The sequence below is a fragment of the Aulonocara sp. 'chitande type north' Nkhata Bay genome, linkage group LG18 (genome assembly GCF_057382095.1).
Source record: "Aulonocara sp. 'chitande type north' Nkhata Bay isolate Kocher_YH1m ecotype deep benthic linkage group LG18, A_spYH_male_GT1.1, whole genome shotgun sequence".
Classification (NCBI taxonomy): Eukaryota; Metazoa; Chordata; class Actinopteri; order Cichliformes; family Cichlidae; genus Aulonocara; species Aulonocara sp. 'chitande type north' Nkhata Bay.
This window is the reverse complement of record NC_141361.1, coordinates 5,118,596-5,233,393: the sequence shown is the minus strand read 5'-3', so window position 1 is coordinate 5,233,393 and position 114,798 is coordinate 5,118,596. Positions and strand designations below refer to the sequence as shown.

Genomic DNA, 114,798 nt, shown 5'->3' with positions numbered 1-114,798 from the left:
GAGTTGATCTCGAAACTGATCTACATCTTGATATTTTTCAAAATAATCTTCACTATTGGGGGTGGCTGTAGCTCAGGCGGTAGAGCAGATCATCTACTGATCGGTTCGATTCCCGGCTTCACCTAGTCTGCATTTCAAATATCCTTGGGCAAGATACTAACTCCAAGTTGCCTCAAGTTGCTCTTTGATCTGTGGAATGTGTGTCTGAATGTTGGTAGAAAGCACTAAGAAAAATGTGCTTGTGCGAATGGGAGTGAGTGGGTGAATGCACAAGTTTTGTAAAGCGCTTTGAGTGCTCAAGATTGAGTAGAAAAGCGCTATATAAGAACCAGTCCATTTAAAACTCCCTGTCATGTTTTCACGAATACACATTAAATAGATCTGACTGATACAAACTGTAGGTTTAATATTAATGTTAACACTTCAGAAAAGCGATTACAGTTTTACCGCTGGTCTGTAAATCTTTCTCAGGTTTCCAGATGTTATGCAGCTGTCTGAGCCGCTCTTCCCCGCTCCAGACGACGATGCCTTCATCCTCGTGTTTCACTACAAGCTGTTCTCCCTCTTGACTGATGCAGAGTTCCTCCTGTTCCTCTTTGATCTGTGGGGGATCTGTGTCCTCCTGGTCCAGATTGAAGTTCCTCTCCTGCTTCCAGACCTGCTGGCCAGCCAGATCTTCCTCCTCCTTACACTTCATGTTGATGTGGGACTTGAGGAACAAAGTAAAAAGAAAAAGATTAGACAGGTAAAGGTGCAGCCTCAGTCAGCAGGGCTGTACACTGTGAGCATGTTGCTCACATATGTGAGAGAGGTTTGTACAAATGTTTCAGAAGCACCATGTGACTCCCTCTCTTTGTTGGAAAGTCTTATTAATTCACTTTATAACTATTACTTTGAAGATAAATTTCTACCATCACAAAAATATTATGACCTCTTTAAAAACAAACAACGGCAACTACATGACTTAAATTCCATGTTTAGATGAAGGTAATGGTCAATGCCTTTTGACAGGGGAAAAACCTCCACACAGAAGAATCTTACTTGGCTGAATCATAAATTATTCACCATGATTAAAACTGCAGATGAGCAATAATCTGCATTTTATTTTAGCCAAAGAGGAATGTTTCTGTTTGTCTGTGATCTGACTTTTTCTGCTGGGTCCAAATTTCATTTTATCCTGTGTAAGTTTGTTTCTCTTCCTGTTAACTAGCAAAGTCAAAATCACCTTGATTCATTTAACTTTAATTCAATTATAAATGTAATCATTTTATTGAACAATTAATTTCATTTCAATGAAAAACAATTACTTAAAAGAAAGAGATTAAGTTGGAGAGAGACATGTGGCCATCTTTTAGTGAGTTAGACCCTGATTAAGGGCTATTTTTAAAAGTAAAGCCCATCTCTCAAAGTCCCTGCCGGCCTGCCTCCACCTCGGGAAGTCTGTGGGTGCAGACGGAGGTGAGGAGCACCACAGGCGGCAGAGAACTGTCTGTAGCCCCGGAGTGAGGCGTCGTGAACCGAAGCAGACAGCGAACTGTGGCACAGTGCAGAAAACCGAAGCTTTCCCTCCCTGTTTGGTTTTGATGTGTCTCATGAAAGTCTATTGTTAAAAGTTGACCTTTAAAAAAAACGGACGCACTTGTTTGATTAGCTGCTCTCTGATTTTAGCCTGTTAGCTTACAGACTGAGCTCAGATCGTTCCTGTGTTAGTTCATTGAGAACATCACAGTTTTACATACCTGCTGCGTGACTTCATCTCGGGTCTCCGGCTGATATACAGCAGTCTGAGCCAGTGGCGGATCTCATCATCCTGGACGACTGTTTTTAATGTTTTTAACCACGGAGATTTCTTCTGCATCATCAGTCTCTCATTGTTAAACTCTCCCAGAAACTGAAGACAGTTGTGCCATTTCCGCGCTTCTTGTTCTTCTATTGAGTAGACGGCAGACTACACATGTCCAAGGGTAATACTGTCCTCCTCAGGCCATTGGCATCAAGTCAAAGCCTTAAAGTCTGGTACTTTGCGCATGGTCATTTTTTACGAACAGCAGAATCACAAGACAAAGCGTGCCAATGTTTATACTTTTCACTGTGACTGCCAAATAGATGAAAAAGTAGATGTTAAAAAACAACTTATAGTTTTGTCATTGGGCTGGTAGAAAGCTATGAGTTTCTGTCCCTTTGTCTGACCTTAGAGACTTATTTTAAAAGGAAACATTACAATCCTTTAAAGCAAGTATTTTCACCTCTGTTCCCCCCTCTGTACTTAGCTTTTTTGTTGTCATGTCAGTAATTGTCCAGTTGATGGCTCCCTTGGATCACAAGCCTGTCTCATGAGTCCAAGTGAATATATTCTTAATAAACAGCTTTGAAGAATTTGTGACCAACTTTGTTTCATTCGGAACATCATCATCATGAGTCAAACTCACTCTTGGATCTACAAAATATTTAACAAAAACAAACATCACTGAATCATAAGGTATTTGCTCCAACTCTTAGTCCAGAAACACATGAGTGAACTAGATCAGCTGCTCCTCCAGTTCAGCTGTGGATTTATATCATTATTTATATTTGTAAAGTGGATATGCAGTTTTTCAGTACTAATATAAGCATTTTATATCATTGCTTTATTGACAGATGTTTGGTGTTCAAGGTCAGGCATCAGTTTGAAAAAAACAAACAAACACACTGAGTTGAACTTGAACTTCCTACTGACAAAAACTAAAATTGGTGCAAAAATAACCAGAAACATATAAGAAGCATCCTGGAGGTGCTGCAGACAAGATAGGACCAATAACATGTCAACAGGAAATCCTTTTTACTAATTTGTTTATTTCTTTTTAGATTTTTACTCTCCATTTTAAGCCATGATGTTTGCTGATACTGTGTTCCTACTGTTTGTTCTCATTAATAGTTCTGTTTTTAACATTCTGTGCTGAAGCTGGAGGAAATGTTTCTACAGTGTCAGATGATACAGCTCCAAACTAAATAAGTGACTAACTAACGATGCTTTAATACACTTTACTATAAATTATGATATAGTGCACTTTCTTAAAATTTCTTATTGCTCTGTAATTAATTGTTTTCTTTATAAATGTACAAATGAGAATAAAATCTGTGTGATAAAGGAAGGTCTGTAGACTTCTCTGTTAAGATCAGTGAAGAGAAACAACAACATACAAATACCTAAGAAAAATATTCAGTAAACATTTAGAAGATAGAGAAGTTTATGTTGTCATGTGGAGAAATTTTTCAAATAAAAATATCCATAAGCATTGATAGTCTCCATGGCTGAACAGACACAGGAAAGAGCTCCACCTATAAAACGTAAAAACATCAAGACAACATGTTGAAGATGTCGAGGTACTGCCCATAATGTTTGACTGACATCTGATTTATGTGCAGCACATAAATACCACAATAATGATGGAGAGAAACTAAAAGGGAACTAAAATACAGATTTAAACTTACAACAATATGAAAGACTTCAGTCTATTTCACTTTAATCAACTCAGCAGTGGCTCCATAATTACAGTAAAGACTCAGTCCAGCATAGAGCGGCTGAGTGAATGTGGTCTGGACTCTGTGGAGGAGAGTCATGGTTTCAGAGACGCTGTAGAAGGACAAAATACCTGCTCTGTGATCCAGGTACACTCCTACTCTGGAGGAACGAGGACCTGAGACACGAGTTTGGATGTTGTTGTACCGAAATGTAAAACTGTTGTTGTTACAATTTAATGACCAAGATTTGTCATTCCATCCAAATTCAGATTCACCTCCTTTTCTGCTGATATTCTTGTATGCGACTGCTACATCAACTCCTGCCCCTCTCCATCTCCCTCTCCACTCCACCTCCCAGTAACAACGTCCAGTCAGACTCTCTCTACTCAGGACCTGAGACACTTCATTGAATCTGTCTGGATGATCAGAATAAGACTGTTGTTGTTTCATTAATGTTGCTTTTCTGTTCCCCTCTGATAATAACAGCTTTTTGTGTGCTGTGTTTGGATCCAGTGTGATTTCACATGAATATTTTAAGAATCCAGCTCTGGTCTTTGGCTCTGGTTGTGACAGTAAAACATCCACTTCAGTGACTGTCAGTGAGATGTTTGTCCGTTCCTCTCTCAGAATGTCCTGTAGTTTATCTCTGACCTCTGACACAGCTGCTGTCACATCCTCAAAGTAGCTCAGAGGACGGATATTGATGCTGGATGAGTCTGTAGACTCACTGAGTGCTGACAGTGAGGGGTAGTTGTGTAGAAACTGGATGTGATCCTCTGTGTGTGAGAGCTGCTTCAGCTCAGCATCTTTCCTCTTCAGCTCAGTGATCTCCTGCTCCAGCTTCTCCTGAAGCTCTTTGACTCGACTCACTTCAGTTTCCTGCTGGGATCTGATCTGCTGCTTCACATCAGAGCTTCTTTTCTGGATGAGATGGATCAGCTCAGTGAAGATCTTCTCACTGTGCTCCACTGTTTGATCAGCAGACTGATTGATGGCCTCCACCTCCTGTTGAAGCAGCTTCACATCTTTCTCTCTGTCCTGGATTCTCTGCTGGATGTTTTGTCGACTCACCTCCAGCTCTCTCTGCCTCTCAGTCCTTTCTGCTGCAGCTGAGACTGTGTCGTGGCCTTTATGTTCATCCACAGGGCAGAGATAACAGATACTCTGCTGATCAGTACGGCAGAACATCTTCATCACCTCATCATGACGAGAGCAGATCTTCTCCTGGAGCTTCTTGGAGGGCTCCACCAGCTTGTGTTTCTTTAATGGAGCCACATCATAATGAGGCTGAAGGTGTTTCTCACAGTAAGATGCCAGACAGAATAAACAGGACTTGAAGGCTTTCATTTTTCTTCCAGTGCAGACATCACAGGCCACATCTTCAGGTCCAGCATAGCAGTGATCAGCAGGAGCAGCTTGGAGTCCAGTCTTCTTCAGCTCCTCCACTAAAACTGCTAACATGGTGCTTTTCACCAGGACAGGCCTCGCTGTGAAAGTCTGTCTGCACTGAGGGCAGCTGTAGATTTTCTTCTTTTCCTCTTCATCCCAGAAGCTTTCAATACACTTCATGCAGTAGCTGTGTCCACAGGGAATAGTCACCGGATCCTTCAGTAGATCCAAACAGATCGAACAAGAGAAGGTTTCTCGGTCTAGCTGAACTCCTTTCTGCGCCATTTCTCCTCTCAGTGTCAGTGACTGTGTGAGTTTCACTTCCTTAATATAGAAACTGGTCTGATCTGAACAACAAGTGTTGCTGCTGTGAATGGGGCCTGCCAGCTCTAACACACGTTGGTTACACCCATCTTCATAATGTAGATCTAAAGGGGAGGGAACACAGAACGATATGGACAGACAGGAGGTGCTGAGCTAGAGAGCAGGAAGAAGAGGAAGGGTTTTCATGCTGCGATTCATTCCAGAAAGCAGGAAGAGGCTCTGTGTTTAATTGTTTTTTGTTCAAACCTTTAACTAAATAATATAAATGTCAATAACTGGATGCCTCTCTATTCTTTTTGTTAATCTGCTAAATGAATAGTTTGTTTCTTTTAACAATTCAAATAGCAGAAATGAACAGCTGACAGCTTGTCAGACTCAGACTGTAAACCATAGAGACAGTTTATATATACATTTAGTCAGGGCAGTGCAGAGATGTTTAAAGGGGCGGGTGCTCACAGTTAAAAAGGGCACATAGAAGCAGGCTGAAGAACAACAACCCACATTCATCAAGAATCTAATATGGAATCACATCACACTACATCACTGTCATCAGGTGGGCACAATGCAAAGCAAACGTAGCCCATTTTTTACCTGATGGGGTACAATGTTGCTGTTTGGGGGGTTGCTTCTGCTCTTGCTGCTGATAGTGCTGGAGGGCAGGGCTGTGTTGATCTGAGACTGTAGAGATTAAACAGTCCACAGGAGAGAGGGTAGCTGATTAAACAAGTGTTATGAGATAATAATAAAACGCAAAGATTGGTCACGGCGCTTGGAACCATAAGGCAACAAAACTGGGAAATAAACTAAGCTCTGCCTGTGAATCACTCTTTGCCTCTCTTCTTCCTTCCATCTCCTCATCTCATCTATCACATTCCACTTGCTGTCCATCTGAGAACGAGGCACAGTTTGCTATTGAATCCATCTATTATTTAATTATACATTTTAACAACTCTTGCACCTAATCCATAATAAAGCAATGATAGAAAAATGTTATAGAACAAAAACTTTGTGTTTATTATGTCTGTGAAGGTTCTCAGTCATCCAGGTCATCGTAGTCAAATCAGCTTGCAAAGAAAAGCGTCTGGACTTGTTTAAGTTGCTTGAAGACTGTTGAAATCTCCCAATTCTTTGAATCTTTGGGCTGAAGGAAGGACAATACTCGGTGTATAAATGCTCAATCAACAATCATTTATTTCCATACAATTCAACAGTCAGAGCATTACAACGTCCGGACGGGAGAGATGCCTGCAGAGGTTCGACAGCATGTCTCAAAATGGTAGCAACTTTCACAGACTTTTATAGCTAGTCACAGCCCCCCTCTTTGTCATAAAAGCTGCATCTTCACATGTTTTTCTAATTCTTAGCGAGCCTGGCTCCTGACCTTGCCTCCCTGTCTTTCTGTGTGAAGCAGGAAGGGGGGTAAGGAATGTGGTTTTATCTCTTCTGCCCAGACACCTAGTTGGTCTGTGCACAGATTTTTGCCAATTTGTTTTTAAGATTTTGGTTCATTCTTTCCACTTTTCCCTGAGATTGTGGATGGTAAACTGTACCATATCTATGTTGCAACCCCAACATACATTCCACCTCAGCGAGATCTCGATTTTTAAAGTGAGTGCCATTATCTGATCTTACCTTCTCTGGGAATCCATGCCAGGGGACATAATAATTCACCAGACATTTGATCACTGTTTTACTATCCTCTCTGCGCGTTGGCCACGCCTCTGGCCAGCCAGTCAGACCATCCACACACACCAACAGATATCTAAACCCTCGAACAGTGGTTATCATGTCAGTGTAATCAATCACAATTTCCTGGTCTGGTCTTTCTTGCAAAGGAAACTTACCCATTTCTGGTTTCACGGTGGGCTTCGGATTGTATTGTCCACAAATCAGGCAGGTTCTCACATGTTCCCTTACCAGGTTTTTCATGTAGGGATGCCACCAATGACACAAATCCCTTTCCATCTGGGCCACTCCCACATGACCTAGCCCATGAGCTTCTTTGATTTTCTCCTGGGCCACTTCTGCTGCGAGCACTGGCCGCCCATCGGGCCCTCTCCACAATCCTTCTGATTGTACGGCCCCTCTTTCCTGCCACACCGCCTTTTCCTCGGGTGAGGCTCCTCCTTGCGCCTTTTCGATGTCCTCTCGCTGTTGGGCTGGCAGGTCTCCCCATTCCATACCCATACTTACCATTTGTTTTCCTTCCTTATAGCCTGCCGCCCGTTTTGCTTCCTCGTCGGCTGCTCTGTTTCCTTTCGCCACCCAAGTGTCAGACTCGTCATGCCCTTTACACTTTATGATAGCGACCTCCAGAGGTTCTTTCAGAGCGTCCTCCAGCTGTCTCATTTCCTCCTCATGTTTGATCGGTTTATTTGTGGCTGTTCTGAATCCAGCCCTCCTCCATTGCCCCAGCTCCACATGTGCTGCTCCAAAAACATATGCTGAGTCAGTATAAATGTTAACTCTTTTTCCTTTCCCTAATCTCAGAGCTTCTATCACTGCAATAAGCTCTGCTCTCTGTGCTGACTGAGGCCCTTCTAATGTTCCTGATTTCTCCACCAGCAGCTGGTCTCCAACTCCTTTCACCACTGCATAGCCTGTTTTCAATCCTTCACTCGGATCTCTAAAACAACATCCATCTGTAAAATAATCATCTGCCTCACTCACCGGTTCTGCTCTCAAATCAGACCTTACTTTCTCTTCAACCTCTACTATTTGTGTACAGTCATGAGGTGTTCCCCCCCCATTTGATCTGCCATGTTAATCCCTTCATGTGTGAAGGTCAAGTTTGGAGACTCCAGAATCTTAGTCAGTCTCTGTTGTCTCAGTGGGGTCATTGTAAATACCTGTGAGTTCACATAGGCCACCACACTGTGTGTTGTGAGCACTTTCAGTGGGTGCCCTCTCACAATGTGAGCCACTTTCTGAATTATTTTTGCTACCCCTGCTGCATGTTGTGTGCACATGGGGTGTCTTTTTTCTGTGTTATCCAGGCCAATGCTGATATACATCAGCACTTGTCTCTTTCCCCCTTTTTTCTGAAACAACACACCATTTACTACTCCATTTGTTTCAGAAACATCAACTGAGAAATCAGAGTTATAATCTGGGATTGCCAAATCTGCTGCACGAGACAGGGCCTGCTTTAATTCAATGAACCGCATTTCAGCTTCAGTGGTCCAGTTGAGATTAGCTGTGAGATCTCTCATGCCGTGTTCTTTCACCAAATCCCTCAAAGGTTTGGTTTTGCCCACATAGTCAGGAATGCAGTGTCTACTGTAACCTGTGAGCCCAAGAAATGACAACATTTCTTTAACTGTACGTGGCTGGGGGTGTGACATAATTGTTTCCCTCTGGGACGCCAACATGCCCACCGTCTGCATCGCCACCACACGACCTAGAAATGTAACTTCAGTTCTGACAAGTTGGAGTTTTTCTCTACTTACTTTAAAGCCTGTTTTAGCCAGCTGACGAAGCACAGTCATTGTCGCTTGAAAACAAGCATCAGCTGTTTTAGCGGCAATCAGCAAATCGTCCACATATTGGATCAGTGTGCATCCTTCAGGTAATACACATGGAGAAAGAGCATTTTTAAGTACCTGATTGAAAATGCCAGGTGAAAGGGCAAAACCCTGCGGCAGCCGTGTGTAACGCAGCTGCTGGCCCCTGTAAGTAAATGAAAAAATATCTCTTAAGGATGGATGCAGAGGGAGACAAAAGAAAGCATTTGCCAAATCTATGCATGTGAACCACCGCTGATCTGGAGATAAATTAGTCAGAGCTGTGTACGGGTTTGGTACAGGTACTGTTTGTGTCTTAAGGACAGCGTTTATTGCCCTAAGGTCATGTGCCATGCGATACTTGCCCGTGCCTGACTTTTCAACTGGGAGGATCGGAGTATTCCATGCAGAGGAAGACGACTCCAGCACACCCACCTGCAGGAGCCCTGAAATAGTTTCTGCAATCCCATTATCTGCCTCTGGGCTGTGTCTGTATTGTGAACGCCAAATAGGGGTGTCATCCTTTAACTCAAATGTGACGGGTGAACAAAATGTTAAACCCACATCAGTTGGACCTTTAGACCACAGAGTGTCTGGGAGTTCTGTTAAGCCTTTAACAGCTTCCTCATGATCAGATTTCTCCCTGCCATGTGTTCGCTTTAAAAGTTTGTGTTCTAACACACTCTGATCAGTAGCAGTCACAGAAATTCGATATGTTTTACAACTGGGTGAGTATGAGACATCAGTGAGTTGTGTTTGTTGCCAATCTGTGGCCCTTGTGGCTGTTCTCACCATGGGGCCTAAATCTTTTGCTTGATGACCCTCGTGCACTGCCAAAGACACATGGGGAACCGCTTCATCCCCCATTCTATACCAACTCATTTTATCTTCAGGGAGTGGAACAAACGCTGCCACTCCAGCTGTACCAACATAAATGTCCTGAGAGTTAAGCTCCCAAGTTGTCTCATCTAAACACTCATTAAACAATTCCTCAAACCACTCAGTGCGCTCGCGATCGTAAAACAAGGTCACGTGGTAGGGGTCACGCAAGGGTGAGTAAACCGACATGGACATTATCCAGGGACGCCAGAGTTGGTACTGTGCCAGAATTCCATCTGATGTGGTCAGTCGCGCCCAGTAAATCTGCGCTGTGCGTTCACAATCCTCAGATAACAGCCACTGTCCTCTCATTCCTGATTGCAAACAGGACAGCTGTGTGCCATCTTTCAAAGTCACTGTTAATCCATCAGCTCCACACATGATAGTAGCTCCAAGCTTAATGAGCAGGTCCCTGCCCAACAGATTAACTGGAACTTGTGATGAAATCATGTATGAATGTGTTAAGGACTGGCGTCCTAACTCCGTCTTTAGAGGGACGGTCACTGGCAAGGTCATAGGTACCCCAGAGAAGCCGATAACACTGATTTTTGTGTCTGTGAGTGGGATGTCGTCAGGAGCCGTACGAATGGTGGAATACGTCGCTCCTGTGTCCACTAAAAAGGGCAGGTTACGTCCTTGAACCCTCAGTGGCACCAGGGGGTCTGCCCCTCCCCCTATGCCCAGGCCTCTCTGTGGGGTGTGTCAGTATTGTCCCTGCTGCCAGTATTCCACTGAATACTGGCCTGGAGGAGCCATCTGTGAGTTGGGGGCCGACCATTGTCCACGCCCCCTTCTGGCCGAACGTGGCATGTTGGTATTGAACTGCTGAGGTGGTTCTGGGCACTCTCGAACCCAATGTCCAGTCTGACCACAGTTGAAACACACAGTACCTGGCACGTACGGACCTCTAAGCGCACCCCTTTGTCTACCCATGCCGCCGCCTCCTCCCCGTTGACCACCACGTGAACCCCAATTTCCTCTACCGACCCCACGGCCACCCCAATTTGTGCCTCGCGCGGGTCCCGGTGTGTCTACTGGCAATGCATTAGGATCAACATCAGTCCCCATTTGCTGGAAACCTTGAGCTACCATTACTTTTGCTATTTTTTCATCCTTTTTCTTGTCATTTGCCTTTCCCCTCATTTCACCCAGCTGTAATTTCAACAATTGCTCTTTCATGTTATCTGTCTCCTCAGTTTTAGCCATAACCTCATCATGAGCTGTCTGCAGGCGATGCACCAGATGTTTCTCCCACACGTGAGACTCCGCCCCCTCCATGTCGGGATTATCAGTCATGGCCACTCTGACCCTTTCGGGCACACCTTTTAACACAGCGTCTCTAAACCACAATTGTTGCATCCCCTCTCTACCAGGATGCTGGCCAGTGTTAAGGGCCCATGTGGCTTTAGCCTGTTCTATGTACTTCCTTGGAGTTTGATCAGGCTTCCACAACAACTTCAAAATCTTAGCAGCATTTGGAGTGGGATATTTTTCACGTAATGCATGAGATATTTCATTCACAACACGGCAGAACGGGGTGCTATCAACCATCAATGCTGTACCTGCTATTTTTTCTATGTCATCCAGTGCTGTGCCTTTGACACATCTGGCCACCACAGCTCTGAAATCACCTAGGGCCAGTTGAACACCTGTTGTTGCTCTGTCAAACTCTCTCAACCACCTCGCACCTCCGTCCGTAATAGGAGGTAATAACTCAGTCAATGCAGTTACATCTCCCACCCCGTATGGTTTGTATTTCATGTGACCCCCAGCGGTCACCACCAGGGGGAATGTCCCCGGCAGAGACAAAGTGTCCCTATCTTCCTGGCTCCGACGCGTCATGGGGTGTGGTTTGTTTGCAGGTTTGGGCTTGACTACTCTGCCTCTTCCTGATTTTTCTCTAGCTCCGGCCCCGGCCCTCTAGCTCCGGCCCTGCATCTAATTTCTGCTTTTCCCAGACACTTACTGGCGTATTATCATCCAGTGTGCCGGATAACCAGCCCTCGTATGCGTCCCCATCGGGCCCGCACACCTCACCTTTCTCAACCTGTGGTGCAACAACTACTCCACTACCTGCCTCATCATCAGAAATTTGATGACGCTGCTCTAGAGTTATTATAGCTGTTTCAAGCAGCCGCACAGCCCGCTCTTCTTCAGTCTCTACCTGCTGGGGAGACTGTTTCATGGGCGGTGACTGCACTCCGCCACAAGCTCCCTCCTCATTAACAAAAGTGGAGCTTTGCTTTATTCTTTCACTCTTCGGGGCTGGAGTAGGTCGTTTGGGCTCTTTAGATATATCACAATCCACATAACCTCCTGTCACTTCTAAAACTTGGCCATTCTCACCAGAGAGACAGCCCTGCTCCACCCTCAGCACAGGGTAAAGGGGGGCGGGGGCCTGATAGGGAGGGGGAAAACCAGTGAGCGATGACTTCACCGGAGAAGCCGGCAGCATCAGCTTCTCAGGCTCCTCCCTTCTCTCCCTCATCCAGTGCTCCACCCCCTGGCATGTCACAGCCCACCTCGTTACACGGGCTTTCTCCTCCTGAATTTCCTGCAACTTTTTCCCGAGTTTCCGCCTGCTCCAGAAAGAGGCCTCCTCTAACTGTGTACTAATCTCCTGCTCTTCTTCCTGGAGCTTCTGTGCTATTCCCAGAAGCAATTTTGCCAACGAACCTCTTGTTTCTCCTCTCACTCCTTCCTTATCACACAACTTTTTAACTTTCGCTGCCACAGCTGCAGCCTTTGATTTTTTCTCACCCACGCTGCCAGGTCGCATGACCCTCAGCGCCCGCAACAACTCCTTCACCTGCTCATCAACAGTTTTCCACTCACCCTGCATCACTCCTTTTTCTATGTCAGATTTAAGACCCGACATATTCACACCACCACACACTTCTCACCCTCTCTCTCCTTTTTTTTTTTTATAATACTTTTTAAATGTTTACACCACAGAGTAATACACCCAATTATGCCCGTCTATCTCTATGTGGCTCCAAATTCCCTCTTTATTCTAATTTCACACTCGTCAGGGGACAGGCACACAACAATTTTAACCACTGAAACGAGGAATTTTAACCTTTTTATTTCTTAACTAATCTAGACTCAACCTTTGTTCGCAAAATGTGTCTTGTTCTAGTCCGGAATAAATGTGAACCCGCGATTACGCTGCGGTCCCAGTGTTATTCCGTAGCTATGCGGGGGCCCTCACCTCCCCAAGTCACCACCTCGGCACCCGGACGCCGCCGGTCCTGGCCGCGCGTCCACGAACAGGAGGGTCGCCACTCCTAGGGCAAAATTATTTCCACAGGTACACTAGGCATCAACCTTTGATCCTAAAATGTGTCTTTGCTCTAATGTCCTCCTAATCAAACACATCAACCGTCACTGTCACTGTGTTCAGACTTCACACTTCACACAAAAAACACACTCAGAGCGCGCCTCACTCACACTCAAAACAACACCTAGAGCGCGCTTTACACACAAGACAGCACCCAGAGCGCGCTTCGCAGCTTCGCACACACTCTCACTCAGAGCGCGCCTTCACACACACACACAACACTTTTCTTCAGCGGGAATTTTACACAGAAACCTCTGAGCTCAACTATTAGATCTTCTTAAAGCACACTGCACCATAGACCAAAATACCCCTTTCTCTGCGCTTATGACCGCCACAACGGGGCAAAGTCGCATCATAAAAGTGATGCTTGCATCCCCGAAGTTATACCTGACATCATAAACCAGGTTTTGCTCTATGTACTTAAAATTTTACTTTGTATTATGACCGCAGCCCTTAAAACTCGACTGACGCCACAAACCACCGTCAAACCTCTATCCAATGTACTAAAACTAGCACCAACCACTACTGCACTTCACGGCCGCACCACCGGAACACGGCCGTATCATAAACCAAACCTACGGACGTGTTTCGCTCTCGCGTTGCCAGCGTTCAACTGCACCGTGAAGCCAGCATCTGCTTTTCCTTAAATCAACTTCTATTTCATAGCCGGCAAAAGCCAGGACGTCACTGACACCATAAACAAAATAAACAAACCTCGACTTCAATGTACTGGACTAATGGCCGCGTCTTCAGAAGAAATTCTAACGTATTATTGCTACAGAAGCCAGTATTAGACAAAATTAAATGTGGAAGGTAAAGTGGCTGGAACTAGCTCAACGTAGTATCTTATTAGTTTCTCGGTAGAAGCAGTTTATTTAACACACTGGAATTCAGCCTCAACTTATGTTGTTAGTATCTTGCGCCAAAAACCAGACACCGACAAATTTACTGTGAAAATACATGTGACTCAGTGAACAGATTAATTTGGAAAGCCCAATATGCACATTTGGTATAATACAACAGGCTGTGCTTACCTTTTTGTTGTTAGACCGGTCTTCCGTTCGCCTCGCCCCACTTCCTCAGCACACCAAAGATCCGGGTCACACGGCACCAAGTTGTTGAAATCTCCCAATTCTTTGAATCTTTGGGCTGAAGGAAGGACAATACTCGGTGTATAAATGCTCAATCAACAATCATTTATTTCCATACAATTCAACAGTCAGAGCATTACAACGTCCGGACGGGAGAGATGCCTGCAGAGGTTCGACAGCATGTCTCAAAATGGTAGCAACTTTCACAGACTTTTATAGCTAGTCACAGCCCCCCTCTTTGTCATAAAAGCTGCATCTTCACATGTTTTTCTAATTCTTAGCGAGCCTGGCTCCTGACCTTGCCTCCCTGTCTTTCTGTGTGAAGCAGGAAGGGGGGTAAGGAATGTGGTTTTATCTCTTCTGCCCAGACACCTAGTCTCCCTCTTACAGCCTTCTTCACATGATTCAGCAATAAAACATCTCAAGAAAACAGTGTCAGACATTCACAGCTGATCAAGGATACAGAGTAATGCACACTTTGTCTAATGAACTACAAATGATTATGTTTCTTTTATTCAAGAGTATAATAGAGACTAAACTACATACATAGCACACCATTAGAACTAAAGGATAATATATGGCCTACAGCTGTTAAGCTAATTTACTACATTGACTACTGGTCATAAAATGGCATATGTTTAACTACTAGTCTCAACAAGACTTTTCACCTCTCATCACCTCTCATCCGAGAAGCTTCTTCAGTTCTAAGATCAAATAGTGGGGAGTCCCAGATTTAAAACTAGTGGGAGTATCCCCCCACAGAGGGACAAAAGGACCCCCTGATGATCCTCTAATCGCCTGAGCCAAGGTATGAAAGCCAAGGTGGCTTGCCTGTTCCATTTGCCCATTAGTTTGAGATGGAAACCGGATGGTAAGCTGACTTGAGCCCCTAGTTCCTTGCAAAACTCTCTCCAAACCCAGAACGTGAACACATGCTGTGTAAGAATCTGGCTGGTGTTCAGAGCTGATGGGAGCTTAGGCAGAGCAATGAAATGCACAGCTTTGGAGAACTGATCGATGATGGTCAGAATAACTGTTACCTGAGGATGGTGGGAGACCAGTGATGAAGTCCAGTGCGATATGAGACCAGGGGCATCTAGGAACGGGCGAAGGAGGCCAGCAGGAGGTGAAACCTAAACTGGAAAAAACTAACACAACACAGAACTGAAACCTAAAATGGAGATGCAGGGAGACGACACAGAATGATGCAGGAAAAAACACAGATGAACCGGCGAGGAGCACACGAGGACACATAGTATAAATACACACAGGGGGAGACATGGAATGGCAAAGACACAGCTGATCCTAATTGACTACACGAGACAGGGGAAATGTGAACACTAGGTTTAGTTTAAACTAAACTTTAGGAACAAAAAAGTAAGAATCAACAGAATTAAACAAAGAACCAACAGCACAGGAAAGTTTAATCTTCATGAAAAACACATGCAGTGACTTCAACGTCCACAATAACACAATGTGTTTGGGCTTATGTGTGTCAGTTTCCAGCTTTAATCTTATGTAACAAGACCTCTTTATAGGTCAATAGAGGAATGAAGTCATTGTTGAACTACAGCTTGTGTGTGTGTCACCTCCACAACCTACAACAATAAAATATGATCTTTGAGTAGTGATATGGGAGTAAAATATACCATACTGATGTGAATAGGAGGTCATCTTTTCCCTCGGCTGTTAGGGTACCTGGGTCGTTGACCCAGTGTTTTGTGTTTATGGTTTTTTGAGTCTTGTTTAATCATTATTCTGTTCTCTGTGTATCTTATGTTTCCTAGTTATCAGAATCAGAATACTTTATTAATCCTTCAGGATTAATAAAGTATTCTGATTTACTTTATTAAATCAGAATTTATTCAGTATTTGTTGTTTAGGTTGTCTTGGTTAGTATTTGGTCCCGTTCACGTCTTTGTCTCGTGTCTTCTCTTGTCCCTTGCTCTCTGTCCTTTTTGCTCTGCTGCAAACAGAAGCAGAGAAAACTGGAGCTTCTGGTCTTGGCCAGATCTCTTTTGAAAAAGACATTTTAAAGTCAATGAGACTTTTTACCAGATAAATAAATAAAGAACATTGTAGCGACTTCCACAGTCGCTACAGGCCGGGGATGGAGCCTGCCTATTTGCCTGACGCGCTGTCAAAGTTACGCAATAATGCGAGAGATGGAATTGTTTGCTCGTTTAATTAAAGTGCTTTGAGAGTTTACAGAGTAGTATCATCGGCTCCTGATTCAAACTCTTACAACATCACAGGCTCTAATATAACGAAGCGAAACATGTAGTGCAGCGGTCAACAAAAACTACGGCTACCCAGCCCTCCTCTCTGTCAAAATCAAAACCCGTGAATGACAGAGTGACAACGCCCATTTATGTCACCGCTAGCACCCACGTGACTCCCATAACAACCAAACAAATAAAAACCCAGTGATCATCAAAATTCAATACATTCAATTATGGCTCCTACAAATATAAAAGTCTTCTACTTTATGATGGAAATGTTCTTTCTGGCTCAAAATGACATCATTTATCTGAATCTGTAGAAGAAGAAACAATCTCGGAAAGTCACTTTACTCTGTGTCTCACTGGATGTTCAAAGTTTTTAACAAAAGAGAAAAAGAGAAGCATTCTTTGATTTTAGTCTGTTAGCCCACAAGCTGAGTTTTTATCAGAGTCCTGCATGAGTCAGTGTTATTTCACTGACACCATCACAGTTTTACACACCTGTTCTGTATGACTTTGTCTCAGGTTTGCGGTGATATCCAGCACTCTGAGCTGATGGCAGATCTGGTCAGTCCACAGTACACTGAAAAAAATGCAATAGGGTGGTTGTTGAATTTGCATAGAATTACTTCATATATCCAGCATGACTAATTTAAATTTCACATCTAAACATATTTTTGTCTTTTAATTTTCACATATTCTTTAAGAATATTGATTCTTTTAGAACAAATCATGTTGAAAAGAAACAAGTTAGTCGTGTTTTATCCTCAAGCTCCGCCCCCTGGAAAGGAAAAATCGGCTGCACTGTCCGCCATTTTTGTCTCTCGCTTTGGAAAATCTACTACCATCTGGAGTTTTACACTTGAAGGTAAATAAGATTTTAAAGCTAACACACCAGTGAGAACGAGTGTAGACCCTTTCTATATGTGGACTTTTACTGGGTGTTGTTATTTTACAGGTATGTGGGCTGTTTATCGAAAACCATGAGAGGCCAATGTTAGCTAGCTCCAGTTAGCTAATGGTAACCGAAATTATGCGATAAGCAAATTAGTAATTAACATATATAATGTGAGTTAATATTGTTTCTATATTCTTTCAGTCTAAATTAACAGACTATTACAAACTTGCATCGGTGTCTGTAGTAAGTGGTGGTACCTGAAGAAAATATAATCTGATCAAACATTATTCAGCTTTAAATATTGTTCAGCTTTAAAGTTACTGTGCAACTGTGTAATAAAAATGTGCTCACGACTTTGGCCTTGAGAGCGATAAGAAGCGATCGCCTCATCCTGCAGGTGAAAGATATCTGCAAGCGAAGAGACTAGAACACCCAAGGCCGCTTTCCTTTTATGGAGTTGTTTTTCTGCTAATGCAGCACTTTCCTCACAACCCCCTCCTGTAAGTTTTAGAGAATATATACCCATCCTCACAGCAAATATTTGGAATCTCTCTTGATGTGAGCTGTGTTGAGAGCTTGTCTCTGTCTCAATAAAAGTTCACTGATTCCCCATCTGCAGCAGGTGTCCGGTTGTCTTCATTCTCCGCCAGCCTGGTTAAGTCAATTCCTCCTTAACATCTAAAAGAACCTATTTAATGAAGGAAGACGGGTTCACTTTGTGTTTAATATTATTCTATTGCTGTTGTTGTTTTTTTTTATATCCTTCAATTGGCGTCACGAACAGGATCCGCTCCAGGTCAACTGGACGGAGGGGAGGACTTCGGCCTGGTCTGAGTGAACGGAGTTTGGACAAAAGCTGTGTGCACACAAAAACAAGGTAAGCAGACCTTTTATTTCTGCTATATTGAACACTATAAAAATACTTAGTGTCCAAACTCCTAGTAATTCATAACCAAAATTGTCTGGCTTACTTAAGGCTTGTTGAGAATCAGACAAGTGAATAAGAGATAAGTGAATAAGAAATAAGTGAATAAGTGAATAAAGATAAGAGTGAACTGAGGTCTGACCACGGTTGCGGCCGACGGGTCGCTCTCCGGTGTCGGATAAATACCTCAGTGCAGGTCTGGGACCTTGAAAGGGTTTATTAGTAACGCCTTTCTAAACAAATTAAAAGGTTAAAGGCCTTGAGAATATTTTTTAGTAATATTCTCTAAACTACAGAAGGGTTAGGAAGGCCCAGAGGACTTTATTAGAAAAGATCCTCTAAAACTTAAAAAAGGAGAAGTACTGGTTGGAGTCCAAAGGACGGGTCCCTTTGATCAATAGGAGAAAACGGATCTCTTCTTAAAACCCCGATGATTTTAGTGTTTTAAATGTTTTGATGTTCTGTTTGATATTGGACACACATAAATACACGCTGAATGCTTGCTGTGGAACACTGGGCAGGACAGTTTGGTTCTCCGTTGTTCACAGATTACACAATTAAAGGAACTAGGTTCCTCTTTTGGTTAAAATAATACACCACACATAGAATTTTTTTTTTACACATTTATTACATACATAAGGAGGGTAATGAGTGACTGCAGGTAATGTATGAAGTGTGAATGAGACGTGTGAACAAGGTGACAACCAACTAGCACCCCTATCAGGAAGCTCTAGGCAAGGTTACCCGCCAGACTCCGGTTTGGTAGAAGCTTGGTAACACCTGAAGGGATATTTCAGTGCTGACTCACCTTTAAAGCAGCGCCCCAGCTGATTAGTGCCTAACAGAGGCAGAAACCCAGCTGGCCCAAATTCTCCTTTAAAAGCAATAAAAGAACACTCCTCCATTGACAGTAAAATGGATGGAGAATTAGATCGAGAAACTAATGATGATGGTTGGGGTCCCGGTGTTATTCTTAGCACATTGGGAGAACAATTAACATGTGTTGAGACAGTCATCAACTCCACACACCAGCCTAAAGAAGCAAAAAAGCAGAAAGAGTCATTGAGGAAAACAGCTGAAAGGTTAATGAAAGAAAAGGGAAAGGACGAGGGGAGTAGTGGTAACTGGGGAATAATTTGGCAGAATAAGGCTATGCAGGCAAAAGAGAAAGAGGAAGAAGCCAACTCAGCAGCAGCAGGTGCAGGTGTGATGAGCGGGGTGAGACACAGAAAGGAAGCAGTTTTAAAGTACTAGAACTTAGTAATGAGGCCGTTTTCAAGGCGGCGTACTTGAAACGGTAATTGATCAGCAAGGCTAGGCCTGGGCTATAGGTGCTTTTAAATTAGTCAAAAAGTTAGGGGTAACCTCTTCTGGCATATGTCTATGCGGGCCCGTGTGTAAATAGAACATAAATTACCGGTGTGTGTAAATAAAGTGTAAAATAGTGGTATAAACTGTCTGTTGAATTTCTCCTGAGTGTTGAAAAAAGGAAAAACTCTTTTCTGCTCTCTCTCTCTGAGAGAGGGGCTGTGTGTGTGAGACAGGAAGTGTGCATGCCCATAGAAGGAAAGAGATGAGGTAAACTCTGTGCAGATAGACCGAAGTAAAAAAAAAAAAAAAGGAAAAGGGTCTCTCTCTCTGTCTCTGTGAGAGAAAAAAGGTGGGGGCCGAGTGAGCCCGCGGGGCCGAGCGGGTCCGCGGGAGCGAGCGTGTATGCTGTATGAGGAAGAAGGGAGTGAGAGGGAGCGAGTGAAAAGAGTAATCGAGTATTTGGTGATTTTTTTATTATTTCAGAGGCACTGGGTAAGAGTTTTGACTTTAGCTGTGAGAGTTGTGAAAAGAGCAGGTTTTTCTTTTGTTGTAGACTGTGAGTAATCGGTGTTTTTCTGCCTATTGTGCTGCGTGGAAGACACAGAAGTGTAGAAATGTTTGTGGTTTATCTTTGTTTGACGTTTTATATAGAGTTGGTTGATTCAGGGTGATTTCTCCCGTTTAAGGGAGGAGTTGCATTGTGGTTATGTTAAAGCTTTGCTGTAGGGGTATGTGTGTGATTTTGTGCTGGCTTCGCATGTTTAAATGGATACATAGAAGTTTGTCAGTGAGAAATTGTTATGGTGGGGTTTTAAAGTTAGTAAAGAGTCAAACAACGCCCACTGTTTTAAAAAGGCCCAAAACATCATAAAAGACACCTCACATCCTGGCCACTCCCTGTTCGAACTGTTGCCCTAAGGCAGACGGTACAGGGCAATCAGAGCAAGGACTAATAGACTCAAACACAGCTGTTATCCAACTGCAATAACACATCTGAATACTACAAAAATGTCCACCATGCCACTCTTGTGTTAATCTATGCACGGTCTGAAGCATGACGGTGGGAATACTTAGTATTTTAAGTATTCTATCTATTTTATTGATTGAATTTTATTGTTTTTTTATATTTGATATTACTAGGGATGATGCAATGATCGGGGACCATTCTTAATGTCGTCGGTCTCATGACAATGACAATAAAGTTTTTGATTTTGATTCTGATTCTGAAATACACCCTCCTCAAGAGTTCAATGATTTAGGCAGTTATGTTTATACAAATACTAAATGTATGTTTAGTGTCTTCATACAGGTGTTTTTTCTTAACCTGGAAGCCTGAGTACGGCAGCAGAAGACAGGCCAAGCTTTGGCTAAAATTCACGGCTGGACACCAGAGTTGTCCTCACCCCTCCCGGTAAAACAAAAAAGAGAGAATGTAGTTTGAGGCGGGTTTTTCTTGCTGAACTGCTCTGGGTGCTGTGTCCCTGAATCTCACCAGTGTTAACCTCTGGCGGAAGACATGGAGAAAAGGAAAAGATGTTCCTGGTAAATCACTGAAACAAATAAAACCACACACAACCAGAGAAAGATATGAGAAGGGTGAGGAACAGACACATGTGCGTGTTAGAGAAATGCCTCGTTTGAGAAAAAGTTAAAGTAACCCATATACAGACGCACCCATACATGCAATGAAGAAACAGCTTACATACATGTGCACGTACATGCAAGGTTAAAGTAGCGACACTTAACATACACCTGTTTTTAAATGATATAGTTTATACATTACTGACAATTAAACGCTTTGGGTTGCAGGACAACAACGTAACGTCAAAAGACAAAGACACTGGTCTGAGGATTAAGTGAGGACACGACAAATTTAGTGGTTAAAAGGGTCGACTTGGGACATGTTTTTGTTGATTGTTTAAGACAAATGACTACTGAATGATAGGAAATTCCTTTTTAGGTTTCTAAACAGGATCTTAAGAATTTTAACACGTACCTGTGTTGTCCTGTCAACTTGAGGGGTTATGAGTTGATTATATGGTGAACAAAAAAAAAAAAACAAAAACAAAAAAGGGGGGAGACGAGATCTCGTTGTTTCTCCCCTCTCGGGATAACACAGCCAACACAGCACAGCCAACACAACATCATTTTCCTGTTCGCCTGTTTTGTTTTGTTTTTGTTTTTTCTGAGAGCCGAAGCTGACCTGGACTCCTACCCTCCCCTCTACCATCGTTGCCCTCTCCGCGACCATCTTTGACCCTTTGACCCCTGAAGGCCACAGCAGCTGGACTCACAACAACAACTTGAGGATGTCAACAGTGCTGCAAAAGAGTGATCTCATGCAGCAGAGACGGAGAGCACTAAACCTAAAGCCCGTTTCACTACACGGGGGAAATTCCCAGGCTGCGTCAGCTGACAGAGCTGTGACGAGACGCGCATTAAGCCCGGAGGAAAAGGGACGGTGAGCAGAAGGATGCTGACCTCTGAGAAGAGCCGAACAGCAGAGCTGCAGAAGGCCGTGGAGACCATACAGAAGCAAAAGGGTCAAGGTACAAGGAGAAGATGCAGGCAGCTGCAACAACGGATGAAAACAGACCCAAAGAGGAGGGGAGGACCCTAGGCCATGCGTCAGGCCGCTGGTTTACCTAAACTACAGAACAGGAAGGTGATGAACACAAACATATACCAACACACGAACACACACTTCTGCATGCGCCTACTTAGAATGAAGGGAAACACACACATGAACACTTATGCACTTGTTGAGGGAGTAAAAACTGATACATACCCATGCACTAAAATCAAAATGTTGATTTAATTTACTAAGAAGTGACACACAATGCTCCAGCTGCTGCAATGAAGAATGCTTTACTGACAAAGGCTCAATGCTGCACACAACAAAGTCAAATACAGAATTTGCTATAATAATAAGCCCAGAGGGCATTTGTGTGGTCTGGGGAGCAGAGTCCGGAGCGGTTTGGTTATGAAAATGATGCCCGTGCGAGATATCTGGGGCTTAAGGCCTCGACTTAATTGTTTACTCTACACTAAAAAGAAAAGAAAACACTCTGAGCAGTGGTGCAGAGTGAAAACGAGGAATTAACAGTGTGAGTTTTATTTCAGAGCGCCACGTCATTGTGATGGAGATTTAATAAAGGAGGAACACACGGACAAAGAAGAAGAGAAGGGGGGGCAGCCCTTGAACGCGATTGCCTGAGGCATTAAAGTTCTGTACTAAATTCTGGTTTCCAGTGTGAGAAAAGTCACGCAGTGCCAGTAGTAGAGCTAGGTTGAGTGATGATTCTAAATTACTGTAAGTAAATCATCGTACACCGTTCAAGTTTCATGATAACGGGGATCTAGACTTTGTTGAACCCTAGGCAATTTGAACAGGTAAAAGTCGAGTGACCAAGTAGCAGTTGAATAAAAGTCATTGAATAAGTGTTGAAATAAACTGGCAGAATTAAGAGAATTAAAACATTTCAAGAGCTCCACTTACTTAATGGTTCAATTTTGTTTCACGAACGCAAAACATATAGGTTTATGAATATGAAAAGGTTGAGGTGGTGTTGATTTGACTCTGTGTAGGTTTAGGTTGGTATTTTTATTGATGGGAAGAATATTCAGTGACAAGTCCTAAGACCCGGGCGTCTGCATTTTGTTTTTGTTATTTTTCATTTTATTTTGTTTTATATTTACTGATTTTTGTTTGTGAATCTTTTCTTTAAGCAGATCTGCACATCGGAAATTACAAGCATTACACGTCGGCGAGAAAATTGTTGTAAGTGAGTTTCTCCGCATTGAAATGGGTTCTGGAGGAAACACTTGTGGGGACAATTAGAAACGAGAGTCCCTGTTTAAAAAAGGATTCAGCGAGGTAATCCAAACTCAAGTTCTTGTTTCTTTTTGAGATGACGTCATTTTGCTGAGTGTGGAAACTAGATGCGACGACAGGTTTCACTATCAGCAAAGAACGGATGAATGGATGAAAGACTGGGAATAAAAACAAACGGACTGACTGGTAAAAGATGACAAGACTTGACCATGACTCAAGGTTAACCACCTCCACCTAGATAGGATAAAAGGGTGGATGAATTTATGTGGGTTTCTTTTACAGGAGTAGAAGGATGACAAAATATTCGAGGATGAGTGAACCTGTAAATGCCATTTTTGTGTCTTGTGTTGCTTACAGAGGTAACTGCGCAGCGTTACCATTTACATTTTCTTCCCTACAGGGTTACAGTTTTAATGTTTTTCTATTACAGGATTTCTGGGCGGATGTGTGAAGAAACGGTGTTTATGGGTTAGGAGTTGGGGATGCTATTACACTGTATTCTGGTGAGAGTGTTGGGGGAGACACACCCTGTCTTGAAAACTGTGATTCTTTTACAGGAAATGTTTTATAGCACCTATGGAATGAGGATGCCTGACTACGGTCAATGTGCTGCTAATGTTTGCTTTGCTTTGGTGAGAGGGGTGCAGTAGAAAACAGACAAGTGACATGAAAACAAGTAATAATAACAAATAACAAATTTGGGGACAGTTTGACCTAGAGCCCACTAACTGGCCATTAGGGGCTCTCTCTCTCTCTCTCTCTCTCTCTCTCTCTCTCTCTCTCTCTCTCTCTCTCTCTCTCTCTCTCTCTCTCTCTCTCTCTCTCTCTCTCTCTCTCTCTCTCTCTCTCTTGGAATAACATTGCCCAAAGGGTGAATAAAGCAAATTGTGGCAATAATAGTGATTTAATGATTGGAGAAACCTGAACATGATACTTGTCTGTTGAGCTGAATCGTTTATTACTCTTATGATTTTCCGGTGGGACTATGAAGATTTTTTGGTACAGATTGCAGGTTGTTGCTCTTTAACTCCTAGAACACGCCCTTGGCGAGGTGGGGGGAACTGGACCACCTTTCTGTGCCCCATCATCCTCTATTAGACGACATCCAAGCTAAGTAAACATGTCTTGGCCCTTTCCCCCTGAAATGACAGGCAGGCAAAGATGTTGCGTCTTTGTTTCCTTCCTGGCCCTGGGTCTCATTCCCATTGGCATAATCCTGATCTGTGAAGGGCCCCCGACACTTCTGACACCTTCAAGTTCAAAAGCTTCGCCCCCTTCTGACAGTCCCAATCTGACAAATGTAGCCCCTAGGGTCTTGCCCACCACTTCCTCTCCAGTTTTACCATATTCACTTTTGAATGTCCTTAGCAGTTACCGTTCTGAGTTTATTTTACGGTTGATTTATTCTTTCACATTTTCACGTTTATATCTCTCATTATTATAGTATACTCTGTACTCTCCACATTTTTATCATTACTTATGCTTTTTGGTTGTTGAGTTGCAGGAACTGTTAATTTTGTGTCACTACCCTGGTTGCACTAACTCGTTGTATCCGTGTGTGCAGGACAGCTGTTACTGCTTTCATCGGGAACCGAGACTGCTTGCAGCCGACCCCTGGGCAGGGTGGTGCCTGGACTCTTTTCTCCTCATCTGCAATGACAGATAAAGACAAATGATAAGACCCGAGGAGTTTTTCGAGCCAGGCTTCGACACGTCTCTGTGTTCCTTTGAATGTTACTTATTTTTGTGTGTTGACCCATTTAAGATGGGTCAAAAGGGGGATTTGAAGAAAATATAATCTGATCAAACATTATTCAGCTTTAAATATTGTTCAGCTTTAAAGTTACTGTGCAACTGTGTAATAAAAATGTGCTCACGACTTTGGCCTTGAGAGCGATAAGAAGCGATCGCCTCATCCTGCAGGTGAAAGATATCTGCAAGCGAAGAGACTAGAACACCCAAGGCCGCTTTCCTTTTATGGAGTTGTTTTTCTGCTAATGCAGCACTTTCCTCACAACCCCCTCCTGTAAGTTTTAGAGAATATATACCCATCCTCACAGCAAATATTTGGAATCTCTCTTGATGTGAGCTGTGTTGAGAGCTTGTCTCTGTCTCAATAAAAGTTCACTGATTCCCCATCTGCAGCAGGTGTCCGGTTGTCTTCATTCTCCGCCAGCCTGGTTAAGTCAATTCCTCCTTAACATCTAAAAGAACCTATTTAATGAAGGAAGACGGGTTCACTTTGTGTTTAATATTATTCTATTGCTGTTGTTGTTTTTTTTTATATCCTTCATACCTGCAGTGTCTTAACCATTAAACAAGCTAATGTAGGGCCGGGATATGACTAGTTTGTTGAAACATGTCTGCTGCCAATGTGACTGCTCACACACGGTAACATTACCAGCACATAGCCACAGCCGCTATAAACATGCTGAAAGGTCAATCTAGCTTCTGTAGTCAGCAGCTGGAAGACTCAACACAGACCCAAGATTCAGTGTAACGGTTATCTAAATGTTGTGTGTCCTGTTTGTAAGCCCAGAAAAAGAAATTAAATAAAATGACGACCTTGAGCTTCAAGCTAATGTAAGCGTAATGCTATAGCATAAAGCGACTAATGCAATGATGAGGTTGTTAAATTAGTAAAAATACAGTAAATATATCCAACATGAATCATTTATATTTTTGGTCTAAACATAATTAAGTCTCACGCCTTTCACTTGTTTTAGAAAGATGTTCAGTCTTTTAAAACCAGTCATATCAAAATAACAGAAAATAGTTATGTTTTCTGTTGAAACTCCACCCCCCAGGGTGTGTTTTGCGAGGGAAAATTCACTGTGGCGGTCCGCCATTTTTTGTCTTCGCTTCGTTTACGTTTGGTGCTGAGCTTTACTTTGTCAAGGTAAACTGAAAACTACATGTTTGAGAGGAAACGAAGAGAACATCCATTAGATGGGGAAGTTTTTCTCATGAATTGCTGTTGAGCAACATAATGTAAAAAACAAGTCATTCCTTAAGTTAACTAACGATAATGCTAGCTTAAGCTGCGGGACAATATTATGTGCATTAGCTTTTTTTCAGTGTGTGCCCAGTCACATCCGCTTGTTTTTTCTCAGTGAATACAGACTAACAAACTTGTGTCCATTTAGTTAACTGGTTGTACCTAAAATGTTTTAGTTATACAGTTAAATAAGCTAGTTTGCCATGGGGTGGGCTCTGTGTGTGTTGGGGGGGGGGGGGGGGGGTGTCTTCACTAAAGTCGGTTTATTTAGGGCATGACACCTATGCAGTACTCATTAGGAGAGGAAGTGCATGACGTGGGGCTTTATTTCATGTTCTGGGGCAGTGAATGTAATCTACTGATAACATGTTAAAGACACACAAAAACCCAACAAATTATTTTAACTGATTTATAGAGAGACTGAGAGGAGGGCTTAAAGAGATAAAAATAATGACAGTATAAATATGTTAAATTTATTTTTTCTGTATCGATATATGGTGCTTATCCCTGCTGAAGGGCAGATTGGTGTTGCTTCAGAACAATTCTCTAGCGCTGTTATGTAGAGGTGTTACTGTTAAGGTTTTAATAACATTATTTTATTTACTAGTGAAGATTTGCATATGTTATCTCACATTCTGTAAGGTAAATTTTCTGGAAAGGTCAAATTAACTAATTTAACTAAGTATTAATGAAAGACCTTGATGTGTATATGACAATAATAGATGTAGTTTCTGGGTCATTTGGCAGAACTGCAAAATGGCCAGAAGGAGGCAACTGCTGTGGTTGCAAACAGGCTTTGGGTGGTTTGGAAGTAAGGGCAACTATGGAACTGCTCAGCAACATGGGACCCATAGCTAATAAATAGTAATATAACTTTGTGTGGATGTAACCTTGTGAGATTTGAGATTTTGACAGCATTTTTATGTGACAACTTCTCTTTTTAGATAAATGCAGAGTTTAAGCGCATTACCACCATGCCACTGCAGTCCAGATTACTCTCGCAGATAGATGTGCTATCTGACAAACTAATAAAGGTCTTCAAAAGGCGAGGAGGACAAATAGGAAGAAGACTTCAGAACATTCTGGAGCCCACGGCCCAGGTAAGAAAAAAATTAATTTGTGTATACACTTTAGGGAAAATAATAATTTTAACAAAATGCTGCTTGTCACTCTATGCCAGGAGTATGTTGAAAATCACCTGGGATTTTCACAATTTACCATGGGTGCGTTTTTTTTTCTTTTTCTTTTACCTGCATTTTTCTATGTGTGGAGTTGATAGTTGAACACCTCTCTGTGCTCTGACAGTATTCTGCTTCTTTGCATGGAGATTTCACTTCATTACCTTTTTAAGCATTCTGAGGACTCAAATCACATGCTGTAATGAATCCATTTTTGTTCACCTAATGTGTTAATGTTAACATTTTTTGGAATAGTGACACAGATTAAAATAAGATTTGGTATAATGTTCTTTGACCAGTGTTCTGTTTAATTAAATTTTGGAATTCTGCATTTTCTAGGCCACAGATGAAGCCATTATCCAACGATCTAATAAGGAAACAACCATGGGAATTTACATCATAAAGTCAAGAGATGCCAATGGCAGCCCTGAGGACATCGGGATAGTCCTTGAAGGCCAGAGAGTCTGGCAGGATTTGGATAACTATACCCTAGCAGCTGCAATGCTGTTTGGACTAATGTACACTTTGAACCTCACCTACCCACTGGAAAAGTATACCTTTGAGGTATTATAGAAACTGGTTATGGAGCTCAAAAGAAACAGCCTTTCAAAGAAGGCCCAGGTTTTCAGGACCAGACTGTACAATTGAACAGTTTTCCAGTTATGATGTGGGAACAACATGTTTACCTCTTCAAATATGTACCATCCTTTCTTTTAAGCCAGCACTGGTAAAGTTGCAGGACATAGTGAAACTTATTTTTCTGGCACTTTTCAACTTGGGGCCTTTATTACTGCAGTTTTCACTTTTCAAGCCATGACTCTTTTAAAAAAAAATTCAAACTTTGAATGTCCATTTTTCTCAATGGAAATGGTGCCTTGCACCAATTTCACCAGTTTGCAATTTTTTCCCCAAGGTGCACCACTACAAACAGATTGCATTGTCTAGTATTAGTGATTGTGATGTTTAGTGATAGAAGCAAGCCAATACTAATCAGTTTAGGTCTCTTGGTTGTGTGCCTGTGGGTTATAATGTTATTTTAAGTCTCTTCTTTGTGTCATTTTAATATTTACACCCCTGTTGCCATATTACCTTATGGCTCTTACATTTAAAAAACTATTTTTTACATAAGCGCGATGTCATAAGGCCCCACAATGTTGAATTCAGGTTACAGCAGATAACTTTGAGGAATGTTGTGGAATGTTTTTCAAGAGATGCATTGTACAAATATGACTCATGTATATTTTGGAAGCCTGAATTGAAAGTCCATTGTTACAACTGTGTAGTATTTTCAAAAATACAGGTCATTGTTCAAAAATGTTTTGCTTATTTCTTTGATTGAAGAGAAAGTGTACAGTACATACAATAGGATCAGCCTTAATTTAGTTTTATTTATTGAACACTCAATTATATACTATATTATATTATATATTATATATTAGAAATTTGTTATAAAATAAAATAAGCTTACCATAAAATAATCTTGTCAATATAACACATAGTAGTCCAATACAATTAACACAAAAAGTTCATGTCTGATAAACAAGTGGTTTCTATAAATATTTGACCGGAATGAAAAACATAACAACAACATAAAAAAGTCATGTTTGTGTTACCAGAAAAATGTGTGCAGGTATAACATAAAAAACTAAGGTTAACCAAACATAACTTAATTTCGTGCAACCGATTACAATAATTTTTTTACGTTTATACCACTGATTATTTTTTTCAGTGTAGCTTCAACCACTAAATTATCTCTAACACATCACCAAACCAAAGTCTTCCTGCTAAGAGTACATCAAAGGTGAAAAGCGAGCCTAGAATGTCATCATTTCTGCTCTCCTCTTTCTTCTTCTTCTTCTTCTGGACCGCACACATCTGTCGCTGCCCTACTCAGGTCGATCTAATGAAAATCAGCCAGAAATAATAATCAGAAATCCAAATGTAGAATTTGTAGAACAAATGACTGACCAATGATTAGTGTTTTACAGTGATTACGACAGAAAGCCTGTTTCTGCCACTGCTGCCAAGCATTTGCTCTTTTCAGCTTGTTCAATTGTGGAGGTTTTTACATTCTTTACCTTACAATATAAAGCACCTTGAGGCAACTGTTGTTTTTTGGCACTATATATAAATATAAATGAATTGAACTGGTAGCAACTTTATGAATGAGAAAATGAAAACAAGTGTCAGTCAGCTGGTTCATGTCCAGCAGGTGGGGAGGAATCAGTGAGTCTGTTACTCCAGTTACTTACTGAGAGGTAAAGTTAAAGAAAACGAGTTTCCTTCATCGCACTAAACCTGCCCACTAAACATGACCCTGAATGAACCCATATGTAAAGGACTGTAGGTTTTAAGCAGGCTCAGGTAATGGCAACACAATAGATGAGGAAAGTGGGGGAACTCTGACGACATCTAGTGGACATCTTGAAGATGACGGGTCTGAACAGAGAGCAATGCAGGTCTGTGGAGAAGATTGCAGCACACTGTGAAATATGAACTATGAATAATATCTACATCTGTAATGATGTAATCAAAATAGGCTCCATGTAGTTTAAGTTCTGTTACTGTACTTATGAAGCAAACTGCACACACAGAGTTGGCAAACATTGAGTTTACTTGCATTTAGGCAAAATGATATAAACACTTATCATGAGCCAATATAGCACATTTAACTGCTTTTATTTAGCAGGGATTACACAATACACAAAATTAGTCACAAAAAATTTAATCAAATCTTGCAACATGTTGCTAAGAATAACCAGGACAACCAGGTCAAAGCCATACTGAAGTATAACCTTCATTAACATAAATCACAAAGAAAACATATTTAAATAAAAATTGTATACTTGTCTTGAACTTTTTTAAATCTTTAGTCCTGTGTATTAAAACGTATTTATTGGCTGATAAAAAGGAATCACATCATGGTTGTTACAAGGAACAAGTGATGAAAAACTCATTTTCATGTTTGTTTTCTTCTATACTGAAGAAGAAATACAAGTTTCTGTGGTAAATATTAAAAGAGCATCCATGTTCAATAAATATTTGTGTCACCTTTAAAGACCAATAAAAAAAAATCAAACTTAGAGAAACATAAAGTCAGGGCTGGAACAAACAACATAGAGTGCCCTTCACTGCTGTGGACAGGAAATGTACCGTGACTTGGAGCATGAGGTCATTTTCTACCTCGGGTGCTGCAGTGATTTGGTTTGTCACTCAGGTGGATCCTTAGATGAAAATTCAGTCCTGATTTCCAACTGAATCTTTCCCCACAGGAGCTACAAATATATGGTTTCTCACCTGTGTGGATCCTTCTGTGACTTTTCATAGTCGACAAGTCTCTAAACTCTTTCCTACAGACGTTGCAAGAATACGCTTTCTCACCGGTGTGGATTCTCAAATGAGTTTCTAGTCCTGATTTCTTACCAAATCTTTTCCCACAGGTGCTACAGAAATACGGCTTCTCGCCTGTGTGGATTCTCACGTGACTTTCAAATCCGGATTTCTTATTAAATCTTTTCCCACAGGTGATGCAAAAATATGGCTTCTCGCCTGTGTGGATCCTTACGTGAGTTTCCAATCCTGATTTCCAAATGAATCTTTTCCCACAGGTGCTACAAGAATGTGGCTTCTCACTTGTGTGAACTCTCATGTGTCTCGTCAGGTTGGATTTACACTGAAAAGTTTTTCCACAAGTGTCACAGCTTACAGATTTTTTACTTGTATCAGTTTCACTCCGAGACTTATCTGTTCGGTTTTTGTGACGTCTCCTTTTCTTCAGCTCCGCATTTCTAGTTGATCCCGAGTCCACATGCTGGTTTTCTTCCTGTTCCTCAAGCTCTGGTTCAGGAAAGTTAAGAGCAAGGAGCTGGTCATCGTTTGGTTCTGATTCACTGAGGTCACTTTCCTCAAAACTAGAAGTCACCATAAAACTATTGATCTCCTGCTTCAGTACAATCTCCTCCAGCTCCTGACTGGTGCAGAGTTCCTCCTGTTCCTCTTTAATCTGTGGAGGATCTGGGTCCTCCTGGTCCAGACTTGAGTTCCTCTCCTGCTGATTGGCGACAAACTCCTCCTCCTTACAGGCAGTTTGCTGGTGGAGGTCTAAACGAACAATAAAAAAAATGTAATTATAGAAAAACACTTCTGAGAAGATAAAGTTTTAGTTAAAGTCTGTAATGAGGGCATGTTGCTCACATTTGCAGGTGAAATTAAAAGTGTGTAAAAATGAAGTTATTTGTGCACTCTGATGCAAATGAGAACTTGAGTTCTGACATTTTTCAGCAACATTAAGAGTAAAAAAAACCTTTCAAACAAAAAAGAACTCACTTATTACTGACTGACTGATGATCTATTTTGGAGTTGATCTCGAAACTGATCTACATCTTGATATTTTTCAAAATAATCTTCACTATTGGGGGTGGCTGTAGCTCAGGCGGTAGAGCAGATCATCTACTGATCGGTTCGATTCCCGGCTTCACCTAGTCTGCATTTCAAATATCCTTGGGCAAGATACTAACTCCAAGTTGCCTCAAGTTGCTCTTTGATCTGTGGAATGTGTGTCTGAATGTTGGTAGAAAGCACTAAGAAAAATGTGCTTGTGCGAATGGGAGTGAGTGGGTGAATGCACAAGTTTTGTAAAGCGCTTTGAGTGCTCAAGATTGAGTAGAAAAGCGCTATATAAGAACCAGTCCATTTAAAACTCCCTGTCATGTTTTCACGAATACACATTAAATAGATCTGACTGATACAAACTGTAGGTTTAATATTAATGTTAACACTTCAGAAAAGCGATTACAGTTTTACCGCTGGTCTGTAAATCTTTCTCAGGTTTCCAGATGTTATGCAGCTGTCTGAGCCGCTCTTCCCCGCTCCAGACGACGATGCCTTCATCCTCGTGTTTCACTACAAGCTGTTCTCCCTCTTGACTGATGCAGAGTTCCTCCTGTTCCTCTTTGATCTGTGGGGGATCTGTGTCCTCCTGGTCCAGATTGAAGTTCCTCTCCTGCTTCCAGACCTGCTGACCAGCCAGATCTTCCTCCTCCTTACACTTCATGTTGATGTGGGACTTGAGGAACAAAGTAAAAAGAAAAAGATTAGACAGGTAAAGGTGCAGCCTCAGTCAGCAGGGCTGTACACTGTGAGCATGTTGCTCACATATGTGAGAGAGGTTTGTACAAATGTTTCAGAAGCACCATGTGACTCCCTCTCTTTGTTGGAAAGTCTTATTAATTCACTTTATAACTATTACTTTGAAGATAAATTTCTACCATCACAAAAATATTATGACCTCTTTAAAAACAAACAACGGCAACTACATGACTTAAATTCCATGTTTAGATGAAGGTAATGGTCAATGCCTTTTGACAGGGGAAAAACCTCCACACAGAAGAATCTTACTTGGCTGAATCATAAATTATTCACCATGATTAAAACTGCAGATGAGCAATAATCTGCATTTTATTTTAGCCAAAGAGGAATGTTTCTGTTTGTCTGTGATCTGACTTTTTCTGCTGGGTCCAAATTTCATTTTATCCTGTGTAAGTTTGTTTCTCTTCCTGTTAACTAGCAAAGTCAAAATCACCTTGATTCATTTAACTTTAATTCAATTATAAATGTAATCATTTTATTGAACAATTAATTTCATTTCAATGAAAAACAATTACTTAAAAGAAAGAGATTAAGTTGGAGAGAGACATGTGGCCATCTTTTAGTGAGTTAGACCCTGATTAAGGGGTATTTTTAAAAGTAAAGCCCATCTCTCAAAGTCCCTGCCGGCCTGCCTCCACCTCGGGAAGTCTGTGGGTGCAGACGGAGGTGAGGAGCACCACAGGCGGCAGAGAACTGTCTGTAGCCCCGGAGTGAGGCGTCGTGAACCGAAGCAGACAGCGAACTGTGGCACAGTGCAGAAAACCGAAGCTTTCCCTCCCTGTTTGGTTTTGATGTGTCTCATGAAAGTCTATTGTTAAAAGTTGACCTTTAAAAAAAACGGACGCACTTGTTTGATTAGCTGCTCTCTGATTTTAGCCTGTTAGCTTACAGACTGAGCTCAGATCGTTCCTGTGTTAGTTCATTGAGAACATCACAGTTTTACATACCTGCTGCGTGACTTCATCTCGGGTCTCCGGCTGATATACAGCAGTCTGAGCCAGTGGCGGATCTCATCATCCTGGACGACTGTTTTTAATGTTTTTAACCACGGAGATTTCTTCTGCATCATCAGTCTCTCATTGTTAAACTCTCCCAGAAACTGAAGACAGTTGTGCCATTTCCGCGCTTCTTCTTCTTCTATTGAGTAGACGGCAGACTACACATGTCCAAGGGTAATACTGTCCTCCTCAGGCCATTGGCATCAAGTCAAAGCCTTAAAGTCTGGTACTTTGCGCATGGTCATTTTTTACGAACAGCAGAATCACAAGACAAAGCGTGCCAATGTTTATACTTTTCACTGTGACTGCCAAATAGATGAAAAAGTAGATGTTAAAAAACAACTTATAGTTTTGTCATTGGGCTGGTAGAAAGCTATGAGTTTCTGTCCCTTTGTCTGACCTTAGAGACTTATTTTAAAAGGAAACATTACAATCCTTTAAAGCAAGTATTTTCACCTCTGTTCCCCCCTCTGTACTTAGCTTTTTTGTTGTCATGTCAGTAATTGTCCAGTTGATGGCTCCCTTGGATCACAAGCCTGTCTCATGAGTCCAAGTGAATATATTCTTAATAAACAGCTTTGAAGAATTTGTGACCAACTTTGTTTAATTCGGAACATCATCATCATGAGTCAAACTCACTCTTGGATCTACAAAATATTGAACAAAAACAAACATCACTGAATCATAAGGTATTTGCTCCAACTCTTAGTCCAGAAACACATGAGTGAACTAGATCAGCTGCTCCTCCAGTTCAGCTGTGGATTTATATCATTATTTATATTTGTAAAGTGGATATGCAGTTTTTCAGTACTAATATAAGCATTTTATATCATTGCTTTATTGACAGATGTTTGGTGTTCAAGGTCAGGCATCAGTTTGAAAAAAAACAAACAAACACACTGAGTTGAACTTGAACTTCCTACTGACAAAAACTAAAATTGGTGCAAAAATAACCAGAAACATATAAGAAGCATCCTGGAGGTGCTGCAGACAAGATAGGACCAATAACATGTCAACAGGAAATCCTTTTTACTAATTTGTTTATTTCTTTTTAGATTTTTACTCTCCATTTTAAGCCATGATGTTTGCTGATACTGTGTTCCTACTGTTTGTTCTCATTAATAGTTCTGTTTTTAACATTCTGTGCTGAAGCTGGAGGAAATGTTTCTACAGTGTCAGATGATACAGCTCCAAACTAAATAAGTGACTAACTAACGATGCTTTAATACACTTTACTATAAATTATGATATAGTGCACTTTCTTAAAATTTCTTATTGCTCTGTAATTAATTGTTTTCTTTATAAATGTACAAATGAGAATAAAATCTGTGTGATAAAGGAAGGTCTGTAGACTTCTCTGTTAAGATCAGTGAAGAGAAACAACAACATACAAATACCTAAGAAAAATATTCAGTAAACATTTAGAAGATAGAGAAGTTTATGTTGTCATGTGGAGAAATTTTTCAAATAAAAATATCCATAAGCATTGATAGTCTCCATGGCTGAACAGACACAGGAAAGAGCTCCACCTATAAAACGTAAAAACATCAAGACAACATGTTGAAGATGTCGAGGTACTGCCCATAATGTTTGACTGACATCTGATTTATGTGCAGCACATAAATACCACAATAATGATGGAGAGAAACTAAAAGGGAACTAAAATACAGATTTAAACTTACAACAATATGAAAGACTTCAGTCTATTTCACTTTAATCAACTCAGCAGTGTCTCCATAATTACAGTAAACCAACAGTCCAGCATAGAGCGGCTGAGTGAATGTGGTCTGGACTCTGTGGAGGAGAGTCATGGTTTCAGAGACGCTGTAGAAGGACAAAATACCTGCTCTGTGATCCAGGTACACTCCTACTCTGGAGGAACGAGGACCTGAGACACGAGTTTGGATGTTGTTGTACGAAAATGTAAAACTGTTGTTGTTACAATCTAATGACCAAGATTTGTCATTCCATCCAAATAAACATTCATCACCATATCCTTCTCTGCTGATATTCTTGTATGCGACTGCTACATCAACTCCTCCCCCTCTCCACTCCACCTCCCAGTAACAACGTCCAGTCAGACTCTCTCTACTCAGGACCTGCGACCTGTTAGTGAATCTGTCTGGATGATCAGAATAAGACTGTTGTTGTTCCATAAATGTTACTTTTCTGTTCCCCTCTGATAATAACAGCTGTTTGTTTGCTGTGTTTGGATCCAGTGTGATTTCACATGAATATTTTAAGAATCCAGCTCTGGTCTTTGGCTCTGGTTGTGACAGTAAAACATCCACTTCAGTGACTGTCAGTGAGATGTTTGTCCGTTCCTCTCTCAGAATGTCCTGTAGTTTATCTCTGACCTCTGACACAGCTGCTGTCACATCCTCAAAGTAGCTCAGAGGACGGATATTGATGCTGGATGAGTCTGTAGACTCACTGAGTGCTGACAGTGAGGGGTAGTTGTGTAGAAACTGGATGTGATCCTCTGTGTGTGAGAGCTGCTTCAGCTCAGCATCTTTCCTCTTCAGCTCAGTGATCTCCTGCTCCAGCTTCTCCTGAAGCTCTTTGACTCGACTCACTTCAGTTTCCTGCTGGGATCTGATCTGCTGCTTCACATCAGAGCTTCTTTTCTGGATGAGATGGATCAGCTCAGTGAAGATCTTCTCACTGTGCTCCACTGTTTGATCAGCAGACTGATTGATGGCCTCCACCTCCTGTTGAAGCAGCTTCACATCTTTCTCTCTGTCCTGGATTCTCTGCTGGATGTTTTGTCGACTCACCTCCAGCTCTCTCTGCCTCTCAGTCCTTTCTGCTGCAGCTGAGACTGTGTCGTGGCCTTTATGTTCATCCACAGAGCAGAGATAACAGATACTCTGCTGATCAGTACGGCAGAACATCTTCATCACCTCATCATGACGAGAGCAGATGTTCTCCTGGAGCTTCTTGGAGGGCTCCACCAGCTTGTGTTTCTTTAATGGAGCCACATCATAATGAGGCTGAAGGTGTTTCTCACAGTAAGATGCCAGACAGACTAAACAGGACTTGAAGGCTTTCATTTTTCTTCCAGTGCAGACATCACAGGCCACATCTTCAGGTCCAGCATAGCAGTGATCAGCAGGAGCAGCTTGGAGTCCAGTCTTCTTCAGCTGCTCCACTAAAACTGCTAACATGGTGCTTTTCACCAGGACAGGCCTCGCTGTGAAAGTCTGTCTGCACTGAGGGCAGCTGTAGATTTTCTTCTTTTCCTCTTCATCCCAGAAGCTTTCAATACACTTCATGCAGTAGCTGTGTCCACAGGGAATAGTCACCGGATCCTTCAGTAGATCCAAACAGATCGAACAAGAGAAGGTTTCTCGGTCTAGCTGAACTCCTTTCTGCGCCATTTCTCCTCTCAGTGTCAGTGACTGTGTAAGTTTCACTTCCTTAATATAGAAACTGGTCTGATCTGAACAACAAGTGTTGCTGCTGTGAATGGGGCCTGCCAGCTCTAACACATGTTGGTTACACCCATCTTCATAATGTAGATCTAAAGGGGAGGGAACACAGAACGATATGGACAGACAGGAGGTGCTGAGCTAGAGAGCAGGAAGAAGAGGAAGGGTTTTCATGCTGTGATTCATTCCAGAAAGCAGGAAGAGGCTCTGTGTTTAATTGTTTTTCTGTTCAAACCTTTAACTAAATAATATAAATGTCAATAACTGGATGCCTCTCTATTCTTTTTGTTAATCTGCTAAATGAATAGTTTGTTTCTTTTAACAATTCAAATAGCAGAAATGAACAGCTGACAGCTTGTCAGACTCAGACTGTAAACCATAGAGACAGTTTATATATACATTTAGTCAGGGCAGTGCAGAGATGTTTAAAGGGGCGGGTGCTCACAGTTAAAAAGGGCACATAGAAGCAGGCTGAAGAACAACAACCCACATTCATCAAGAATCTAATATGGAATCACATCACACTACATCACTGTCATCAGGTGGGCACAATGCAAAGCAAACGTAGCCCATTTTTTACCTGATGGGGTACAATGTTGCTGTTTGGGGGGTTGCTTCTGCTCTTGCTGCTGATAGTGCTGGAGGGCAGGGCTGTGTTGATCTGAGACTGTAGAGATTAAACAGTCCACAGGAGAGAGGGTAGCTGATTAAACAAGTGTTATGAGATAATAATAAAACGCAAAGATTGGTCACGGCGCTTGGAACCATAAGGCAACAAAACTGGGAAATAAACTAAGCTCTGCCTGTGAATCACTCTTTGCCTCTCTTCTTCCTTCCATCTCCTCATCTCATCTATCACATTCCACTTGCTGTCCATCTGAGAACGAGGCACAGTTTGCTATTGAATTCATCTATTATTTAATTATACATTTTAACAACTCTTGCACCTAATCCCCTTAGGCAGAGCAATGAAATGCACAGCTTTGGAGAACCGATCGATGATGGTCAGAATAACTGTTACCTGAGGATGGTAGGAGACCAGTGATGAAGTCCAGTGCGATATGAGACCAGGGGCATCTAGGAACGGGCGAAGGAGGCCAGCAGGAGGTGAAACCTAAACTGGAAAAAACTAACACAACACAGAACTGAAACCTAAAATGGAGATGCAGGGAGACGACACAGAATGATGCAGGAAAAAACACAGATGAACCGGCGAGGAGCACACGAGGACACATAGTATAAATACACACAGGGGGAGACATGGAATGGCAAAGACACAGCTGATCCTAATTGACTACACGAGACAGGGGGAAATGTGAACAGAACACACTAACATAAGACATGGACCTTCACAATAAAACAGGAAATGCACAGAGACACGGTACAGACACTAAATAGAGGGGAACACAGAAACCAAACTCTAAGAACTAACTAAGGCTACATTCACACTGCAGGCGAAAGCGCATTAAATCCGATTTTTTTGACCCTATGCGACCCTATATCCGATCATGCTATGACAGTGTGAACGGCACAAATCCAATATTTTCAAATCTGATCTGGGTCACTTTCACATGTGGTACTGAATACTGAATCTGAATATGCAAATTAGGGGAAATTTACATCAAATTAAATGAGTAATGGCTGATTTGATGACCAAAATCAATGATGGTACTTAGAAACACATGACATTACACATTACATTTTCATGCAGTTAGAAGTTTGAACCTGCAGCTTTATTAAATGAACACCTGGTATCCAACAAGAGTTTAGTTTAAACTTTAGGAACAAAAAAGTAAGAATCAACAGAATTAAACAAAGAACCAACAGCACAGGAAAGTTTAATCTTCATGAAAAACACATGCAGTGACTTCAACGTCCACAATAACACAATGTGTTTGGGCTTATGTGTGTCAGTTTCCAGCTTTAATCTTATGTAACAAGACCTCTTTATAGGTCAATAGAGGAATGAAGTCATTGTTGAACTACAGCTTGTGTGTGTGTCACCTCCACAACCTACAACAATAAAATATGATCTTTGAGTAGTGATATGGGAGTAAAATATACCATACTGATGTGAATAGGAGGTCATCTTTTCCCTCGGCTGTTAGGGTACCTGGGCCGTTGACCCAGTGTTTTGTGTTTGTGGTTTTTTGAGTCTTGTTTAATCATTATTCTGTTCTCTGTGTATCTTATGTTTCCTAGTTATCAGAATCAGAATACTTTATTAATCCTTCAGGATTAATAAAGTATTCTGATTTACTTTATTAAATCAGAATTCAAGGGCTTACGCTCTTGAATTTATTCAGTATTTGTTGTTTAGGTTGTCTTGGTTAGTATTTGGTCCCGTTCATGTCTTTGTCTCGTGTCTTCTCTTGTCCCTTGCTCTCTGTCCTTTTTGCTCTGCTGCAAACAGAAGCAGAGAAAACTGGAGCTTCTGGTCTTGGCCAGATCTCTTTTGAAAAAGACATTTTAAAGTCAATGAGACTTTTTACCAGATAAATAAATAAAGAATATAAAAGTCTTCTACTTTATGATGGAAATGTTCTTCCTGGCTCAAAATGACATCATTTATCTGAATCTGTAGAAGAAGAAACAATCTCGGAAAGTCACTTTACTCTGTGTCTCACTGGATGTTCAAAGTTTTTAACAAAAGAGAAAACGGAACGGTTCGCAGCTGAGTGTGAAGCAGCGGGAATGAGGATCAGCACCTCCAAATCTGAGGCCATGGTTCTCAGCCGGAAAAGGGTGGAGTGCCCTCTCCGGGTCGGGGATGAGTTCCTGCCCCAAGTGGAGGAGTTCAAGTATCTCGGGGTCTTGTTCGCGAGTGATGGGAGAAGGGAGCCGGAGATTGACAGACCGATTGGGGCTGCAGCTGCTGTAATGCGGATGCTGCACCGGTCCGTCGTGGTGAAGAGGGAGCTGAGTGTAAAAGCGAAGCTCTCAATTTACCGGTCGATCTACGTCCCTACCCTCACCTATGGCCACGAGCTGTGGGTAGTGACCGAAAGAACGAGATCGCGGATACAAGCGGCGGAAATGAGCTTCCTCCGAAGGGTGGCTGGCCTCTCCCTTAGAGATAGGGTGAGAAGTTCGGCCATCCGGGAGGGGCTCAGAGTAGAGCCGCTGCTGCTCCACATCGAAAGGAGCCAGCTGAGGTGGTTCGGGCATCTGACAAGGATGCCCCCTGGGCGCCTCCTGGGTGAGGTGTTCCAGGCATGTCCCACCGGGAGGAGGCCCCGGGGCAGACCCAGGACACGCTGGAGAGATTATATCTCTCGGCTGGCCTGGGAACGCCTTGGTATTCCCCCGGATAAGCTGGAGGAGGTGGCTGGGGAGAGGGAGGTCTGGGCCTCTTTGCTTAGGCTGCTGCCCCCGCGACCCGGCCCCGGATAAAGCGGATGAAGATGGATGGATGGATGGAGAAAAAGAGAAGCATTCTTTGATTTTAGTCTGTTAGCCCACAAGCTGAGTTTTTATCAGAGTCCTGCATGAGTCAGTGTTATTTCACTGACACCATCACAGTTTTACACACCTGTTCTGTATGACTTTGTCTCAGGTTTGCGGTGATATCCAGCACTCTGAGCTGATGGCAGATCTGGTCAGTCCACAGTAGCTTCAACCACTAAATTATCTCTAACACATCACCAAACCAAAGTCTTCCTGCTAAGAGTACATCAAAGGTGAAAAGCGAGCCTAGAATGTCATCATTTCTGCTCTCCTCTTTCTTCTTCTTCTACTTCTGGACCGCACACATCTGTCGCTGCCCTACTCAGGTCGATCTAATGAAAATCAGCCAGAAATAATAATCAGAAATCCAAATGTAGAATTTATAGTTCCCCATTGATGCAATTTGGTTATTAAATTTAAGAAGCAGTCTGTAATGCTCACCCCAGCATAGTTGAAGCAGATCATCAAAGCATGCTGAACACTTTCTACCATTCCACATGTGCATTTTCTATCCAGGTACTCAACAGCACCAAACCATAATTGTGAATCCATGGCTTTGATCTGGTGAAAATCACCCTACCCCTACTGTTCATCTTTACACACAACAGATGGTGTTTCTGTATCTTAATATATGACTGAATGAAAAGTAATGACAACCGTTATTTTCAATCTTCCATTGCTTCTACCTGTTGTTTCTCTGTATTATTGTCGGATCTTTACCTTCAAATAAAGTGCCTTCAATATAAACTGCCTTGAGGTAACTTGTTGTAATTTGGTGTTTTATTAAGAAAATTGAACTATTGTGGCAGAAAAGTTGGATGCAAACCAAGACTAAAAGTCCTCAGGCAGGAGTCATAGCTGGGCTTTAGCATCTGGGTCACCCACTTTACCCAGGGAGCTAAACCAGCATCTCCAACAGGTGATTTGTTTGTCTGGCAGTTTCAGGCTGGGAAAGCTTGTTAAACTTTAACAAAACATTATTTGGCACCAACGTGAATGATTTGGGTCATGTTTATCACGTCTGAGTCAGGGAGCAAAGGTCACCTCCTTTATGCAGGATTTCACCTTATGCCAACAGGGGAAAAAAATCACGAGTTCTTAAACAAGCTGTAGGTCATGTTACTACACACATTTCAATATGTAAGCATTTCATCATGTTTTAGAGTCTCAGAGTTATTTCAGCCTCATCTTCACATATTTTCACAAATATTCACATTATCTCCGAGATCCAGTTGTGAAATTTTTTCCCTCAGTGTAACCGATTGCAACACAACAAATGACTGACCAGTGATTAGTGTTTTACAGTGATTACGACAGAAAGCCTGTTTCTGCCACTGCTGCCAAGCATTTGCTCTTTTCAGCTTGTTCAATTGTGGAGGTTTTTACATTCTTTACCTTACAATATAAAGCACCTTGAGGCAACTGTTGTTTTTTGGCACTATATAAATATAAATGAATTGAACTGGTAGCAACTTTATGAATGAGAAAATGAAAACAAGTGTCAGTCAGCTGGTTCATGTCCAGCAGGTGGGGAGGAATCAGTGAGTCTGTTACTCCAGTTACTTACTGAGAGGTAAAGTTAAAGAAAACGAGTTTCCTTCATCGCACTAAACCTGCCCACTAAACATGACCCTGAATGAACCCATATGTAAAGGACTGTAGGTTTTAAGCAGGCTCACGTAATGGCAACACAATAGATGAGGAAAGTGGGGGAACTCTGACGACATCTAGTGGACATCTTGAAGATGACGGGTCTGAACAGAGAGCAATGCAGGTCTGTGGAGAAGATTGCAGCACACTGTGAAATATGAACTATGAATAATATCTACATCTGTAATGATGTAATCAAAATAGGCTCCATGTAGTTTAAGTTCTGTTACTGTACTTATGAAGCAAACTGCACACACAGAGTTGGCAAACATTGAGTTTACTTGCATTTAGGCAAAATGATATAAACACTTATCATGAGCCAATATAGCACATTTAACTGCTTTTATTTAGCAGGGATTACACAATACACAAAATTAGTCACAAACATTTTTAATCAAATCTTGCAACATGTTGCTAAGAAGAACCAGGACAACCAGGTCAAAGCCATACTGAAGTATAACCTTCATTAACATAAATCACAAAGAAAACATATTTAAATAAAAATTGTATACTTGTCTTGAACTTTTTTAAATCTTTAGTCCTGTGTATCAAAACTTATTTATTGGCTGATAAAAAGGAATCACATCATGGTTGTTACAAGGAACAAGTGATGAAAAACTCATTTTCATGTTTGTTTTCTTCTATACTGAAGAAGAAATACAAGTTTCTGTGGTAAATATTAAAAGAGCATCCATGTTCAATAAATATTTGTGTCACCTTTAAAGACCAATAAAAAAAATATCAAACTTAGAGAAACATAAAGTCAGGGCTGGAACAAACAACATAGAGTGCCCTTCACTGCTGTGGACAGGAAATGTACCGTGACTTGGAGCATGAGGTCATTTTCTACCTCGGGTGCTGCAGTGATTTGGTTTGTCACTCAGGTGGATCCTTAGATGAAAATTCAGTCCTGATTTCCAACTGAATCTTTCCCCACAGGAGCTACAAATATATGGTTTCTCACCTGTGTGGATCCTTCTGTGACTTTTCATAGTCGACAAGTCTCTAAACTCTTTCCTACAGACGTTGCAAGAATACGCTTTCTCACCGGTGTGGATTCTCAAATGAGTTTCTAGTCCTGATTTCTTACCAAATCTTTTCCCACAGGTGCTACAGAAATACGGCTTCTCGCCTGTGTGGATTCTCACGTGACTTTCAAATCCGGATTTCTTATTAAATCTTTTCCCACAGGTGATGCAAAAATATGGCTTCTCGCCTGTGTGGATCCTTACGTGAGTTTCCAATCCTGATTTCCAAATGAATCTTTTCCCACAGGTGCTACAAGAATGTGGCTTCTCACTTGTGTGAACTCTCATGTGTCTCGTCAGGTTGGATTTACACTGAAAAGTTTTTCCACAAGTGTCACAGCTTACAGATTTTTTACTTGTATCAGTTTCACTCCGAGACTTATCTGTTCGGTTTTTGTGACGTCTCCTTTTCTTCAGCTCCGCATTTCTAGTTGATCCCGAGTCCACATGCTGGTTTTCTTCCTGTTCCTCAAGCTCTGGTTCAGGAAAGTTAAGAGCAAGGAGCTGGTCATCGTTTGGTTCTGATTCACTGAGGTCACTTTCCTCAAAACTAGAAGTCACCATAAAACTATTGATCTCCTGCTTCAGTACAATCTCCTCCAGCTCCTGACTGGTGCAGAGTTCCTCCTGTTCCTCTTTAATCTGTGGAGGATCTGGGTCCTCCTGGTCCAGACTTGAGTTCCTCTCCTGCTGATTGGCGACAAACTCCTCCTCCTTACAGGCAGTTTGCTGGTGGAGGTCTAAACGAACAATAAAAAAAATGTAATTATAGAAAAACACTTCTGAGAAGATAAAGTTTTAGTTAAAGTCTGTAATGAGGGCATGTTGCTCACATTTGCAGGTGAAATTAAAAGTGTGTAAAAATGAAGTTATTTGTGCACTCTGATGCAAATGAGAACTTGAGTTCTGACATTTTTCAGCAACATTAAGAGTAAAAAAAACCTTTCAAACAAAAAAGAACTCACTTATTACTGACTGACTGATGATCTATTTTGGAGTTGATCTCGAAACTGATCTACATCTTGATATTTTTCAAAATAATCTTCACTATTGGGGGTGGCTGTAGCTCAGGCGGTAGAGCAGATCATCTACTGATCGGTTCGATTCCCGGCTTCACCTAGTCTGCATTTCAAATATCCTTGGGCAAGATACTAACTCCAAGTTGCCTCAAGTTGCTCTTTGATCTGTGGAATGTGTGTCTGAATGTTGGTAGAAAGCACTAAGAAAAATGTGCTTGTGCGAATGGGAGTGAGTGGGTGAATGCACAAGTTTTGTAAAGCGCTTTGAGTGCTCAAGATTGAGTAGAAAAGCGCTATATAAGAACCAGTCCATTTAAAACTCCCTGTCATGTTTTCACGAATACACATTAAATAGATCTGACTGATACAAACTGTAGGTTTAATATTAATGTTAACACTTCAGAAAAGCGATTACAGTTTTACCGCTGGTCTGTAAATCTTTCTCAGGTTTCCAGATGTTATGCAGCTGTCTGAGCCGCTCTTCCCCGCTCCAGACGACGATGCCTTCATCCTCGTGTTTCACTACAAGCTGTTCTCCCTCTTGACTGATGCAGAGTTCCTCCTGTTCCTCTTTGATCTGTGGGGGATCTGTGTCCTCCTGGTCCAGATTGAAGTTCCTCTCCTGCTTCCAGACCTGCTGGCCAGCCAGATCTTCCTCCTCCTTACACTTCATGTTGATGTGGGACTTGAGGAACAAAGTAAAAAGAAAAAGATTAGACAGGTAAAGGTGCAGCCTCAGTCAGCAGGGCTGTACACTGTGAGCATGTTGCTCACATATGTGAGAGAGGTTTGTACAAATGTTTCAGAAGCACCATGTGACTCCCTCTCTTTGTTGGAAAGTCTTATTAATTCACTTTATAACTATTACTTTGAAGATAAATTTCTACCATCACAAAAATATTATGACCTCTTTAAAAACAAACAACGGCAACTACATGACTTAAATTCCATGTTTAGATGAAGGTAATGGTCAATGCCTTTTGACAGGGGAAAAACCTCCACACAGAAGAATCTTACTTGGCTGAATCATAAATTATTCACCATGATTAAAACTGCAGATGAGCAATAATCTGCATTTTATTTTAGCCAAAGAGGAATGTTTCTGTTTGTCTGTGATCTGACTTTTTCTGCTGGGTCCAAATTTCATTTTATCCTGTGTAAGTTTGTTTCTCTTCCTGTTAACTAGCAAAGTCAAAATCACCTTGATTCATTTAACTTTAATTCAATTATAAATGTAATCATTTTATTGAACAATTAATTTCATTTCAATGAAAAACAATTACTTAAAAGAAAGAGATTAAGTTGGAGAGAGACATGTGGCCATCTTTTAGTGAGTTAGACCCTGATTAAGGGCTATTTTTAAAAGTAAAGCCCATCTCTCAAAGTCCCTGCCGGCCTGCCTCCACCTCGGGAAGTCTGTGGGTGCAGACGGAGGTGAGGAGCACCACAGGCGGCAGAGAACTGTCTGTAGCCCCGGAGTGAGGCGTCGTGAACCGAAGCAGACAGCGAACTGTGGCACAGTGCAGAAAACCGAAGCTTTCCCTCCCTGTTTGGTTTTGATGTGTCTCATGAAAGTCTATTGTTAAAAGTTGACCTTTAAAAAAAACGGACGCACTTGTTTGATTAGCTGCTCTCTGATTTTAGCCTGTTAGCTTACAGACTGAGCTCAGATCGTTCCTGTGTTAGTTCATTGAGAACATCACAGTTTTACATACCTGCTGCGTGACTTCATCTCGGGTCTCCGGCTGATATACAGCAGTCTGAGCCAGTGGCGGATCTCATCATCCTGGACGACTGTTTTTAATGTTTTTAACCACGGAGATTTCTTCTGCATCATCAGTCTCTCATTGTTAAACTCTCCCAGAAACTGAAGACAGTTGTGCCATTTCCGCGCTTCTTCTTCTTCTATTGAGTAGACGGCAGACTACACATGTCCAAGGGTAATACTGTCCTCCTCAGGCCATTGGCATCAAGTCAAAGCCTTAAAGTCTGGTACTTTGCGCATGGTCATTTTTTACGAACAGCAGAATCACAAGACAAAGCGTGCCAATGTTTATACTTTTCACTGTGACTGCCAAATAGATGAAAAAGTAGATGTTAAAAAACAACTTATAGTTTTGTCATTGGGCTGGTAGAAAGCTATGAGTTTCTGTCCCTTTGTCTGACCTTAGAGACTTATTTTAAAAGGAAACATTACAATCCTTTAAAGCAAGTATTTTCACCTCTGTTCCCCCCTCTGTACTTAGCTTTTTTGTTGTCATGTCAGTAATTGTCCAGTTGATGGCTCCCTTGGATCACAAGCCTGTCTCATGAGTCCAAGTGAATATATTCTTAATAAACAGCTTTGAAGAATTTGTGACCAACTTTGTTTAATTCGGAACATCATCATCATGAGTCAAACTCACTCTTGGATCTACAAAATATTTAACAAAAACAAACATCACTGAATCATAAGGTATTTGCTCCAACTCTTAGTCCAGAAACACATGAGTGAACTAGATCAGCTGCTCCTCCAGTTCAGCTGTGGATTTATATCATTATTTATATTTGTAAAGTGGATATGCAGTTTTTCAGTACTAATATAAGCATTTTATATCATTGCTTTATTGACAGATGTTTGGTGTTCAAGGTCAGGCATCAGTTTGAAAAAAACAAACAAACACACTGAGTTGAACTTGAACTTCCTACTGACAAAAACTAAAATTGGTGCAAAAATAACCAGAAACATATAAGAAGCATCCTGGAGGTGCTGCAGACAAGATAGGACCAATAACATGTCAACAGGAAATCCTTTTTACTAATTTGTTTATTTCTTTTTAGATTTTTACTCTCCATTTTAAGCCATGATGTTTGCTGATACTGTGTTCCTACTGTTTGTTCTCATTAATAGTTCTGTTTTTAACATTCTGTGCTGAAGCTGGAGGAAATGTTTCTACAGTGTCAGATGATACAGCTCCAAACTAAATAAGTGACTAACTAACGATGCTTTAATACACTTTACTATAAATTATGATATAGTGCACTTTCTTAAAATTTCTTATTGCTCTGTAATTAATTGTTTTCTTTATAAATGTACAAATGAGAATAAAATCTGTGTGATAAAGGAAGGTCTGTAGACTTCTCTGTTAAGATCAGTGAAGAGAAACAACAACATACAAATACCTAAGAAAAATATTCAGTAAACATTTAGAAGATAGAGAAGTTTATGTTGTCATGTGGAGAAATTTTTCAAATAAAAATATCCATAAGCATTGATAGTCTCCATGGCTGAACAGACACAGGAAAGAGCTCCACCTATAAAACGTAAAAACATCAAGACAACATGTTGAAGATGTCGAGGTACTGCCCATAATGTTTGACTGACATCTGATTTATGTGCAGCACATAAATACCACAATAATGATGGAGAGAAACTAAAAGGGAACTAAAATACAGATTTAAACTTACAACAATATGAAAGACTTCAGTCTATTTCACTTTAATCAACTCAGCAGTGTCTCCATAATTATAGTAAAGACTCAGTCCAGCATAGAGCGGCTGAGTGAATGTGGTCTGGACTCTGTGGAGGAGAGTCATGGTTTCAGAGACGCTGTAGAAGGACAAAATACCTGCTCTGTGATCCAGGTACACTCCTACTCTGGAGGAACGAGGACCTGAGACAGGAGTTTGGATGTTGTTGTACCGAAATATAAAACTGTTGTTGTTACAATCTAATGACCAAGATTTGTCATTCCATCCAAAAACACATTCATAACCCCATCCTTCTCTGCTGATATTCTTGTATGCGACTGCTACATAAACTCCCCCTCTCCACTCCACCTCCCAGTAACAACGTCCAGTCAGACTCTCTCTACTCAGGACCTGCAACCTGTTAGTGAATCTGTCTGGATGATCAGAATAAGACTGTTGTTGTTTCATAAATGTTACTTTTCTGTTCCCCTCTGATAATAACAGCTGTTTGTGTGCTGTGTTTGGATCCAGTGTGATTTCACGTGAATATTTTAAGAATTCAGCTCTGGTCTTTGGCTCTGGTTGTGACAGTAAAACATCCACTTCAGTGACTGTCAGTGAGATGTTTGTCCGTTCCTCTCTCAGAATGTCCTGTAGTTTATCTCTGACCTCTGACACAGCTGCTGTCACATCCTCAAAGTAGCTCAGAGGACGGATATTGATGCTGGATGAGTCTGTAGACTCACTGAGTGCTGACAGTGAGGGGTAGTTGTGTAGAAACTGGATGTGATCCTCTGTGTGTGAGAGCTGCTTCAGCTCAGCATCTTTCCTCTTCAGCTCAGTGATCTCCTGCTCCAGCTTCTCCTGAAGCTCTTTGACTCGACTCACTTCAGTTTCCTGCTGGGATCTGATCTGCTGCTTCACATCAGAGCTTCTTTTCTGGATGAGATGGATCAGCTCAGTGAAGATCTTCTCACTGTGCTCCACTGTTTGATCAGCAGACTGATTGATGGCCTCCACCTCCTGTTGAAGCAGCTTCACATCTTTCTCTCTGTCCTGGATTCTCTGCTGGATGTTTTGTCGACTCACCTCCAGCTCTCTCTGCCTCTCAGTCCTTTCTGCTGCAGCTGAGACTGTGTCGTGGCCTTTATGTTCATCCACAGAGCAGAGATAACAGATACTCTGCTGATCAGTACGGCAGAACATCTTCATCACCTCATCATGACGAGAGCAGATGTTCTCCTGGAGCTTCTTGGAGGGCTCCACCAGCTTGTGTTTCTTGAATGTAGGTGAATCATAATGAGTCTGAAGGTGTTTCTCACAGTAAGATGCCAGACAGACTAAACAGGACTTGAAGGCTTTCATTTTTCTTCCAGTGCAGAAATCACAGGCCACATCTTCAGGTCCAGCATAGCAGTGATCAGCAGGAGCAGCTTGGAGTCCAGTCTTCTTCAGCTCCTCCACTAAAACTGCTAACATGGTGTTTTTCTCCAGGACAGGCCTCGCTGTGAAAGTCTGTCTGCACTGAGGGCAGCTGTAGATTTTCTTCTTTTCCTCTTCATCCCAGAAGCTTTCAATACAGTTCATGCAGTAGCTGTGTCCACAGGGAAGAGCCACCGGATTCTTCAGTAGATCCAAACAGATCGAACAAGAGAAGGTTTCTCGGTCCAGCTGAACACTTTTCTGCGCCATTTCACCCAACAGTGTCAGTGACTGTGTGAGTTTCACTTCCTCAGAACTGAAACTGCTCTGATCTAAACAACATAGGTTTCTGTAGCGAATGGGATCTGTCAGCTCTTATACGTCACCACATGTTGGTTGCACCCATCTTCAAACTGCAGATCAGAAGGGGAGGGAACAAGGGAACATGTGGACAGAGAGGAGGTGCTGAGTTAGAGAGCAGGAAGAGGGAGGGTTATCAGACACTAATTCAATCCTGGAACATGTGAGCCTGTGAGTTTTTCATTTAAAAATAGCACTGCTCAGCCTTGTTGTTGTTAAATAACCTTAACATTTAAAAGACAATCTTTTCATGTAAATTAGTTTAAATTATCATTTTAGTCATTACAGGATATCAAATACTGCAGCTGAACTAAGAAATTGTTGTAGAAAAAAGCAATAAAAGGTCGTTCCCCCTCTGTCCCCTCCTGGTCACCTGTGCCTCAATTTTATGAGATGAGATGGATCAGCTCAGTGAAGATCTTCTCACTGTGCTCACTGTTTTATCAGCAGACTGATTTTATTCCACAACCTAGACATCCACATTACTCACACTCTCATAACACATACATATAGGGCCTTGGGATCGGGCATGTTATACGGTGTCCAGAGGACAGTCTTTGTATTCAACCTCACCTCTGGCGCTGGTGCCTATGGAGCGCCAGGACTGCCATAATGAATTAATTAAATACACCATTAAATAATGAATTAAATGTGGCAATAATTAATTAAAATTGGAATTAATTAATTAAATAAATAGTTATGACACATGTAATTAATTAATTATTGACACGTTTAATTAATTATTTATGTATTTCACATTTTAATTAATTATTCCATCCATCCATCCATCCATTCGCTTCCGCTTATCCTTTTCAGGGTCGCGGGGGGCGCTGGAGCCTATCCCAGCTGTCATAGGGCGAGAGGCGGGGTACACCCTGGACAGGTCGCCAGTCTGTCGCAGGGCCAACACACATTTAATTAATTAATTATTGACACATTTAATTAATTATTTAATGATATATTTAGTTATTTCATTTTGGCAGTCCTGGCGCCTGGCTCTCATCTTGAAATAATTTTATCTGTCAGCCTCACCCATCAAACTCAGGGGGCGGGGTTAACGCTGATCAAGTCAAAACCATTGCTTAGGCCTGGTGGCCATTGTTTCTAGCACACAACAACCGGCATGTGGAAGCTAACAGAACTGAACTTTGAAAAACCCTGTTTGTGTGTCACCAAATACCGTTTTAATATTTTTTTAGCCGAGTATGTAGTGGTTTAATCTTCATGTGTCTGGTCGGTTTGTCAAGATACAGCCTCTTTGCAAAAGTGCTTCGATGATTTCGGAGACGTCTGCCCAGTCTCACGGCAAAGCGTGGGATAGACCCGCTCGCCTCGCAAGCAATCCCACCGACAAAGCGCAGGCCCCGGTACACAGCTGTAGTAACCCCCGCTGACTTCTTTTACTGAGGTTATATTTATCGGTGTTTTATTTCCTGATGTTCTTATGTGTCCTACGTGTTTCAGTCGCCAATTCTGAATTATAACTAACATTAAAAACATGTTTAAGGAGGAGAGAGAGCAAATAAATCTGTTTAACATCTGATCTTTGGGTTTTTGTTCAGTAATCAGCGTGACCTGTGTATAAACACATAAAAGAGATAACGTTGGTGTTTCTGTCATGTAGTAACTGCTGGCTTTAACTGTACAAAGGTTGTTCGACACTATGAAACACATACAGACTTCATGATGTTCGGCTAATATTTTTATTGTGAATATTAATCATGAGGGTAAACGGTCCTGTACACCACGGAGCGAGGTCAGCATATCCACGATATGCAGAGTTTCCCAGCTGACTAACTGCCAACTATTCCAGAGACGTGAAAATATACAGCATAAAGAAAAGTGTAAGAGACCCAGCAGCAGATTAGAATAACAGTTATACATTTAATAAATCACCAAATGAATCCAAGAAACGAGCAAACCTGTTCCGACAATTTGAGTTTGTGTTCCCTCAGCTGCAGACTCGCTGCTGTTTAAATGTTTGAAAAGGAAGATTAGATATAAACAAACGTCAAACGTAGACTCATTCTGCCTTCACATTTGATATGAGGCCACACAGTAAAAAACTGTCAATTTTACACTTAGAGAGTTGATTTTAACTCTGTTTCAGATAACATTTGGTCCCACTCAAAATTAGGGTAAAATTTACTCTATGGCCAGTGTTAACTTTTTAGTGTTAATTCTACTCAGTTTAGTGTCAAAATTAACAACAAAATGTGTAAAAATATTTAACACTGAGGGTTATTCACACTGTTTAGAGTAATATGATTTCACTTTATAGAGTTATTTTTAGTCCAAGTTCACTCTAATGTGTAATAATATTTCATTTTCATTATTTTTTCATATTTATCATATGATGCTATATTTCTAAATGGCTGTGATCTATCCTATATTATGAAAATAACTACAAACATACAGGTTACAGTAACAGCATTTATTAGCATAACAAACTCTTACAAATGACAGTAAGTAATGACAGTTGTCATTCACTCCATACGACAATTGTATGTCAAAAGGCCTGGGATAATGCAGGCTGTCAACATGAAAGACAACTAAATCTTGCTTTGTCCTGGTCAACTCATAAGCATGGAAATGTTCTTGAAAGGCTACTGTACATAATGGCAAAATGAGAAGTACCAGTTTCTCATGTATTATCAGAACTGACTCAATCTGGTAAAACACAGGCATTTCAGACACTACTTTGCCACAAATAACCAAATGCGGGCGGTAAACAATACCATTCTGTTTAGCCCAGTTCACTTTCATAACTTGAACTCTATTGGGCAGTTGCATTGCTATTGCAATTCCAGAACCTCCTTTTACCATATCTAAAGACACCATTTTTCCTGGACCAATGTCTAACCGACTAAAGGTTGTTGAAGATTGCCAAATGTATGCCATATAATTCTGGTGTTTTTTTGGCCAGCGTTTTGGTGATATTTTTGAATGATTTGAGCAGTTTCTTGAAAAAATTGTGCTTACCTTCATAGCACATGCACCAACTATGAAGTACAGGCCCTATTTTTTGGATGCAGCGAGGATAATGGATAAGAAAATGGTGCTTTGGTAAAAGTTTTTTCTGGGGATACAACATCTTGAACAGTTTGTGGTGTTCCACAATCAAATGTTTTAAATATACACACATACCTTGAGATAACATAGGAGAAAATACAATGTTAACTATCTGTAGTAATAAAAGTAGTAGGCCCCGATGTTGGTCAGTAGAGGTTACCAAATCTCCAAACATGAGGGGAACATTCCTCAGTAAGCACCATGTCTGAATAGCATTCAGTCCCAGATCATTAGACTCTCCACCTAAATTCACAGCTACTGGCCTATTGTTTTTCTCCATGAATCCATAATCAAAACTTTGTATTCTCAAATTCACTTCTCCCAATGTAAGATGTTGTTCTTTTAAATACAAAAACAATAACTTCAGTTTGTACTGGGCCACTCCTTCCAAAACATCATGCATCACATCAACTGAGAAGTTCTCAGTTGTGTGAAAATATGTCAGTGAATTCAATAAGCATGAACTCTTTACACCAAAAACATAAGGAAGCAATGGATTATTAGACATTTCCTGACAGTGAGCAGTGTGGTTGTCTTTGGTGCGCAACACTATTTTGGGGGAATCTTCAGAGAATTCTGTTTGAAAGTCATCTTTATCAGCTAAACAAAACCTGCAACAGTACCTTGCACTGAAAGACTCCACCAGACCAAACAAGCTATGTAAGCCTAAATTATCACCAGTGACCTGTACCACACTACCACGAACATAACCACCGAATAGTGGAATCTCAATACCATCGCTCTCTAACACTTTAATGTCTCGAACAATAGGAACAAGAATTTCACTAAAACCATAACGTTTCAGATCTTGTGCATGAAATAAGGCACAAAGGTGTATGTTGGCCAAAAAAGAATTCCATTTGGGAGAGAAGTTTCTTAAGGTAAAATATACTGCACCCAACTTGTGAATACCTCGCTTGGAACCAAGAGGATTTGCAACCTCAAAGTCATCATAGAACATTTGGATCTGAACTGTGTGCTTTTCTGTTGAAAAAAAGAGGGCGTGTCTTCAATAGAGATCCATCACAAATATCTCTGCGTCTTGAATCACAAGTGTCTGATTTTTTCAACATTTCTCCAACATGCTGACTCTTAAATATTGATTCCAATGTTGATAAAACTGGAACATACATGAATTTATCTTGAACAACTGCCTGATCATATGTTCCAGTCTTTTTATTTCGCCTTGTGTCAAATCTTGAGCCAATTACACATTCAACTGGTTCTACAGTTTCCCACTTGTCTGATAAATATTTTGACCTCTTGTACTCAGAATTAAGAACTGAGAAAGGATTCTCTAACTCATCAAAACATGCTTCAACTTTCTTGCACATTTCTGTTTCTCTTTCATTACTAAATACATGCTTAATGACTGTTTCTTTAGCATGTTGTTGGATATCTTGAACAATCTCTTCCATGGAATTCACTACAGAATTCACTACACTTTGGCCTACACCTGCTGCCTTTAGATCAGAAATAACAGCTGCACAACTATTTACAAGGTCTGCTGAAGATAATTCCGACTCAGCCTCTAAATCAGGGGTGTCAAACTCAAATACACAGTGGGCCAAAATTCAAAACTGGAACAAAGTCGCGGGCTAACATTAATATTTATTGAAAAAAAAAATCTTCCTCTAGATATAAGAATGAATCTTTTTTTATGGACTCAAACAAGTTTTGCTGAAAACCTGAATATGGAACAAGCAAAGCTTAATACTAAACAATATATATATTAACTGTATAATACCAGTAGGCCAGCTCTAATAGTAATTTGGTATGGCTTCGCGGGCCAAATGTAATCAGGCTGCGGGCCAAATCTGGCCCGCGGGCCAGAGTTTGACACCTATGCTCTAAATGTTCAGGCACCACATCAACATTAGCAGTAGTACTTGTGTCCGTAACACTTTGAACTGGTGAAAAATCTAGTTCTGCAGAATCAAATGAACTGCTTACGTGGCATTTGTTCAGGTGCTTTCTAAAGCCAGAAAAACTACTAAAAGAACGTGAGCATCCCACTTGGCCACATTTGAGATATAGTGTCCTCCCAGTACAGAGACCATGAATTACCTTAAGGTGTTTTACAAGGCTGTTTGGTCTACCATGATCACTTTTGCAAAGAAAGCACTTCATTATTTTGATCTCAATGGATACTAACGCACCATTCTTGCTCGCAACTCTGGGAGTTTCCTTTGTTTCCCCAACATCAATGTTGTAAATGGTTGTTTGCAGAAAAGTGAAAAAGTTGGTCAGGGATGAACTGTATGACGTATCAAAGACATAATGGGCCTTAAAGAGTTCATCAAGGGCTCCTACTGAACCTGTCACTTTACATGGAAGTGCATGCTTGTCAATCACAATGAAGAAGGTGTGGATGCTGCTTCTTGTGGGTCCCTGAGCAAGAAGGTAGGGCTGACTGCTTCGGGTGATGTTGTCTAGATGCTGCTGTACACTGGTTCCAGCCTACAACAACACATTAAACAGCAGTATTTAGTGACTATCCCATTAGATTAGATCACCTTACTGTACATTACAATGGCGGTGATGGAATATATATTTTAAATAACATACCTTTAGGAATTTGATGAGGTTATCGACAGCTTGAGATGCAGACATCTTTCCTGGTCTCTTTCACCCTTGTGCAGATGGCGGTAGCAGATGTAGCAGCAGCAAGATAGCAGACATGTCACTGTCCCAGCCTACAGACGAATAAACAAAGAATTACTCCAAAAATACATTCGATAGACAGAATTGCCTATATAACCAACAATGGCAAATAAAAACAGTCAGTCATACCATTCTCAACTTCAGTAGCTGACTCAGCATTGCACATCAACTCCAAGAGCTCCGAGGTGGGTACAAGTCCATGACTTTCCTTTACAATCTTTGATTTGAGATCGATGGGCCACCTCTCCAAGAATTTGTTGGCAGTGACCTCATCAAACAGGAGTCTGAAATCTTGTTCTATCTATAATGCAAAAATAGAAGATAAGAGGTGTAATGAGTGAAATTGCAAGCTGCATGGAATATTTCAGTGATTCAACAAATGAAGATGTCTTACCAGTCCTGGTGTGTCCAGAAACCGCGGGAAGACTATGAAGACATCTGCTGCATTCTTATCATCGCTGACCATTGAATGCCGATAAATGAAGGTAGCTTTCATCTTTTCACGGATAGTGTCTTCATCAGCAGAGTGTCTCAAAAGAGCAATAGCTGCTTTTACATCCTCATCTGATAACACTGTCTCAGTGGTGAGTGGTCTGGATCGACCACGGCCTGGCCCGCCAACTTAAGAAAAAACAATTTGATTGACTCCTGCCTACAAATTAGATCAGAATCATTTAAATCACAAGTGAACTTACTTTTAGGAGATTTGGAAAGTGAGACACTTCTTTCCTCTGCAGCTTTTCTTTGAATTGTCTTCAACCGCCACGCAAGGTATCCTGAACCGCTCTCTGGATCATAGTAATGTTCTTATGTAATTAAATACAAGCAGAATGTTATCAACATTTCTGAGGGCAACTATGTGTTTAATGTTGCAAAGTCCCCTTTACTTACATATCCATGTTGTGAATATGGGTCTTCCAGATATGGAAACAGAGCAACAATCCCCTGCGCATACATCACTCTTACACTTTTAGGGGGAGATGTCCTAATGTATAAATTCAGTGATGACCGTCACTCAATTGGCATTGAACATCACAATTAAAAATAATACAATACTAAAAATGTTTCTTTATAGACTACATTTATGATTCTTACCCATGTGCTTCTGTCATCTCAGCAGCAAGTATGTTTATCATCTGTCTTCTAGTTGCATCTGTCAGAGATTTGGTTTTTGCATACTCTTGTATGATGTGTTCACCACCAGGCTTTGTTGTTAGGATTTTTTCAATCAACTTAAATAGACATAAAATATGAAGTCAGAAATTTTTTAAACCTTGAGAAAAACTGGAAAACGATTACATAAAAACACTTCACATCAAACATGCAAATTAGACTAACAATGTTCACTACCCACAGCTTTTGCCTCATAGTTTATATGGCATGGCCTTTTAGGTTGTCTTCCTTCAGTGGTTGCTGCTTCTTCAGGAGGTTCACACATTGTGAAGTTTAGAATGATTGTATCATCCGATGGAGAAGATGATGATGACAGAGATACACCTGTGCATTAAGGAACATGACCAAAGCAGAAGCATTAAATTTAACTGTTAATGCTTCAATCTCAACCTTTAAATTTCATATAAACATATACGTATGTGAGTGATTACCAAGTTCTTCATTGCTCAGCATGACTCGGAAGGTTACAGGTGACCCCTTCACTATTTCTTCAAACACCTCTGCGTCTACTTCTGTGTCAGACTGGTCAAACACCTTCATATCTAGCTGTCTGCCTTCTGGTATGTTAAATTTTAGGCACACTGAAGTAAGGTAAGAGAAAAGAAATGTTACAGAAATTGTTAAAAAAAAAAAAAGGCCATGCATTTTCTTATCAAATGGTAGAGTAAGGCTATGTCTTCACAAAATATTGATGAGATGAAGCTTAAGAATATAGGTAATTCTCATTCATTGTTGAAGTAGAAACAATTATCAACTTAGGTAGTTGACTTAGAATATAATTAAGCTTGTTTATTGACCAGGTAAACGTTGTTATCTTGTTTTATCCTGATATTCTAACCTTCTTTCATGAAAGCATCAAATGTCAGGGCCCTATTTCAGGAAGCCGGTTTAGAAAACTCAGAGTGAAAAACGATACTCAGGGTTGAGTAACCCCGAACTGTCCAACTCGGAATATTCGGTTTCAGAAAGGCTGATAACAATTAGTTCAATCAACGCGGAGTTGCTTTAACCCCAAGTCAAGCGCGCGCACGAGGATACATAAAGCCCTGATTAGTGGAGCACAGATTAAGCGAGTCACCATGGAGACGGAGGGAAAGAAGGCGCGGTCAATGTATTTTACAGCGCTTGAGGCCGAAATTCTGATGGCAGCATATGCCGATAACATGCAAATTTTGCGGAAAAAAAGTAACACAGCCTCAGCTGCAAAACAAAGGGAGCATGCATGGCAAAACATAGCCGACAGAGTCAATGCGTGAGTGTTACTTTAAACATTGATCTAGGGATTTCCACCCATTTAACACGTTATTTTATTTTATTTTTTATTTTATTTTGTGACGTGATGTGAGCGCAGGTGCAACCCAACAGGCCCCAAACGTTCCTGGCAGCAAGTAAAAATGAAATATAAAAATATAGTCCAAACAGGTAAGGTGTAATTGTATTATGAGCCATAGTGCTTGGTCTGTTTGTCCCATGTAAATCAATTGCAGTTAGAGGCTACATTAATTTTCTTTCTGTAAGCACTTATTGAAATTATCTGAGCACATTACAAGTACATATTTGCTTACTCTGTATGCTCAAATGTGACCCCGTTATAGCCAACAGAAAAAAAGCAGAGGCCTGAAAAACAGGTGGGGTCCTCCACCACCACCACTCACAGAGGCTGAGCAGTTGGCCCTCAGCCAAAACAGTGGGCGCCCTGTGGCTGAAGGCATCTCTGCGGGGACATCCTCTGAGTCAGTAACCCCGCAAGACACAAGTGCCTACATAAGAGGTAAATTCAAAATAATACATGATGTGCATACATCCTTTCTTCACAGTCACCTTTGCAGTGCTACTCATTCATTTGATAAACTCTTTACCATAATGAATTATTTTGTAGTGAAGTTATTTTCCTACTGATTTTGCCTTCCCTCAGTCTTGGTTGTCTTTGAGAGCATAATGACAATGAAGTGTAAGGTGATTGGTATATGTTTGTTAATTGCCATTTGGTCCCTTGTAAGTTATAAGTGACCTGTATAAACCTCATATTCTATCAGTTGATGGTGATGGTGTACTGCATCTGGTGCAGCCTCCTGTTGAGCCAGACCAACATGCAGTTATGAGTACTCTTAATACTCCACAGATTATATGAGTTTACAGTAGAACAGCAATGTTGTTAATTTCTTTACTACAGGAAAATAATGAAGAAACATTGACAGCTGTTACAGAGGAGGAAGCAACAGAGACACTTTATGAGGTTTACATCTTACAATGGAAAATATAACAATTGAATAAAATGTGGTGCTATAATAAAACCATGGACTTTCTATGTCTCTAACAGAGTGATGATGGAAATGAAGAGGAAGAGGGTCCAGCCACGTCTCCAACAAACCTTTCCTCAGTAAGATGTTCAGCACTGATTTACAACCAACCTAAGTAGGCATGTACTATGAATGTCAATGCTATTTTCTGTGTTTCAATAGCTCCCTGTAAAGCAGCTGTACAAGACCCATTTGATCAAGAAAATAAAAAAATGTGACTTGGAAATGGAACACTTCAAGCAGCAGATCCAAAAGACCAAGATTGAGATTTTACTGCTAGAACATCAGTTAAGGGTGGGTGAAGTGGTCAGAGATGGACGAATTATTTCAGTGTTATATACTTATACATAATAATATACTTATTAATACTTTGTGTACAGGAAATACAGGCGACCAATAAAGCCAGTTGAACAAAAAATCTGTTTATTCTTCTTTCAACATGTTGAGATGATGGGTCAAAGGAAATGATTGTGACATATGGTGTCTCTGACTGCTCTTTGTGACCAGGAGATATTTTATTTTGTATTTTTATGATCACAGTTATAATTAGAAGTATCAATCATTAATCATTTACCATTGTGGAATCTGATGACAGTATAATCTTTGTTTTATATCTATGGTAATCTGAGTAAAGATTAATGTATGCAGGTTATCATCATTGTAATCAAGTTTCAAATGGTATCCACAGCATTGTATTCACCGTCCATAACTGGAGGGTCTAGCAGGACCTTGTTCTAATTCATTTGCAGGCCTACATCAGAACATGCACATAGAGAGTTATGTAAACACGCACGTTCACCCTTATTTACACAGGGAGGTCATATCAGGACATTCTCTAGTTGGACACACAGGCTCACAGAACTGCACAACATGACATGTCACACACTTGGTTTTCTCTAAAGTATCATCTGATGTTTGTATAAGGAGAACTTTGGACTATGGGGAGACTGGTATCATTTCCAGTAAGGTCTAACTGTGTGATGTCATCATGGGTTACATAAGGACGGGGAGCTGTCCACTCTTTGGAGATCTGTGGCTGTACGCTTGTCTTCCCATGCTTCTGTCTTAGAAGCATGTAATAAAATCACTATGTTTGTCACCTACACGGACTCGGCTGTTTTTCCTTCTTACCCAAACTGAACCAGACGTAACATCTTCCATCTTGTATGTCCGTGGGAGGGTCAGGATGTTCATGGTTTGGATCACTGCTGATGTTTGGTTCAGAAGGACAGTGTTCTCCTCTAATTGTGGCAATGTTGTGAAGAATCACACATGCCACAATAATGTCACATGCCCTTTCTGGGGTGACCCTGAGTCTTTGAAGGCACTGGAACCGGGCCTTAAGCATTCCGATAGTCATTTCAACTCTGGCTCTTGTCCTGCAATTAGCCAGATTATATCGCTGCTGTGGGCCCGGTTCAGGGTCAGGGTAAGGGGTAAGCAAATAGGGTAAACATGGATACCCCCTATCACCAAGCAAGTAGCCAGTGAACTCTCCTAAGACAGAAGGATACACTTCAGTTCAAATGTCCCTGTAGCAATTGGTCTTTATATATTTTAAAGTATTTTCAACTCACCATGTCCAAATTTTGTGCTCAGTGTACATTCACAAAAAATTCGTGAGTCATGAACAGAGCCTGGCCACTTGGCTTCCACATTTGTCATAATGTTGGCAGCATCACATATGATCTTCACAGTGCAGAGAACACAAATTAGCATCCATTACTATAATGAAATAATTTGTTAGTTTGAAATGCTACAGGGAACTATGTACCTGTACATTAATGCTGTGGAAAGACTTCCTGTTCACATAGTCTCCTTCATTTACTGAAGGAGCAATGATTGGAATGTGAGTGCCATCTATACAGCCAATCACGCCTGGGAACCCTGAAAATAAATGTAAAATTTAAGTAGTAGTTCAAGTATCACCACATCATGAATTGAGTTTTGTTCATCCTGATACCTGCAATTTTGTGGAATCCCTCTTTGATGAATCTTGTGGGTCTATGACCGGGGAACACCACAGACGAGTACAGGAGACGTTTCAGTGCAACTGTAACATTCCTGACTGCCCGACAGACGGTAGCCTTGGAAACGTGCTCAGCGTCACCAATATTATACAGAAAGCTCCCGTTTGCAAAAAAACGAAGTGCAATACAAATAATATGTACAGAACTGAGAGGATGTCCGCGATGTGTCACATGAGCAATATTAGGCCTGAGGATGTTATTCAAATGAATTATAGATTGTGCTGAAAAACGGTAACGTTCACACAGAAAATCATCAGGAAATGATCAAAAGTCCAAACGCGCTCTAATCACTCTCTCCCGGCGGAGAGCTCTGCGGAGAATTTGGGCTTCAACATCTACTGGCTCTTCGAGGTAGGGGCACGCCATGTCCGACACTTCCTACTGTCAGGTTTCCGACAAAGAGGCGGAGACAGTCAGGGTTAGTTGTGGTAAACCTGCTAGGGGGCAGGTTAGCTTCACGGAGTGTGTCGTCATAGTGACTCACTCAGGATTCATCTGAACTCGCTTTGTGAAACCGAAAACCCAGAGTTTTCGTTAACTCAGGGTATACTTACTCAGAGTTTGCACTAAACCGGCTTTCTGAAATAGGGCCCAGGTCAGACAGCCTAACATACTTCTGCTCCCCACCAAACAAAACACGCAGCAACATATTCTGTTCACAAAACAAAAGAGAAAAAAATAATAAAGGAAAGAGTTTAAAACTGTGGATGTACTTTAGAGCTTTAGTTTTTATACAAAATAGAAGCAGTTAAAAGTCAATATTACTTAACAGCTACAGCATGAAGAAATAAGTAACAGATTAACTGCTAATAAAGATCCTTTATCAACCAGTGTTACTGCAAATGGACCAAGTGTGACTAACATCTAATATTGTTTAATAACTTTAGTCTACTTATCAAGTATTGGTCGCTCTTACTGCAATTCGCTTTATTTCTGTGAACAATTACTGTATATTAACATATCATTAACATTGCTGTCAATTAATTTATATAAAAGAATCTGAATTAATTCTAAATTAGTGTAAGCCTTTGGCATTTGCTTAAAATAATATAAATCAGTAGAGTAAACTTTATTGTAATGTTACCCACTTTTTCTGATAGTTCCTTCGAAGCTAATTAGCGATTATTAGCTTACTAATAAACGGTAATTTAGTTGCTAAAACTATCCCATTAGACATGTGACAATAATATTATCTAAGCTGCACTTAGAAGAAATACATAGTTAACATGTTTTAGGTTAATCTTAACTCAGTGAGAATATAACGAACATTTGAACTTTTAGCAATGGTTAGCATGTAGCTACTCGACAATATCATTAAACCTATGGGTAAATGCTGCTAACTCGACATCAGTGTAACTATAAAGAGCTATTTAGTTTAAAAATACTTACTAAACAATGTTACCAGTATGGGAATGTTAACTTAACTTACCTGACTGTGGTAGCTCTCAGACCGCACACGCCTGCGGACTGGTACTAATCAACACTGTGTGGAGTTATGTCTTCACTCCGTGTCTACAGAACTTTACACTGACTTTTAACTCTGACGTTAGAGCTGGTTTACTCCTCACAGAGTTGTATATACTCTCTCTAGGTTAAAATAGGTTTACACTGAAATATTGACACTCCATTTTTTACTGTGCAGCACGTATAGTGGCTGTGTCCTGTTTTAAGATCATACATGTAAAATTGTTGTCTGACCTCCGTCTGCATGCAGGTAAACTGAGGGTCTGTTGAGCTGATCGCTGGTTTCGTGAGAAAAATGTCAGCTCGTTCTTTATGTTACAGAAGCACAGAAACACAAGACCAGGCGGAAAGAGACGATCGTTCGGTGAAAATGAGAATCTGCGAATGCAACATGTGGAACACGGAGAGTGGAATATGTAAACAAACCGGTTAACGTAACCCCCTCGGTGCACTCTGCATGCTAACTGTTAGCAGAGCTAGTGAAATCTCTGAAAACATCTGAGCACTTTTGCAAACATGTTCTATGTTGACAACCTGACCAGACATGTGAAGATTACGGCGCGACATTCGCAGCTAAAACACTGTTAAAAGTGTAGTTGGTGACAGAAAAACGGGATATTTTAAAACTACACCACCACCATTGCTGCCTGTGATTTGAAATGCATTCTGGGATACCTGGCTGCCCCAAGTCTACACAAGCAATCGATTATCTAGGATCGACCTGTTTTGACTTACTTTGCACGGCAACCAATCAAATGTTAGAGAAGCTGCATGGGCAGCGTTAACCCCGCCCCCTGAGTTTGATGGGTGAGGCTGACAGATAAAATTATTTCAAGATGAGAGCCAGACGCCAGGACTGCCAAAATGAAATAAATAAATATAGCATTAAATAATTAATTAAATGTGTCAATAATTAATTAAATGTGTCAATAATTAATTAAAATGTGAAATACATAAATAATTAATTAAATGTGTCAATAACTAATTAATTACATGTGTCATAACTATTTATTTAATTAATTAATTCCAATTTTAATTAATTATTGCCACATTTAATTAATTATTTAATGATGTATTTAATTAATTCATTATGGCAGTCCTGGCGTTCCATAGTGCCCACCACCCAGTTTTAAATGCATGTAGACATTGAGGGTTCTCAGGAGGGGCCGTGCTGTACAGTACATGTACAGTGTCCATTTTTTATTTATTTATTTATTTATTAACCTTTATTTAACCAGGAAGATCCCATTGAGATTAAAAACCTCTTTTTCAAGGGAGACCTGGCCAAGATAGGCAGCAGCAGATGTCTCACAGTTACAGAAATTACTCAAACACAGGCAGCAACAACACACATGCAACAATAAGTGAAAGAATACAAATAAAATAAAAAATAAAATTCAATAAAATTCAAATAAAATAAAAAGTCAGTTAAAATGACAATCAATCTAATTGAAACAGTTGCATGTTATGGACTTGGCCTCAAGGATTCGTAGTTTAGATTTAAAATCACTTAATGAAATGAATTCAGTCATTTTCCATTCCTTCTGCAGTTTGTTCCAGGCCAAGGGTGCTAAATGGACAAAAGCTCTTTTACCAAGTTCAGTTCGGGCAAATGGAACAGAAAGCAACAAGTAACCATGCGGACGAAGAGAATACCGACCAGCATGTTTCATTACAAGCAGGGAACATATATAAGAAGGCAGCAACCCAAGTATCGCCTTATATATAAAACTGTATAAATGAGAGTTCCTCCGACTTACCAAAGCAGGCCATCCTACCTGAGAGTATAACTCACAGTGGTGAGTCTGAAATTTACGGTTAGTGATGAACCTCAGAGAAGCACGATACACAGAATCAACCATTCGAAGACATTGAGCAGAAGCATTCATATATAGAATATCACCATAATCCAGCACAGGCAAGAATGTTGCAGCAACAAGCCGCTTCTTTGTATTAAAAGAGAAACACAACTTATTTTGAAAATAAAATCTCAGTTTTAACTTCAGGTTTTTCACAAGATTCTCTACATGTGGTTTGAAGGTAAGCGAGTCATCAATTAAGATTCCCAGATATTTATAGGTGTGAACCAACTCTATTTTATTACCTTCAAGAGTGGTTACTGATGGGATTGTTTGGGCTCGTCTCCTTGATTTAGAAAACAACATGAGCTTTGTTTTGTCTGCGTTGAGAACAAGTTTAAGCTGATGTAATGAGTGCTGGACAGCAGAAAAGGCTTTCTGCAAGGAGTTGATGGCTTGGACAAGAGTTGAACCACAGCTGTAAATAACTGTATCATCAGCATAGAAGTGCAAGTTTGCATCTGGCACATGTAGACTAAGATTGTTTACGTAAATGATAAATAGAAGGGGACCTAATACAGAACCCTGTGGCACTCCGTTGTGCACTGTAACAAAGTCAGAACATAGACCGTCAGATTTAATGCACTGAGTCCTGTTACTGAGGTAGTTTGAGAACCATGCCACTGCTCTCTCAGAGAGTCCTGACTGGAAGAGTCTAAGTTTTAAAATACAATGATCAACAGTGTCAAATGCTTTTGACAAATCAATAAAAAGGGATGCACAGTGTTGTTTTTTATCAAGTGCAATAGTAATATCATTTACCACTCTAATTGCAGCTGTGATAGTACTGTGATTCTTCCTAAAGCCTGATTGATATTCAGATAAAATGGCATTGATGTGCAAAAACTCCTTTAACTGCTCACACACAAGAGCTTCAAGAACTTTAGCCAGCACAGATAGATTAGATATTGGTCTGTAATTAGTTAACACTGCTGGGTCGCCCCCTTTTAATAGAGGAACAACAAAAGCTGATTTCCATACTGAGGGAATTTTATTCGTATCCAGTGTGAGGTTGAAAAGTGTTGTGAGAGGCTCTGCTACAAAATCAGCTGCCAGTTTCAAGAAGTAAGGATCTAGTAAGTCTGGCCCTGGAGATTTTCTAGGATCTAACAGTTTAAGAGCTTTACAGACCTCCTGCACAGAGAAAGGAACAAAGTTAAATGGCTGACCAGTGTACACCGGAAGGTTTGTGCCAGATTTTACAGAGACTGGGTTCAGAGAGTCAAACAAAGAGCCAGAAGATATAAAGTGCTTGTTAAAACAATTCATAATCTCCTTCCTATCATAAACAGGAACAGAATCCTTAAAAACATAGGTGGGTAGAGCGTGGGAGCTTTTACTCACTGAAAGAGACTTAATGATTTTCCAGAACTTCTGTGGATTATTTAGGTTCTCAGTGGTGACAGACAGATAATATTCTGTTTTAGCTTTCTTAATAGAGGAAGTACATCTGTTTCTTAGTTGTCTGAAAAGAAGCCAATCACTGGGGTAGCCTGTTTTCCTCGCTTTGGCCCAAGCCAGATTACGCTCATGAATGATATCTGCCAGCTCTTGGGAGAACCAGGGGTTTTCACGACCTTTTATCCTATATCTTCTTAATGGAGCATGTTTATTCACAATTTGCATAAACCCATCCTTAAAGAATGCCCACGCTAATTCTACATCAGGGATCAATCCTATTTTCTTCCAGTCATAATTTGACAAATCATGATAAAATGCTTGCTCATTAAAATGTTTAAGAGTTCTTTTAAAAATAATACCATGTTGTGACTTGGCCACTTTAGTATTTCTAATAGCAGCAACAACACAGTGGTCACTTAAGTCGTTACAAAAGACACCCAAAGATGAAAATTTATGAGGAACATTTGTCAAAATCAAGTCAATCAAGGTAGACTTTTCGGGGCTTTTGAGATTCGGCCGAGTGGGTAAATTGACCAGCTGGGTAAGACTGATAGAATCACAGAAAGATTTAAAATCATCTGAAACAGTTTTGAGCCAATCCCAGTTAAAGTCACCAGCTAGAACAAGCTCCCCATAATTTAGTCTGGACAGCAAAAGGTTTAAAGAACGCAGAGCTTCTGTGGAGGCAGAAGGGGGTCGATAGCAACAAGCAACTGTTATGCAAAGACCCTTTGCAACATTCACATTCAGAGCCAAAAATTCCAATTGTTTGCAAATTGATTCTGATAGAACTATTGTAGCATCGAATTTTGACTTAACATAAGCAGCAACACCACCACCTTTCTTAAACCTATCGGTGCGATAGATATTGTAGCCAGCCATGCTAACATGTTCATCAGATATATATTTAGACAACCAAGTTTCAGAAATGAGGACAATATCTGCATCTGTTGATTGAACCCAGATCTTGATCATATCCATCTTGGGTAACAAACTGCGCACATTAAGATGAACTATCTTCAGCCCAGGTGAGGATTTAAATTCAGATGGTGTCTGGCTACATTGCAGCTCAGGGCCTGGGTTAGGTTGCACATTACCAGATAAGAGCAGTAGTAAGACGATCAGAAGTCTCTGCTTTGTACTTATTGATTTTGACGTGTGAAATGTTGACACAAAGCAGGATTTTTCGTAACTAATTTTGTAATTGTACAAAGCAAGAAGGTTTTGAAGATGAGGTAAATCTTTCTGTAGTTCAAAATGATTAATGTCCTGTTCCAAATACATTGGAAATTGTACAGGATGTATAGCAGCAGTGACGCATGTAGATCTGGGAACCATGTCTCGCAGAATGGGGTCACTGTTAAATGTTCTCATCTTAGAAAAATTGAGAGTCCAAAAGTCCCCCACGGCCAATAAGCAAAGTAAAGTTATTAAAAAAGCCATTATCCAAAACACAATGATTGTTGATGCTGAATTAAATAGGCTGCACAAACCTAGGATGGCAAGTAAGGCTCCAGCCAAAAGTTCGGGTCCGGGTGGCTTGCTAGCAGAGGGCTTCTGCTAGCACATTCACCAATGTGGTGTAGAAGGCTTCAGTCAACAGCACAGCGCCCGATGTATTGCAGATAAGCTTTTCGAGCAGCACAGGCCTTGGTGTGGTGCTGATGTCTTGCACTAGCAACACAGATGCAGTTTGTTCAGCCGGCAGCAAAGGCCCTGGTGTGCTGCAGACGGCCCCAGCCAGCAGCACAGGCCCTGGGGTGTTGCCTATGGGTCCAGACGGCAGAACAGGCCCTGGTGTGCTGCAGATGGCCCCAGCCAGCAGTACAGGCCCTGGGGTGGTGCAGATGGGTCCAGCCGGCAGTACAGGCCCTGGTGAGGCTCAGTTGGTTTATGCTAGCAGCACAGGCCCTGATGTGGTGCCTATGGGTCCAGCCGGCAGTGCAGGCCCTGGTGAGGCTCAGTTGGTTTATGCTAGCAGAACAGGCCCTGGTGTGGTGCCTATGGGTCCAGCCGGCAGTACAGGCCCTGGTGAGGCTCAGTTGGTTTATGCTAGCAGAACAGGCCCTGGTGTGGTGCCTATGGGTCCAGCTAGGCCCTGGTGCGGTGCAGATGGCCTCAGCCAGCAGCACAGGTCCTGGGATGGTGCCGATGGATCCAGCTGGCAGCACAGGCCCCGGTGCAGTGAGATGGCCTCAGAAAACAGCACAGGCCCTGGTTGAGGCTCAGTTGGTTTATGCTAGCAGCACAGGCCCTGGTGTGGTGCAGACAACCTCTGGTAGTAGCAGAGGTCCCCCCCAAAAAAGACCACTTTCCAAGAATTTACAGAATAGTTTAAAATACTCTTTGTGTCTGTATCCAGGTTGGATGAGCGCCGAGTATTTGTATATGTGTGCATGAGGGTGGGAATGCATGTTTAGGTCTGTGTGCGCCTATTCGTCTGTGTCTATATGTCAGCTCGGGTCTTACACTCCACCCCCTTGGAACATCTCAGGCCCTCCAAGGTATGGAGGCTTATTTCCCCTCACCACACTCCCTGCTGGTGGCTGATGCCCTCAGACATCGGTGCGTTCTTGGTGTCCAGGGCTGGGCGCTCAGGTTTGTACCAGCTTACTCCCCGGTACGGCTGCTTGGTGGGGCCTGGTGCCTGTGGCTCGGTCGGGCCCCTTGCGGGGGCTCGATTCACTCTGGCACAGCTGACTGCCGGCAGAGCCCGCGTGTACGTCACTGCAGCCCCCTCTGGCTTCTGCTCTGTGGCTGTTGGGTGACCCCTCATCTGGGGTTCTCCTCAGCTCTTCCCAGGAAGGTGGCACGGTTGCCCCTCCGGTGGTCCTCTTTGGGCGCTCGCACTCTGGGGGCCTCTGGATGTCTGGGGCCTGGATCTCCTCCATGCCTGCTTCATGCCCTGGGGGACGAGGCTGTGGCTCCCCACACCAGCAGATCGTTACATGGAGAAGCCTTTTGAATAGACGAGCACTCATCCACACAGGTGTTCACACACACAAGCTACACCTTTCTTGGCTGCTACCTCAAACCACATTGTGCGATGTCAATCTTGCGTGCTGCACAATCACATTCAGTATTTAATATTTACTGTTATTTACACTTAGCTAGATTATTGCAATGGTGTTGTGTTATTATGTTGCTCTCTTTTTTGCTTGTTTTCTCTTATTTTCTTCTCTCAACAGGTGACCTGGGAGATATTTTTTAAGTGCCCTTTCTCACTGTCCCTCTTCCCCTTTTCTTCCTTCCTTCCTTCCTTCTGTTACGTCTGGTTCAGTTTGGGTAAGAAGGAAAAACAGCCGAGTCCGTGTAGGTGACAAACATAGTGATTTTATTACATACTTCTAAGACAGAAGCATGGGAAGACAAGCGTACAGCCACAGATCTCCAAAGAGTGGACAGCTCCCCGTCCTTATATAACCCATGATGACGTAACACAGTCAGACCTTACTGGAAATGATAACAGTCTCCCCATAGTCCAAAGTTCTCCTTATACAAACATCAGATGATACTTTAGAGAAAAACAAGTGTGTGACATGTCATGTTGTGCAGTTCTGTGAGCCTGTGTGTCCAACTAGAGAATGTCCTGACATGACCTCCCTGTGTAAATAAGGGTAAACGTGCGTGTTTACATAACTCTCTATGTGCATGTTCTGATGTAGGCCTGCAAATGAATTAGAACAAGGTCCTGCTGGACCCTCCAGTTATGGACGGTGAATACAATGCTGTGGATACCATTTGAGACTTGATTACAATGATGATAACCTGCATACATTAATCTTTACTCAGATTACCATAGATATAAAACAAAGATTATACTGTCATCAGATTCCACAATGGTAAATGATTAATGATTGATACTTCTAATTATAACTGTGATCATAAAAATACAAAATAAAATATCTCCTGGTCACACTTCCTTCCTTCCTTCCTTCCTTCCTTCCTTCCTTCCTTCCTATCCCCCAGTCATGTCTGTCCTATCTGTAACAACTGAAAATAAATTAAAATAAATAAATAATAACAAAGGTTGATCAAATGGACCAATATGGCAAGGCCGTGATGGTCCATTTGGTAAATTAAGTTAGTTGGGCATCTTTTTTGGCCTTCAGACAATAATTCTGATGGCTAAAAAACGAAACGGGACAACAACAAGAAAAGAAAGAAAGAAAAAAGTAATAAAAATGTATCTAAAACATATTTTAAGATGAATCTTTTTATGACTGAGTAAAAAAAAATGCTAAAATTCGAGTGCAGTGTTGAGTAAAATGGTTTTATTAAAATTTAATTGACCCTTTGAAATTATTTGTTGGAAGTCTTAAATCCCACTGAACAGGGGAAGAGAAAGAGACAGAGACACAAAGATAGCAACACAGAGGTAAATAAACATGGAGACAAGACACTGAGAATAAGACAGAAGGGGAAATGCCCAAAGTCTCATATCTCTGACAAGTTAAGTCACTTTTATTCATAAAAAAACCCAGAACTTAAATATAATTATAAACCACACATAAACATAATCATAGAACAATTAAAAGTATAACATACCAAAAACACATCAAATGGAGAGTGAAGCAAATATTATTAATAACAACAAATGCACATATTAATAATATAAACCAAAATCCTTCAATAAAAAGGCTACAAACAGAAACAACAATTTGAAACAGCAATAAGAAAACAGTGAAAGTGACTACAGATATAGACCTTCCTAGGGAGGCCTGAAGTGCAAACATACCCTCTACACTCCCTTCATAAAACAGGGGACCATGATTACCACCATAGTTGGCCGGTCTGAAGGCACTGACCTCAACTTCCATACAATGTTTGAGCAGGACAACCAGGACAGACCCACAACATACAGAGCCTTAAGTGACCGCAGGCAAATCTCATCCACCCCACCACCACAGTGATGGGCAAGTCTCCCTGCCCACTGTACAAAATGTGCTTCACAGACGTTGTTTCATGTTGTAAAGATTGTGCCTTAAAAAAATAGCCACAAGAAGTTTTAAAGAAATCTTTATTTCACTTTTAAGACACATAACCAACACCAACATACGAATCAACAGGATGAGCACATGCTGAAATTCAGTCTTCATGAAAATCAAGATTAAATCACAAAATGTTTGGTCTCATGTGTGTTTCTTTCCAGCTTTGACTCTGTGGAGTAAAACCTCTCCACTAAACAAAAAAATAAAACATCTCAGCAACTTTTTTGTCACCTCCACAGCTCAACACGATACAAATATCACATCAAATGAATGTAAATACGTGTTTCATCTTCATTACAGGTTTTAATGGAATATGCAACAAACAGAATTAGGGCTGTGACATATCATATGATCTGCAATAATACTGGTATAAATGTTTACAAAAAAGTGTGTTTAGAGGAACATCATGTGTTTGCATTCACCCCAATGAGTCAACCCCAGTCATGTCTCACAGCCAGAGCCATATGTCGGGCTCCAGTCACAGTTTGGTAGCTGAATGTTCGCAAAATATGCAAGAAAACTTTTCCCACTGAAAGTGAAAAAAGCAAACCTGTTACAACACTTTAAGCAAAAACACACTTGAGTACAACCGGGCTGTGAAGGCACGTGAGCAGGAGATACTAGCAGCAGTGATGTGCGACCCAAAGGTAAACAAATGATTCAACCATGCATCACTGGAGCACTCGCGAGTTACATTTCATATAACAGCAAGAGCAGTCAGTGGATGGAAATTACTGATGTGCTACACGGTGGAAAAGCAGGAGGTTAAAAAGCTCGACCCAAGATGAAACAAACCAGGTAGAATTTCTTTTCCTTATATGCAGAGGTGGAAAGAGTACTAAAATATTTTACTCAAGTAAAAGTACTATTACTTTGCTGAAATTTTACTCAAGTACAAGTAAAATTACCTGTCTAAAAATGTACTCAAGTAAAAGTAAAAAGTAGCTCATTTAAAATGTACTCAGAGTAAAAGTTACATAGTTACTTTTCTGTCAGCAGGAGGACAGCCGCTTCTGAGTAGTGCAAAAAAGGACAGTGGGATATAAATCTCAAAGTAGTTCTTTTTTAGTGAAAAGAAAAACTTTACAAATTAAAGTGCAGTGGCAGTTAAACTGCAAGTCTATACATGAAAATGGATAATGGTCACCAAAGCAATCAACCAAACCAAACCGTCAGGTATCACAGTGTTTTCAATACAAAACCATATCATTCTTTCACATGAGAATGTGTTCTAAACTGTCAAATAAGAGAACAAGTACTGAACTGAACGGCAGCTGCTTTAAAAATGTTTTTGAATTTTTTAAACTTGGCCCTGCCCTACTGTACCTCTAGATTAAAGTTCCTTTGTATCCATCCTAGAGTGTTACTCTCTGAACTTCCTGTTAATTTTGAGGAGCAGTTGATTTTCAGAGTTAGTAGAGTTCATCCTTGCTCACTTTGCAGTGAACAGTAGTCCAGCACAGCTAAAGAGACGCTCGAAGGCAGCTGAGGCAGGCAGGCCAGTGTTAAGTTTGAGAGAAAGTTTTTTGATGTCCCTAATAAGACATCAATGCATTACATAGCTACCGCTGGTAAATTATACCAATATACCTCGTGGGGTTTTTTTATTGGACAGTAACAGGCTAGTTAACGGGAGGTTGCAAGTGCTAATTAACAAGTAACAGAAGTCAGCTGTCTTTGACTAATCTAAGGTAAGTGAGCGCTCTGTTATTCTTTTGCCTGCAGTGTGAACATATGTGGGTTAAGTAAGAAAGTAGCCGCTTCTGTCTTTAATTTAACTATTTTTTTAAATAAATTCTTATTATTAACAAACAGGAAAAACGTAGGTAAACACATTTTCTTTTGGCAATTTACCAACCCAGTAAAAAAAATGTAAGTTGCGTGGACAACAACGTGCCCGATTACAGCAAGTTGCTAGTACCAACCAACGTTATCTGTGTTCTTCACAGATGTCTTAACTTAATGTGATTAATTTGAACACAGCCTTTTTGCTACCATAACGGTACGAGTTGTATTTAACTTACCTCCACATGCTTGCGCAGGTTTGATGTGGAATTTTTAAAAGCTGCTAACTCGGTCTCTCTGGGCAAACACAGCTTACACTGCATAATAAAGCTGTTGCCTTTCTTGCACTTGAAGCCGAAATGGTCCCTTAAATACGGCCAGGGGTTCACATCCGTTTCTTCGAGTTCAGGGTCAGCAGAATTCGACGGGGCTTCTTTTTTCACTGGATCCATAACACCGATGTCAGACTCCATCTTTAACGTGACCTTAGCGCCAATTTGTTCTACTACCCATCATTCCCTGCAGTATTTCCGAAGTGCAATGGTTTTTTTAATTTACTCAGTAACGGGTGTGATTGAAAACGTAGCGAACTACAATACTTTTTAAAAAATATACTTAAGTAAAAGTAAAATTACAGACTTGAAAAATGACTTTAAAAAGTACAAATACACAAAAAAACTACTCAATTACAGTAACGCAAGTAAATGTAATTCGTTACTTTCCACCTCTGCTTATATGACAGAATTGTGCAGGCTCCGCATTACAAGGTTATTTTGGATATTAAGCTAGAGTGTAAGCACTTGTAATACACTTTTCTTAAAACTTCCAGGAAAAACACCCCTGAGGATACTTATGTGCTCATATTTCATGTATGCCGTGTCACTAACATTGCACTATAATGTTGTTCATAGAGTATTTAAAGGTAGAATGGGAGGCAGAGCCTTCAGCTTTTAAGATTAGACTTAAAACTTTCCTTGTTGCAGATGGGGGTCCCTCCCTGAGCCTGGTTCTGCTGGAGGTTTCTTCCTGTTAAAAAGGAGTTTTTCCTTCCCACTGTCGCCAAAACGCTTGCTAATAGGGGGTCATATGACTGTTTGGGTTTTCTCTGTTTTCATTGTATTATTGTTGGGTCTTTACCTTACAATATCAAGCACCTTGAGGTGGCCACATTTTCACACTTTGAATTAGCTAAGCTGTCATCAGTGACAGCAGCTCACTGGAAGAGAAAGATGGAAAATCCATCATTTACTTACACATATAAATGCTGCTGCCTGCCGAGCTGATAAAATGTACATTATTTTTTTTAAATGTAAGTTTCTTGAAATATTATTTTGAGGCTATATCTCCCACCCCTACATACAATAAACAATACAGAGTTTTTTAAGGAAGGAGGTCATCTGATCTGCTCTGATCTGGCTTCTCAGTGGACTGCTTCATCTGACAGTTCTCCCACTTTTAACTAGTGTGAATCCTCATGTGTCTTTGTAACTGTATCCTCTGAATGAAGCTTTTCACCTGTGTGGATTCTCATGTGAGTTTTCAAGTTTATCATCAGGCTGAATCTTTTTCCGCAGGTGCTGCAAGAATGTGGCTTCTCACCTGTGTGAACCCTCATATGTCTCGTTAGTTTGGATCTGTACTCAAAGGTTTTTCCACAAATCTCACATTTCACAAACTTTTTACTTGTGTCAGTTTTACGCTGACTCTCTGACACAGGAAAGTTGTCTTGCTGATCTCTGCTCTCTGGTTCAGGAGAGCTGGAAGAAAGGAGATGTTCACTGTCCAGCTCTGGCTCACTTTCCTCATAAGTAGGAGCCACCATGAAGATAATAATGCCTTCAGTCTCCTGCTTCACTACAAGCTGATCTACGTCCTGACTGGTGCAAGGTTCCTCCTCTTCCTCTTTTATCTGTGGAAGCTCCGGATCCTCCTGGTCGAGGCTGAAGTTTCTCTCCTGGTCCCCAAAAACCAGTTCCTCCTCACATTCATGCTGTTGTGGGAAAGCTGAGGTGACAAATGGACAAAATTACTTGTCTTAGATAAATATAGAAGTATAACAAGAATGACTACTCGGCAGTGGTGTCTACAGCTGTCCATTTCCAACTCTACAACAGAGTTTAATCAAAATATCATCCGAAATATCATCATATCATTTACCCAGACCTGGAAACTGTTAAAATAAGATTTCATGCACTCACTTCTAACACGTTAGTAAATTTCTATGCACCAATCACAGTTTGTCCACCAATTACTGTTGGAAAGATGTTTATGTAAATGATAAGACAAACATCAGACAGAAGGGGAAATTTAAAAGTAGGATTAAAATATGGGGATAAAAAGCAGCGAAGCTCTCAGAAAACCTCGACTAACAATCAGCTGAGTTTATTTAAACACTGGCCTTGAAGAACTCTGATGTGTTTCCAAAATATCTTTATTGAATGAATTAAAGTCATATTAATTTTTAGGTAAGACCATTACGGTTTTACATACCCCTGCTGTGTAAGTTCATTTCAGGTTTCCAGATGTTATCCAGCTGTCTGAGCTGCTCTTCTTCAGTCCAGATGAGGCCTTCATCCTCCTGTTTGAGTACAATCTTTTCTACGTCATCGCTGATGCAGAGTTCCTCCTCTTCCTCTTTGATCTGTGGAGGATCTGGGCCCTCCTGGTCCAGACTGGAGTTCCTCTCCTGGTTGGAGACCTGCTGGTCATACAGGCCCTCCTCTTCCTCACACTTCATGTTAGGGGGAGATCTTGAGGAACAAAGGGTCACTGAGGAAAAAGGTTAATAATGTGATGACAGGAAAACACATCTGAGCAAATATAGTCCACTCTGAGCATGTCCTCATATGTGAGTGAAATTTAAACTGTACAAACGTGAACAATGAAAGTGTAAGTTACTCTCGAGCTCTGATACTCTTATTAGGAAAGTTCAGAGTACAAATCATTCAGGTAGCTGCTGCCAGCTTCACGCTGCAAGTAAATGTTTGTCATTGTTGTAGATTAAACTGAAAATCTCACAGTGCCATAGCAGATAAGTACCAGTCAGGTTTCACAGCCAGTCATTGCACAGAATCAACCCAACTAAAGTCATCAGTGATCTGAAGATTATTAGGGACTCAGAGTTTCAGTCTTAGTTCTATTTGATCTCATTGCTGCCTTTGATACTGTTGATCATGACATTTTAAATCAAAGGTTTCATCATTTAGTTGGTTTAACTGGACAGTTCTCAATTGGCTCTCGACCTTTGACCCAGTTAAACCTCTCAGGTCATCAGGTTCAGATCTGTTAACTGTTCCCAAAATCAGATGTAAGTGTGCTAAGAGTGTGTTCAGTTACTGTGCTCCTGTTCTTTGGAGCATGCAGCCATAGTTTGCCTGCTGTGGCTGCATTCAAAACTAACAACTATGTTTCCATGCTTTGTGAATAACACTGACATCTGTGAGATTTGAGCTGATTTAGTTCGAGTTAAGACTGTTTATTAGAACATTACAAAGTTATTTTAAAAACTTCATCATTTTCTTGAACCCAAATATAATTCAGTTGAAAAATATACATTTTAACATGAGGTGAGGATGGTGGGGGAGGCACGATGGTCTTGTAGGGTTAGACCCTGATTAAGGGGTATTTTTGAAAGTAAAGCCCATCTCTCAAAGTCCCTGCCGGCCTGCCTCCACCTCGGGAAGTCTGTGGGTGCAGACGGACGTGAGGAGCACCACAGGCGGCAGAGGACTGTCTGTAGCCCCGGAGTGAGGGTCAGAGAGCCGAAGCAGACAGCGAACTGTGGCACAGTGCAGAAAACCGAAGCTTTCCCTCCCTGTTTGGTTTTGATGTGTCTCATGAAAGTCTATTGTTAAAAGTTGACCTTTAAAAAAAACGGACGCACTTGTTTGATTAGCTGCTCTCTGATTTTAGCCTGTTAGCTTACAGACTGAGCTCAGATCGTTCCTGTGTTAGTTCATTGAGAACATCACAGTTTTACATACCTGCTGCGTGACTTCATCTCGGGTCTCCGGCTGATATACAGCAGTCTGAGCCAGTGGCGGATCTCATCATCCTGGACGACTGTTTTTAATGTTTTTAACCACGGAGATTTCTTCTGCATCATCAGTCTCTCATTGTTAAACTCTCCCAGAAACTGAAGACAGTTGTGCCATTTCCGCGCTTCTTCTTCTTCTATTGAGTAGACGGCAGACTACACATGTCCAAGGGTAATACTGTCCTCCTCAGGCCATTGGCATCAAGTCAAAGCCTTAAAGTCTGGTACTTTGCGCATGGTCATTTTTTACGAACAGCAGAATCACAAGACAAAGCGTGCCAATGTTTATACTTTTCACTGTGACTGCCAAATAGATGAAAAAGTAGATGTTAAAAAACAACTTATAGTTTTGTCATTGGGCTGGTAGAAAGCTATGAGTTTCTGTCCCTTTGTCTGACCTTAGAGACTTATTTTAAAAGGAAACATTACAATCCTTTAAAGCAAGTATTTTCACCTCTGTTCCCCCCTCTGTACTTAGCTTTTTTGTTGTCATGTCAGTAATTGTCCAGTTGATGGCTCCCTTGGATCACAAGCCTGTCTCATGAGTCCAAGTGAATATATTCTTAATAAACAGCTTTGAAGAATTTGTGACCAACTTTGTTTAATTCGGAACATCATCATCATGAGTCAAACTCACTCTTGGATCTACAAAATATTTAACAAAAACAAACATCACTGAATCATAAGGTATTTGCTCCAACTCTTAGTCCAGAAACACATGAGTGAACTAGATCAGCTGCTCCTCCAGTTCAGCTGTGGATTTATATCATTATTTATATTTGTAAAGTGGATATGCAGTTTTTCAGTACTAATATAAGCATTTTATATCATTGCTTTATTGACAGATGTTTGGTGTTCAAGGTCAGGCATCAGTTTGAAAAAAACAAACAAACACACTGAGTTGAACTTGAACTTCCTACTGACAAAAACTAAAATTGGTGCAAAAATAACCAGAAACATATAAGAAGCATCCTGGAGGTGCTGCAGACAAGATAGGACCAATAACATGTCAACAGGAAATCCTTTTTACTAATTTGTTTATTTCTTTTTAGATTTTTACTCTCCATTTTAAGCCATGATGTTTGCTGATACTGTGTTCCTACTGTTTGTTCTCATTAATAGTTCTGTTTTTAACATTCTGTGCTGAAGCTGGAGGAAATGTTTCTACAGTGTCAGATGATACAGCTCCAAACTAAATAAGTGACTAACTAACGATGCTTTAATACACTTTACTATAAATTATGATATAGTGCACTTTCTTAAAATTTCTTATTGCTCTGTAATTAATTGTTTTCTTTATAAATGTACAAATGAGAATAAAATCTGTGTGATAAAGGAAGGTCTGTAGACTTCTCTGTTAAGATCAGTGAAGAGAAACAACAACATACAAATACCTAAGAAAAATATTCAGTAAACATTTAGAAGATAGAGAAGTTTATGTTGTCATGTGGAGAAATTTTTCAAATAAAAATATCCATAAGCATTGATAGTCTCCATGGCTGAACAGACACAGGAAAGAGCTCCACCTATAAAACGTAAAAACATCAAGACAACATGTTGAAGATGTCGAGGTACTGCCCATAATGTTTGACTGACATCTGATTTATGTGCAGCACATAAATACCACAATAATGATGGAGAGAAACTAAAAGGGAACTAAAATACAGATTTAAACTTACAACAATATGAAAGACTTCAGTCTATTTCACTTTAATCAACTCAGCAGTGGTTCCATAATTACAGTAAAGACTCAGTCCAGCATAGAGCGGCTGAGTGAATGTGGTCTGGACTCTGTGGAGGAGAGTCATGGTTTCAGAGACGCTGTAGAAGGACAAAATACCTGCTCTGTGATCCAGGTACACTCCTACTCTGGAGGAACGAGGACCTGAGACAGGAGTTTGGATGTTGTTGTACCAAAATGTAAAACTGTTGTTGTTACAATCTAATGACCAAGATTTGTCATTATATCCAAATCCACATTCATTACCCCATCCTTCTCTGCTGATATTCTTGTATGCGACTGCTACATAAACTCCTCCCCCTCTCCACTCCACCTCCCAGTAACAACGTCCAGTCAGACTCTCTCTACTCAGGACCTGACGCCATCTAGTGAATCTGTCTGGATGATCAGAATAAGACTGTTGTTGATTCATTAATGTTGCTTTTCTGTTCCCCTCTGATAATAACAGCTGTTTGTTTGCTGTGTTTGGATCCAGTGTGATTTCACATGAATATTTTAAGAATCCAGCTCTGGTCTTTGGCTCTGGTTGTGACAGTGAAACATCCACTTCAGTGACTGTCAGTGAGATGTTTGTCCGTTCCTCTCTCAGAATGTCCTGTAGTTTATCTCTGACCTCTGACACAGCTGCTGTCACATCCTCAAAGTAGCTCAGAGGACGGATATTGATGCTGGATGAGTCTGTAGACTCACTGAGTGCTGACAGTGAGGGGTAGTTGTGTAGAAACTGGATGTGATCCTCTGTGTGTGAGAGCTGCTTCAGCTCAGCATCTTTCCTCTTCAGCTCAGTGATCTCCTGCTCCAGCTTCTCCTGAAGCTCTTTGACTCGACTCACTTCAGTTTCCTGCTGGGATCTGATCTGCTGCTTCACATCAGAGCTTCTTTTCTGGATGAGATGGATCAGCTCAGTGAAGATCTTCTCACTGTGCTCCACTGTTTGATCAGCAGACTGATTGATGGCCTCCACCTCCTGTTGAAGCAGCTTCACATCTTTCTCTCTGTCCTGGATTCTCTGCTGGATGTTTTGTCGACTCACCTCCAGCTCTCTCTGCCTCTCAGTCCTTTCTGCTGCAGCTGAGACTGTGTCGTGGCCTTTATGTTCATCCACAGAGCAGAGATAACAGATACTCTGCTGATCAGTACGGCAGAACATCTTCATCACCTCATCATGACGAGAGCAGATCTTCTCCTGGAGCTTCTTGGAGGGCTCCACCAGCTTGTGTTTCTTTAATGGAGCCACATCATAATGAGGCTGAAGGTGTTTCTCACAGTAAGATGCCAGACAGACTAAACAGGACTTGAAGGCTTTCATTTTTCTTCCAGTGCAGACATCACAGGCCACATCTTCAGGTCCAGCATAGCAGTGATCAGCAGGAGCAGCTTGGAGTCCAGTCTTCTTCAGCTCCTCCACTAAAACTGCTAACATGGTGTTTTTCACCAGGACAGGCCTCGCTGTGAAAGTCTGTCTGCACTGAGGGCAGCTGTAGATTTTCTTCTTTTCCTCTTCATCCCAGAAGCTTTCAATACAGTTCATGCAGTAGCTGTGTCCACAGGGAAGAGCCACCGGATTCTTCAGTAGATCCAAACAGATCGAACAAGAGAAGGTTTCTCGGTCCAGCTGAACACTTTTCTGCGCCATTTCACCCAACAGTGTCAGTGACTGTGTGAGTTTCACTTCCTCAGAACTGAAACTGCTCTGATCTAAACAACATAGGTTTCTGTAGCGAATGGGATCTGTCAGCTCTTATACGTCACCACATGTTGGTTGCACCCATCTTCAAACTGCAGATCAGAAGGGGAGGGAACAAGGGAACATGTGGACAGAGAGGAGGTGCTGAGTTAGAGAGCAGGAAGAGGGAGGGTTATCAGACACTAATTCAATCCTGGAACATGTGAGCCTGTGAGTTTTTCATTTAAAAATAGCACTGCTCAGCCTTTAAAGTTGTTAAATAAACTTAACATTTAAAAGACAATCTTTTTATGTAAATTTGTTTAAATTATCATTTTAGTCATTACAGGATATCAAATACTGCAGCTGAACTAAGAAATTGTTGTAGAAAAAAGCAATAAAAGGTCGTTCCCCCTCTGTCCCCTCCTGGTCACCTGTGCCTCAATTTTATGAGATGAGATGGATCAGCTCAGTGAAGATCTTCTCACTGTGCTCACTGTTTTATCAGCAGACTGATTTTATTCCACAACCTAGACATCCACATTACTCACACTCTCATAACACATACATATAGGGCCTTGGGATCGGGCATGTTATACGGTGTCCAGAGGACGGTCTTTGTATTCAACCTCACCTCTGGCGCCGGTGCCTATGGAGCGCCAGGACTGCCATAATGAATTAATTAAATACACCATTAAATAATGAATTAAATGTGGCAATAATTAATTAAAATTGGAATTAATTAAATAAATAGTTATGACACATGTAATTAATTAATTATTGACACGTTTAATTAATTATTTATGTATTTCACATTTTAATTAATTATTCCATCCATCCATTCGCTTCCGCTTATCCTTTTCAGGGTCGCGGGGGGCGCTGGAGCCTATCCCAGCTGTCATAGGGCGAGAGGCGGGGTACACCCTGGACAGGTCGCCAGTCTGTCGCAGGGCCAACACACATTTAATTAATTATTAAATGTCTTTGTATTCAACCTCACCTCTGGCGCCGGTGCCCACCTCTCAGTTTTAAATGCATGTAGACATTGAGGGTTCTCAGGAGGGGCCGTGCTGTACAGTACATGTACAGTGTTCATTTGTGTCTGTATCCAGGTTGGATGAGCGCCGAGTATTTGTATATGTGTGCATGAGGGTGGGAATGCATGTTTGGGTCTGTGTGTGCCTAGTCTTAGACTCCACCCCCTTGGAACATCTCAGGCCCTCCAAGGTATGGAGGCCTATTTCCCCTCACCACACTCCCTGGTTGATGAACTCAGACATCGGTGCATACTTGGTGTCCAGGGCTGGGCGCTCAGGTCTGTACCAGCTCACTGCTGGTACGGCTGCTCTGTGGGGCCTGGTGCCTGTGGCTCGGTCGGGCCCCTTGCGGGGGCGATTCACTCTGGCACAGCTGGCTGCCTGCAGAACTCGCGTGTACGTCACTGCAGCCCCCTCTGGCTTCTGCTCTGTGGCTGTTGGGTGACCCCTCATCTGGGGTTCTCCTCAGCTCTTCCCAGGAAGGTGGCACGGTTGCCCCTCCGGTGGTCCTCTTTGGGCGCTCGCACTCTGGGGGCCTCTGGATGTCTGGGGCCTGGATCTCCTCCATGCCTGCTTCATGCCCTGGGGGACGGGGCTGTGGCTCCCCACACCAGCAGATCGTTACATGGAGAAGCCTTTTGAATAGACGAGCACTCATCCACACAGGTGTTCACACACACAAGCTACACCTTTCTTGGCTGCTACCTCAAACCACATTATGCGATGTCAATCTTGCGTGCTGCACAATCACATTCAGTATTTAATATTTACTGTTATTTACACTTAGCTAGATTATTGCAATGGTGTTGTGTTATTATGTTGCTCTCTTTTTTGCTTGTTGTCTCTTATTTTCTTCTCTCAACAGGTGACCTGAGAGATATTTTTTAAGTGCCCTTTCTCACTGTCCCTCTTCCCCTTTTCTTTCTTTCTTTCTTTCTTTCTTTCTTTCTTTCTTTCTTTCTTTCTTTCTTATCCCCCAGTCATGTCTGTCCTATCTGTAACAACTGAAAATAAATTAAAATAAATAAATAATAACAAAGGTTGATCAAATAGACCAATATGGCAAGGCCGTGATGGTCCATTTGGTAAATTAAGTTAGTTGGGCATCTTTTTTGGCCTTCAGACAATAATTCTGATGGCTAAAAAACAACAAGGAAAGAAAGAAAGAAAGAAAGAAAGAAAGAAAGAAAGAAAGAGAAAAAAGTAATAAAAATGTCTCTAAAACATCTTTTAAGATGAATCTTTTTATGATTGAGTAAAAAAAAAAAAAATGCTAAAATTCGAGTGCAGTGTTGAGTAAAATGGTTTTATTAAAATTTAATTGACCCTTTGAAATTATTTGTTGGAAGTCTTAAATCCCACTGAACAGGGGAAGAGAAAGAGACAGAGACACAAAGATAGCAACACAGAGGTAAATAAACATGGAGACAAGACACTGAGAATAAGACAGAAGGGGAAATGCCCAAAGTCTCATATCTCTGACAAGTTAAGTCACTTTTATTCATAAAAAAAACCCAGAACTTAAATATAATTATAAACCACACATAAACATAATCATACACTCAACAAAAATATAAACGCAACACCTTTGTTTCTGCTCCGATTTGACATGGGATGGACATAAAGACCTAAAAGTCACTCCAGATACACAATATTACCATCCCTCCCAAACATTGTTCACAAATCAGTCTAAATGTGTGATAGTGAGCACTTCTGCTTTGCTGAGATAATCCATCCCACCTCACAGGTGTGCCACATCAAGATGCTGATCTGACATCATGAGTAGCGCACAGGTGTACCTCAGACTGCCCACAACAAAAGGCCACCCTGCGATATGAGACCAGGGGCATCTAGGAACGGGCGAAGGAGGCCAGCAGGAGGTGAAACCTAAACTGGAAAAAACTAACACAACACAGAACTGAAACCTAAAATGGAGATGCAGGGAGACGACACAGAATGATGCAGGAAAAAACACAGATGAACCGGCGAGGAGCACACGAGGACACATAGTATAAATACACACAGGGGGAGACATGGAATGGCAAAGACACAGCTGATCCTAATTGACTACACGAGACAGGGGAAATGTGAACAGAACACACTAACATAAGACATGGACCTTCACAATAAAACAGGAAATGCACAGAGACACGGTACAGACACTAAATAGAGGGGAACACAGAAACCAAACTCTAAGAACTAACTAAGGCTACGTTCACACTGCAGGCGAAAGCGCATTAAATCCGATTTTTTTGACCCTATGCGACCCTATATCCGATCATGCTATGACAGTGTGAACGGCACAAATCCAATATTTTCAAATCTGATCTGGGTCACTTTCACATGTGGTACTGAATACTGAATCTGAATATGCAAATTAGGGGAAATTTACATCAAATTAAATGAGTAATGGCTGATTTGATGACCAAAATCAATGATGGTACTTAGAAACACATGACATTACACATTACATTTTCATGCAGTTAGAAGTTTGAACCTGCAGCTTTATTAAATGAACACCTGGTATCCAACAAGAGTTTAGTTTAAACTTTAGGAACAAAAAAGTAAGAATCAACAGAATTAAACAAAGAACCAACAGCACAGGAAAGTTTAATCTTCATGAAAAACACATGCAGTGACTTCAACGTCCACAATAACACAATGTGTTTGGGCTTATGTGTGTCAGTTTCCAGCTTTAATCTTATGTAACAAGACCTCTTTATAGGTCAATAGAGGAATGAAGTCATTGTTGAACTACAGCTTGTGTGTGTGTCACCTCCACAACCTACAACAATAAAATATGATCTTTGAGTAGTGATATGGGAGTAAAATATACCATACTGATGTGAATAGGAGGTCATCTTTTCCCTCGGCTGTTAGGGTACCTGGGCCGTTGACCCAGTGTTTTGTGTTTGGTTTTTTGAGTCTTGTTTAATCATTATTCTGTTCTCTGTGTATCTTATGTTTCCTAGTTATCAGAATCAGAATACTTTATTAATCCTTCAGGATTAATAAAGTATTCTGATTTACTTTATTAAATCAGAATTCAAGGGCTTACGCTCTTGAATTTATTCAGTATTTGTTGTTTAGGTTGTCTTGGTTAGTATTTGGTCCCGTTCACGTCTTTGTCTCGTGTCTTCTCTCGTCCCTTGCTCTCTGTCCTTTTTGCTCTGCTGCAAACAGAAGCAGAGAAAACTGGAGCTTCTGGTCTTGGCCAGATCTCTTTTGAAAAAGACATTTTAAAGTCAATGAGACTTTTTACCAGATAAATAAATAAAGAATATAAAAGTCTTCTACTTTATGATGGAAATTTTCTTTCTGGCTCAAAATGACATCATTTATCTGAATCTGTAGAAGAAGAAACAATCTTGGAAAGTCACTTTACTCTGTGTCTCACTGGATGTTCAAAGTTTTTAACAAAAGAGAAAAAGAGAAGCATTCTTTGATTTTAGTCTGTTAGCCCACAAGCTGAGTTTTTATCAGAGTCCTGCATGAATCAGTGTTATTTCACTGAGACTGTCATGATCCAAGCCGCCAGGAACACACAGGCACAAATGTAATCTTAAAAAAAATGGGTTTTATTATACCCCAAAAAGGACAAAATGATTACAAAAATTCAAAATAACAAAAAATAAAGTTTGTAAGAACCAAGTGGGCCCATAAAAGAGGTTACCTTAACAGACCGCTACTCAAAAATCACTTAACAAAAACATAACTCAAACTGACCTGCCCAAATGAGAAACAGCTCCAGTTATATAGCAAATGAATAAACCATTATATAAACCAAAGGTGAAAACTAAAGGGATAACAGATAACCATCATTCAAGAAGAACCCCATTCCCCCTGCATGATCACAATAGATGGTCCAGTCCACTTTATTGGCTTCTGCATTTAAACCAGCTCCACCCTCAGCCTCCTCTTTCAGCCAAACCAGGAAGGACTGGAGCGGAGGTCAGGTAACTGAGAAAGAGCAGAAATATAATCAATATAACATACCTATATAAAATAACAAACAATGCAAAGCAAAGTCTATGCCACCATTTGGGCTATAGTTTAGTGCTGTCATGCATTACAGGTAACCTCAAAATATCAAATTAGTTAACTTATGATCACAGAAACTTTAAAGCATAACGTAAACATAAGACAAAAGACCAAATGAATATTACCTAAGTGTCTCAGTTGTGTGGTTGCATGCACCCATCACACACTCCCCCCCTTCAGCAGTGAGCTGGAACAGCGAGAGAGATAGTCCGCTGTGCAGTTGTTCCTGCCAGAGGTGTGGACTCGAGTCACATGACTTGGACTCGAGTCAGACTCGAGTCATTAATTTTATGACTTTAGACTTGACTTGAAAAAATGTTCTAAGACTTGTGACTTGACTTGGACTTTTACACCAATGACTTGGGACTTGAATTGGACTTGAACCGGTTTACTTGAAAAGACTTGATATTTTACCCCAAATATAAAATTTAACATGTATATTATATAGAGATTGAAAATGTGACGTCATTCACGGGTAGAACCGCAAAGGATTCTGGGAACTCGTGGCAAGCGGTACTAGCGCACGCAGGCTTTCAATTGAAATCAGTCACACAGCGATAAAAAGAAACACAAAAATGTCAAGAAGCTGTTGTATTATTAACTGCAATAGCCGGTCGCATGACAGCCACGGGAAGCCGACGGGTAAAGAGATCGGTTGTTATCGGATTACGTCGTTGAAGAGAAATTGTTCGAGCCATGTTTCCGAAGTAACAAAGAGGCGACGGGTGGCCTGGATTGCAGCCATTCAAAGATCAAATATAACGTCCCAGAACACTCCAGCTCACAGGTTAGTCTGCTCCAAGCATTTACACAAAGGTCAGTCTGCTGTTGTAGTTAATGCGTCATTTTTCTTAACATAATTGGTGATATAGGTTACAAGCAAGTCTGGCGCTGAACAGAAATTGTCGCGCTATGCTCCTTTATTTATTGTGCATAAATAGTGAATTGTCCTGACACAATATTGCGTTTCGCTTCTGTTATTATGGTACACTGAGAAAAACATATACTTTTATTCACAGGATAAAACAGGTTTTTTGTATCACTAATTGCCCAGTACGATTACAGCATACAATATTATTGTCACTGCTACATTTCTGTGATGCGTACCAGAAATTATTTCCACTACTAATTAATTACCGTTGAGCTCAAAGGTCCTATTAATAAACGGTTAACGAATGTGTATTTATGACAACAATTTGTGAGACTGGTAAACTTATGATACGTACGATGGTCTTTCGTTCTACACGGTGCATTTCAAGGTCCTGCACCCATCCGTCGGTAAACTGTACCTGGGCTTGTTGCAGTGACCGGAAGTTACTAAACTTCATGAGTGTGTGCACTCACTCCAAGAACCGTATAATTATAAATATGCATATAAATATGCTACGATGAGATAGCTGACTTCATCTAACTAGCAAATGTTTTCAAGGCTACGTTGGTGATGCAGTTTTTTTTTTAAATGATATTTAAAAAAAAAAATCATTTATTTATGTATGATATTTTTGTCATGCGATTTCAAAGCCGGTCCTACAACCGCATCCAAGAATAACATGCAGCTTATCTCAGAACTGTCGGTGAAAATTATTCTTGGAGCTAGGTTTAATTGAGCTGCATTTTAAAGAGGTGCAATTTCACAATTTGTGTATATTTTCTAAGTTCACTATTTTGTCATGTGTTGAGAAAAACACAGATTAAAAAATTACATGGTCTAATATTTACATTTAGCATAACTGCAACATGCTTTTTTTCGTTTTTTTTTTAAAGACTCGAAAGGACTTGAAATTCAAAGTTTCAGACTTGTGACTTGACTCGGACTTTTACACCAGTGACTTGAGACTCAACTCTGACTTGCCTGACATTACTTGAGACTTGACTTGAGACTTGAGGATAAAGACTTGAGACTTACTTGAGACTTGCAAAACAATGACTTGGTCCCACCTCTGGTTCCTGCCTGCGATATGCTGAATGGTAAAACGGAATGGCTGCATCGCAAGGTACCATCTGGTAATTCGTCCATTCGTATCCTTCATTTTCTCCAACCACTGGAGCGCCTTGTGGTCAGTTTCCAGTGTAAATTCCCGGCCTAGGAGGTAATACTTGAGGGAATCAAGTGCCCACTTGATTGCTAAAGCCTCCTTTTCCACCGTCGAGTATCTCGTCTCTCTTGGGAACATTTTACGGCTAATGAAAGCCACTGGGTGTCGCTCATTGGGTGGTCCCTGTAGAAGAACAGCCCCCAGACCCCTGTCAGAAGCATCAGTTTGAAGAATAAAAGGTTTCTCAAAATCTGGGGTATACAAGACTGGAGTCTTACTGAGGGATTGCCTGATGTCCTGGAAAGCTGCCTCAGCCTCCTCCGTCCACTGAATCTGGTTAGGGCACCTAGAACCTGTTAGATCAGTGAGGGGAGACGCCCTGGCAGAGAAATGAGGGATAAATCTGTGGTAGAACCCTGCCATGCCAAGAAATGATCTAAGTTGTTTCCTTGTCTGTGGCAAACTGCAGGATTCAATGGCGCTGATTTTGCTCACTTGTGGTTTTATCACCCCATTACCTATGACAAATCCCAGGTATTCAGTTTCAGCCTTGGCAAAAACACATTTTGCCGAATTAGCAGTCAGCCCAGCTTCTCTGAGACGCTCTAGTACCTTTTCTAGATGTTTGAGGTGCTCCTCCCAGGTTTGGCTGTAAATCACAATATCGTCCAGATATGCTGCCGCGAACTCTGACAAACCACACAGTACCCGATCCATCAGCCTCTGAAAGGTTGCAGGGGCTCCATGCAAACCAAAAGGCAGGACTGTGAATTGGAATAGCCCCCATGGTGTCCGGAAGGCAGTCAGTTCCCTTGAGCGCTGAGTAAGTGGCACCTGCCAATAGCCTTTGCAGAGATCTAGAGTCGTCAGGTACTGGGCTTTCCCAAGTCGCTCAATCAGATCATCAACCCTAGGTGTAGGGTATGAATCGAACTTTGAGATGGCATTCAAGTACTTGAAATCAATACAAAACCGCAGGCTACTATCCTTCTTTGGGACCAAAACCACTGGGTTGCACCACTCGCTCTTAGATGGTTCAATGATCCCTAGAGACAACATTAAATCCACCTCCTTCCTCAAAGATGTTAACAGCCGCTCTGGAATCCTATAACTCATACGTCTCACAGACGCTCCATCCTTTAATATAATGTCATGTTCAATAACATCCGTCCCCCCAGGATTCTCCTGAAACACCCCAGAGCTGCATAACTCTTTCACCTGAAGCTGTTTTTCTTCTGAAAGGTGATTAAGGTCCACCTGCTGGAGCACCCCTGAAGGAAGATACTGCTCCTCTACCTCTTCCTCCTCATGAATCTCCCTTATCAAAAGAACTTCTGCTCTCTTTGGCCTCTCCACCCACTCCTTCAGGAGATTTACATGCAAAACTCTACTGGAGCGAGAGTGACCCGGAGTTGCCAGCCGATAGGTGGTTTCTGCTGAATCTGAAAAGGTCCCTGCCATTTAGCTAACAGCTTACGGTCATCACTCGGAAGGAGTACAAGTACCTTTTGTCCAGGTTCAAATGACCTCTCCCGAGCTGACCGATCATACCAGACCTTCTGATGTTGCTGGGCAGCTCCCATATGAGCTTGGGCTAGCTCAGTCATCTTCTCAAGTCGCTCCCTCATCTGTATAACATATGAGATGACATTAGTAGCCCCTGCCCCACTTCGGTCACCCTCCCACATTTCTTTCAGCAAAGAGAGGGGCCCCCTTACTTCGTGACCATATAACAGTTCAAAAGGTGAGAAGCCAGTAGAAGCTTGGGGTACTTCTCTATACGCAAAGAGCAGATAAGGCAGCCACTGATCCCAGTCAGTACCAGTGTCATTCACAAACTTGCGCAACATCTGCTTCAGGGTCTGGTTAAAGCGCTCCGTCAGGCCATCCGTTTGAGGATGGTATGGAGTAGTCCTTAGCCCTTTGATGCCAAGAAGCTGGTGGACCTGCTTTAATAAAGTTGACATAAAATTAGTCCCACGGTCTGTCAGGATCTCACGAGGGAATCCCACCCTTGAGAAAAATTGCACCAGACAAAAAGCCACAGACTTGGCCTTTACAGATTTCAGAGGAAAAACTTCAGGGTACTTTGTGGCATAATCAGTTATTACCAGCATGTAACGGTTCCCTGCCCTGCTTTTCTCAACAGGTCCGACAACATCCATCCCCAACCGTTCAAATGGGGTGCTAATAACTGGCAAAGGCTGAAGTGGAGCCCTGGAGGGGGTTTTGATGGAAGTCTTTTGGCACTGAGGGCAGCTTTTACAAAATTGGGCCACGTCAGCACGCAGGCCCGGCCAGTGCAAATACTTCCTAATGCGAGCCATGGTTTTATGCTTCCCACGGCACAGAGTGCCCCAAATTCAGTACCACCTCCCTGACTCCACTAGGAACCATCAGCTGTACCTGTGATCTTTGCCGGCGATAAAGAATGCCATCTTTCAGAAAAAATTCCTCACTGCTGTTAATATCTGGTTCCATCTCATGTCCTTGTTTTTTGGCTTTCTGAAAAAAGGGTGCTAATACTGGATCATTGTGTTGCATCTCAGTGATATTAGCTGGGACTTTAAAGTCCAAAGGCATCTCAGGTTCACAGACGGGAGATGCTTTCACAATAGTATGATGAAACTTCTCTCGCCTCCTCTCCCTGCGGGACTTGCGCAATTTCCCGGGTGCCGTCTCTAATTCTGCCTCATAAAATGGCAGAGCACTAAGGGTCTGAGTGGCATCTGCTGGCTTCCTAGCTTGAGCCCTAGTTACTGCAACATTGCATGTGTGGCTATAATCCAAAAGGTCAAACAGCACAGGTAGATCTCGGCCTAATATAACAGGGAATGGCAAATTATCCGCAACCCCAATATTCAGGAGATAAACCTGTCCTTGCACCTTGATGTATAGATCCGCTGTTGGATAAGGCTTTTCATCTCCATGAACACAACAAACAGGAATCGTTTCAGTCATATTAATACTATTTAAGGGGACAAACTGTCTGTGTACAAGAGTCTGTGTACTACCTGTATCAATTAGTGCCTTTAATGTATCACCATTAATCTCAACTGATGTCATCTTTAACCCTCTGTCTAATTTTATCTCAGTTATCATGGCTTCGGGGCACAAAGCACATTTGGGTTAATTTAGCTGAGTTTTCAGGGCACATGGGCTTTGTATGACCTTCCATACCACAAAGATAGCATACCAAGGTTTTGGCCGGGGACTTCAAAGACCCATCGGGTGAATGGCTATATGAAGCCCTACTCACATTGGCAGCTCGTCTCTGCGGGAGTGATTTCCGGCTGTCCTTCGTTTTCCAAGTCATAAAGCTCCAAGGCTGTCCCTTTTTCCGTGCCGCCACAAAAACATCAGCCAGCTTTGCAGCCTCTGCAGCAGAGGGTGGATTATGCTCTTTTATCCACACCTGCAACTCAGGAGATAGCATTCGTAAATATTGCTCAAGAATGATGATTTCCCCAATGTCCTGAACGGTTTTATCTTCAGGGTGGACCCATTTTACATAAAGCTCCTTCAGCCGTGCATACAACTCTTTAGGGCTTTCTGCAGGGTTTACATCAAGAGATCGAAATCTCTGCCTATAGGTCTCAGGATTGATATCATGTTTATAAAGAATAGCTGCCTTAACCTTATCATAATCCAAAGAATCATCAACATCCATATGTACATATGCACCTCTTGCTTTGCCCGTAAGCAGCGGTACAAGGTGAAAAACCCAATCATGTCTCCGCCACCGACAGGCCAGTGCAATGCGTTCGAAGGTAATCAAAAAATGTTCAATATCATCCTCGTTGGTAAGTTTTTGCAACTTAGGCTCCAGAAAATGGGACTGACCTGATAAACCAGTAGCTGATATACTAGGACCAGCTTGAGGAACAATGTCGTCATCTAGAGATTCTGGATCAGGTGATTCAGCTGCCTGACCTTCAGGCACTGGAGAAGTGCGGGCTTGTACTTCTACCTGTAACAACTGAAACTGGTGTTGAAGTGCTTTAAAATGTTCTTCTTGCTTTGCACTTTCCTCCTTCTGTTTAACCTCTCTGGCCTCCTGCTGCCCCATATGTGAACGGAGAAGAGAGATCAGATCCGATATCGTTGGTTCCCTACCTCGGCCCTCAGTGCTGTCTACCCCTCCAGAAGTTCCATTCTCCTCCTGTTCTCCATCGACTTGTCCTTCTGAGCCCATTTGCTGGCTTGGTACATCTCCTCGGACTGCTCTCGCACTCCGTGCTCCTCTGCATGGTTTGATAAGGAGTGGGGGGGAAAGAGAAAAAAAACCAAAAAAAAAAAACCTGTGCCTTTTTTGTGTGTGTATTTTTTCTTTTACACTGGCTGAATCCCACTGCTGCCACCAATTGTCATGATCCAAGCCGCCAGGAACACACAGGCACAAATGTAATCTTCAAAAAAATGGGTTTTATTATACCCCAAAAAGGACAAAATGATTACAAAAATTCAAAATAACAAAAAATAAAGTTTGTAAGAACCAAGTGGGCCCATAAAAGAGGTTACCTTAACAGACTGCTACTCAAAAATCACTTAACAAAAACATAACTCAAACTGACCTGCCCAAATGAGAAACAGCTCCAGTTATATAGCAAATGAATAAACCATTATATAAACCAAAGGTGAAAACTAAAGGGATAACAGATAACCATCATTCAAGAAGAACCCCATTCCCCCTGCATGATCACAATAGATGGTCCAGTCCACTTTATTGGCTTCTGCATTTAAACCAGCTCCACCCTCAGCCTCCTCTTTCAGCCAAACCAGGAAGGACTGGAGCGGAGGTCAGGTAACTGAGAAAGAGCAGAAATATAATCAATATAACATACCTATATAAAATAACAAACAATGCAAAGCAAAGTCTATGCTAGTGATGGGCAGATGAAGCTTCGTGAAGCACTGAAGCTTTTCATCCAATTGGTTCACCCCAGCGCAAAGCTTCTTGAAGCTTCATTTGCTCTAGTAGGACACCTACTGGACGTAAAAATAATAGCTGGCATGAATTTGAAGAGTGTGGCCTTTTGCACACAGCCTGTAAATGTCAACAACAAAAGGAGTGTGTAAAACATGTATATTGTAGTGATGGCAGTATACTGTGTATATTTATACTGGCAGTATGGAAAATGATTATTTGGAAATGCTTAAAATGCAAATGATCATTTACTGTGAGGTGAGGTGTGGTTGGGGTGTGGACAGTGGTTGTGCGGTTGTAACGTTGAGGTATGGACAGCTACACAGTCCTGCCTGTTCACATTTTATTCTGTAAAAACTAAATTTTCACTGCTTTTATGGCCTTTTTAGTGGGGAGAACATAGCTAGGATTTAATGATTTAACAAATCTTTTGAATCCTTTGTCCTCCACAATGCTAAATGGCTGGGAGTCCTCAATCACCATGCTAACCAGGTCTTCATCTATTTGAGATTGTTCTCCTGAGGAAAGACAATAAAGACAAAGCACAAATATAAATATCACACATGTAACTTATTACAGTTGTATAATATTGTTATATCATTTAGTAACATTACTGCATGCTATATTATCATGGCATTTGATGGCTCACCTGGTCTTGCTCCACAATCGGTGTTCCCCTTATTCACATGCAAAGCTCTGTAGTGCCTAAGCATGGATGAGGTGTTGCTGTTATATCCCAGCTCCCTGGCACATAGCAAACACTTCACCTTGTACAAAAGTCAAGACAGCTTAACATAAATTGTATTGCAGCATCAGTATTATGAAAATACATCTTCTGTAGAAATTTACATACCTTGTTGGGAGGAATAAAATCACAATGTTCCCACACAGGGGAGGACATCCTCCTCTTCTTAGCTGGCTCCATTCTCTCCTGACTTTCTCTCCTCACTCTCATAAACCTCCAAACTGTCTCCAAACTCTCACTAACCGCAACTCTCCATCAAACACCCACATTTTTGAATGAAGTCTGAGGGGTTTATATCGCTGTCATATCTCGCGGCAAAGTTCGAACCACTTCATGAACCAGTCACGTGGTACAGCCGGGCAGCGAGGCTTCGGACGTCATCATTTTCAGCTCCTCCCATAAATGAAGCAAGCCTCGATACGCGCATCGCGGAAACGCCCCCTCAATTACCCGACACACGCTCCGAAGCCTCGATACAGAACGTCACATCACTACAGGTAACCTCAAAACGTCAAATTAGTTAACTTATGATCACAGAAACTTTAAAGCATAACGTAAACATAAGACAAAAGACCAAATGAATATTACTAAGTGTCTCAGTTGTGTGGTTGCATGCACCCATCACAGTGACCATCACAGTTTTACACACCTGTTCTGTATGACTTTGTCTCAGGTTTGCGGTGATATCCAGCACTCTGAGCTGATGGCAGATCTGGTCAGTCCACAGTAGCTTCAACCACTAAATTATCTCTAACACATCACCAAACCAAAGTCTTCCTGCTAAGAGTACATCAAAGGTGAAAAGCGAGCCTAGAATGTCATCATTTCTGCTCTCCTCTTTCTTCTTCTTCTACTTCTGGACCGCACACATCTGTCGCTGCCCTACTCAGGTCGATCTAATGAAAATCAGCCAGAAATAATAATCAGAAATCCAAATGTAGAATTTATAGTTCCCCATTGATGCAATTTGGTTATTACATTTAAGAAGCAGTCTGTAATGCTCACCCCAGCATACTTGAAGCAGATCATCAAAGCATGCTGAACACTTTCTACCATTCCACATGTGCATTTTCTATCCAGGTACTCAACAGCACCAAACCATAATTGTGAATCCATGGCTTTGATCTGGTGAAAATCACCCTACCCCTACTGTTCATCTTTACACACAACAGATGGTGTTTCTGTATCTTATGACTGAATGAAAAGTAATGACAACCGTTATTTTCAATCTTCCATTGCTTCTACCTGTTGTTTCTCTGTATTATTGTCGGATCTTTACCTTCAAATAAAGTGCCTTCAATATAAACTGCCTCGAGGTAACTTGTTGTAATTTGGTGTTTTATTAAGAAAATTGAACTATTGTGGCAGAAAAGTTGGATGCAAACCAAGACTAAAAGTCCTCAGGCAGGAGTCATAGCTGGGCTTTAGCATCTGGGTCACCCACTTTACCCAGGGAGCTAAACCAGCATCTCCAACAGGTGATTTGTTTGTCTGGCAGTTTCAGGCTGGGAAAGCTTGTTAAACTTTAACAAAACATTATTTGGCACCAACGTGAATGATTTGGGTCATGTTTATCACGTCTGAGTCAGGGAGCAAAGGTCACCTCCTTTATGCAGGATTTCACCTTATGCCAACAGGGGAAAAAAATCACGAGTTCTTAAACAAGCTGTAGGTCATGTTACTACACACATTTCAATATGTAAGCATTTCATCATGTTTTAGAGTCTCAGAGTTATTTCAGCCTCATCTTCACATACTTTCACAAATATTCACATTATCTCCGAGATCCAGTTGTGAAATTTTTTCCCTCAGTGTAACCGATTGCAACACAACAAATGACTGACCAGCTGCCTCCCTCTTCCCGCTCCACCACAACCACCCACACATGCAGGGCCTTGGAGTAGGGGTATGTCACCAGGGTGCAGAGGAGGCTACCCCCCCCCCCCCCCGTCCCCCCCCCGTCCCCCCGTCCCCTTCTGGCTGCCTCTGCCTCAATTTTATCCCACAACTTAGACATTCACATTACTCACACTCTCATTACACATACATATAGGATCTTGGGGGTGGGCACGATACACGGAGTCCAAGTTACCATCAGGGTGTACACCTCACCCCTGGCGTCGTTGCCCACCTCTCAATTTTAAATACACGTAGACATTGAGGGCTATCAGGAGGGCCTATGCGCTTACCTGCTGCTCTCTGGCAGGTAGCTCCATGCCCTTCTGGGTTTTAATTGCACCTTAGAACACACATGCATCAACATTACAATGAGCGGGTGGAGGGAGGTTTGGAGTCTTCTCTCACCCCCGTTCTCCGCGGCCTGCTGGAGCGGGGGGGCTAGGAGGAGGAGTTGGCCGTCCGGCTGCGGTCTGGGGTGTGGGGCCTCCCTGCTGCTGCGGAGTCGGGACGGTTTGCCTCTCCCCACCGCAGGGAAAAGGGTAACACCACCTGGGTCTGGGTGCAGTTCCCCCCCCCTCCAGGGGCAAGGGTACCTAGACCCGGTTCGTAGAGTACGCTTGGGGAGTGTGATCGTGTGTACAGCGTCTCTTTATGTCTGTCCCCACGTTGGTTGAGTGTGGAGTGAGTGCATATGAGAGCATGAGGGTGGGAATGGATGTTTGTGTCTGTGTGTGCCTGTATGTCTGTGTCTATATGTCAGGCTGGGTATCAGACGCCACCTCTCTGGGGACATCTCAGGCCCTCCAAGGTTTGGAGGCCTATCTCCCCCCACCACCACTTCCCCTGCCAGTGGTGGACTCCCTCAGACATCGGTGCGTTGGTGGTTCTTTGTGTCTGGGGGTGGGCGTCCGGGTACACACCGGCTCACTCCTTGGCGGCCGCTTATTGGGGCTCGCTCGGGCAACTTCGGAGGTGGGGTGCCCCCGACCTCTCGGCCTGGGGCTCGGTCACTCAGGCACGGCTGGCTGCCGGCGGAGCTCACGGGCGCGTCACTGCAACCCCCCCTGGCTTCTGCTCCGCGGCTGCTGAGTGAACCCTCATCTGGGACTCTCCTCAGCTCTTACTGGGACAGTGGAGCGGCTGCCCCTCTGTTGGTCTTCCTTGGTCTCTTGTGTTCTGGGGGCCTCTGGATGTCTGGAGTTTTGATCTCCTCCATACCTGCTTCATACCATAAAGGACAGGGCTGTGGCTCCCCACACTCCCTAGCAGATCATTACATGGAGAAACCTTTGGAATGCAAGCATGCTGATCCACACAGGTATGCACACAGGTGCACACATGGGTATTCACAGACGCGGACTACAGCTTTCTTGGCTGCTGCCTCAAAGCACATTGTGCGCTGTCTATCTTGCATGCTGCACAATATCGTTTATTATTTAGTATCTACTGATATCTACTGCTAGCTAGTTTATTGTGATGGTGCTTTTTTTTTCTTATTATGTTGCTCTTTGTTGTTTGCTTCCTCTTCTGTTTTTTTTCTCCATACAGGTGACCCAGGTGTTTTGTTTTTTTTGTTTGTTTGTTTTTTCTTCTCTCTTCCCCCCCTTCTCACCGTCTCTTCTCCCCTTTGGTTTTCTTTCTCTCCCTCTCTTTCTTTCATTCTTTCCCCCTGTCCTATCCCACAGTCATGTCTGTCCCGTTTGTAGCAACTGAAAATAAAATAAATTCATAATTATAATAAAGGTCAATCAAATGGACCAATATGGCAAGGCCATGATGATCCACTTGGTAAAATAAATCTGCTTGGCATCTTTCTTGGCCTTAAGACAACAATTCTGATGGCTAAAGATCCAAACGGGACAAAAAAAAAAACCCAAAAAAAACCCAAATGACTGACCAGTGATTAGTGTTTTACAGTGATTACGACAGAAAGCCTGTTTCTGCCACTGGTGCCAAGCATTTGCTCTTTTCAGCTTGTTCAATTGTGGAGGTTTTTACATTCTTTACCTTACAATATAAAGCACCTTGAGGCAACTGTTGTTTTTTTGGCACTATATATAAATATAAATGAATTGAACTGGTAGCAACTTTATGAATGAGAAAATGAAAACAAGTGTCAGTCAGCTGGTTCATGTCCAGCAGGTGGGGAGGAATCAGTGAGTCTGTTACTCCAGTTACTTACTCAGAGGTAAAGTTAAAGAAAACGAGTTTCCTTCATCGCACTAAACCTGCCCACTAAACATGACCCTGAATGAACCCATATGTAAAGGACTGTAGGTTTTAAGCAGGATCACGTAATGGCAACACAATAGATGAGGAAAGTGGGGGAACTCTGACGACATCTAGTGGACATCTTGAAGATGACGGGTCTGAACAGAGAGCAATGCAGGTCTGTGGAGAAGATTGCAGCACACTGTGAAATATGAACTATGAATAATATCTACATCTGTAATGATGTAATCAAAATAGGTAATCAAAAAATCAAAATTCAGAATACCTGGACTACAAACTGTAAAATATTTATTAAGCTTAACGGCACACCGGAAGAAGCTAAAGTGTTGGTCATCAAATGCATGCAGGATCTGGAAAACATTAACAAGTAATATAACTACAAAGACAAGGAGCTGGGCTAACAATCTACAGTCATCCAAGCAGGTAATAGAAGATAACAACGAAAGCTAAAAGCGTAACACATTTAAGGATGGAACAATCAAGTAACTCATTATCTGGGATCTATACATCGTTATCACAAAGGATTGCTAATCAGGAGATAAATACACCAGCAAATAAGGAATACAAAATACACTTCACAGAGCAGGACATTGATCCAGAACTGAACTTTTTTAACATCAAAAATACCTGCTATTATCATAATGATGATCAATTCAACAAAACTGTCAAGGTGGACGGTAAAATATCTATAATTCACTTTAACAGTAGAAGTTTATATGCAAATTTTCATAAAATAAGAGAATATTTAAGCAAATTTGCACATCCATTCAGTGTGATTGCAGTATCTGAGACATGGATTAATAAAGAGAAAGGTGGGGACTTTGTAATAGATGGATATGAATTAAATCTTATAAATAGAAAGAATAAGAATGGCGGTGGTGTGGCCTTGTTTGTGGACAAAAATTTAAAATACAAGATGGTAGAAAAAATGTCGATGGCGGTAGATAATATATTAGAGTGTGTAACAATAGAAATTAGTATGGGAAAAGAGAAAAATGTCATTGTAAGCTGTATATATAGAACACCAGGTTCAAATACTGAAATTTTTAAGGAGTGGGTAGATAAAACATTCACTAGGACAAACCAAAAAGTCATGTTCATTTGTGGGGATTTTAACATAGATCTATTAAATCCAAGCAAACAGAAAATGACAGAGGAGTTTATTAATACAATGTATAGCTTGAGACTTTGTCCAATGATCACTAAACCCAGCAGGATCACAGCACAATCGGCAACCTCAATAGACAATATATTTACAAATGAAATAGAAAATAGATCCATAAGTGGTCTTTTAATAAATGATGTCAGTGATCACCTACCTGTTTTTGTAGTGTATAATAAAAATTATAGGAAGGTTACACAGGAAAATATAGTAAAATACAAACGAATGAGAACAGAAGAGTCAATAAATGTATTTAAAAATGATTTGCTCAAGCAAGAATGGGAGACGCTGTATAGGGAAAAAAATGTTGATAAAGCTTATGAGATTTTTTTAGGAAAATTTAAAATGTTATATAATAGCCGTTGCCCAGTAAGGAAATACAGTAAAAAACAAAAATATGCAGAATGCCCATGGATTACAAAAGGATTGCAAAATGCATGTAAGAAGAAAAATACCTTATACAGAGAATTTATAATGAACCGAAGTACAGAAGCTGAAAATAAATATAAGAAATATAAAAATAAATTAACGAGTATTTTGAGGTCATGTAAAAAGGAATACTATGAGAAATTATTGATTATGAATAAAAATAATACTAAAGGGATTTGGAAAACATTAAATACTATCATTAAAAAGGGCTCTGGACAGTCAGACTATCCTTCGTATTTCACAAATAATGATAGAAACATTACTAATATGAGCGATGTGGTAAATGATCTCAACAAATTCTTTGTAAGTGTTGGGCCAGACTTGGCTGAAACAATTCCTGATATGACAGATTCGGTAGAGAAAGAAACCAGATTCATTGATCGAAATCCTCATTCAATGTTCTTAAAGGCAGTAGAAGAAAAGGAAATCATTGATATTGTTGGGAAATTACAAACAAAAAACTCTACAGACTCTGATGACATAGATATGGAAATAGTCAAGAAGGTGATAGAGGGCATTTCCAAACCCTTAACACATATCTGCAATTTGTCCATACAAACTGGTACATTCCCGACACAAATGAAAATAGCTAAAGTAACACCATTGTACAAAAATGGTGATAAACACCAATTCACAAACTATAGGCCTGTCTCTCTACTTTCTCAATTTTCAAAAATACTGGAAAAAAATGTTATTAATAGACTCGACAAATTCATAGACAAACACAAAATAATAACGGATAGTCAGTATGGTTTCAGATCAAATAGATCAACATCATTGGCATTAATAGAATTGATCGAAAATATCACTAACAATATAGATAAAAGACAATGTACAGCTAGTATATTCATCGACCTAAAAAAAGCTTTTGATACAATTAATCATGAAATATTACTCGATAAATTGGAGTATTATGGCATTAGAGGAGTGGTGTTAGAGTGGGTAAAGAGTTATTTGAGAGACAGGAAGCAATTTGTGAAAATTGGGGAACATCAATCAGAGTGTATGGACATTGTTTGTGGAGTTCCGCAGGGGTCAGTATTGGGACCAAAGCTGTTTATCCTCTATATCAATGACATATGTAGAACATCAGATATATTACAGTTTATTTTATTTGCAGATGATACAAATATTTTTTGTGCTGGAGAGAACTTACAGCAGCTTTTGGAAATTGTCACACAAGAAATGATTAAACTGAAAACATGGTTTGATAGAAATAAGTTATCATTAAATTTGGAAAAAACGACATTTATGTTATTCGGAAATTATAAAAAAGATGCCGAAGCAAAGTTATTAGTAAATAATGTCGAATTAGAGCAAGTTTCGGATACAAAATTTCTGGGTGTGATAATAGATAACAAAATCTGCTGGAAACCTCATATAAAGTATTTACAAGCTAAACTGTCAAGAAGTGTCTCCATACTGAGTAAAGTTAATTTTTTTTTGCCTTCCAAATCACTCCGGGTACTTTACTGTTCACTTATATTGCCATATTTGGAATACTGTGCGGAAATTTGGGGAAACACATATAAAACTTCACTTCAACCAATATGTAAAATTAAAAAAAAAGCAATCAGGATGATTAGTAAAGCTGGATATAGAGACCATACTAACACCATGTTTTTGAAATTAAAAATATTGAAGTTTATGGATCTTATAAAATACAAAACGGCAAAAATTATGTATAAAGCTAGATACAATATGTTACCAGGAAATATACAGAGGATGTTCTATGACAGAGAAGGAGATTATGAACTAAGGGGTAAGTTGAATCTGAAGATACTTAAAGCACGGTCAAATGTTAAAACCTTTTGTGTAACTATTTATGGAGTAAAACTGTGGAATAGCTTTACTGCAGAATTACAGCAATGCTCAGGAATTGGCAAGTTCATAAAGACACTTCGAAAATTACTTTTGGAAGGATATGATATTGAAGAAGACAATCACCCATTGTATGTATAAATATATCAACTCGTATTTAAATTATAAATATCGTGCCAGTCTTGTTGACATAAGTTTCTTATGTATTGTGTGGAGTATACGATGAGGAGAATTAGGTAAATATGTGGGATTAATAAGATGTTGAGCAGGGGTAGGAGTTAATAAGTATGTGCATACTTCTTCTTACTCCTTTTCAGACCAAACGACTGTTATCTCATGTTAGATGAATGTTTTATTTTATTATAATTCTTTCTTGTTTGTCTGTACAAATGTGTGTGTGAGTATATCTACACATATATTCGTATCCGTAAATGAAAATACATGTAGATGAGTATATATTGTTTTTTTTATTGTTTGTTTTATTATGTCTGAAATAAATAAAGATAAATAAAAAATAAAAAATAAAATAGGCTCCATGTAGTTTAAGTTCTGTTACTGTACTTATGAAGCAAACTGCACACACAGAGTTGGCAAACATTGAGTTTACTTGCATTTAGGCAAAATGATATAAACACTTATCATGAGCCAATATAGCACATTTAACTGCTTTTATTTAGCAGGGATTACACAATACACAAAATTAGTCACAAACATTTTTAATCAAATCTTGCAACATGTTGCTAAGAAGAACCAGGACAACCAGGTCAAAGCCATACTGAAGTATAACCTTCATTAACATAAATCACAAAGAAAACATATTTAAATAAAAATTGTATACTTGTCTTGAACTTTTTTAAATCTTTAGTCCTGTGTATCAAAACTTATTTATTGGCTGATAAAAAGGAATCACATCATGGTTGTTACAAGGAACAAGTGATGAAACTCATTTTCATGTTTGTTTTCTTCTATACTGAAGAAGAAATACAAGTTTCTGTGGTAAATATTAAAAGAGCATCCATGTTCAATAAATATTTGTGTCACCTTTAAAGACCAATAAAAAAAATATCAAACTTAGAGAAACATAAAGTCAGGGCTGGAACAAACAACATAGAGTGCCCTTCACTGCTGTGGACAGGAAATGTACCGTGACTTGGAGCATGAGGTCATTTTCTACCTCGGGTGCTGCAGTGATTTGGTTTGTCACTCAGGTGGATCCTTAGATGAAAATTCAGTCCTGATTTCCAACTGAATCTTTCCCCACAGGAGCTACAAATATATGGTTTCTCACCTGTGTGGATCCTTCTGTGACTTTTCATAGTCGACAAGTCTCTAAACTCTTTCCTACAGACGTTGCAAGAATACGCTTTCTCACCGGTGTGGATTCTCAAATGAGTTTCTAGTCCTGATTTCTTACCAAATCTTTTCCCACATGTGCTACAGAAATACGGCTTCTCGCCTGTGTGGATTCTCACGTGACTTTCAAATCCGGATTTCTTATTAAATCTTTTCCCACAGGTGATGCAAAAATATGGCTTCTCGCCTGTGTGGATCCTTACGTGAGTTTCCAATCCTGATTTCCAAATGAATCTTTTCCCACAGGTGCTACAAGAATGTGGCTTCTCACTTGTGTGAACTCTCATGTGTCTCGTCAGGTTGGATTTACACTGAAAAGTTTTTCCACAAGTGTCACAGCTTACAGATTTTTTACTTGTATCAGTTTCACTCCGAGACTTATCTGTTCGGTTTTTGTGACGTCTCCTTTTCTTCAGCTCCGCATTTCTAGTTGATCCCGAGTCCACATGCTGGTTTTCTTCCTGTTCCTCAAGCTCTGGTTCAGGAAAGTTAAGAGCAAGGAGCTGGTCATCGTTTGGTTCTGATTCACTGAGGTCACTTTCCTCAAAACTAGAAGTCACCATAAAACTATTGATCTCCTGCTTCAGTACAATCTCCTCCAGCTCCTGACTGGTGCAGAGTTCCTCCTGTTCCTCTTTAATCTGTGGAGGATCTGGGTCCTCCTGGTCCAGACTTGAGTTCCTCTCCTGCTGATTGGCGACAAACTCCTCCTCCTTACAGGCAGTTTGCTGGTGGAGGTCTAAACGAACAATAAAAAAAATGTAATTATAGAAAAACACTTCTGAGAAGATAAAGTTTTAGTTAAAGTCTGTAATGAGGGCATGTTGCTCACATTTGCAGGTGAAATTAAAAGTGTGTAAAAATGAAGTTATTTGTGCACTCTGATGCAAATGAGAACTTGAGTTCTGACATTTTTCAGCAACATTAAGAGTAAAAAAAACCTTTCAAACAAAAAAGAACTCACTTATTACTGACTGACTGATGATCTATTTTGGAGTTGATCTCGAAACTGATCTACATCTTGATATTTTTCAAAATAATCTTCACTATTGGGGGTGGCTGTAGCTCAGGCGGTAGAGCAGATCATCTACTGATCGGTTCGATTCCCGGCTTCACCTAGTCTGCATTTCAAATATCCTTGGGCAAGATACTAACTCCAAGTTGCCTCAAGTTGCTCTTTGATCTGTGGAATGTGTGTCTGAATGTTGGTAGAAAGCACTAAGAAAAATGTGCTTGTGCGAATGGGAGTGAGTGGGTGAATGCACAAGTTTTGTAAAGCGCTTTGAGTGCTCAAGATTGAGTAGAAAAGCGCTATATAAGAACCAGTCCATTTAAAACTCCCTGTCATGTTTTCACGAATACACATTAAATAGATCTGACTGATACAAACTGTAGGTTTAATATTAATGTTAACACTTCAGAAAAGCGATTACAGTTTTACCGCTGGTCTGTAAATCTTTCTCAGGTTTCCAGATGTTATGCAGCTGTCTGAGCCGCTCTTCCCCGCTCCAGACGACGATGCCTTCATCCTCGTGTTTCACTACAAGCTGTTCTCCCTCTTGACTGATGCAGAGTTCCTCCTGTTCCTCTTTGATCTGTGGGGGATCTGTGTCCTCCTGGTCCAGATTGAAGTTCCTCTCCTGCTTCCAGACCTGCTGGCCAGCCAGATCTTCCTCCTCCTTACACTTCATGTTGATGTGGGACTTGAGGAACAAAGTAAAAAGAAAAAGATTAGACAGGTAAAGGTGCAGCCTCAGTCAGCAGGGCTGTACACTGTGAGCATGTTGCTCACATATGTGAGAGAGGTTTGTACAAATGTTTCAGAAGCACCATGTGACTCCCTCTCTTTGTTGGAAAGTCTTATTAATTCACTTTATAACTATTACTTTGAAGATAAATTTCTACCATCACAAAAATATTATGACCTCTTTAAAAACAAACAACGGCAACTACATGACTTAAATTCCATGTTTAGATGAAGGTAATGGTCAATGCCTTTTGACAGGGGAAAAACCTCCACACAGAAGAATCTTACTTGGCTGAATCATAAATTATTCACCATGATTAAAACTGCAGATGAGCAATAATCTGCATTTTATTTTAGCCAAAGAGGAATGTTTCTGTTTGTCTGTGATCTGACTTTTTCTGCTGGGTCCAAATTTCATTTTATCCTGTGTAAGTTTGTTTCTCTTCCTGTTAACTAGCAAAGTCAAAATCACCTTGATTCATTTAACTTTAATTCAATTATAAATGTAATCATTTTATTGAACAATTAATTTCATTTCAATGAAAAACAATTACTTAAAAGAAAGAGATTAAGTTGGAGAGAGACATGTGGCCATCTTTTAGTGAGTTAGACCCTGATTAAGGGCTATTTTTAAAAGTAAAGCCCATCTCTCAAAGTCCCTGCCGGCCTGCCTCCACCTCGGGAAGTCTGTGGGTGCAGACGGAGGTGAGGAGCACCACAGGCGGCAGAGAACTGTCTGTAGCCCCGGAGTGAGGCGTCGTGAACCGAAGCAGACAGCGAACTGTGGCACAGTGCAGAAAACCGAAGCTTTCCCTCCCTGTTTGGTTTTGATGTGTCTCATGAAAGTCTATTGTTAAAAGTTTACCTTTAAAAAAAACGGACGCACTTGTTTGATTAGCTGCTCTCTGATTTTAGCCTGTTAGCTTACAGACTGAGCTCAGATCGTTCCTGTGTTAGTTCATTGAGAACATCACAGTTTTACATACCTGCTGCGTGACTTCATCTCGGGTCTCCGGCTGATATACAGCAGTCTGAGCCAGTGGCGGATCTCATCATCCTGGACGACTGTTTTTAATGTTTTTAACCACGGAGATTTCTTCTGCATCATCAGTCTCTCATTGTTAAACTCTCCCAGAAACTGAAGACAGTTGTGCCATTTCCGCGCTTCTTGTTCTTCTATTGAGTAGACGGCAGACTACACATGTCCAAGGGTAATACTGTCCTCCTCAGGCCATTGGCATCAAGTCAAAGCCTTAAAGTCTGGTACTTTGCGCATGGTCATTTTTTACGAACAGCAGAATCACAAGACAAAGCGTGCCAATGTTTATACTTTTCACTGTGACTGCCAAATAGATGAAAAAGTAGATGTTAAAAAACAACTTATAGTTTTGTCATTGGGCTGGTAGAAAGCTATGAGTTTCTGTCCCTTTGTCTGACCTTAGAGACTTATTTTAAAAGGAAACATTACAATCCTTTAAAGCAAGTATTTTCACCTCTGTTCCCCCCTCTGTACTTAGCTTTTTTGTTGTCATGTCAGTAATTGTCCAGTTGATGGCTCCCTTGGATCACAAGCCTGTCTCATGAGTCCAAGTGAATATATTCTTAATAAACAGCTTTGAAGAATTTGTGACCAACTTTGTTTAATTCGGAACATCATCATCATGAGTCAAACTCACTCTTGGATCTACAAAATATTTAACAAAAACAAACATCACTGAATCATAAGGTATTTGCTCCAACTCTTAGTCCAGAAACACATGAGTGAACTAGATCAGCTGCTCCTCCAGTTCAGCTGTGGATTTATATCATTATTTATATTTGTAAAGTGGATATGCAGTTTTTCAGTACTAATATAAGCATTTTATATCATTGCTTTATTGACAGATGTTTGGTGTTCAAGGTCAGGCATCAGTTTGAAAAAAACAAACAAACACACTGAGTTGAACTTGAACTTCCTACTGACAAAAACTAAAATTGGTGCAAAAATAACCAGAAACATATAAGAAGCATCCTGGAGGTGCTGCAGACAAGATAGGACCAATAACATGTCAACAGGAAATCCTTTTTACTAATTTGTTTATTTCTTTTTAGATTTTTACTCTCCATTTTAAGCCATGATGTTTGCTGATACTGTGTTCCTACTGTTTGTTCTCATTAATAGTTCTGTTTTTAACATTCTGTGCTGAAGCTGGAGGAAATGTTTCTACAGTGTCAGATGATACAGCTCCAAACTAAATAAGTGACTAACTAACGATGCTTTAATACACTTTACTATAAATTATGATATAGTGCACTTTCTTAAAATTTCTTATTGCTCTGTAATTAATTGTTTTCTTTATAAATGTACAAATGAGAATAAAATCTGTGTGATAAAGGAAGGTCTGTAGACTTCTCTGTTAAGATCAGTGAAGAGAAACAACAACATACAAATACCTAAGAAAAATATTCAGTAAACATTTAGAAGATAGAGAAGTTTATGTTGTCATGTGGAGAAATTTTTCAAATAAAAATATCCATAAGCATTGATAGTCTCCATGGCTGAACAGACACAGGAAAGAGCTCCACCTATAAAACGTAAAAACATCAAGACAACATGTTGAAGATGTCGAGGTACTGCCCATAATGTTTGACTGACATCTGATTTATGTGCAGCACATAAATACCACAATAATGATGGAGAGAAACTAAAAGGGAACTAAAATACAGATTTAAACTTACAACAATATGAAAGACTTCAGTCTATTTCACTTTAATCAACTCAGCAGTGGCTCCATAATAAAGACTCAGTCCAGCATAGAGCGGCTGAGTGAATGTGGTCTGGACTCTGTGGAGGAGAGTCATGGTTTCAGAGACGCTGTAGAAGGACAAAATACCTGCTCTGTGATCCAGGTACACTCCTACTCTGGAGGAACGAGGACCTGAGACACGAGTTTGGATGTTGTTGTACCGAAATGTAAAACTGTTGTTGTTCCAAAATGTAAAAATGTTGTTGTAACAATCTAATGACCAAGATTTGTCATTATGTCCAAATCTACATTCATATCCTTTTCTGCTGATATTCTTGTATGCGACTGCTACATAACCTCCTCCCCCTCTCCACTCCACCTCCCAGTAACAACGTCCAGTCAGACTCTCTCTACTCAGGACCTGAGACACTTCATTGAATCTGTCTGGATGATCAGAATAAGACTGTTGTTGTTTCATTAATGTTACTTTTCTGTTCCCCTCTGATAATAACAGCTTTTTGTACGCTGTGTTTGGATCCAGTGTGATTTCACATGAATATTTTAAGAATCCAGCTCTGGTCTTTGGCTCTGGTTGTGACAGTGAAACATCCACTTCAGTGACTGTCAGTGAGATGTTTGTCCGTTCCTCTCTCAGAATGTCCTGTAGTTTATCTCTGACCTCTGACACAGCTGCTGTCACATCCTCAAAGTAGCTCAGAGGACGGATATTGATGCTGGATGAGTCTGTAGACTCACTGAGTGCTGACAGTGAGGGGTAGTTGTGTAGAAACTGGATGTGATCCTCTGTGTGTGAGAGCTGCTTCAGCTCAGCATCTTTCCTCTTCAGCTCAGTGATCTCCTGCTCCAGCTTCTCCTGAAGCTCTTTGACTCGACTCACTTCAGTTTCCTGCTGGGATCTGATCTGCTGCTTCACATCAGAGCTTCTTTTCTGGATGAGATGGATCAGCTCAGTGAAGATCTTCTCACTGTGCTCCACTGTTTGATCAGCAGACTGATTGATGGCCTCCACCTCCTGTTGAAGCAGCTTCACATCTTTCTCTCTGTCCTGGATTCTCTGCTGGATGTTTTGTCGACTCACCTCCAGCTCTCTCTGCCTCTCAGTCCTTTCTGCTGCAGCTGAGACTGTGTCGTGGCCTTTATGTTCATCCACAGAGCAGAGATAACAGATACTCTGCTGATCAGTACGGCAGAACATCTTCATCACCTCATCATGACGAGAGCAGATCTTCTCCTGGAGCTTCTTGGAGGGCTCCACTAGCTTGTGTTTCTTTAATGGAGCAACATCATAATGAGTCTTAAGGTGTTTCTCACAGTAAGATGCCAGACAGAATAAACAGGACTTGAAGGCTTTTATTTTTCTTCCAGTGCAGACATCACAGGCCACATCTTCAGGTCCAGCATAGCAGTGATCAGCAGGAGCAGCTTGGAGTCCAGTCTTCTTCAGCTGCTCCACTAAAACTGCTAACATGGTGTTTTTCACCAGGACAGGCCTCGCTGTGAAAGTCTGTCTGCACTGAGGGCAGCTGTAGATTTTCTTCTTTTCCTCTTCATCCCAGAAGCTTTCAATACAGTTCATGCAGTAGCTGTGTCCACAGGGAAGAGTCACCGGATCCTTCAGTAGATCCAAACAGATCGAACAAGAGAAGGTTTCTCGGTCCAGCTGAACACTTTTCTGCGCCATTTCTCCTCTCAGTGTCAGTGATTGTGTAAGTTTCACTTCCTTAATATAGAAACTGGTCTGATCTGAACAACATGTGTTGCTGCTGTGAATGGGGCCTGCCAGCTCTAACACACGTTGGTTACACCCATCTTCATAATGTAGATCTAAAGGGGAGGGAACACAGAACGATATGGACAGACAGGAGGTGCTGAGCTAGAGAGCAGGAAGAAGAGGAAGGGCTTTCATGCTGTGATTCATTCCAGAAAGCAGGAAGAGGCTCTGTGTTTAATTGTTTTTTGTTCAAACCTTTAACTAAATAATATAAATGTCAATAACTGGATGCCTCTCTATTCTTTTTGTTAATCTGCTAAATGAATAGTTTGTTTCTTTTAACAATTCAAATAGCAGAAATGAACAGCTGACAGCTTGTCAGACTCAGACTGTAAACCATAGAGACAGTTTATATATACATTTAGTCAGGGCAGTGCAGAGATGTTTAAAGGGGCGGGTGCTCACAGTTAAAAAGGGCACATAGAAGCAGGCTGAAGAACAACAACCCACATTCATCAAGAATCTAATATGGAATCACATCACACTACATCACTGTCATCAGGTGGGCACAATGCAAAGCAAACGTAGCCCATTTTTTACCTGATGGGGTACAATGTTGCTGTTTGGGGGGTTGCTTCTGCTCTTGCTGCTGATAGTGCTGGAGGGCAGGGCTGTGTTGATCTGAGACTGTAGAGATTAAACAGTCCACAGGAGAGAGGGTAGCTGATTAAACAAGTGTTATGAGATAATAATAAAACGCAAAGATTGGTCACCGCGCTTGGAACCATAAGGCAACAAAACTGGGAAATAAACTAAGCTCTGCCTGTGAATCACTCTTTGCCTCTCTTCTTCCTTCCATCTCCTCATCTCATCTATCACATTCCACTTGCTGTCCATCTGAGAACGAGGCACAGTTTGCTATTGAATCCATCTATTATTTAATTATACATTTTAACAACTCTTGCACCTAATCCCCTTAGGCAGAGCAATGAAATGCACAGCTTTGGAGAACCGATCGATGATGGTCAGAATAACTGTTACCTGAGGATGGTGGGAGACCAGTGATGAAGTCCAGTGCGATATGAGACCAGGGGCATCTAGGAACGGGCGAAGGAGGCCAGCAGGAGGTGAAACCTAAACTGGAAAAAACTAACACAACACAGAACTGAAACCTAAAATGGAGATGCAGGGAGACGACACAGAATGATGCAGGAAAAAACACAGATGAACCGGCGAGGAGCACACGAGGACACATAGTATAAATACACACAGGGGGAGACATGGAATGGCAAAGACACAGCTGATCCTAATTGACTACACGAGACAGGGGAAATGTGAACAGAACACACTAACATAAGACATGGACCTTCACAATAAAGCAGGAAATGCACAGAGACACGGTACAGACACTAAATAGAGGGGAACACAGAAACCAAACTCTAAGAACTAACTAAGGCTACGTTCACACTGCAGGCGAAAGCGCATTAAATCCGATTTTTTTGACCCTATGCGACCCTATATCCGATCATGCTACGACAGTGTGAACGGCACAAATCCAATATTTTCAAATCTGATCTGGGTCACTTTCACATGTGGTACTGAATACTGAATCTGAATATGCAAATTAGGGGAAATTTACATCAAATTAAATGAGTAATGGCTGATTTGATGACCAAAATCAATGATGGTACTTAGAAACACATGACATTACACATTACATTTTCATGCAGTTAGAAGTTTGAACCTGCAGCTTTATTAAATGAACACCTGGTATCCAACAAGAGTTTAGTTTAAACTTTAGGAACAAAAAAGTAAGAACCAACAGAATTAAACAAAGAACCAACAGCACAGGAAAGTTTAATCTTCATGAAAAACACATGCAGTGACTTCAACGTCCACAATAACACAATGTGTTTGGGCTTATGTGTGTCAGTTTCCAGCTTTAATCTTATGTAACAAGACCTCTTTATAGGTCAATAGAGGAATGAAGTCATTGTTGAACTACAGCTTGTGTGTGTGTCACCTCCACAACCTACAACAATAAAATATGATCTTTGAGTAGTGATATGGGAGTAAAATATACCATACTGATGTGAATAGGAGGTCATCTTTTCCCTCGGCTGTTAGGGTACCTGGGCCGTTGACCCAGTGTTTTGTGTTTGGTTTTTTGAGTATTGTTTAATCATTATTCTGTTCTCTGTGTATCTTATGTTTCCTAGTTATCAGAATCAGAATACTTTATTAATCCTTCAGGATTAATAAAGTATTCTGATTTACTTTATTAAATCTTGAATTTATTCAGTATTTGTTGTTTAGGTTGTCTTGGTTAGTATTTGGTCCCGTTCATGTCTTTGTCTCATGTCTTCTCTTGTCCCTTGCTCTCTGTCCTTTTTGCTCTGCTGCAAACAGAAGCAGAGAAAACTGGAGCTTCTGGTCTTGGCCAGATCTCTTTTGAAAAAGACATTTTAAAGTCAATGAGACTTTTTACCAGATAAATAAATAAAGAATATAAAAGTCTTCTACTTTATGATGGAAATGTTCTTCCTGGCTCAAAATGACATCATTTATCTGAATCTGTAGAAGAAGAAACAATCTCGGAAAGTCACTTTACTCTGTGTCTCACTGGATGTTCAAAGTTTTTAACAAAAGAGAAAAAGAGAAGCATTCTTTGATTTTAGTCTGTTAGCCCACAAGCTGAGTTTTTATCAGAGTCCTGCATGAGTCAGTGTTATTTCACTGACACCATCACAGTTTTACACACCTGTTCTGTATGACTTTGTCTCAGGTTTGCGGTGATATCCAGCACTCTGAGCTGATGGCAGATCTGGTCAGTCCACAGTAGCTTCAACCACTAAATTATCTCTAACACATCACCAAACCAAAGTCTTCCTGCTAAGAGTACATCAAAGGTGAAAAGCGAGCCTAGAATGTCATCATTTCTGCTCTCCTCTTTCTTCTTCTTCTACTTCTGGACCGCACACATCTGTCGCTGCCCTACTCAGGTCGATCTAATGAAAATCAGCCAGAAATAATAATCAGAAATCCAAATGTAGAATTTGTAGAACAAATGACTGACCAGTGATTAGTGTTTTACAGTGATTACGACAGACAGCCTGTTTCTGCCACTGCTGCCAAGCATTTGCTCTTTTCAGCTTGTTCAATTGTGGAGGTTTTTACATTCTTTACCTTACAATATAAAGCACCTTGAGGCAACTGTTGTTTTTTTGGCACTATATATAAATATAAATGAATTGAACTGGTAGCAACTTTATGAATGAGAAAATGAAAACAAGTGTCAGTCAGCTGGTTCATGTCCAGCAGGTGGGGAGGAATCAGTGAGTCTGTTACTCCAGTTACTTACTGAGAGGTAAAGTTAAAGAAAACGAGTTTCCTTCATCGCACTAAACCTGCCCACTAAACATGACCCTGAATGAACCCATATGTAAAGGACTGTAGGTTTTAAGCAGGATCACGTAATGGCAACACAATAGATGAGGAAAGTGGGGGAACTCTGACGACATCTAGTGGACATCTTGAAGATGACGGGTCTGAACAGAGAGCAATGCAGGTCTGTGGAGAAGATTGCAGCACACTGTGAAATATGAACTATGAATAATATCTACATCTGTAATGATGTAATCAAAATAGGTAATCAAAAAATCAAAATTCAGAATACCTGGACTACAAACTGTAAAATATTTATTAAGCTTAACGGCACACTGGAAGAAGCTAAAGTGTTGGTCATCAAATGCATGCAGGATCTGGAAAACATTAACAAGTAATATAACTACAAAGACAAGGAGCTGGGCTAACAATCTACAGTCATCCAAGCAGGTAATAGAAGATAACAACGAAAGCTAAAAGCGTAACACATTTAAGGATGGAACAATCAAGTAACTCATTATCTGGGATCTATACATCGTTATCACAAAGGATTGCTAATCAGGAGATAAATACACCAGCAAATAAGGAATACAAAATACACTTCACAGAGCAGGACATTGATCCAGAACTGAACTTTTTTAACATCAAAAATACCTGCTATTATCATAATGATGATCAATTCAACAAAACTGTCAAGGTGGACGGTAAAATATCTATAATTCACTTTAACAGTAGAAGTTTATATGCAAATTTTCATAAAATAAGAGAATATTTAAGCAAATTTGCACATCCATTCAGTGTGATTGCAGTATCTGAGACATGGATTAATAAAGAGAAAGGTGGGGACTTTGTAATAGATGGATATGAATTAAATCTTATAAATAGAAAGAATAAGAATGGCGGTGGTGTGGCCTTGTTTGTGGACAAAAATTTAAAATACAAGATGGTAGAAAAAATGTCGATGGCGGTAGATAATATATTAGAGTGTGTAACAATAGAAATTAGTATGGGAAAAGAGAAAAATGTCATTGTAAGCTGTATATATAGAACACCAGGTTCAAATACTGAAATTTTTAAGGAGTGGGTAGATAAAACATTCACTAGGACAAACCAAAAAGTCATGTTCATTTGTGGGGATTTTAACATAGATCTATTAAATCCAAGCAAACAGAAAATGACAGAGGAGTTTATTAATACAATGTATAGCTTGAGACTTTGTCCAATGATCACTAAACCCAGCAGGATCACAGCACAATCGGCAACCTCAATAGACAATATATTTACAAATGAAATAGAAAATAGATCCATAAGTGGTCTTTTAATAAATGATGTCAGTGATCACCTACCTGTTTTTGTAGTGTATAATAAAAATTATAGGAAGGTTACACAGGAAAATATAGTAAAATACAAACAAATGAGAACAGAAGAGTCAATAAATGTATTTAAAAATGATTTGCTCAAGCAAGAATGGGAGACGCTGTATAGGGAAAAAAATGTTGATAAAGCTTATGAGATTTTTTTAGGAAAATTTAAAATGTTATATAATAGCCGTTGCCCAGTAAGGAAATACAGTAAAAAACAAAAATATGCAGAATGCCCATGGATTACAAAAGGATTGCAAAATGCATGTAAGAAGAAAAATACCTTATACAGAGAATTTATAATGAACCGAAGTACAGAAGCTGAAAATAAATATAAGAAATATAAAAATAAATTAACGAGTATTTTGAGGTCATGTAAAAAGGAATACTATGAGAAATTATTGATTATGAATAAAAATAATACTAAAGGGATTTGGAAAACATTAAATACTATCATTAAAAAGGGCTCTGGACAGGCAGACTATCCTTCGTATTTCACAAATAATGATAGAAACATTACTAATATGAGCGATGTGGTAAATGATCTCAACAAATTCTTTGTAAGTGTTGGGCCAGACTTGGCTGAAACAATTCCTGATATGACAGATTCGGTAGAGAAAGAAACCAGATTCATTGATCGAAATCCTCATTCAATGTTCTTAACGGCAGTAGAAGAAAAGGAAATCATTGATATTGTTGGGAAATTACAAACAAAAAACTCTACAGACTCTGATGACATAGATATGGAAATAGTCAAGAAGGTGATAGAGGGCATTTCCAAACCCTTAACACATATCTGCAATTTGTCCATACAAACTGGTACATTCCCGACACAAATGAAAATAGCTAAAGTAACACCATTGTACAAAAATGGTGATAAACACCAATTCACAAACTATAGGCCTGTCTCTCTACTTTCTCAATTTTCAAAAATACTGGAAAAATTTTTTATTAATAGACTCGACAAATTCATAGACAAACACAAAATAATAACGGATAGTCAGTATGGTTTCAGATCAAATAGATCAACATCATTGGCATTAATGGAACTGATCGAAAATATCACCAACAATATAGATAAAAGACAATGTACAGCTAGTATATTCATCGACCTAAAAAAAGCTTTTGATACAATTAATCATGAAATATTACTCGATAAATTGGAGTATTATGGCATTAGAGGAGTGGTGTTAGAGTGGGTAAAGAGTTATTTGAGAGACAGGAAGCAATTTGTGAAAATTGGGGACCATCAATCAGAGTGTATGGACATTGTTTGTGGAGTTCCGCAGGGGTCAGTATTGGGACCAAAGCTGTTTATCCTCTATATCAATGACATATGTAGAACATCAGATATATTACAGTTTATTTTATTTGCAGATGATACAAATATTTTTTGTGCTGGAGAGAACTTACAGCAGCTTTTGGAAATTGTCACACAAGAAATGATTAAACTGAAAACATGGTTTGATAGAAATAAGTTATCATTAAATTTGGAAAAAACGACATTTATGTTATTCGGAAATTATAAAAAAGATGCCGAAGCAAAGTTATTAGTAAATAATGTCGAATTAGAGCAAGTTTCGGATACAAAATTTCTGGGTGTGATAATAGATAACAAAATCTGCTGGAAACCTCATATAAAGTATTTACAAGCTAAACTGTCAAGAAGTGTCTCCATACTGAGTAAAGTTAAATTTTTTTTGCCTTCCAAATCACTCCGGGTACTTTACTGTTCACTTATATTGCCATATTTGGAATACTGTGCGGAAATTTGGGGAAACACATATAAAACTTCACTTCAACCAATATGTAAAATAAAAAAAAAAGCAATCAGGATGATTAGTAAAGCTGGATATAGAGACCATACTAACACCATGTTTTTGAAATTAAAAATATTGAAGTTTATGGATCTTATAAAATACAAAACGGCAAAAATTATGTATAAAGCTAGATACAATATGTTACCAGGAAATATACAGAGGATGTTCTATGACAGAGAAGGAGATTATGAACTAAGGGGTAAGTTGAATCTGAAGATACTTAAAGCACGGTCAAATGTTAAAACCTTTTGTGTAACTATTTATGGAGTAAAACTGTGGAATAGCTTTACTGCAGAATTACAGCAATGCTCAGGAATTGGCAAGTTCATAAAGACACTTCGAAAATTACTTTTGGAAGGATATGATATTGAAGAAGACAATCACCCATTGTATGTATAAATATATCAACTCGTATTTAAATTATAAATATCGTGCCAGTCTTGTTGACATAAGTTTCTTGTGTATTGTGTGGAGTATACGATGAGGAGAATTAGGTAAATATGTGGGATTAATAAGATGTTGAGCAGGGGTAGGAATTAATAAGTATGTGCATACTTCTTCTTACTCCTTTTCAGACCAAACGACTGTTATCTCATGTTAGATGAATGTGTTTTATTTTATTATAATTCTTTCTTGTTTGTCTGTACAAATGTGTGTGTGAGTATATCTACACATATATTCGTATCCGTAAATGAAAATACATGTAGATGAGTATATATTGTTTTTTTTATTGTTTGTTTTATTATGTCTGAAATAAATAAAGATAAATAAAAAATAAAAAATAAAATAGGCTCCATGTAGTTTAAGTTCTGTTACT

General features: G+C 40.6%; 10 protein-coding genes and 1 pseudogene across 16 annotated transcripts; all 11 read right to left on the bottom strand.

Moving 5' to 3' along the window:
- Nucleotides 1-3,492: 3,492 nt before the first annotated feature.
- Nucleotides 3,493-5,335, bottom strand: LOC147307763 (tripartite motif-containing protein 16-like). Its single transcript, XM_086273098.1, has one exon. The coding sequence runs from the start codon at nucleotides 5,173-5,175 to the stop codon at nucleotides 3,493-3,495; it is 1,683 nt and encodes a 560-aa protein (XP_086129224.1). The 5' UTR covers nucleotides 5,176-5,335.
- A 3,109-nt stretch (nucleotides 5,336-8,444) lies between these two features.
- LOC147307762 (uncharacterized) lies at nucleotides 8,445-11,438 on the bottom strand. Its single transcript, XM_086271618.1, has one exon. It carries the CDS (start codon nucleotides 11,436-11,438, stop codon nucleotides 10,299-10,301), a length of 1,140 nt encoding a protein of 379 aa, XP_086127744.1. The 3' UTR covers nucleotides 8,445-10,298.
- An 18,688-nt stretch (nucleotides 11,439-30,126) lies between these two features.
- LOC147307761 (uncharacterized) lies at nucleotides 30,127-31,499 on the bottom strand. Its single transcript, XM_086273163.1, has one exon. It carries the CDS (start codon nucleotides 31,317-31,319, stop codon nucleotides 30,567-30,569), a length of 753 nt encoding a protein of 250 aa, XP_086129289.1. The 5' UTR covers nucleotides 31,320-31,499; the 3' UTR covers nucleotides 30,127-30,566.
- A 3,730-nt stretch (nucleotides 31,500-35,229) lies between these two features.
- Nucleotides 35,230-37,059, bottom strand: LOC147307760 (tripartite motif-containing protein 16-like). Of its 3 annotated transcripts, none has more exons than XM_086272984.1 (2): nucleotides 36,682-37,059; nucleotides 35,230-36,546 (listed from the first exon to the last, which is right to left on the bottom strand). In XM_086272984.1, exons 1-2 carry the CDS (start codon nucleotides 36,918-36,920, stop codon nucleotides 35,244-35,246), a joined length of 1,542 nt encoding a protein of 513 aa, XP_086129110.1. In that variant the 5' UTR covers nucleotides 36,921-37,059; the 3' UTR covers nucleotides 35,230-35,243. The 3 variants fall into 3 exon arrangements, with proteins under 3 accessions (XP_086129110.1, XP_086129109.1, XP_086129108.1); XM_086272983.1 differs by having other exon boundaries at nucleotides 35,230-36,747; nucleotides 36,811-37,059; XM_086272982.1 differs by having other exon boundaries at nucleotides 35,230-37,059.
- A 5,421-nt stretch (nucleotides 37,060-42,480) lies between these two features.
- LOC147307759 (uncharacterized) lies at nucleotides 42,481-43,840 on the bottom strand. Its single transcript, XM_086273159.1, has one exon. The coding sequence runs from the start codon at nucleotides 43,658-43,660 to the stop codon at nucleotides 42,908-42,910; it is 753 nt and encodes a 250-aa protein (XP_086129285.1). The 5' UTR covers nucleotides 43,661-43,840; the 3' UTR covers nucleotides 42,481-42,907.
- Nucleotides 43,841-47,583: 3,743 nt separating this feature from the next.
- On the bottom strand, nucleotides 47,584-49,272 carry LOC147307758 (tripartite motif-containing protein 16-like). Of its 3 annotated transcripts, none has more exons than XM_086273035.1 (2): nucleotides 48,178-49,257; nucleotides 47,584-48,135 (listed from the first exon to the last, which is right to left on the bottom strand). In XM_086273035.1, exons 1-2 carry the CDS (start codon nucleotides 49,255-49,257, stop codon nucleotides 47,584-47,586), a joined length of 1,632 nt encoding a protein of 543 aa, XP_086129161.1. The 3 variants fall into 3 exon arrangements, with proteins under 3 accessions (XP_086129161.1, XP_086129162.1, XP_086129163.1); XM_086273036.1 differs by having other exon boundaries at nucleotides 47,584-48,745; nucleotides 48,917-49,257; XM_086273037.1 differs by having other exon boundaries at nucleotides 47,584-49,272.
- A 2,494-nt stretch (nucleotides 49,273-51,766) lies between these two features.
- On the bottom strand, nucleotides 51,767-60,803 carry LOC147307757 (uncharacterized; annotated as a pseudogene).
- Nucleotides 60,804-70,313: 9,510 nt separating this feature from the next.
- On the bottom strand, nucleotides 70,314-74,885 carry LOC147307756 (uncharacterized). Its single transcript, XM_086273189.1, has 2 exons — nucleotides 74,577-74,885; nucleotides 70,314-74,090 (listed from the first exon to the last, which is right to left on the bottom strand). Exons 1-2 carry the CDS (start codon nucleotides 74,821-74,823, stop codon nucleotides 73,546-73,548), a joined length of 792 nt encoding a protein of 263 aa, XP_086129315.1. The 5' UTR covers nucleotides 74,824-74,885; the 3' UTR covers nucleotides 70,314-73,545.
- A 2,937-nt stretch (nucleotides 74,886-77,822) lies between these two features.
- On the bottom strand, nucleotides 77,823-79,514 carry LOC147307755 (tripartite motif-containing protein 16-like). 3 transcript variants are annotated; one of them, XM_086273067.1, is made up of 2 exons: nucleotides 79,159-79,499; nucleotides 77,823-78,987 (listed from the first exon to the last, which is right to left on the bottom strand). In XM_086273067.1, exons 1-2 carry the CDS (start codon nucleotides 79,497-79,499, stop codon nucleotides 77,823-77,825), a joined length of 1,506 nt encoding a protein of 501 aa, XP_086129193.1. The 3 variants fall into 3 exon arrangements, with proteins under 3 accessions (XP_086129193.1, XP_086129192.1, XP_086129194.1); XM_086273066.1 differs by having other exon boundaries at nucleotides 77,823-79,124; nucleotides 79,203-79,499; XM_086273068.1 differs by having other exon boundaries at nucleotides 77,823-79,514.
- A 21,262-nt stretch (nucleotides 79,515-100,776) lies between these two features.
- Nucleotides 100,777-102,908, bottom strand: LOC147307754 (uncharacterized). The gene is made up of 2 exons (XM_086273152.1): nucleotides 102,653-102,908; nucleotides 100,777-101,950 (listed from the first exon to the last, which is right to left on the bottom strand). Exons 1-2 carry the CDS (start codon nucleotides 102,900-102,902, stop codon nucleotides 101,022-101,024), a joined length of 1,179 nt encoding a protein of 392 aa, XP_086129278.1. The 5' UTR covers nucleotides 102,903-102,908; the 3' UTR covers nucleotides 100,777-101,021.
- A 2,789-nt stretch (nucleotides 102,909-105,697) lies between these two features.
- Nucleotides 105,698-107,408, bottom strand: LOC147307753 (tripartite motif-containing protein 16-like). Its single transcript, XM_086272965.1, has one exon. It carries the CDS (start codon nucleotides 107,384-107,386, stop codon nucleotides 105,698-105,700), a length of 1,689 nt encoding a protein of 562 aa, XP_086129091.1. The 5' UTR covers nucleotides 107,387-107,408.
- Nucleotides 107,409-114,798: the final 7,390 nt, after the last annotated feature.

Excerpts from the sequence above, each read along its gene's own strand:
- LOC147307763 (XM_086273098.1), bottom strand. The coding sequence starts at position 5,175 with ATGGCGCAGAAAGGAGTTCAGCTAGACCGAGAAACCTTCTCTTGTTCG.
- LOC147307762 (XM_086271618.1), bottom strand. The coding sequence starts at position 11,438 with ATGACGCGTCGGAGCCAGGAAGATAGGGACACTTTGTCTCTGCCGGGG.
- LOC147307761 (XM_086273163.1), bottom strand. The coding sequence starts at position 31,319 with ATGGTGACTTCTAGTTTTGAGGAAAGTGACCTCAGTGAATCAGAACCA.
- LOC147307760 (XM_086272982.1), bottom strand. The coding sequence starts at position 36,920 with ATGGCGCAGAAAGGAGTTCAGCTAGACCGAGAAACCTTCTCTTGTTCG.
- LOC147307759 (XM_086273159.1), bottom strand. The coding sequence starts at position 43,660 with ATGGTGACTTCTAGTTTTGAGGAAAGTGACCTCAGTGAATCAGAACCA.
- LOC147307758 (XM_086273037.1), bottom strand. The coding sequence starts at position 49,257 with ATGGCGCAGAAAAGTGTTCAGCTGGACCGAGAAACCTTCTCTTGTTCG.
- LOC147307756 (XM_086273189.1), bottom strand. The coding sequence starts at position 74,823 with ATGAAGTGTGAGGAAGAGGAGGGCCTGTATGACCAGCAGGTCTCCAAC. Across the intron at positions 74,091-74,576 it reads AATGAACTTACACAGCAGGG|CTTTCCCACAACAGCATGAA; the intron begins GTATGTAAAACC and ends TTGTCACCTCAG.
- LOC147307755 (XM_086273068.1), bottom strand. The coding sequence starts at position 79,499 with ATGGCGCAGAAAAGTGTTCAGCTGGACCGAGAAACCTTCTCTTGTTCG.
- LOC147307754 (XM_086273152.1), bottom strand. The coding sequence starts at position 102,902 with ATGAAGTGTAAGGAGGAGGAAGATCTGGCTGGCCAGCAGGTCTGGAAG. Across the intron at positions 101,951-102,652 it reads GAAAGATTTACAGACCAGCG|ACCTCCACCAGCAAACTGCC; the intron begins GTAAAACTGTAA and ends TTGTTCGTTTAG.
- LOC147307753 (XM_086272965.1), bottom strand. The coding sequence starts at position 107,386 with ATGGCGCAGAAAAGTGTTCAGCTGGACCGAGAAACCTTCTCTTGTTCG.